The sequence below is a fragment of the Thermobia domestica genome, chromosome 3 (genome assembly GCF_964235325.1).
Source record: "Thermobia domestica chromosome 3, izTheDome1.hap1.1, whole genome shotgun sequence".
In the NCBI taxonomy this organism is placed as follows: domain Eukaryota; kingdom Metazoa; phylum Arthropoda; class Insecta; order Zygentoma; family Lepismatidae; genus Thermobia; species Thermobia domestica.
In genome coordinates this window covers 276788977-276933155 of record NC_137456.1, presented here as the reverse complement: position 1 = coordinate 276933155, position 144179 = coordinate 276788977, and the positions used below count along the sequence as shown (strand labels likewise).

The 144179-nt window shown below is 37.3% G+C and overlaps 1 protein-coding gene across 5 annotated transcripts; it reads right to left on the bottom strand.

Annotated features, from left to right (window-relative positions):
* Positions 1 to 25132: 25132 nt before the first annotated feature.
* On the bottom strand, positions 25133 to 143625 carry LOC145681081 (uncharacterized). 5 transcript variants are annotated; one of them, XM_081752449.1, is made up of 7 exons: positions 143409 to 143625; positions 131973 to 132052; positions 114881 to 116617; positions 102184 to 102459; positions 74914 to 75144; positions 60608 to 60666; positions 25133 to 28276 (listed from the first exon to the last, which is right to left on the bottom strand). In XM_081752449.1, exons 2-7 carry the CDS (start codon positions 132004 to 132006, stop codon positions 27482 to 27484), a joined length of 3132 nt encoding a protein of 1043 aa, XP_081608575.1. In that variant the 5' UTR covers positions 132007 to 132052; positions 143409 to 143625; the 3' UTR covers positions 25133 to 27481. The 5 variants fall into 5 exon arrangements, with proteins under 5 accessions (XP_081608575.1, XP_081608576.1, XP_081608577.1 ...); XM_081752450.1 differs by having other exon boundaries at positions 143424 to 143625; XM_081752451.1 differs by lacking the exon at positions 74914 to 75144.
* Positions 143626 to 144179: the final 554 nt, after the last annotated feature.

Here is a 144179-nt window from a genome sequence, read left to right as displayed (position 1 = left end):
ATGTGAAGCTCGTCTTTAGTCTTATGAACATGTATTGAACTTAAGAAATGTCGTCTCAATGTGGAAGCATTAAGAGCAGAGCTCATAGTAAAAATACAGTTTCATCACTGCTGCTCATAGTTTATGAATATTGCCATGCCAGGGGCGCACCTAAGGGGGTGATCCACAGGGTCCAGACTTCCCCCTCTCAAACTTCATAACTTGACACACATTTCTCAACTTTAAGAAAACTATAGTTGCTCTAGAAGAGAAATGGTTGACGTATCTTAAAAAATGATCTTACACTCCATCTGAACTTTTTCTCTTCTTATAAAAACAATGTAGGTTTATTTAATTATTATTATTATTATTATTATTTGCTGAGAATATGGGTGGTAGTACTTTAAATTACTTATCGTTTTATCGAGTGTAGAATAATACCAATTCAATACTACCTAGACCTAACGATAATAGACTTACTGGTGGATTCTCTAGACTTCGGAATTCCCCCCCCCCCCAACAGAAATTTCTGGGTGCGTGCCTGTGTCATGCAAAACAAAGAGCGCTTCACTCTTCTAAGAATGAGAAATACAGTAAGACGTCGATAATCCGTACGCGGTCCTTAGAAACTTTTTACATTTTGTCTTAGGGCTAGCGATAAACAAACAATAGGGTTGTCCGTCGGCGTTGAGTGAAGTCAGTGTTTTTACAAAAGCTCATTCATATCAGGGGCGAATCCAGGACGGACTTCTGGGGGGGCGGGGGATTGTAATACTGCTACTTAGAGCTACTTTTAAGAGCGTCAAAAAATAAACTGTATATTTTATTTATATATAGAATAAAAAAGTTTCCTCTTCTGGGGGGGGGGGGGCAATTGCCCCGATCGCCCCCGTGGATCCGCCCCTGATTCATATGTAATTGTTTGTCATACATATTTTTATTTCTATTTATCCTTAGGCCTATACAAGTTAAGTTTTAAGTGTGAGTTACAAGAACAGTGCAATTTAGTGTACGAGCAGGTTCTTCAGAAACATTAAATGTAAGTAGTCTTATGAACGGTATTGTAATTACTCTACGTACTGTATAACCACTGTATCGATAAAAGAGCATATCGTACAGTATATTTAAGCCTAAATGGCATTTTCTTGATCATTTTCGAAAATCCGAACTAACTGTAGTTCCTACTGTATATGGAAATCATAAGGTAAATACCCTTCATTTATTATACTGTAATTTACTTATTTTAAATTGGTAATGCACATAGTGTTAAATACTGTTAATTAATTCATTTGCATTTTACACTAACTGTGAGTTCCTGTATTCCTATAGTTTCAAATAGCTTATTTGCTAACATATAAGTGTAACCATGACTAACTAGGCTATAGTAATGTTTAGGAAACATAACAAATAACACACTGAAATTGCATCCACATCATGTAAAGTGACCTTGTTTTTAACTTTTAAAATCTGGTCAGGCTGCAAGTATTCAACGTAATTATCCATTCCGCTGCACTCTCAAGGTCGAAGTGTGTTTCGTGACATGTTTACATACATTAGCGCATACTCCAATCGGAAGATTATCCAAGTCTTTGGTAGTCACTTTAAATCATCGATTGGGGGAATGTTACGGTGGACTGAGGCATCCCGTTTTAAAGGGATTGTCCTTTTCTCACAAAATCGTCCAGAATCTCCAGAAAATGTCCTTTTTTTGTAATAAAAAAAAATATATATCCCGTTCTTGATTCGTAGTTACCAGTAAGTTCTTGTATGAGCTTCTATGAACAGGTTTTCTTTTTTCAAGGAAGGACTAACCCTTCTGCAAGGAAGTCAACCATTAATATTATATATATATATATATATATATATATATATATATATATATATATATATATATATATATATATATATATATATATATATACTGTTCCATAATTCGTGTTATTTTCTACAGCGCTAGGAGGAGATGAAGTTTATACACTGTTAATGTAAAATTTGGCACTCTTATTGAGAAATATCTGAATTATTCGAATTTCTAAAGAAAATAAGAGAAAATTGCTCTTTAGCCCCCCTTTTAGGGGTGTAAACACGAAAGTTCATTTTCCTTATGGGAGATTCAATGTTAAATTTTAGAAGCAGCTTTCTCCAATAATTATTCGTGAAGATTTTGGAGCAAATGAGTTGTATTTGTTACAAAATGCAAAAACACTCGTTCACAATGCTAGTAAAGCCGTCTCAAACATTATTTTGCGAAGGTTCCTCTTTTGGGGGGCAAGGGGCGTAAAAAGGTGGTGGGTGATATGTTACCAAAATCCCAAAATTTATTTTCGGAATGCTAGTAAGCGTGAGATTAATCACAAATGTCACAGAATTAATGCTCCAATATCCTTACATGTAAGAGTGACTGATAATGGGGCTACAGCCCCCTTTCAAAAATTAAAAAAATCACCATAAATATCCTTAGTAGTGACATACGAAAAGAAGGTACTTTTTGTCAATTAATGTGTAATGTGTACATGGAAATAGCATAGGAGCATTAATTCTGTGCGCCTTGCAATTAATTCCATGCTCATTGGCACTACCAAAATAAAATTTGGAATTTTTATACTTCGACTCCTGTGCCCTCCAAAGCCAAAAATTATCAACCGCGCCCTTTGTCCTCTGTTACCAAAATAACATTTCAGATTTGAAAAATACACAACTTTTTATTACAATAACACCAAATTTCACATTAATCGACCAATAGAAAAAAAGCTTATTCTGGTATGTCCCAGTTAAGGATATTTATCGTGATTTTTGGTGATTTGTGGAAGGTGGCTGTAGCACCACATCAATCACTGGCACATTCAAGGAGCATCGGAATATTAATTCTGTGTCATTTGTGATTAATCTAATACTCATTCACACTTCCAGAATAAAATTTGGAATTTTTATAAACATCCATCATTTTATGTTTCGCCCCCTGTGCCCCCCTAAGGCGGTGCGTTATCAAAATAACATTCCAGATTTGAAAAACGTATGCTCTTTTGATACAATGACGCCTAATTTTACATTAATTAAAAAAATACCTTCTTCTCGTATGTCCCTACTAAGGATATTTATGGTGATTTTTTTTATTTTTGAAAGGGGGCTATAGCCCCATATAAGTTACTGGCACATGCAAGAAGTATTAGAATATTAATTATGTGACATTTGTGATTAATCTGACCCTCACTTGCATTTCCGGAACAAAATTTGGAATTTTTATAAAGGTCTATCATCTGATGCTTCGCCCCCTGTGCCCCCCTAAGGCAGTGGTTACTAAAATAACATTTCAGATGTGAAAAACTCATACCTTTGTGCTACAACGACGCCAAATTACACATTAATTGACAAAAAGTACCTTCTTTTCGTATGTCCCTACTAAGGATATTTATGGTGATTTTTTCAATTTTTGAAAGGGGGCTGTAGCCCCATTATCAGTCACTCTTACATGTAAGGATATTGGAGCATTAATTCTGTGACATTTGTGATTAATCTCACGCTTACTGGCATTCCGAAATCTTTATTTACATAGAACTATTGGTCTAACCTAGCAAGAACTCTAGAACTCTTTGAGTGCTACTCAGAACTCTAAAAAAATATTGATTTATTAAACATTTGGTCGCTAACTTCACGGGGGTTCGCGTTCCTGCCAGTTGATTAGGTCAGTGTAATTCTGAGCACTAAAGTGTATTGCTGTAATACTAAACGTACTGGTAGTGTTTAGTTTGAGATTCTCGACCTTGTGTCCAAGGATTCTACGCATAGCTAGTTTTCGAATAGGCTTTTCGGCGAGCATAGATACCAGTAAATTCTCCGGATGCGCGAAGAAACTATTTAAGTTGAATTTCCTAGCTCCAATGAGCTTCAGTTCATTGTTTAAGTACCGTGAAAAGGCTATAGTACGATATAAGTTCACAGGAGCATCCTTGATTATAGGATCACATTTAATGTAAAACTACGACATCGGAGCATATATACACTAAGCACTCTGATTGCAGCAGCGCCGTAACTTAGATTTTTCTGGGGGGAAGCGTATCTGAGCCCCCTAGAAAAGTTGTTTTTCTAATTCTTGGGCCCCCTCTTTCCATCTTTCTCTTACTCTTTATGGGCCCCCCGGAGCCTGTAGACCCTCCTGCATGGCAAAGTCTGCGGGGCCGTTAGTTACGCCTCTGGACCCGTTCCATACATGACAAATTAATTAAGAGGACAATATTGATAAATCTCAAAGCCATACGAATAAATATTATTTCTAGGGCCCCTTATAGTAGACATTTTTTACTGAAATGGGCTCACGACGCATTTTTGTTTTATTTATTTTTTGTGTGCTGTTTTGTTTATGTAATGTAGTGAACCTGTTTGATGCTTCATTTATAATTTCACGTTCGTATCGTATATGGAGTAAGAATATGTCTTAAAATGGGTCTCTCTCGAACGGCTGAGAGCTTTCCTGGGGGGCAGTTGCCCCCACAAGTTACGGCCCTGGTTGGCAGTAGTTATCTATCTGGCATAGAATATTTTTTCCGGACTTCTTGATACAAGGTTCAGTAAACACTTAGTGCTAAGGTTTCTGACGTATTTTTCCTTTAATCGCTTGGAAATTAACGATTGGTAAATCCTCATATCACTTGCGCATATCTGTCTTCAACATTGGGAGGGAGGGGGCGAGTAATACCTTCTTTTTAGCGATGTTCAAAATATTTATGAAATTGAAAAACAATGCTCTGGAGGATCAGGGGAGCAGAGTTGCCTTCAACATTGAGAGGCGGGCAAATTTGAGGCTTATTCTGGGGGACATCAATTTCGTGTCACTTTCCTTTGTGGCAATCAGACACTAATCATCACATTTCTCCCCCAAAAAGCACATCTTAAATCATATTATTAGAGGGACAGTCCCCACAGTTTCAAGATTAGGGGACACGTCCCCCTCATTCCCCCGGAATTTGCGCTAGTGCTCACAATTGGTTAAACGTTTTTCTATAGTTCTCTAGAATTTTTGAGGAACCACTGTTGTGCCATCTAAATGCTCTAGAATATGCCTTAGAATATACCATAAAAACTGCAAAATTTCAGGCCCTTGCGAGGGTCGAAGATGCAAATTATTTTAAAAATCATGAATGGTGTAGTCAATCAAGTCATAATGCAACTTTTGTCACCTAGTTCGGTTTTATTGGGCAGCTTTAAAAAATTTCAGTGTTTAAAAAAAATCAAATTTTCATCAATTTTGCAAACATTTAAGGGTCTTGCGGGGAATGAAGATGAAGTTCAAAATTATGAAAAAATTCGCGAATGTTATACTAGTCAATACACAACTTTTGGCACCTAGTGCTATTTGATTGCACAACTTTGATTTTTTCGCTCCACCCTACTCCACATATCTTATGTATACAGACACCTAATAAGAACTTCTCTTAAGTATTATAAATCTGTGAGATGTCGAATAGTACCCGCCACTGCGCATTCGGGCTCTACATTATCCCACTCGCTTGCATTTACGACCCGTTCGGGAGAATAATGCTCCCGGAAGTACGTTTTTACGCGCGCTACTCTAGCCAGCTGTTTTACGCCCTTTCCTAGCCAGTTGTTTTAAGTTGGTCACAAAATTTATATCATGGAGTTAGGGATGCGCACGAGTCGAGACATGTCTCGAATCTCGACTCGACTCGACTCGAGACACACTTTGTAAAATTCGAGACGAGTCGAGTCAAACGTATTTCTCGACTCGAATGTCTCGAAAACTTTTCTATAATTTTTAATATTATTTTGAAGAAAGTAATCGCTCAGAAATACTCGGCACGAGAATTTCGGAAACTGCAGGACTTGCCAGGTGTTCGAGGAGTGCTGTGGTGATTGTCTTCAACAAGTGGCGAAACCAAGGGGAAAAGACGTCCAAATGTCGAGGGGTTGGGCGCCCCCACCTCATTACAAATGTCGAACGTCGTAGACTGGGCAGACTGGTAAAACAGAACAGGCAGCGAACTGCGTCGGAACTAAGATCAGAGTTTAATGCTGAGCAAAGTACAAGTGTGTCTGAACTAGTGTTGTCAAATTTGCGGAAATTTTGAACCTGTTTTTTTAAAAAACGTTTTTTTCGATTTTCCGGAAAAATTGAAAAAAATTAAATATGTTTGTATTAGGTTAATTTTACTAGTAATGATATCTCTTTTTTTCAAGCACGCGAAAAATGTAAGTTTAAAAATTTCAATATTGCGAATATTAAAGAATAGCACTCGAAAATAAAACTATTCCAATTATTATCTATATATTAAAATACTAGATTTACGCGTATATGTTTCTCCTCACAGAAAAGTTTATATGTTTGTCTCCAATCCTTTCAACAATGAGATCTCGAACCCACAAGTGCTAGAAATGTGCCGTTTTCATTTGTCGATTCCAAATTTTGTGTAAATTGTGCAGTTCTAATTGAATATTTTTATTTAAAAAAACATGGCCATTAGTTCTTTATTACATTTATAGGGGTACACTAGAAATACTGTGGGGGCGAGGTCGCTCAGTGGTAGGGCGTTCACCTTCGTGCTTGGGGCCCTGATTCGATCCCAGATCGCGCCGTGTGAACTTTGTGGTGGACAAACAGCATGCTCGTGGGTTTTCTCGGGGTTCTCCCATTTCCTCCCACTTTCTTCATTCCACCATTTCATTCATTTCTCATCATCACCGTCTCCTTTAGCCTAACCGGCATAACTGTGGGACGTAAAATTAAGGATTTCATTTCATTAGAAGGACTGAAATTTTTGAAAAAGTAAAGCATCATACCCTACGAGTTATATATTCCAACATCACATAGTTGTATATAGGGGCTGTATATCTGTCAGGCGTTTGTTTCATGGCCAAATGACAATGAAAACGAAGGATAACCATTTCTCCAGTCTAAGATTAATCTTCATTGTTTGGAGAGGTTTTTTTTTTCAATAAACGCCGTTTATCACTGACATAATTAATTGTGTGTGTACTTTATTTACTTATTAAATAATGCATGCAAATGCATGCATACACGATATGGGCATTCAGTAAATGGATACTTGAAAATTTGAATTCAATTATCTATACAAGCCGGCTACGAATCTTTTGTTTTGGCCAAGGGTGCAGTCCAAACTACTCTTTGGAATGAGCTTTCTACCGGATGTGTAGCCTACCGAAGGACCACACAGATGTTATCGAAACTATTGTGCTATTGTTTCTTTGTATGCTTTGGCAAAAACTTCTGTAGATATCGAAGACCGCCAGTGAAGCCATATCTAGCATCTTGGTGCTAGATCTAGCATAATTCACTCCCATTTAGCACCTAGCATCTTGACTTTAGCATCTTGGCAAAATCCCATTTTTCCTCTGGAGAACAGAAAAAGAACGAAAATTTAGATGGCTCACTGACCATTGGGAATTATCTCTTAATTGAAGCGATGGTTGGAGTAATAAAACCAGTTAGTATTTCTGCTGTTGTATTGTTGAATTCACAGAAATGTTCAAAAATAAGCAAAACATAACTCTGTACAAGATGTTTACTTACCCATAGTTTTATTATTGTCAACTAAACCCTGAGTGTCTGGGATGTTTCTGTCCCTTCTCACTTTACAACTTGAGAGGGGAAGGGGTATGATCGTCAGAGTACACCGCTAAAAGAAATGCTTCAGTGCTGCGTCGGAAGCGGCATGTTTTGTATATATTTCTTAAAATGTTATCCATTCATAAAGTATAAATTCCCCCTTCCTCCCCTGATTCTCTTTCCAATACAGAGAACCGACTCTTTAAATGAAGAAAGAACCCTGAACCCTCCCGAAAATGCAAAAATGAATGATGCGTACAAATAACAAATCTGTGGATGAATCAAATAATGCAGATACATGAGATGATGATGACGAACATAACAGTGCTTGATGCAGCGCAGTCCACCACATGTAAATATATTTGAAGTGTTCATATTTGTTCAATCAAACCTCGTTCGAGAAATGCTCATACGCTAACCACATAGGAACGGTGAGCTAAACATTTAGTAATATGTATATTAAGTTGTAAAATTATATTAGTTTAATTTTCACTAATATGATCTTCACAATGTAAAGCATTCGCTAGGCACGTTATCTTGTTTAAAAACAAAAAGCCTATCTCTTATGTTTCCGTCTCGGGGTTGGACTGCGGAATGATAGAAATCCGAAAGAGATGTTTTTATTATACGAGGGCTATCCAGAAAGTAGATTACGTTTTGGAATAAAAAATCAACAAAGTATAGGAAACAAATTTTATTATATACAGATGAAAGCCACACACAAATACTACTTTTCGACATAGTCACCATTCAAATTAAGGCATTTATCGTAGCGATGTACGAGCTTGGAAATTCCTTCGTCGAAAAATTCGGCCGCCTGCGACTTCAACCACTTCGTTACCTCTTCTTGCAGCTGTTCGTCGTCATCAAAACGCTGCATAGCCAGCCACTTCTTCATTGCTGGGAATAGGTAAAAGTCGCTCGGTGCCAGGTCGGGACTGTACGGCAGATGAGGAAACAACTCCCACTGAAAAGATTCAAGAACTTCACGCGTGACATTTGCCGTGTGGGGCCGGGCGTTGTCGTGAATCAACAAGATCTTAGAGCTCAACATTCCTCTGCGCTTGTTTTGAATTGCTCTTCTGAGGTTTTGCAGAGTTTGGCAATACCTTTGAGCGTTTATTGTAGTGCCTCTTTCCAGGAAGTCCACCAAAATCACACCTTTTCTGTCCCAAAAAACAGTCGCCATCATCTTCCTTGCCGACATTGTTTGCATGCATTTCTTGGGTTTTTGGGGAGAACCTGTGTGCCCCCACTGCATTGATTGCAATTTCGTTTCACAGTTCACGTGTTTCACCCATGTTTCGTCACCAGTAACGATGCGATCGAGTAAAGAGTCACCATCCTTATTGTAGGCGTCCAAAAAGTGCAACGCTGCAGCCATTCGCTGATTTTTGTGGTCCTCTGTCAAGATTTTTGGAATCCATCTTGCACAAATCTTGTGGTAACCAAGCTTTTCGCTGATGATTTCGTGCAACAAACTTCGCGAAATTTGTGGAAAACTCAAAGAAAGTTCCGTTATTGTGAACTTTCGATTTTCACGGACTTTAACATCGACTTTTTCGACAAGTTCGGCAGTCACTTTGCTGGGTCTCCCACTTCGATCTTCGTCGTGAACATTGGTTCGGCCATTTTTAAATCTTATGACCCACTGTCGCACTCCACCTTCAGTGATAATGTTGTCCCCATACACTTCACACAGCTGCCGATAGATTTCTATCGGTTTACAGTTTTTTGCTGTCAGAAACCTTATTACTGCACGCACCTCGCAGCTCGCGGGATTTTCAATTAACGCAGACATTTCAAACCGTCACAGTATCTTAACGGAGCACAGCACGAACCTCTCACTAGCACGGCTAGATGCCGACTGAGCTGCGCAACGCTCTGACCCCAAGATGGCCGCGGTAGCCCCGCCCCTAGCGGACACAGACGAAACGTAATCTACTTTCTGGATAGCCCTCGTATTTTGTACAGTAGGTCTGCTCCTTCATAATCTTCGTGTTTGATAAGAATGAACCTCCCTGGCTCACGAAAATGTATACGTAATATAACAAACCATGCACATTAAATGCCAGACTAATATAGCAAACATTGAAGATGCCCCCCCTAGAAAATTTTCTTCGGCCGCCCATGTCTGGAGGTACACAATTTCGCAACTCAGTGGATACAATGTGGATGTATTCAAAGCCCACTGATTTACCCATCATATTTAAATTTTATAAAAGTATTCTCAGTGAATACTAACCTGAAGAGAACTATTTTTTTTAATTCGATCGCAAGTTCTTTTTTTTTTTTTTTTTTTTTTTGTTGTTGTTGTTGTTCACCAGGTCTCGGTAATCGTCCGGCACGAAAACTGAAGTTTCTACAAGTGTTTCCCCAGCAATTTTTTTGAGAAAGGGGTCCTCCAGGAGTGTTATTTAGAGGGTAATTCCTGCGTTTGTTATATACATATATATATATATAGATAGATACAAATATAGATATACTGTATATATATATATATATATATATATATATATATATATATATATATATATATATATATATAAGTAGGAGCGGGTCTTTAAAATTAGTTCGGAAAGATAATATGAAAATCGGGCATAATTTGCAAGAATCTATCTAGTCTAATATAAAAAATAAATAGTTTGTTTGTGTTTGTCTGTCTGTATGCAGCCTGGGGACCAGACAAGTGGACCGAGAGTTACCAAATTTTGGTCAGGGGTACCTTGGCTCAGGCCCCAGATCAAGACGAAAACTTGTTTTCAAAATTCGAACCAGGGGGGCCTTAGGGGTCGTTTACCGGGACATGTAAAATTAGTAGAAAATAACCGATATTAGTGTTGAATTCATAGTTTTCGCGGTCGCTGAAATCAATGGTGAAACTCCGATAGCATTAACTTCCAAATTCATGCTATGCGGCACCGGGCCGGGGTCATCGGGGGGGGGGGGAGTTGAGATATCGAGACATATAAAAGTAATCCAAAATGACCGATACTCGTGTCAAATCCATAGTTTTCGCGGTCGCTGATATCAATAGTGACACTTCCATTAGCGATGATTTGCAAATTCAGCTACAATGTGTGGGCCGGGAGTCAGCGTTGGGGGAGGGGGGGACGGATACCGAGACAACTAAAAGTAATCCAAAATGGCCCATATTAGTGTTAAATCCATAGTTTTCGCGGTCGCTGAGATCAATGGTGTGACACTTTCATCAGCGATCACTTGCAAATTCAGCTACCATTCTTTGCGAGCCGGGAGTCAGCGGGAAGGGGGGGGGGGAGGAGGATACCGAGACATCTAAAAGTAATCCAAAATGATCGATTTAGTCTCAGATCCATAGCTTTCGCGGTCGCGGAAATGAAGGTAATACTTCCACAGGTCTTGACTTCTATGCGAAGAATGGGTATATTTAGCTAATAATATATATATATATATATATATATATATATATAGATAGATAGATAGATAGATAGATATAGATACTGATCAAAAAATTAGGGAATCAGATGAAAACACATATAAAACTTCTTACGAATAATGTGAGAACACTGTATCTTTTCCAGTTCAGATTAAAATCATGAAGGAACGTGTAAACGAACTGTTTGGAACATCTGTGCACGTGATCAGTGACGTGGCGCTACCAGATATCATTTTGTAGTGGGGCGCTGCCAACACATTTCAGCTCCAGGATACCTTTGTTCTCATTGTGTTTAGTGCGTCACAAATCTACCTAGTGAAATTGCGCAACAACGTGATTTGCCAGAATCGTTGGCATGGCGAGCTGTCGGCAGGTTGGAAGCTGGTCAGTCATGGCGGGAGGTGCCACATGCCATAGGAGTGGCACAGAGTGTGATTTTCCGATTGTGGAATCGATATCAAACAACTGGAAGTGTTCAAAGAAGACAAGGACAGGGACAGGGCCGTCCACTAGCAACCAAAGCCAGAGACGATCGTTATCTCTTGTTAACAGCCCGTCGAAACCGGCGTCAGAATACAACTCTGCTCCCGCAAGCCTTCCGAACAACAACAGGACGCACAACATCCACTCAAACGGTCCTCAATCGCCTTCAAGAAGGTGGTCTCTACGCACGTAGGCCTATGGTGTGTATCCCATTAACTGCACGACACCGTGTTGATCGAAGAGCGTAGGCGGAGGAACATCGTGGGTGGGGACACAATGAATGGGGCAATGTTTTGTTCTCTGACGAGTCTCGATTCAGCGTAGAGCCTGATAATCTACGTGTTTTCATCTGGAGAGAGTGTGGAACACGACACAATCCCATGTTTGTGCGAGAAAGATCCCGGTATCATGGTGGTTGACTGATGGTGTCGGCAGGAATCAGCATTGGTGGGCGTACTGAGCTCCACATCATCCGAAATGGCTCTTTGACGGCTCTCAGATATAGGGATATCATGAAAACTCTTGTTCTTCCTTATGCTGGTGCCATTGGTGATTCGTTCCTTTTCATGGATGACAATACTCGTCCTCACAGAGCTCGGTTAGTGGATGAGATGCTGGATGTTGAATGTATCGCTCAGATGAAGTGGCCAGCATGCTCTCCGGATCTCATTCCAGTTGAGCATGTCTGGGATATGCTTGGCAGACGAATTGCCGCTAGGCCAGTAAATCCAACAACCATTCCAGAGCTGGAAATCGCTCTTCTGGATAAGTGGCACAATATCCCCCAAGAACTCATCGATAATCTGATTGAATCCATGACACGCAGGGGCGAGGCTCTGTTGGCTATTCGAATTGATCATATGACATATTAAGGAACAATCAGTGTTGTCGCCTTGCCTGTTTGTGAGCAGTTAGAGAGGTGCACACATAGCCATCTTGTGTCATGAGCCATGTCAACAAGGTTTTCCTGCCCCAACACCAGTATGTGCCCCATTTTTCTAGTGTATCTTAAAGCATTCCTTCTTGTATGATATACTAGCAGCGTTCACCCCGCTTCGCTGCGGTCACCCCGGAACGCAATAAACTTTGTTACTTAGATAATTTTTACTTTTTCGCTTTCAAATTGCAGTAAATGTTAACATTATAGCGCCTGTCATTTATGTTAACCCGCCGAGTGACACGGTCATGCGGGTTGCATATAAATACGTTTATTTTTATACCTATGATGAACTAACAAAGGATTTGTACGTTATGGACACTTGAATGGTCAATTATCTCAAGACACTGGTAATTAAAAATTAAAGTGATATGATAAAAACCATTTAGGGTCCAAATCCTAATAAACCCCCCAAAAATAAAAGAAATTGGTTCAGCCGTATTAGCGTGATGAGGGAACAAAGGATTTGTACGTTCTCTTTTATAATATAGACTAGCAGCGTTCACCCCGCTTCGCTGCGGTCACCCCGGAACGCAATAAACTTTGTTACTTAGATAATTTTTACTTTTTCGCTTTCAAATTGCAGTAAATGTTAACATTATAGCGCCTGTCATTTATGTTAACCCGCCGAGTGACACGGTCATGCGGGTTGCATATAAATACGTTTATTTTTATACCTATGATGAACTAACAAAGGATTTGTACGTTATGGACACTTGAATGGTCAATTATCTCAAGACACTGGTAATTAAAAATTAAAGTGATATGATAAAAACCATCTAGGGTCCAAATCCTAATAACCCCCAAAAATAAAAGAAATTGGTTCAGCCGTATTAGCGTGATGAGGGAACAAAGGATTTGTACGTTCTCTTTTATAATATAGATATGAGTCAAACACAAGCTTATTCATACACTATCTTAAGGTCTTGCGTGATATTTGAGCTGAACCCCTAATTTTTTTGAGCATTATATACAGTGTATATATATTATATATATAGTGGCGGATCGAGGATATGATCAAGGGAGGGGCTAAACCATAGTTTGCAGTTTTATCCAGTGTAAAGCAGGATTGAAGGCCATTTTATGCAGTGTATACTTGAGTGTGAAGGAGGGCTATAGCCCCTTGGATCCGCCTCTGTATATATATATATTACGAATCCATACTCGCTGAGATGAACAGAAGATGCCGTTTAAATCCACAAATTCAGCCCCATTAGTACTCTAAGGAGGATGGTGACATGTAAAGATAATAGAAAATTATCGATATTAATGTCAAATTCATAGTTTTGGGGCTCCACAAGTTCATTGGTGACAGTTTTAGTGCCCTTTGTGTCCAAAATGAAACGTATTCTCCTCGTGCGAAGAACGGATATTCTGCTAGTCTCTAATAATAACTAACGGAAGTTTCACTTAATATATTTCTCGCTGCGAATTAAGTATTTTTCCGTTAGCAAAATACATTGTATATACAGTAAGACGTCGATAATCCTAACGTCAAAAATCCGAACGCGGTCCCTAGAAGCTTTTTATATTTTGTCTTAACGCTAGCGATAAACAAACAATAGCGTGTCCATCGACGTTATGTGAAGTCAGTGTTTTTACAAAAGTTCATTTATATATAATTGTTTGTCATGTATTTTTATTTTTATTTTTTCTTAGCCCTATAAGTTTTAAGTGTGACTTATAAGTACAGTGTTATTTAGAGTACAAGCAAGTTCTTCAGAAACATTAAATGTAAGTAGCCTTACGTACGGTATTGTAATTACTGTATGTACTGAATAACCACTGTATCGATAGAAGAACATACCGTACAGTACATGTAAGCCTAAATGGCATTTTCTTGGTCATTTTCGAAAATCTGAACAATTTGAAAATCCGAATACATGTGGTCCCAATTAATTCGGATTTTCGACTTCCCACTGTTTATGTTGCAGACATGTTACAGCAAGTAAGATTACTAGCATCAGGCCAACAAATAGTTTTTAAACTATATTTTCCTGTTTCTGCCAATATTTCCGAACAAATTATTTTTTCTAATGGTTTCAAAATTTCCGGAATTTTACATAGAACAATGAAGATATCTCTATGAAATATATGTTTGATTTAACATATTACTAAAATGATTCTGTGATTAACAAAAATGATGATTCTGATAATACCCAAATTTTCCGGTTTTTTTCCCCAGCTCGGGAAAACCGTAAGAAAAACTTTTTTTTACCCAAAATTTCCGTTGTTTTTTTTTCATAGGCCTTCACAACACTAGTCTGAACACACAGTGCACCGAACACTCTTAACGATGGCGAATGTTAACACCACGACATCGGCAACTATAACTGAAATGAACATGTGACCATCACCACTAGACCTTGGCACAATGGCAGAGCGTTGCATTGTCTGATGAATCCCGACATTTTCTTCATCATGACGATGTGAGGGTGCGAATCCGTCGTGTTCAAAGGGGCTCCTCGACATCTGTACTGCGGGACGAAGACAAACTGGCTGCGGCTTAATTATTATCTGGGGAACATTCAGGTGAGCATCCATGTGTCTAGTGAAGCTCGAGCAAGGCACCATGACGGCCGAGGTGTCGCACGCTGCTTGCAGACTACGTACACCCCTTCGTGACGGCCATGTTTCCCATCGGTAGTGGCATTTTTCGACAAGATAATGCACCATGTCATAAGGCCAGGAGTGTTATGGAGTGGTTCGAGGAACACATGAGCGAGTTCCAAGTGATGTGCTGGCCCCCAAACTCTCCGGATCCGAACCCAATCGATCACATCTGGGATGTGATTGAACGTGACGTGAGGGCGCATCACCCCCTCCCCGGAGTTTACGGGAATTAGATGACCTGTATGTGATTATGTGGTGCCAACTCTCTCCAGCGACCCACCGAGGAACATTGCGACCATGCCAAAACGCGTTGCCGTTGTTATTCGTGCCAAAAGGTGGACATACTAACAATTAGGTAGGTAGTCATAATGGTCTGGTTGATGTGTGTGTGTATATTTTAACTCGTATATTTTGTCTCGACTCGAATTTCGAGACGTCTCGACTCGAATTCGAGTCGAGTCGAGACAGCAACACATTTTCAAGTCGAGACGAGTCGGGACAGGCTTAAATCTCGACTTGACTTGACTAGTACGCATCCCTACATGGAGTATAAGGGGAACAAAACGAGCCCTATAACATGGAGTACAAGGGGAATAAAACGAGTCCTGCGGGGCTTCTAACCCGTTCCTACTACTACTACTACTTATCTGCACAAAAGTAAATAAATCACTTCTTTGAGTATTATTTTCATATTTTAATTTAAAAAGTGTTATAAAATGTAAAAAAAATCCTTGGGGCGGGTTTGAACTCACGCCAAAAGCAATTTTCGCTACTAGCATATAGCGCTAGCCCACTCGGCCACGAAGACCAACAGCAGCAATCGTTTGATTTCTACTATTTGGATGCAACGCGACAAGAAATGGCTAATGCCAACCAATCAGAACTGTTTTTTTCTTTCCTACTTCCGGGAGCATTACTCTCCTGAGCTAGTCCTCTTGCATTTGCTCCTTCAGCCCTTAGACCTCAGTGTGTTACGAAATAAATATCCTTGGCCAGCATGTATAGCGAAATGGCAATCTGCTAACAGAATAAATGTATTTAAAGAATCAAGAGATTTGTTTAGCAAAAAATAAACACTATTTTGCAGCCGTATTTTGTATGGTGGCCAGTTCTTAACCTATACGAAAAGATTAAATCTATCTACATTATGCAAGGTTAGAAGATTAAAACCTAAGATTATATCTTCCAAGTACTACAGCGTGCTGGCAGATGAGACAACCGATATTACGGGCGTAGAGCACTTATCGATAGGAATTCTTACTTGACTCTAGTAAAATAAGGTACACTAAATTTCATAGGATTCATTCCAGTAAATGAATGCAATTTCGAATACGTTGCTAAAACAATTCTGAAGGTTTTAGAAGAGACCGACTAATCTGAATGTGAACTTGTTGGACAGGGCTTTTTACAATGGCAGGGTGTAGTAATGGGGTGCAAAGCATTATTAAGAAATCTCCAAAAGCATTTTTCTTTTACCACTGCGCTTCACATAAGCTAAATCTTGTTCACATGTTGTGTTCCTTCCGACATACGCAACACTGTCGACACTGTTAAAGAAATCACTACTTTCTTTCGTGAAAGCCTACTGAGAAGAAAACTTACTCCTAGTATCCCACTCCTTTCACATACTCAATGAATTTCTAAATACAGTGATACAAGAACATTTTTTGAACACTTCGTACGTATATATTGTGTGCATTAGAAGTATCCATGAATTGTCCTGTTTCATATATAAGAAGCAATTGCCTTTTCTGTACAGCATCTACAGGTAGTTTCATAGTCTATTTGGTAATTATCAGTCATTATTCTTCGTATCTTGAGTCAGTGGTGCAAATTTTGCAGAGCCCCCAACTGAACTTAAAGGCAGAGAAGTCTCATATCAGTGAGTTGATTGACATCTTAAGAAATTACTAAACAGAGTAAACGCAAAGGCAATTTTTCAAGCGGTTTTCGAGAAGTGCAACAGTGTAGCAAAGGAACTTTATGTTCACTTAACAGTTCCAAGAACTTAGTCTCAACAAGTTAATCGTGCTAATCCTCCTACTACTTGTACAGAAGAATATTATCACAGAGCAATTTTTGTCTCATTCATTGATTCTCTTTCAGTCTCTATATACATTTTTTGAGGAAAATAATAGTCCAGTTTTTTTTTTTTTTTTCCTTGTTCATATTACATCCATGCGAGATGAAAAATCTTTCTAAGCCTCAGTTTTGCGGAAGATGGAAGAAGTAAGCTAGACGTACAAGATGGAAAATTACATTTCTCAAGCAAAATGTTGATTGGATTTACGGACATAAAAATCTGGACACTGCCAATTTGGAAAAACTCACTCGGGGCTCATATGGTTCGAGTCCCACGTTAAGCTATACAGGGTTTGGACCAAAAATTTTTTTAAAAAAACTCTAAAAGCACTTCATACAGGACACGTAAGTTTGGCCCTCCACTGTACAACACGTGTTGCGGTTGCCGATCGTTTTTTTGTTTTCAATGTGTCATGTGGACCTTCCTCTTCCGTCAGCACTAACCACTTCACCTGTGAGTGTCGTGGTGTGAAAGTGGTGCGGTAAAATGGGCGACCTGACAGACTTCCAAAGAGGCATGATCGTTGATGCCCGTCTGGTTGGAGCTTCAGTAGCAACAGTGGCGAACATTGTGAGGGTATCGAAAGGCACTGTGTCCAATGTCACGAGGGCTTACACAATTCATGGGCAAATGACGTCTGCAGAGCACAACAGTGGTCGAAAGACAATCCTGTCAGATAGGGACCGGAGGGCATTAAAACTGACTGTAGCAGCTAGAAAGACCACTGCAATGAAAGTTACGTCTGAATTCAATTCCGGCCTACAGAATCCAGTTTCATCGAAAACAGTGCGACGGGAACTTCATAAAATGAAAATTCATGGCATGTATCGCCAAACCCCTGGTTACAGCAGTAAATGCGAAGAGGCGTATCCAGTGGTGCAAGGACTACAAGGCGTGGACTCATTAACAATGGAAACAGGTAATGTGGTCCGATGAATCGACCTTCACCTTGTTTCCAACAACTGGTCGTGTTTACGTATGGGGAACACCGCCCCAGGCCTATGATACAGACTTTCTGCTCCCAACTGTGAAGCATGGGGGTGGTTCTGTTACAGTACGGGCAGTGATATCGTGGTTTTCTGCAGGTCCCATCATAACCCTACATGGAATGATGAATGCTAAGGCGTATGAGCCATTTGGAGGGACCAGGTTCTACCCATAGCCCAAATATTGTTTCCTGATGGTGATGGCATGATTTCGCACCCTGTCATGCTGCAAAAACGGTGAAATCATGGTTTGAGGAGCATACCAGGAGCTATCACACCTCCCCTGGGTCCCACAATCACCAGATCTGAACATCACTGAGCCATTGTGGTCTGAGTTAGAAAGGCGTGTTCGGTCTCATTACCCTCCACCAGCATCCCTTAAGGAACTAGAGCATGTTTTGGAGGAACAATGATACAAAATTCCACACACCACGATTCAGGATTCCACACCCCACGATACGTCCATTCCACGTCGGATCCCAGCAAAAGGAGGCCCCACACCACACTAGGTATGATTTTCACACTTTTGTAAACGTTTTAATTTTTTGTCTAACCCCTGTATATATTTCTGTCTCGTACAACCTCGGCGTAGGTAAGGAACGTTAAACTTACATAACACATAAGATTTTTGATGTGTGCGCATTTTACTGAATAATTTGGAACATCCTTTACGTTATATCAACCATACACAAACAAAAGTGTCAACTTTTACATCTTACGAAGCCAAATTATAATTAAGACTATAATTTATAAATAACGTTCGAATAATATTGAAACGTAACATCATTATTTTGTCTGTTAAAATAAAGAAAAATTAATTGTCAGGAGATGACACCACTGCAATCACCAAATACATCTAAATTCAGCATGAAAGGGTGTAGATTGATATAAACTTGCTAGCAAACGTAAATGTACAAGTAAATATGCACGTAATGCTTATTCATAGGACTCGGTTTTTTGGTGCTCCACCAAATCAGAGAATTTGGTGAGCGTCGTTGAAACAATGTTTTTAAAATTACCACATCATGGTATTACGAGTTTCTAAATTTGAAAATTATGACCAACAAATTCCATCAAAAAGAACTTCTACTCAATCAAGAAATACTCACAAGGTACATTCGCGAAGTGTCCCCTCGGGATTTGCGTAACATTGATTTAAATCCGAAGTTCTCAGCGACCCAATGTGTATTGTACTAATTTTAGCGGCCCATACGGGTAATTTGCATATTTATGGGCCTTCACATATCCGGATTTCATACACTACTATAACGCTCGGACACAAATTGCTTTTAGTTTCGTTAGATGTAAATGGACATGAATGTTTATATATGCAAACCAAATTGCATCAGGTACGGCTTCTCTGACACATGTTACCCACCCCGACCACCATCTTGGATCCGCCGTATTGGATTTAACTTTCGGTTTTTCAAATGAAAATAGATGCAAGTGATATATTAAATTCATGTAGAATTTTCTCGGAAATCCACTGGTATAGTTAATTTTACCGTAGCTTGTACCATTTGGAAGATATTGCATATTAAATCCCTCCCGGCACTTCGCGAGTAGACATTTAGAGTAATATCAGTTACGGTAACGATGTTGACAAATCAAAATAATTTCTAACTGCAAAAAACTGTAGGCAGTGTCGTATTTAAGACGGGGGTACCGGGCTTAAGCCGCCTCCCAAAATTTTATTTACTATCTTAAAGTAAATGAAATATCTTGCAGAAATTTCACATTTCCAGAAATAAAGTTAGCAAAGCCTCCGAAACAAAATCGTAAATACGCCACTGACTGTAGGTATAAACAAACTCTTTACAACATTGGTGTTATAATCTTATTACATTTGTGTGGGTGAATGTTATTACTTTCATGTTATACCATAGCAAGGAAATATTCCATTACGGTCAAAATGCCTAATGTAAATGAAGATGCGACCATATTTGGGTGAAGACCTACCATTTCCGTATTTATGTCTGTGTGTATGTTTGTATTTACGTTCAGGGAATATTTCGTCAACAATGAATCGTTTAAAAGATTATATATACATACAGGAACTGCACAATTTTCTATTTTTTTCAACATTAGTGAAATGCCTGATATTTAACATGCAATACCTTGCAAACGGTACAAGATACGTTAAAATTAACTACAGCAATGAATTTTCGAGAAAATTTTATATGAATTTGATGCATCACATGCACCTATTCCCATTTGAAAAACCGAAAGTTGAATCCAATATGGCGGATCCAAGATGGCGGCCGGGATGGGTAACACGTGTCAGAGAAGCAGTACTTGATCCTATTTGTTTTGCATATACCAACATTCATGTCCAATTATATCTAAAGAAACTAAAAGCAATTTTGTCACTGAGCTTTATAGTAGTAATTGAATTATAGTAGCGGATATATGAAGGCCCATAAATATGCAATTACCGATATGGGCCGCTAAAATTAGTACAATACACATTGGGCCGCGGAGAACTTTGCATTTGAATCAACTTTACACGAATCCCGAGGGGACACTTCGCGAATGTACCTTGTCAGACACCAAATTTTACATTTTCATTCGTTATCTGTACATATTGTTCCGATGTAGGTCTCAAACTTTTATAGTTCCCCGCCAATATTAACGGTGACTTATTACGCCCTTATATTATCAACAAAAATGCAAATGATTTTGTTTAAAATATGTCACAACATAGGGGAAAAGATATCGAAACGTAAGCTTAGGAAAATGTTACGTGGAGAAATAAAAAAGATCCTTAGCCTCTCTTAGATTGCGGAGAATGTACAAGGTAACCAAAAAAGTCCTTGTCGTTCTAGTGTAGTGATAAATAAAGAGCAGTACGGTGGACTGTACGTACCTTTAGGTTTCAAAGTAGTCTCCATCAGCATCCAACACCTTTTGCCAACGTTCCTGCAGCTGCACCTCAGGGGTCGGGGATGCAAAGAAGTAAGTGAGTGCGTTCTGCAAGTCTGTCTTATTTACGAAGGCTCTTCCACGAAGGTGGTTGTCCAAAGAATGCAACAAGTGGTAACAGTGGTTCCCATCCCCCTCATGTCCATGACGCAAACCCCCTCAATTGTCTATCCGTAGGTATTCTTCCATTTAAAAAAAAAAAAACTTTTCGATTAACTTTTACATCCCCTCAAACATTTTTATCTAGATTTTTAAACCACCCAAATATTTCAATGACGCAGTTTGCGTCATAGCCCCCTTTGTGGGCACCCCTGGGTGGTAATCTGTTAGCGCAAAGTCCGGTGACTATGGTGCATGGCAGTCTCTCCCAGCCAAGTTGCTAAAGGTTCTGCTGGGTCCTATTTGCACACATGTAGCTCGGCACTGTTGTGCAGAAACAGCACACCCTTACGATTCACCAATGCCGGCTCCCGTCGCAATACACGGTGCGTCCTTTGCAACTGCTGAGAGTCGAAGTTAGCAGTGATAGTCTGACCATGTGGAAGGAGCTCGTAAAGCACCATTTGCTGACAATTCCTCTGTACATAAGAGCATAGCCTCTCGTGGGTGGTCTTGAAGTGTGACGAACAAGGTCGCGTGGCGACAACAAATATTTGGTACGCTTGTGAATGTCATAGAAGACCCCCTTTTTGTCACCAGTAAGCAAGCGATCAAAGATGGTTGTGTTCAATGTGCCGAGTGAGCAATGACAAAGAGGTTGTCACTCGTTGTTCCTTGTTGGCTGCCGATAATGTGTGGGGTACATACTTGCTTAACTTGTATGACATCCCTATCCCATGCAACCGCAGTCTGACTGTTTCAATGGAAACATGAAACATTTCTGGAAATCAATCACACGCTAGACCACTGTCCTCGATGGCTGCTTTCAGGGCCTCGTCATCCAATACATGTGGTCGTCCACTGTGATGTTCATTTTCTGAACGGAATTTCTGGAACTAACGTCTGGCGGTGCGTTCATTCACGGCATTCTCCCCAAATGTCTGCTTTATGCGGAAGCTGACAGGCCCTTATTAAAGTTATACAATAAAAACACGCGAACAAGCTGCTTCGATACCTCCATTTCTCTTCGACAATAGACGAGCTATGACTGCTGTGTGCGCGCACTATGCCTGTATTACTAAAGGTCGATGGTCAGACTAACTCCCAATCACCTGGCAGGCATGGGCGTCATTTCGTTTCCTTTGCAAGCGCATCATTAATGGGACGACGAAAACGACAAGAAAATTTTGTTTATCGTGTAAATACTAACGCGACAGTAAGGGAAGTTCCCCAAAGAGTACGCACTTAGTCTTTAAACACGTAACGAAGAAAAGGGAAATCACCCAGAGTGATAATTTCTATCACAAATCTTTATTCATTCCTTAAGGTCAAAATTGGAGGCAAATATAAAGACAGTGACGCAATAGTTACAACAATAGACGCATTGTTATAAAACAATGCATTTGCGCACTCTTGAAGGACTATGCCTCTAAGAGTACGCAATATGTCCTCCAAGAGTACGCATTTGCTATGTAAGAATAATACTATTACAAGGCAGCAAACGAAGATGATATTACACAATTCAAAGAAAATTATGACATAAATACGAAAAGAGGTACAAAGTTTTTTGGTTTTGCGAGAAATTCATATAAATTATGTTACAAATATAAGTGTAACATCAAAATTATTCAAATTCTTGATAATGAGGGAAACCAAAAGATAGCCTACAATTAACCAAGACCTAGATTACAAAATAAAATTGAAAACTGCAATTACAATTACAATTACGAAATAAAATTGAAAACTGCCAAATTATACCAAAGTATAATTGACACTGCCTTTAAACTAAACAGAAACTTATATGCGCAAATAAAACAAATAGAACATTACAATAAAATTATGCATCTAAAATCTGACATTTATATGATCATTAGCAGCTGTCACTCTTAAAAACCCCGAGGCCCTCATAATTTGAACAGGCCTCATGCCACCACTTCCTGCAGGCATGACACTCACCTAAACCTTGATGACGGGTTGCGTGTACTGCTCATCACATCCAGGGCAGAAGTAATTCTCGGGTGAAGATCGTGGTTTTTCTGAAGAAACACGATATCTTCCTTCAGTCTTGGTATCAACTTAATCGTTAGGCCTATTCCTCTTGCAAGTTACTTCTGTGGATGCTTCAAGCTTGTTTTTAAACGGTGGAAACGTCATAATCTCAGACTTCTTCCCTGCTCTGTGCACCTGAGTGTTTAGGAAGAGGCAGACATGCTGACGATGTACTGCTACTGGTTCATTTGGAACATCTGGTGTTGTTGCACCATTCTCTTCGCTGTCAGCAGAGCACAGTTGTTGATCGATCAGTGCCGAAAGTTGGAAGTCTACTTCGCTCAAGACGTCAGGATTGAAAGAGTGAATCCCTGTAGCTTACACGAACTCCAAGCTTTCTCAATTGTTGCAATTCCTTCGTATGCAATGTGGATGATGCCGGAAATGTCCCTTTGTGTTATTCTTCCCACGGGTGATCAATGGTTGTTGACCATCCATTTGTCACATTCAGCTGCAAAGGCAGTCTTCAGAGGTCCAAACCCCTTGTCAAGGGGCTGCAGCATGTGGCTTGCATGCGGAGAAAGAGAAAAAAAAGTAATGTAATTATCCCTACAATACAGCACTGCTTCCAAAGTTTAGTGTGTGGTGTGGTTATCAAGAACGAGCAACACTTCATCATTCTGAGTTGGCTTCACGAAGTGAGAGAAATGTTTCAACCAATCCGAAAAACGTTCGCTGGTTATGTATCCAAAATCTGAGAGCAGAGGTAAAGTTCCTTCAGGTCCATCTTCATTCAACATTATTTTCCTTCTACTTCTGAGAAATATGATGGCTGGAGACACGTAAACTCCAGTTGGAGACATGTAACAGAGAACATTAATCGTCTGTCCCCTCTAACTAGACAACTTTACCCACATGCCTTTTACCGATTGGCGAAAGTACTTTTGGAATTTTATTTGGGAGAGTTAAAATTCCATTTTCATCCATATTAAACATTCTATGAGAGAGAAATTGTTTGTCTTGTAACACTGCCTGAAAGTTGCTAAAGAATATCGTGTATTGAGTTTTGTTGAAGTCAATTATTTTTCCAAGGCTGCATTTCTCCGGTGAGCGCAATGTTATTATTCCTTTTGCAAAATGCATATATCCAATTCTTTCCGGCTTTCTTCTTCTCTCTCTTGAAGTTCTGTTGATCTGATTTCTCTCTGCATAGCCAAACGCAAAGTCCATCAATTGTTGGCATGTGATACCGTAAAGCATAGAATCAAGGTCCCTTACGTACTAAGCCAATTCTTGTTCTTGCAGAGGGCTGAATGTTGGCTTTATCTGTCGCACGGACGTTGGGGCAGTTTTTGGAAAAAATTAAAAAAAGAAACTGTAGCTAAACAAAAACCATTAAAAAATCATTGCAGTATGTTAGTTGACTCTTTTCCGAGGTTAGTTCGCATGCAGTAGGTTCAAATTTGTCATTTTCTGATCCTAAAAGTAATCATAACCACTTTTCTGAGATTTTGTCCTATTTCATTCACTTCAGGAATAGCGTAATTTCACATTGCTATAATGTAAATCATTGGTGATTTCACATTAGTATTACTTCAGTGAACCATGTAAATCGCCAGCGATTCACATCATATTTAGGCCTACCTACTTTCTCGGGCTATGCGAATCAACAGCGATGCAGACTGCTATTGTTTATATTAGAGAAACCTATTCATTTTGCCTCAAAGTAACCCCGCAGTGTCAGAATTGGAAAAGAATCTGACAAGGTGTTCTTTTCTGATAGTCAAATTCAATTGTCTACACAGTCCTCCAAAAGTACGGCATCACCGGTCCCCAAGAGAGCGCGCGTACTCTTGAAGGAAAGAAAATGCGTACTCTTAGAGGAATCGCACTCATTTTACAAATCTATCGCAAATGTGTATTAATTTCCAGATATGATGGTATTATCTGCCTTATGCCCAAACTTGATTGTGACACCTAATATTTGATACTAAGTTTAGAAACAGAATATATCTGTATTCAACTACACACACTAATTAGTGGGAACTCAATTATTACACTGGAAGTATCAAAAATATTTATTTACCAATAAAACGTAGGGCACAGATGCAGGCAGCAGACAACTTGCGTACAACCACCTTTCATACAACGACGCTTCTGCAGGAATACAAACAAACATCGTACAGCGTTCCCAGATCTGGCAAATTGTTGAGCGTACTCTTAGAGGCCGCGCGCTCTTAGAGGAACTTCCCTTATAATAAATTTCCTAAAACTACGAAATTTTTCACGTAAGTAAGATCACAAATTATCTTTGCTAAAATGAAAAAGCTTGAGCCAATATTAGAAAAGATATCATCCATAGCAAATGTAGCGTTAGAGAGCACAGAATTTTTTATTGTAGAAAAACTGATGGAATTTATCAACTCAAATCTTATTTTGTAGTTTTCCTTACTTGCCAGTAACATACTCACATACTCTTTTTAAATCTAACATTTTCAACAGTGAGATTAATTAATTTTCATTTCACTCGTCCATACTTTGAAATGCCAACAAATAGAAGGTTACATTGTGACGCTCATTTACATTTTTGATGTTCAATTAAAGACATATTTTTAGAATTTGGTACAAAAATACTAAAATTGTTTGTGATGCAAGTATAATTTTTAATTAAGATACTTTTCATTCCACCAAAAAAGTTTTTTTTTCTTTTTAAACATTTCCAGCCCTGCTTATTAATATCAAGTTTGTAGTGAATGAATATAATACAATATTCATATAGGTGCAATTAACAAAAAAAATTAATTAATTAATTAATTAAACCAATAATTAGAACGAATTCACATAATTAAAGTAAAACCTCGTTAATTCGAACAAATTAGGGGGATGAGTTGACCATTAAGTGAAATAACCTAACAGAACAGTACAAAGTGGTTTAAAACTCTGTTTATCGCAACAAAACACGTTTATTATGGTGCATTTAATGAACGTAGGCCTAAATACATGTATTACTATACAGTAAAATGTAAAACAATACATATGTTATACTCTGTTTACAATAATGTACAACAATGATGTGGTACAAAAGTGGGTCAAGTTTTGTGATGTTACAGCTGCAGTGAAATCAAACAAATTCTGCTTCAGTTGGACATTTATTCATGTTCATCTGTTGAGCATTTCAATATCCACAATACTAGGTAAATACCGTATAATATTCTTAACTGTCATGGATCTATGTATTGAATGCAATGTTGACTTCTTGTCACATTTAAAACCTAGCACTTCTTCCGCCTGCCCGATTAAGCGAGTTCCAGCTTATCGGAGTCCGGATTAATGAAGTTTCACTGTATTTAGGAATGCGAAAATCAATCAGCAATAAATGTAGACACTCGTCGCTACAAACTAACTAATAGGGATCAGATTTCAGTGATCAAAGCCTAATTTACTTACAATTAAAACCAAGACTAAGTTCTTCTATAGCACATTGTTTTATTGTTACGCATCATTTCACATTAGTCTCACATAATAATTTCTTTTTAATCAAATTAAATAATTGTAATCACATTTCTTAAAATAAGCAAACTATTTCAATATCATTACTTGCTGTAACTTACATTTTCTTGCTGAACATTAGTGCATTTTAACATATAATTTTATACCAGCCCAAAAGCATGAAAATAGAATTCCTTTTCAGAAAGTTTGGGGGAAAAAAAGTCAACTCTTCCATTCAACCAATTGCTTAGTTATAGAATTACATTTTTCTAAAAAGCCACATGAAATTTATCACTCAACTGATATTACATTAGCATCAGTGCAATGGTTCATCACCATGTTGTATTTTACATCAAGTGCCAAAGTAGTGTTTGCTACCTCTACATATGTAGGTGGATATCACAGACGATATAATTTATCACAGTTAAGGTTAATTTGAAACTTCCTAACACGTAACATCAAATATACAAAAATCTCGTTCTCATTTCGAAGACCAAACGCTCACAACAGAACACACATACAATACTGTCGATCATATGTAACTGTGTGAGAGAAAACACAGAAGTGCACTTTAGAGAGAGACAGAGAGATAGAACAAATTATTATCGCTTAATATTAAATATTCTTAAACATGTATAAATAAGTAATATTTTCAAACAATGGAAGTCTCAACAAAGCAATAATTCTAAAGTAAAATAGCAAGAACTTTCTAGTAAATACATAAAAGCCTTGCAATCACTTTAGAGATTTTTGAAAAGACATAGAAAATTAGAATATTTCATCTGAATTAATAAACACTTACTAGCACTATACTGAGTGATCAAAGGGCTAATTTTCCAGCAACTGGAAGCACGAAGATACATAAATATGCCATCCTCCTCACAATTTAAGATCATTTTCTCAATCAGCCATTCGATTTTCTTATTACTACTTTACAATGAAAGAGTTTGGACTTCTGTGTAAACCTCTCCATTAAAACTTTGCTTATAACTAAACATTCCGAATCTGCAATTAACTTAGCGCTGCTAGCATGAAGGGACTGTACTGGCCCAAAGTAGGAGACCTTATGTTTACCTTCGAAATCAAATACTTTCACTTTATACTGGTAATCTTTCGCTTCATCCGCAACGGCCACCATCTGAACCAGGAAGCACCATGCCCCATCCTCTAACACTTCTACTTTGTGTATAAAGAGTCCCCATTCCATTATCTCGATAGCCTTCATGTGGAATTTCATATCCATGTTGGCGATCCAACTTCGTTCGTACTTACGCCGCTGGGTAAATACATCACGCTGCCTATCTACATCCTTGTGCACGATGGAGAAGTGATTCAACATTGTTGTTCGATTAACTACCATTTTACAACTCTGGGCTGGACAATTATACGGCTTAAAGCAACACTGCTGTTCATGATCTTGTTTCTGATTGTGCAAATACGTAGCTGCACAGCCTTCTACCCTATATTTACAAGGTAAAGGTAGCTTCTGTACAAGCGACTCTGCAACGTAATTTCTTGTGTTACCAATTCGCTTCTTACATAATGGGCAACTAGGCACACTTGGTCGGCAGTTTTTACAAATGTGATGCCCCTGCTCGCACTGGACAATAGGTGGTAACACAACTTCCAAACAAACTGGGCATTCCAAGATTTTCCATATATCACGCAACTGTTCAGAGCTCACGCCACCATTACTATCCTATAAGAAAAACAAAGGGTATATATTAATAAAAAGTTAGGTTATTCCCTTTTAATAGTGAATTATACTGAAATTCAAATTTAAGAAAAAAAAAAACGAGAAGACTACGTGTCTGGACGTCGTGATTAAGTTTTACTATGAAATAGAAAATGTCTGCAATTCAAGGTTTCAAAATTACAATCCACCATTGGAATCACAGTGTATGAAAACAAGGCCTTGTTAAAAAAAAATATCTATTATTTATAAGTTAAGAATTGTTAATTTTAGACTTCTAAACTATCCTATGAATAAGTATCGAAAGTCTTACAGAATAGCTTCGTCCGTCCGACTGCCTGTCTGTCAACAGGTATTAAACAATAACTTTCAAGCAAAAACTGAGATATTGAGATGCGGTTCTTTGCAATCGATTCAACGTCTCAAGGATAGGTTCCACCTCCCCTGTTAATTCTATTCAAAGCGGAATTAGTTCAAATTAGTCATTTCCGGTTTCAACGTTTATCGCCATAAATGGTAACCGACAGCAAAAAGCCTTTTTCTGCAAACGATTCAGTCTCAAACCAACGTACTATGACTATTTCGAACACTACCAAAAAGGGAAGAAATTCAAATTTAATATTATTTCCGGTTTCAATACTAATTTCCACAGAGAAAAAGCAGTAAGAAATATCGACATGTTCTTTGCAATCAATTCAACGTCTCAAAGATAGGTTCCATCTCTTCAGATAACTTTTTATTCAAACCGGAAGTGGTTCAACCATTTCAGATTTCAACATTGTCGACATACAACGAAATTGGAAACAGATAGCAAGAAGCTATTTTCTACAAACGATTCAGTGTCTCAAGGCAACGTTTCGTGATTATTCCAAACACACTACCAAAACCAAATGTGGTTGAAATTTTCTACTACTTTCGTTTTCTATCCTGATTTTCATACAGCAAGAACGGTACGATATACCGCGATGCGGTTTTTTGTAATTTGATTCAGATTCCCAAGAATAATTTCGGTTTCTCCATTAACCCTCTATCCAAACCGGAAGTCGTTCAAATTAACCATTTTCAGTTGCCACATTTATCGCCACAGAACAAAGCCGGTAAGAATAGCGATAAGCTGTTTTCTACAATTGATTCAGATTGTCATGAGAACATATCATCACAAACCGAAACACGCTACTAAAACCGAAAGTGGTTAAAATTTACTACTACTTCCGGTTTTAATACTGATTTCCGCATAGCAAAAACGGTGAGAGATCGATATACAATTTCTTTTCAAAGAATTCAGGTTTCCAACAGTAGGTTCCATCTGTTCCTTTAACCATCTATTCAAACCGGAAGTATCGTCATATAATAAAAACACCAGGTCATAACGAGTAATAGCTTTTTGATATGGATTCCGAGGACCAGATTCTATTTTTGATCTTACTAATCTATTACAACCAGTAGTTATAGGTGTACTAGTTCAAGTCTGTGTATTGAATTCCCATAGTTTGAAATTTTTTACCGTAGTTTCACACAATGAAACGAAATACTTCTTTAATTTAATGAATTATTTTTTCAGAAATTTTAATTGATAATCAATATAAGAAAAAATTTCACGATTAACAGTTAATGGTTAACTAAATTTCTTACCATATGAAATGAAAATTCCTGACAAGTAAAGGGTCGAAATGGATGAATCGAGTTGCGGGATGAGACATAGTGCGCTTGATAGAGATGTGAAAATATGTATATATGCAAAGTTACAGCGGTTAAGCGCCATAAGAAACGAAGACAATCAAAGTTGGTGGAACAAGGGCTATGATATGTTATTGAAAATCATCAAATAAACTGCTGAATCGTGATAATAGTAAAAGATAGACAACGCAAATGGTGGTAGTTCTACATAATGGCAAAAGAAGAATGAGCAGAGTAGATCACGAACCTCTCCCGCCATCTTGAGATCTCTGATATTTTTTTAAAAATGGAATGGTAGTCATGTGATATATCAATTAGGGCCAGTATGTTCTCAAAAAGTCAATTATAAACTTTAATTATCGTTATCTGTACTTATTTGGAAGATTTAGGATCGTTTTTATAGTTATTTACGAAAATCTAGACCGATACTCGTAAGTTGCAAGTCTGTGTTTTCACGAAAACATATGTAAGTTAGGCATATCTACAAGACAAGAAAACTAACAGTAAAATTTGATATCCAATAGTGAAATTTAATGATGATAATGTAATACTATACAACTTGGATGTCAAATTTCAGTGTTAGTTTTCTTGGCTTTTAGATATTGTAATATCCCACATGAAGTGATAAACCAACAATTCCACGCCAGTGTTCATATACACCACCACGTGGTTTGCAAGAGGATTTCACGCCAGATGGATCTACAATCACTTGCAGACGATGGCTTCTAGCCCCTCCCATGGAGCAACAGCGCCACCGCCACCCAAGGAACCCTATATATTGGCTGGACCACGCAATTCTGTCACATTAAAAGTCAACAACATCCTGCAGACATTTTTAGTCGTTTACAGGACAAGCAAGATATACAGCGTGACGAAAATCAAGAAGTTGATAACTTCCCGGACACAGAGCACGCTAAAGTCTTTGCTTCACACTCATTGGAGCACACCTTTCGACTTGGTCAGTCCATTACGTTACTTAATTTAACGGATGAACAAAGGAAAGATCCTTCATTTTCAGATTTCATTACTGTATTGGAAAATAAAGAACCTAACAAGTTATCTACACTCCGAGCGGCAAAATACTTTTCTCTTAAAAATGGGCTGTTATATAGGACTCAGAAACACCACCAATTAGGACTACTATATTTACTTTGTGTACCGAAATATTTACTAGGCAAATGGTTTGATGCTATCCATAACAACCCGATGGCACCCCATTTTGGGTATACTAAGATGTACCAGTCGGCACTCAGAAAATATTATTTTCCTAGTATGGAAGCTTACATAGCAAATAGAATAAGAATATGTAATCTTTGCCAAAGTCTCAAGAAGTTACCAGCCAAACCGGTGGGTCAATTGCTTCATCATCCTCCTAAACCGATTGCCACTGCTTGGCAGTACGGTTCAATTGGAAAAGTTCCAGTTGGACAAGGGAATTTCAAACATTTACTAGTTGCCATTGAGATGTCCACGCGATACTGTGAGATCAGAATTGTAGACAACATTACAGCAGAAAAAATTGAACAATTTCTTATATATGACATAATTCTTAAATACGTAGCTTTTTCCTACCTGTATTTAGACAGACACCCTGTACATAATGCTAAGAGATTGCAGAACCTAGCAAAGGTCTACAACTTGGCATTTAAATTTTATCCAGCATATGATCACAAAACTTTGGGTGTAGTGGAAACACTCCACAAAACCATACAAAACGCTCTTAATTTTTTTTTTCAAAATCATTGGCCAAAACTAATCCCGTATATAACATTCGCAATTAATACATTCGTACAGACTCGAACTAAATATTCAAGTTTTTTTCCTTATGCACGGATACGAACCTAAGACCATCTCTGATATTGCGTTAGCATTCACTCCGATGTTATGCGTCGACAAAGAACACCTAAATAAGATACGTGGAATTGTATCGCATAATCTAATTGCGAGTTATAACAAACAGAAAAGATATTACGATCTTAAACATCGACAAACTAAATTTGATAAGGGCCAGAAGGTACTTGTCTTTTTTCCCAATCGTCAGATTGAAACACCAGAAAGTTTTTCAGCTAGATACGTCGGACCTTTAGAAATTATCGAAAGAGTTAATCCTAATCTTTATAAGGTCAGATTTCCTGACTCATATCGTTAACCAATACAGGAGATTTCTGTAGACAGAATTAAACCATATTATGAAAATATAGACGACACTCAACACGAGGACGAATAGCTATTTTTTTCTACACGAGCGAAGACATATATAAAAAAATGTATATAACAGCAAGGGCAGAACAGAAGATACGATAGAATTTGGAATATCTCTTTTTAATGTTTCTCTTTCTTCAATTAGCAGCACGAAAAGAAAAGAACAAGATGACGAAATAAACGCATCTAAATTATTTAACTCAATTGGCAAAGAACATTGAATAGCATAAAAACATTTTAATCATTCTTGCTTCTTAATTTGAAAAAAAAAATTAAAGTACTCACCACTAGGAAGAAGGTAACATGAAGACAAGCATTCAGACAGATAAAAACACTTTTCATTGGGATACAAACATTTCTTCTCTGTTTTACAAAAAGCTGATTCATTTATTCTGCAACTGAATGAAAGAATGCTGACTTTGCATTACCGCATTTAAAAGGCGACTGATCTTTACAAGGGCAGCTAACCTATAATTTTACATTTTCCTCGATATGTTTTTCTTTTTCCACTATGAACTACATATTGTCACCGACATCATGTAACATAAATACTATACAGGATGTTCCAAAAGTCAGGACTACTTTTACATTATACAGGATGACCAGGAATTCAGGACCGTCATTATCAGCATTGGCATTTAAAACTGGATTATTTTATTGAAATATATATCTTTAGTGCAAATATTTTACAAACTTTACACCTTATACGGGTGACCAAGAAATCACGCCGTTCGAATCACGAATTTTCCAATATAAATTATCTTTATATCCCTGTGATAATTGCAACCATTTTAGTATTTGTAATTATTCTTATTTTATATATACTATATATCCGTCTTCGCTCGGTACCAAGAACATCCAAAAGACCTCGTTTAGATATATCTCCTTCAAATCCAATGGGCACATTTAATACCACTCATACGACTAAGGAGCAGCCGATTTTACAGATTTCAACACCCCTCACCATAAGTGAGCTAACATATGTATTTTAACACTAAAGCTAAAAACAGCCCTACCTAGAGGGAAATGAAGTGACATATAATATGCACCGATCCTGCCTGTGATTAGGGAATAACTGTTTAGTGCTTTCTTCCACTACCTTATTAATGCTCCGAAAAGTGATTTTTCAGTGTTGCCAACCCCTACAAGAAGAAAAAGAACCCTTTGGCTTATTTTTAAACAAGTTAGGGGTGTAATGTCCCACGTAAAGTGATAAACAAACGATTCCATGCCATTATAAACACCACCACGTGGTTTGGCAAGAGGATTTCACACCAGATGGATCTACAATCACTTGCAGACTATGGCTTCTAGCCCCTCCCACGGAGCAGCAGACGACTACGTAGTAGTAGCGCCACCGCCACCCAAGGAACCCTATATATTGGCTGGACCAGGGCAATTCTGTACTATTTTCTAGTGACCCTCCAACTGTTTGCCACGAAACATTAGGAGTAACCTAACCCCAGGCCCAGTCTGCTACGGGACTACGCCTATCCTATCTCCTGGCTTAGTCTGCTACGGGGCTCTGACTGGGAATCCTAACCACAGCCGCTTAACCTGCTTCGGGGCTCTGTTGGCCAACTAACCTACACACTGCTTGCTTCGGAGCACTGAATTCTTAACTCCCCTCTGCTTAGCCTGCTACGGGGCTCTGTAAAGATCCTGTCTGACCTTACGGTCAAAGACTACCTATAAATAACCTTGTATATTAGAGAAATTATTTGTACAGTATTTTGTAAAAATACTTTTATAGTGGAAAAGTTTTATAATAAAAGTCGGTAGTGAGAGTCGATTCCGGACACACTTTTTATTAACGCTCGACATATACCTATATGGGACAAAGTTTTACAATATACTTAACTTACATGTGTTTTCGTGATAATCCAGATTTTTAACTTACAAGTATTGTATTGCAGATTTCAAATGATAAGCGGCATGGCCTTGAGTTGGCTTCACGCGGCGTCCAATTGGCTTTGAGCGGTGTTGACAATTCACGACAAGCAGACCTGCACGCTGACTTCTCGCGCTACTGCGAATCTTGACAATACCAGAGGCGCTTATTAGAAATATTGTATTAGGACATCAACTGCTCACTTTACGAAGTAGAGAAAAGAATTACGAACACATACGTGAAAACTACGTTATTATGATACACGCTTTTAAAAGTTTCCATATAAAACAATTAGTAAAACGAGCGATGAGTCCCGCGTCTAATTTCCAGTGGATTTTTCTTCAATTTGGAAATAGATCTCAATTTTTATTACAGAATTATCATCGGTGTAACCAGCAGGTTGTTCTAGGAGAACATTACTTTCAGGGTGAGGAAAACTTTTCACATATTTAAAAGAGAACAAATGATCTCTTTCAGAATGTGAAAGCATTTTAACTCACCATACATACTATACACATGTTATATTTTTACGATGCTACCTTATCAAAAGATGGATCTTGACAGTACTGAAGTTGAAAACCGGATTGTAGATGAATCAATAAGCTATTCATAAGAAAACAAATGCTGTTTATAACAGTCTGTTTATCTGACTTTGTATTTATATGGGTTAAAACAGTAAAGGAAAAAAACTCGAAAATATATCAACTCAGATATTATTATGCAATAATCTAGTAGTGAGTTCTTACGGTGTGCGCTCAGTTAGGGAAATGAGAATATACTAAAGCATATGATTAATTTTAGTTGTCTTAATTAGATACAGAAACCGTATTGATGATGTTTGATTTTTTTTTTAATTTCCATATTTTATTATAAACGTCCCTCGTTTGCATTAACTATTAAATAAGTTTATTAAACATATACGAGACGAACGAACCTCATTTTGGAGTTGGAAATAGTTTGGAAAGACAGGGCTTTTCCCCCGTGGCTACACACCTTTGGAATCTGATTCATTACATCATATATATATATGTAAAGAACAAAGTATGGGAAGTTCGTAATATTGTTTTGAAATTTACTTCGAGATAAATTCTTCCTTATTCGACAGAAAAAACGCAGTATGTTTTGTTTATTTTTTCCCTTCACGTTTCACTACCTTACATATGCGACCACTTATTCCCTTTTTCCTCCTCCAGCAGGGATTCAAAAGCACCAGGCGTCTGAATGGTGTCGTAAATTATCGCAACCCAAAACAAACTCGATCATATGGACTTGCTTAGGAATCAGACGAATTGTTTTTTGTGCGACCAAGCCCAAGAGTGTTATTTGTTATTAAAACTGAGAAGGAAACAAAGCGGCTAGTTGTGTAGGAACGTAAATTCTCTTCTAGCACAAACAGAATTCATCAGTGTCTGGGTTACTTGCTTTCGTGGTAGTTCGTTTGTTCTCCAAAATTATAGCTGACAATGTCTTTAAGCAAACCGAGTACAAGTGCAGAGTTTTCTTTAAAAAAAAAAAAGTGCTACGAAATCAGGCTCGAAGAATTATTTTTTGTGTTTGCATTTTTTTTTAGCCCATAAATTTACAAGACTCAGATTCAGACAATGACAAAATATTAACATTCAGACAATGACTGACATAGACGATACTGAAAGTAATGTTGAAGGCGAGTGTTTAGCGTATCCACTGGGAAAGTTAATAGGTAAGTAATTTAATTGCTATATACTTCTAGGATGCACAGTCAAAATTCTTGAGTTTACTGGAATAGTATATTTACATTGCCAATAATGTTGCTAATGTATGTGTCGTAATCTCAAATGGAGGAAGAGCGAGAAGGGAAAGGGGAGTCCGTGATCCGGCAACATCGCGCGGAATATCGCGCACTATTGGCTACTGCCCGTGATGCTTTACATCTGAAACACACAGTAATAAACTTATTTGTGCATTATTTTTGGTGTGCCCAGCTCAGACAATTTAATCATTTTATTTTAACGGGATGATCTACCTTTTCTCGGCACAAAAATTTTTATATTGGACCTTATGGGGAGAACATGGCTACCGAATTTCCTCAGTTTCTAAGGAACTAGGTATCTCTAATGGGAAAGAAAAATTTTGCAGCATTCTACAGAAGTTTATTAACGGGTTGAAATACTTAAATTGTATATTTGTCTGCTAGTTTAGCAGAAATAAATTATTAAAAAATAAATAAATTAGTTTCTTTTTATACAAATTATAATATGTCTAACTTTGGAACCAATTATGATAGAAAGATCAACTTTTTTTTGTTTTATTCCTTGAGAAGAAACGACTCTAATAGTTTTAATCACAACCATATCTGATACGCCAATTAAAAAATAGTATTTTAATATAAGTATTAAAGTCCACCTGTCAAAGTCACGCCTCACTCTAAGCTTGGCCGCGGAAAGGGCGGGGGTTGGTGAAATGGAGGGGGAAAGGGGTGGATGTCTGAATGAAACAGGTTCTCGACCAGTTTCTGAGATTACCTGTCAGCTGCCAAATACTGTTAGCTTTATAGAGTTTGTCTCCCTCAATGGTTCCATACTAAGAGACTAAAAGATGTGGTGTGGAGTATCCTCTTTTCCACGTTACCTCTGGAAGTTCATCAAGATGCATTCTAGAGTGCGCGGGAAGAACAGTATATATCAGAAAACGCTGTTATTTTCGGAATTTTTTCCCTTCCGGACAAATATTATAGCATACAGTAGTGGCGAAGGAAAGGGGGGCAGAGGGGTACCCCCACAGGATTCCGACAATGTAAAGTCCTGGCCCCTATATATAGGTGTCCGTAAAAAAATGTCCCCTAAGTTTTTTTTTTAAATAATGTCTTGGGAATATATTTCAAATTTGAGGTTTTCTTGGTAGCCGTCATTTTCCAATATGGCCGCCGTCCTACGTAAATCTCTCTCTCTCTCTATATATATATATATATATATATATATATATATATATATAAAGAGAGAGATCGTGAACCAAGGCACTTAGAAAGATAATTTTGGTGTCAAACTATAGGTTTCTGAGGCCGATGAATTTAAATATGGCATTGTTTATTACCACTTAGAAATCTTACAACCTGGCAACACTGTAGTCTAACGATTAACTGTACAAAGTTACAAATGCGTATATGCACGCATTACTCTAGGATGTAGCGTACTTCCTCAGGACTAAACGAAACCTACTTTTTCTGGTAGCTTTCATCACGACAAGACATATTTTACATGGTAACATGAGAGAACATTTGTCTAAATCCAATATGGCAGCCAATATGATGGCTAATTACTAGCCAACCAAGTAATGGACTTATTCAAATGCCTGTCAGTCCTAATTGGCCTAGAGCCTAGAGAATGGGAGAAAGAGGCAGAATACGGTCTCATTGAAGAAGCGTCTCCTGAGGGGTCGAGGGAAATTTAAAATACTCCATTTTTTAATGAAAAACACGGTTTTGCTTCCTTGTCCGCAGACAACACTGCACACCAAATGCTCTATAAGACGTTCTCTAAATAGCCCTGTTAGATCCAACCTGTATTGTATGTAAACCGTGCATTTTCAAGGGGGAACAGCGGAGCAAAAGCCCTGTTTTTGTGATATTTCTGGTTTCTCGTGCTTACTTCGCTAAGACTAAGCACTGTAAGCCAATCTCCAATTGTCCTATAGCAGTGTTAATTTCAGATCATTTCCTCCGGAGGCACCACGCACAGGGGTAAAGCGACTAAAAATTGCGTGCTCCACAGAAATTTCTGCGAAGATCTCAAGCACCCGAGGGTGAATTTCGTAGCTCTTGGGAGAATCACCCCCCAGAATCACCCCTGAAATCATCACTGTCCTAGGGAGTTGAAACAAGAAGCAGAATACACAAAAAAGAACAAACTTTCAAAGCATTTAAAGTTTAGGCTCGTTGCGCTAAGCGCCTTCTTAGGACGAGTATATGGGAATTGAAAAATGCACGTTTTCTTTTATTTATTTATTTATTTATTGAAAAACATGTTTGCCCTTTTTTGTCCCCAGACAACCATGCAGACGACACACACCAACTGTCTTATACAAAAATGTTGCCATGATAGCTCCTATAAGACCCATTTGGAACGGTGTCCATACTGTGCATTGTTATATGGGGACAAGGGAGCAAAGCCCTGTTTTCTTTGACTTTTTCGTTTTCCGCGCTTACCCCGCTAACACTACGCACTGTCAGTTAGTCTCGATTTATTCTAAAGAGTTGAAACAAGAAGCAGGATACGCAGAAAAGAACATACTTTCAGAATGATGACGTCCTATGGGTGGGACCTACAGCTTAACGTAGGATCCGAACCACTTGTGTCTTCATCCCTGTTCCTACTTGCAAATGCCTGATTTATAGCATTTACGCTATTAGTAAGCGCTACTGAGGTCAATAAGAGTTGAATTAGATTTTTGCGAGGGGCGCATTGTTATAGCATGTTTTCTAACGCACAAAGGGATGTTCTGAATGGGGGCAGCTATGTGTATGTTTAGCCAAGGGAGCCATTTGTATCTTCGTGGCTTTGCACTCTACTCCAAATAATAATAATAATAATAATAATAATAATAATAATAATAATAATAATAATAATAATAATAATATAACTTTTGCCTCCTGAAAATAACCAGATGGTAAAGTTGTGGTCGATACATTTTTGGAATTCGAAGGCATTTTAGAATGCTTGTCTATCATCTGGCTATCAGAAATAATTGATCACCATTTTCCCTCTCCTCGGAAGAGAGAGAGAGAAAAAAAAAGAGAGAAAGTGGCCGAACTTGGGCTATTGAACGTGAGGACAGGATGTTTACATTCGCATTGACACCTGCTGTGAAAACGGTCCCTTCATATCTCTCGGGACGAAAACAAAAGAAAAGGGTGGGCGCGGATGCCTTACCCTCGTCAACTTCTTGACAGGTGGACTTTAATGCTTATATTAAAATACTATTTTTTAATTGGCGAATCAGATATGGTTGTGATTAAAACTATTAGAGTCGTTTCTTCTCAAGGAATAAAACAAAAAAAAAGTTGATCTTTCTACCATAATTGGTTCCAAAGTTAGACATATTATAATTTGTATAAAAAGAAACTAATTTATTTATTTTTTAATAATTTATTTCTGCTAAACTAGCAGACAAATATACAATTTAAGTATTTCAACCCGTTAATAAACTTCTGTAGAATGCTGCAAAATTTTTCTTTCCCATTAAAGATACCTAGTTCCTTAAAAACTGAGGAAATTCGGTAGCCATGTTCTCCCCATAAGGTCCAATATAAAAATTTTTGTGCCGAGAAAAGGTAGATCATCCCGTTAAAGGCTGCTACTTTTCCACGCATAGTGTAAGTAATCATTGTACATTCTCGCAACGAATATACCAGCAGCGGAGATGATAGCAGTCGACGGCCTTGGCCGTCGCCAGTAGCCATTCACAATTTTACCTGTGCTTACGTCACTTTGGTAGGTGGGACTTACGTGAGCAGCAGGGACAAAGAGGAAGCTACACGACGTAGTCGGCATTGGGCGTGAAGACTCCGATTCAGGACCGGCACTTTACTTATGCTGCTCAGCATATCCATTTGTATTTTTATACTCAGAATACATCCACATCTTCTGTTGTTAGAATTTTATCTGTCACTTGTAAAGAGATGTAAGTATGGTGCTTGATACTAAATATAATCACTATTTTATGCGTACCATTGGCGTTATTCTGACCCGGAAATTGTCACCTCATGCTCGTCCATTGTGTTATGCATTGTGAGATATTGATATAAACGAATTCACTAAAGTTCATAATTGACTTTTTGAGAAGATGCTAGCCCTAACTGGTATATCACATGACTACATTTCCATTTCAAAAAGATCACAGATTTCAAAATTGAAGATTTTAAGTTGGCGGCGGATGTTCGTGATTTACTCTATTTATTCTTCTTTTGCCAATGTGAAAAAAATGAAATCTTTAAGTTTTACGTCCCACAGTTATGCCGGTTAGGCTAAAGGAGACGGTGATGATGAGAGATGAGTGAAATGGTGGAATGAAGAAAGTGGGAGGAAACGGGAGAACTCCGAGAAAACCCACGAGCACGGTGTTTGTCCACCACAAAGTCCACACGGTGCGAGCTAGGATCGAACCAGGGACCCCAAGCACCGGAGGTGAACGCTCTACCACTGAGCCACCGCGCCCCCCTTCAATATGTGAAACTACCACCGTTTGTGTTGTCTATCTTTCACTATTTTCACAATTCAACAGTTGATTTGATGAATTTTAATAACATAGCATAGCCCTTCTCCCAATTTTGAACCTCTCCCTCACCGTTCTTATGGCGCTCATCCGCTGTAATTTTGCACATATACATATTTTCACATCCTGTATCAACGCACTGTCTCATCCCGCAATCCGATTCACCCCTTTGGGCCCTTTACTTCTATGTTCATGAAATTTTATTTTTAGAGGTCACTTAAATATCAACTGTGTTTGAAAACAGAAAGCTTTTCATAATAGTAGACTGATTTTCTCGCGCTCTTAATTTTATCCATTAAATTTTACATTAACTTTTCAACTCAAGGAAATTCTCATTCCACAGTGGTGAAACCTCTTTCTTCTTTTTCTTCTCACTCATTTTTAATTTAGTCAATTAATAGTGTTGTTAATTTTAACAATTAGTTCTGATATTAATTTTTAATTGAATCCTTTATATTTTCAAAGGCATATTTTTTAATTTTAATACGTTAAAACATGTATAATTTTTCCAACTATAATCAAAACTCTTGCAGAAATTAATAACTGATTAAGGATATCCTCGAAGCAAACCTAAGCAAAATGACAGAAGAAAATGTACAAACCTGATCATAGAAAGGAGCTACCAGAAAAGATTAATAAAAGAATGCACATCACGTAAAGCATCGTTACCTGATTGTGCAATGCAAATTCTGTTGCCTGTCTCTCTCGATTCTAATTTTTAAAACGATCGATGTCGAATATTAACTTTTTCGCTACTGTTTTCAAATATACGTATTTGTGGAGGAGAAATTTTGAATTTTATAATGCCTCATTACGCTTTTCCGTAGATACTGACTAATATCAAATGGCGTCTCGGGCAAAATGACAGCTACAGCTTACGACACTTGAATATGTTTTACAACAGCAGTAAAATGGTTAATAGGTGTGCTTCCTAACCTCCTAAAATACTCAAGTGTAAAAAACTTAGGCAAAATGCAAGAAGTTGCATGTAAAGTCCGGGAAGGGCATCGCGAGCACATGAATTGTGATGGATGGTGTGTATTGCTTGTGAAGAGCACTGAACCGGCTATGACAAACGTCCGCCTGGCCCCCTATGGGAAGAAATAGAACATTAGTATTAGGATTCAAAATAGGCGCATTCTGTGTCTGCAGTGAGTGGAGGATACTGCTGAGTTAATGTGGCAATAGATTAATGGAATATGGCACAAAGATGTCATTTGGATGAGTTCATCGGGCGGATCATCAGGCGCTTGGAAAAGGGCCACACAGAGAGAAGTAGCACGAGCAATCAATGTGTCACAACGGAGACATCAGCCATAGACCCGGTGGACATCCATGAGTGACAACTCCACAACAGGACCGATACTTATCAGTAACTTCGCGTCGGAACCGGACAATGCCTGCAAGACAACTGTCAGCGGAGCTAGCAGCCGCCTCAGGGGTGAAAGTGTCACGCCAGACTGTAAGGAGACAGAGACAGTGTCAGTATGCTCGACGACCAGCAACATGTGTACCACTGATGCAGGTACACAAAAGGGCCCGTTTACAGGAGTATTGAGAACATCACCAGTGGACCCATAACGAATAGAACCATGTACTGTTTACGGATGAATCCCGATACAGTTTCCAGAGCAATTCCCATCGCACTTTGATCTGGCGCGAACAGGGAACTCGCTTACATCCCACGAACATTGTGGAAAGGAATCGGTATGGTAGTGACGTAATGGTCTGGGCAGGCATTATGATGATAGTCGTACTGACCTGCACATCTTCGATGCGGAGTCCATCAATGGCCAGAGGTACAGGACGAAGTTCTGCACGACTGATTATGTGCGGCTTTTCAGGGTCGCAGTTGGCCCACAGTTTCTGCTTATGGATGGCAATGCCCGTCCCCATCGAGCCAAACTGGTGGAAGAATACCTAGAGACAGAAGACATCCAAGGTATCGAGTAGCCAACGCGATCTCCGGACTTAAACACGACTGAACATGCTTGGGACGCATTACGAAGATGTGTTGGGAAGGAAGGCGAGTAGCCAGCGCGATCTCCAGACCTAAACCCATTTGAACATGCTTAGGATGCATTAGGAAGATGTGCTGGAAACTACCAGCAGCTCCCAGGACACACCAGGAGCTCTGTACTGCTCTTCGTGAGAAGTTGAATCAGGTATCCCGACACCTCTTCAACAACCTGATCTTGCGCATGGAACGTCGTTACCAGACTTATATGGCTGTTGGGGGCGATCATATCCCATATTAACCTGTTTTCGATGCCGCCAACGCATCTCACAATGTTTCTGTGGTATGTGTTTTATGGTACCAAGTTTTGACTGTGTTGTGTGACCCCTTTTACCATGTTTTCTTTCAAATTGGCCTGTTCCGTGTTAGTGTGGCCCTTCCGTGTGATATGTTGGTATGGTGGTTCCATTTCGTGTGACTTTACGTTCTTCGTGCCCTATGTACTCGAACAGTAATTATGCTTGAGTTTTGGACACCTATGTACATAAACTAACCACTCTTACATATCTAATGGCATAGGTAGCGATCTTCGAAAAATGAAAAAGAAAAAAGTAAAATAAGCAGGGTAGAAACTGGATATACAGCAAGATAAAATCAATTTCATACATATTTCCGCACCAAAGTGGCAAACTAAAAATTTAACGGAACTTCAAAAAGTGAAGTCAATTCAGTGCCCCTATTGTCTATAATGCAATAGGGTAGCCAAATACTAATGTTGAGGAATACTCACATTTCCTGGAGGAGATAACCGACTTACAAGTAATTCAATTATACGGAAATTCCAAAGCACACGATTCTAAATTAATTTCTCGTAACAAAGGGATTCAAGTTCACAGTGTATAGTTCATATTATTATATATACTGGTATATATAACCAGCAACGAATTCTCCATGGGACAGACCGAACAGCCTGTTCTCTCCCTTCTGTGCCTAAGTAAGATTTAACTTATTATAAAACCTGTATTATCTAGGGGGAAAACATCCATTCGCTGCCTTACTGCCAGCAAGCTCCATATTCTCTGCTCTGCTGCTGTCGGTGATACTGAAACCGAGTAGACACGAACATAACGACGAAGCAGAGGAAGTTGTGCGTTAGACCTGTTCCTACCAATGTATTGGAGATAATGGTATTTAGTGCATCATACAATTCACTTTGTTTATGTAATTTTGATTTGCTAAGGAATAAAGGAATTTGTTCGTCCTTTTGCATAGCGTTGTATGTGATCGGGATCTTTTTTTATGTACGATATTTAAAAATCGGGAAACCTTAGGTTTCCATATGCTAGCTTAATTTGTATGAATAAGACGACAATGGAAGAGGTGGTTGGTACCTGTTCTAGGTTCACGACTTCGGAAATTTCGTTTTGCACAGAAATGAACCAGCTAGTGTACGACAGATCGAGTGAAACTAAGTTGTTTTGGTTCACCGAATTTTACGATAATGTACGGTTATTTTAAATGACAGCTTGCAGAATTTAAAACTAAAATAAAACCTTACACTAAGCATTTTCTAAGTAATCATAATTCTAAGAAAGAGTTAACAGGGTATTCATCTAACAATAAATTACCATATGAATGTATGAATGTATGTATGTGTGTGTGTAAATAGTGGGTGTCATGAAAGTCCCAAAGCCATCTTCACCCAAGTATTGCGTAAAGACATTCGATTCCACAAGGACTGATTTGATATTCACTTTAGCGTCCTTTCAGCAGTGAGCCTACATGGAACGTAGACCTACAGTTTAACGTCGGATCCGAACCACATGAGCTCCTGCCTGGGTCTCGCACGCCAAAGACATGTACGTTAACCGCTTAGCCACGAGAGCTCCCACAAGGATTGACGGTCAAGCAGATTATCAACATCGCTATGAGAGTTAAAACTAATGAAAATGTAAATACAAATGGAAAAAGAGAATGTCTGATTAGTGCAAGAGGTTTTCTTTAGCAAAGTAAGGACTGGAACATAAAATACAGAGGAAGTAGCAAAACAATGACCAAGAGCAACTATATTGATTGTAAGATGTGATTAGAGATTTGCAAACCACTTGTTGAATACAAATATGTTTGCTAGAACTTCGAATAGAATTGGTGCATTCCAAGTGAAATCAGCACATGGGGGTAGTTGCACCGTCTTCGATTTTGCTGTTTTAGTACGTTATTAAGTATCAAGAGAGGTGTTCAAATGTAAAGTCGTGTTGATGGTTTACCGTTTCCAAGATAAAGGGCACTGGACATGTGGAAAATATTCCAAACATGCATATATTAAAATATTTGTAGTTACAGATCGGTGAATGTAAGGAATATAAAACTGTCACAGTACACACAGTAATACAGGGGAACATATAAATAAAACAAGAAACCAACACCACCAATGTTGTCATCACAATGGCGGATCAAAAGTAAAGGACATTTAAGCAAAAGTGGCCCAAGTTTGGTCATCTTTGTGGAATAGAAGGGGAAATAACCACTAATCATTATTTTGTGACTGACAACCTTGGACCTTCCTCAGAACATCGGTATATATTTCAGTTGGTGGTATGTTACCCCTTCCTGTGTATGGATGTTGTTGTAACTCAATATTGTTAATATCGGCCATATTGCAAAAGGGCCTGGAGAAAAATTGTTCAGCATGTGGAAAAATAACCTGCTGTGGTATGTCTCCTTGCACAACAAATATGATTTGGTAGTTCACAATATTGTCCGAGTTATCAAGAAAACACAAATTATAATTTCGTTACTAAATGCAACGCACATGAATGTCGTACGAATCATGTCTTTGCCGAATTGCGACTGTGGTCGTGCAGTGGTTGTGCAAGTGCAGTACAGAGGTCAGTACTGATATTGTGAACCCTGCCTGTTGCAGTGGTTAATTGTAGTGTTGACAGAACTGTGAAGATATGGGATTCAGGAGCCCAGATAAAGTCAGTGCTGGAGTTGGACAGAGAGAATGTGGTTGGTGGATTGGAAGGATGGAAGAACTTGATATTCAGAAGCATTCAAAGGAACACTCGGATTACTATGACACCCAACCACCATTTGAAGTCGTAAATACAGGCCACATAATCGCCAATCTTTAGATGTTCTGTGGCCGTTACACCAGTCGAGAAAGTTTGGATACTTGGACAACTGTGAACTCCCTGCTGTTGGAAACACGCTGAATCCGTAACTGGTTACCGGCTGTCGGAATGAAACATGGTGTTGTCTAGTGTTCTTTACAGCCACAGCGGAAGCATAACTGTTCTATACCTCTTGCTCGTCTATCTTCTTGAGGGACACAGAAATACCACGAATGTTCTGCACACAAAATTTCAACATCTCTTGAGCTGTCTGAATGGGATCATCCACTCGCTGTAAAGATGCCTTAGCCGCATACCTCTTCACAGTCCCACCGACATCATTACATGCTTCCTTCCCATTACAGTGGCAAAGAAGTGCCATTCTGCCTCTATGTTGAAGTCTTCCTTATGATACAGTAGGTTGAATTTTTTTTTTGGGGGGGGGGGCGAAGTACACAACTTTCTGTATGTGTGGTAGATGCGGTTTTAAAAGTTGCAGGATTTTTTCCTGGAATGTGTACACAGTAGTGATGGTGTGTTCCAAGGAATTGCTGATGACATACTTTTACGTTCCAGGTTATGAAAGCATCAATTTTGCATGTCAATCCCTATTGATATAATAATATGTCTTTTATGCTGAACATATACGGGATGTAATCATAGACATCTATATTATATGTACTATTCGACTATGTTTTTTTTTTATTATCTGAACACAGCCATATTGCACCTATGATAACTTGAAAAATACTACGAACCACCAAATCACATTTCTTGTGCAAGAAGACATACCACAGCAGGTTATTTTCCCACATGCTAAACAATTTTTCTCCAGGCGCTTTTGCAATACGACCAATATTGACAACATTGAGTTAAAATAACATCCATACACAGGAAGGGGCAAACATAGCACCAGCTGAAATATACATCGCTGTTCTGAGGAAGGTCGAAGGCTGTCAGTCACAAAATAGTGGTTAATAGTTATTTCCCCTTCTACTCCACAAAGATGACCAAACTTGGATCACTTTTGCGTAAATGACCTTTACCTTTGACCCGCCATTGTGATGGCTACATTGTTTGTTTTTTTTTTCTTTGTACGTTTTTCTGTGTTACTATGTGTACTGTGACAAAGCTTCATGTTCCTCACATTCACCAACCTGTAACTACAAATATTTTAATATATGCATGTTTGGAGTATTTTTCAAGTGTTCAGTGCCCTCTATCTTGGAAACGGTAAAACATCAGCATCTGCCACTTTACATTTCAACACCTCTCTTGATACCTCATAACATACCAAAACACGAGCAAAATCGAAGACGATGAAACTACAACATTTTTCAAAATTGACTCATTTCGCTTGGAATGCATCAATTCTAAATGACTTAAGCAGCTCTGTAGCAGAGGAAATGCTTAACCCTTTTAAATTATGGCTTTTTGGGGGTAAATTATAGACTTTCAGTCAAGCAGCTACAGCACCATCCCTATTTATCCTAGATCATGGTTCACACGCATTCTCTTCAAAATAGAACAACCTTTCAAACGGTACCATTTATATTTTCCTATCATGTCCCTGAGGCGGGAAATTGTGAGAGAAATCGGGCCTTTTTGATTTTTTTACCCAGATTTTGAGTCCCTCTAGATCCCTTCTGTGTTAACGCACAGATCTCTAAAATAATTGGAAAATGTAATAGGAAAATATACATACCGATTAGTACATGTTAGTACAATAGCCTGTGAACAGTCTGAAAGATTCTATGATTTCTTAAATGAAGGTAAGTTTAATAGAAAGACTATGTATTATAATTTAGACGGATTAACAAAATATGGTAAACGACTGTAGAAAGTTGAGTAACGGATATTGAAGAATTATAGGTAATATATGGTATACTTCTCAAGGAAGTTTAGAAAATGAAGGTTAAATAAAAGTACCAGTTGATCATTCTGCTCCATTTAAGATAATGCACTCTCTATGTGCCTTCAGTAATATCTCAGCCTTCGGAGCCCACCACGCTAATCAACCACTTTTGAGTTGTTTATTTTTTATTAAATCTGGCACAGTCACAGTTCGGCCTACAAGGTGGACAATGTACGGAAGATGAACATCAAGGATTGGATCCTTCAGCAGTTGTCGAAACGTGGTGCTATCATTCAAGATTTACATCAAGTTAAGATTCTGTCGGAACGCAAATTCTATTATCACAGGAGAGAAAAATAGCGGAAGTATAAGGACATTACCAGATACAAAGCTTGCACTTGAAATCATGCTCCTGTTCCGAATGCTTGTCCAGCTGTTGGCAAACGCTGTTTCACATAATGTGGTTTTAACCATTTCGCTACTACCAGTACATCTTGATTTACTTTTCAATACATGAAACAGCATTCGCCCTAGATAGAAATCTACCCATAAACGAGTCTACTAGAGTAAAGAAAGAATGAACAGAAGTTTGGGGGCAAATACAGTTATATAAAGATCAACAAAAAGCTTGACGAAGAAGAGTAATAGCTAAGTTGACCAAATCTAAGACTCCAGTCAAAAAGAAAATTATCTGTTGCAATTCCAGCAAGAAAAAAATGGTGTTATCAAATTCAAGTACGAATCACTATTTTTGGAAGAATTGGTGGAGAATTTAGACAAATCAAGTTCTTTTCAGAATGCACAATTACACATATCAGCGAAGGAGGATTTTCAGGAAACGACTGCAGAACGAGTGTACACAGTGCAGAAAAACGCACTGAGTGATATTTTGTTAGCTTCTTTAATGAAAGATACGGAAACAATGAATATAGATAGTGGTTATAGACATTTATGAGAATATCAAAAGATTCTAAGTTGTTTTAGATGGAGTGTTGGAATTCAATGTTGTAAATAGGAGAAAGTGTTAAGAGTAGAGCTGGCATAGAAAGTGTCATGGCAAAGTACACATACCTGTTGATACATATTAGTAAAATAGCATGTGAACAGACTGGAAGGAAAGATGATTCTATTATTTCTAAAATCAAGTTTAATAGAAAGATTATATATTATAATTTAAACGGATTAACAGAATACGGTAAAGGACTGTAGAAAGTTGTGTAAAGGATATTAGATATAGAAGAATTACATAGTGTATAATTTTCAAGGAATTATAGAAAACAAAGGTAAAACAGAAGTAGCAGCAGGTAATAATTCTGCTCCACTAAAGACACTACACACATTATGCACCTTCAGTAATATCTCAGGATTCGAAGTATGAAATCCATCACGCTAATCAACCACTTTTGAGATTTTACATTTACTAATACTCTTGATGCCGTTTAAATCCACATTCGTCCCGCATCGGCGGCGGTGGGAAGGGAATGACATGTAAAAGTAATCGAAGACAACCATTATTAATGTCCAATCCATAGCTTTAAGGGTTTCTAAGATGAATAGTGACACTCTTAATGCTGTTTAACCAGTAAACTACGGGTATTTCGTTTTCGAAATACGCTGTTTCTTGTCTTAACTACGGATATTTCGATTTCGAAATAGTACTACAATAACTTTTGTAACACTGGGAATCCTGTTTTAGTCCTGCGTCAGAGATCTCTGAATGCTGCTAAGACGACGTAGGAGGACTGGAGAAACAAATCAGCCCGAAATACTTCACCATTGTTAGCCCAAACAAAATCCCCCCCCCCCTTCCTATTTTTTTTGCTTTCTTTGCCATCCGTCTGAAGTTTTGTTTGGCAGAAGTCATAAATTATTTCTGTTGTCACATGGAAAATGCCTGTGTTAGACTTGTTAACTCCTGTTTACATTACGGAAAGGCCTTTCTCATGTTACTGGTGGGCCCATCTCTGTGTGTGAAATTTTTTACCTGAGATCAGGGTCTTTTGCGGTAATCTGGGGCATTGTGGGAATTCTTGATAAAATTTCTTCCATCTTTACTTTTTAAGATAGAAGCTTTAAATTTGGCACATACATTTAGTCTACCGAGTAGTATTTATCAGATTTTTTTGAGATATCTACGTTCACACACGGCCTCTCCAGAGGGGCCCAAAGTGTGAAAAAAAGTTTTTCCCCAAAATTTTCCCTTTGACCTCACTTTTTCCCTCTCTTGGTATATGGTATGGGCATGTAAGTGGTACCATTTGAAAGCCTAGACATTCGTGAACACAAAACTTTTGTGTTTCATGTGTCTTCGATAAACAGTAGTGAAGAAATGGACGTCTTTGTAAACCCTTACCAAAACGCTTTAAATGGCGCCGTAAAAGCGGGGGCTGCGACATTTAAATCCCTCAGTAGTTTAAAGGTTAAGCCTAACTTCAACCTCATCGGTATGGGGATAAAAAGAAGTGGCATTATCAATTTTTATCATTACAATTTCATTGAAATACTTATCGTAAAGGCAGCAAGAGGGTTCAAATACTTTCCACAAATATATTTTCCGTGTGAAAAGCGAGCATTTCAGCTAGTCACTCATTTAGTATTCGTAACTGCAAATCGCGAGTACTGGAAAACTCGCAATTTTTTTATGTTTATGTTTCACTTCGTTGTGTGTTTGATAAATATCATCATTTGGGATTTGTAATGTATTTTTACTGAACCGATTTCAATGGTTTTTGAGTTTGAAGTTAGTTTACATAAATTTTTACTTGGCTCAGTGGTAGAGCGTTCACCTCTGGTGCTTGGGGTCCCGGGTTCGATCCCAGCCCCCGCCAAGTGAACTTTGTGGTGGACAAACACCGTGCTCGTGGGTTTTCTCGGGGTTCTCCCGTTTCCTCCCACTTTCTTCATTCCACCATTTCACTCATCTCTCTTAATCACCGTCTCCTTTAGCCTAACCGGCATAACCGTGGGACGTTAAACTCAAAGATTTCATTTCATTTTTCATTTCAAATTTTTACTTGATAAAACTCTAAGTTTCGAACAACTTCAAGAACTTGTTTCGCACTTATATGCACTTTCATACCCTATCAGTTTTGCCCCAAGTGCAAGAACCTCCTTGTTGATAATTGAGCTTTTCTGACTAGTAGCCCCAACTGCCGATCTCCTTATTTCGGACGATTTAACTACGACCGAAAAAAGTTATAATTATGAACCTGAGGTAGCCAAAACAGTTCGTGCTTTTTTTTTTTTTCTCTCTCAAAGATAAATAATGACAGGTTAATTTCATGCAAATGCATTTTATTCCGCAAAATATTCTTCTACATCTTTAATTTCATTACCACAATGAGTTACAAGCTTGTGAATTCTGTGTTCGTAAAACGTCTTGTACCTAAGCTCAAGAAATGTACTATTGCCTGTGTGACATCTCGGTTTCGGAACTGTTACTAACGTAAATGGTTATCCACAGCCTAACACAGGTGACAGTCGAATGAAACAACGTCCAGAGAGTGAGGAGAACTGAAGTAAAAATTCCCAAACAAGTGTAGTTATCGCCTCCTTGGTCACTTCGTCGTATGAGGTCTGGCGTTTCCTGTTGACTACTGCTGGCTACTTCTGACGTAGAGCAACTACAACTCTTTGCAACTGGGACGAATACACCTCGGGTGTGTTAGTTTTTCCACTCCCTAGCAATTCGAAGAGCAAAGTCTGCCTTCTAACAAGTAAACGTTCTCTCCCAAGAATCGGGAATCCGGAAACTACGCTTATATTTAGATAGAGGAGGGCCACGAAGGAATACTGGTAAAATATGCCGGGCCGACAGCAAAGGATAAATCCAATATGGCCGCCCGAAGGTCATGCCAATCGACTTTTGCAAGCAACCTCTCAGCCACTTCCCATGGGCAGATTGACTTAATGTTTTGCAGATTGAAATGACCGATTCCATTTCAAATCGTCCAAGCAAACCACAATTGGTCCCCATCATAGTCTCAGATTTCATTATTTTTTTAAAATGGGATCTACATGCAATACCCTTTTTTTTTCTTTTTTTTTTTTGCTGAAAAAATTTTTTCCTTCGATATACAGCTTTCCAAAATGGCTACCCTCCTCTCGGATTACTCGAAAAACTGAAAAACATGTCAAATTAAAAGTTTTGTTGTAGAGAAACGAGTGTACTTAGTAGCATATGTTTCGATGGAGGGCCAAAATTCGTCGATTGGTCCAATAGGAATCGCGCAATTCACTCGCAATGTTGCCAACTTTGGTGGAATTTTTGCTAGCTTCAAACTTTCTTTTTCTGTCCACACGAGCAATATCAATCATCTGCTTCTAGCATCGAAATCTACTCCATAAGATCTCTTGAAAATGTAAAGGACTTACGTTTCTGATTATTACATCCAACGTTATAGCATGATGAAAAGCTGAAAATTTCATTAAGACGCCATGTTTGGACGCCATTTTCTCAAAAAAACCCACCTTTTAAAAATCTGAATTTTTTACATGTATTGGAGAAGTACCTAAGTATTTAATATCCGTTAACCGTTCATGCGGCTGCAGCCCTAAACATTAGCAATTAATTATTGAAATTTCGATTTTTGTACTGGAAATGTAAATATTTCCTATGGGTATTTAGATCCTATACACAAGGCGAATTGAAAGGGAGTATGAAAATTTTGAGAGATGAATCCTGACATCAAATCCAGTAGAAAAGTTACTATAAAGATGAGTCGAATTCCGCTTCGTTTTCGAGTTACAGGGTTTCCAACCCGGGATCCAAAATCGGCTTGCGACAATGGAAAATAAAATATAAATTTCGCGTTAAATCAGAAACTATGTGTTAAAGCTTTGATAAAGTTCAGAAAGTTGATTTGTATCAATATGATAATTCTTACGTGCGTTGCAATTCGGTTGACAGTGTTGCCAACTTGGTAGAACTTTTGTTTGTTTCCAAATCACACTACGTGGTTTTTATTTGATATTTGGTATTCACTAATGATTGTAAACATCACATGAAGCACAATTTTCCCCACATCAGCACAGTTTTCGAAAACTTACCTGTATTTCATTAAAAAGTTTATCTTGTGCGTTATTGATAGATGCAACATTAAGTGTGAATTTCACTTGATGTTTGCCATCATTAGTAAAGTCAAAATATCGAATAAAAACTACGTTATTGTAAGTTGTAATAATAATAATAATAATAATAATAATAATAATAATAATAATAATAATAATAATAATAATAATAATAATAATAATAATAATAATAATAATAATAAAAAGAACAAAATTTATCTTTTATTATTGCAAAACTTCTTGTAACTCCGCGCATCAAGTTCGAACTTGTTCAAGAAGTTCTGCTGCAACCACGAAACAGTTTGTATAACGTGATTCAGTGTCGTGAACATCGTCCTAGTGTTCTCTACAATTAGAACCATGAAAATTGTTTTTACTGGTAACATAATATTGTAGTGCACTAGTTACAGTGTTTGTGTGAATAACAATGGAGAAGTCCTATTACAGTAAGGACCGTATTAAATGTGTTGATTATTTTAAAAGGCATAAGATAATTGTGTACAGAAAGAATTATATGTAAAATATATGTATTGCGTACAGCGTGTCTGCCAAAACGTAGTTTTAGGAGAGGATGATTATTTGGGTAAAGGGTGCTTTGAATATTTACCGTGAACAACGTGAATGTGTGTAAGATATTGGTGACCACGAAAGGTGTAAATATGAAATTATGCACCAACAAGATAAAGAACTTGTTCCTCTGAATGTATATTTGGAAACCATTAACCAGACAGTTAACATGCTAAACATGAATGTGTCACCATTAAAATCAGCCGTTATCGGTGAAACCTAGACTACGGTGAAGGATTCACCTCTCAAAATGTTTCATACTGCCGTTCAAATTGCCTTGTGCACAGGACACAAATAATCATTCTCCCCTAATAGTGCGTTTGGGCAGACACGCTGTACGCAATTTATATATTTTACCGCAAGATAAAATTTTTGTCTAGAATTCTTTCTGTGCACAATCCTCTTATGGCTTTTAGCATAATCGACACATTTAATACGGTCCTTACTGTAATAGGAATCCTCCATTATTATTCACACAAACACTGTAATTAGTGCACTACAATGTCACGTTACCAGTCAAAACAGTTTTCATGGTTCCAGAGAACACTAGGACGATGTTCACGACACCGAGTCACGCAAACTATCAATAACGCACGAGATAAAACTTTTTAATGAAATACAGGTAAGTTTTCGAAAACTGTGCTGATGTGGGGAAAATTGTGCTTCATGTGATGTTTACAATCATTAATGAATACCAAATATCAAATAAAATCCACGTAGTGTGATTTGGAAACAAATAAAAGTTCTACCAAGTTGGCAACACTGTCAACCGAATTGCAACGCACGTAAGAATTATCATATTGATACAAATCAACTTTCTGAACTTTATCAAAGCTTTAACACATAGTTTCTGATTTAACGCGAAATTTATATTTTATTTTCCATTGTCGCAAGCCGATTTTGGATCCCGGGTTGGAAACCCTGTAACTCGAAAACGAAGCGGAATTCGACTCATCTTTATAGTAACTTTTCTACTGGATTTGATGTCAGGATTCATCTCTCAAAATTTTCATACTCCCTTTCAATTCGCATTGTGTATAGGATCTAAATACCCAAAGGAAATATTTACATTTCCAGTACAAAAATCGAAATTTCAATAATTAATTGCGAATGTTTAGGGCTGCAGCCGCATGAACGGTTAACGGATATTAAATACTTAGGTACTTCTCCAATACATGTAAAAAATTCAGATTTTTAAAAGGTGGGTTTTTTGAGAAAATGGCGTCCAAACATGGCGTCTTAATGAAATTTTCAGCTTTTCATCATACTATAACGTTGGATGTAATAATCAGAAACGTAAGTCCTTTACATTTTCAAGAGATCTTATGGAGTAGATTTCGATGCTAGAAGCAGATGGTTGATATTGCTCGTGAGGACAGAAAAAAAATGTTTGAAATTAACAAAAATTTCACCAAAGTTGGCAACATTGCGAGTGAATTGCGCAATTCCTATTGGACCAATCGATGAATTTTGGCCATCCACCGAAACATACAACTTTATACTCTTAATGCTATCGCGATTATGTTACTAAGTACACTCGTTTCTCTACAATAAAATTTTTAATTTGACATGTTTTTCAGTTTTTCGAGCAATCCGAGGAGGGTAGCCATTTTGGAAGGCTGTATATCGAAGAAATTTTTTTTTTCATGAAAAAGAAAAAAAAAGCGTCTAATAATTTTGTATGTAGTTTCTTATTTTAAAAAATGAACTAAATCTGACACAGTCGTGTGGACCACCCTGGACGATTTGAAATGGAATCACTCATATATGTATGAACACTACACATCTATTGGTTTGAAATTTCGCGGACGCTGACGTATTGAACCCAATATGGCCGATCAAAATGTCAATGTGTCAACGACTCGTGTCTGGAGAGCGAATTGTACTATGGAAGTACAGTATCACTAGACGTGTACGAAAAGCATTAAACGGTTCAAAATATCGCCATCTGAAAACCAATATGGCCGAACAGAATCCTGAACCAAACAGCTCGTACTACAAAAACGAAATTTGGTGAAAAGGTGGTGAAATATATATATAAACGAAACTTTGTGAAATATATGGCATTCTGACGCCTCAATTTCACCAAAACATATGCTATAATTTCATCGGCATAATTGCATGACTTTCAACAGAAACATTCCATGAATGATAATTGGACCAATACATATTTAGTTTGCTGTAACAATGTATAGAATAATTAATAATTATGTGAGTAACAAAAAATGTTTTTGATTTGCGCCGGGTTCGAACATAGGACCCTTGGAAATTAAATCACGATGTTACCTGTGTAGCCACGGTGCCAGTTATATATATGGTATGGTTTACAAGCTTTAAGACGCGTATTCTAGGACGTTTGTGGCTATAAGTAAAAAAGTTTGTAAACAGAACGCTGCAGCCTAGCTGTTGCGCACCTAATCCTACATTTCCCCACTCCCTTCTCCGCGACGATGATGTTTTGCAGTGTTGCAATCTGCAGGGAGCGGAATGGTCTGAGGATTTTCTACGACATTTGAGTGTAAAAGCTGTATATTGACTGTGCCAGTTCGTACCAATGAAAAAATAATAAAAAGAGAAATTTTCCTTTCAGAAGGCGTGAAGGGATCGCCCCGTCGGAAAGCGTCACTGCTTACAGTGTCTCCATGAGGTAGTCTGCACGGGCCCGGCCCGTGAATTAATAATATGAGGCCCGACCCGAGTTAGAAATATGTTTTAGCATTTAGGCCAGGCCCCATGTGATAATCAAATGAGCCCGAAATAAGCCCGAATTACAAAAACTTAACAATTAAGGCAAAAGTGTATTTTTTATTTGCAACAATTAAATGTTTAATTTTGCAGTTTAAAAGCTTTCATGATTCAGAGACAACAAGGAAATAAAGGTTATCCTTTACATTTAGTTAACTATGAATTCTCTTAAAAAAAGAAGTCATTATATAAATTCTCATAATATAAACTGACATTGTCTTGAAGAAAAAACCAAGACACGTTCCCAATGCTCTTGTTCCTTTAATTCAGTGTAAGAAGCAGTATTTTCACTCAGAGAAGCTAAGCATATTTATTGCTGTTACTTTTAGTTTTTTTTTTTCTATATTACACAGCTTTTCTCTCAATTGCACAGTGATTTTAAGTTAGGGCGTCTCAAGTTACAAATTTAGGTGTGCGTTAAAAGTTCTCCAGAAAATATCGTTGTATTATGCCCGAAAAGGTCCAGAGAAATATTATTGTTTATTTAAAAATTTACGGCCCGGGCCCAACTCTAGGCCCGAGCTCGTGCAGACCTCTAGCATGAGGTTGCTTACCTATCAAAAAAAAAAAAAAAAAAAAGTAAGATTCGGACTTTAAACATTTTAGCAGGTGATATTTGTTGTAGCATAAGTTTGCTGAGTTAGTATCACTGGAACTTACAAAGCCAGACCAGTGGATGGAAGAGTAGTGGGGAGGACGGCGGAATACGAAGTGCTCCGCAGCGATCTGCGCATCTTGGTTTGAAACTTGTCGAGTTATAGTGCGTTCTAGACCTTCCCAAATGAACAGTATTTTGCGTATAACACTTCAAACAGATAACACAGGCACTGGCAACATTTTTAACTTACTGGCATTTCACCTGCAAAATCTGTTCCAGTAAATTGTAGATGATTTTCATGCGAAACCACCGGAACTGTTTACAGTGTATATTTTATATGCGTATTTCGCGGCTATATTGGATACACGATGTAGAAATTGTGATCCATTTGTATTATTTTCCTCCCCTAGTAGTGGTAATGGACCTTTACACCAAATTTCGTTTTTGTAGTACGAGCTGTTTGGTTCAGGATTTGTTCGGCCATATTGGTTTTCAGATGGCGATATTTTGAACCGTTTACGCTTTTTGTACACGTCTAGTGATACTGTACTTCCATAGTACAATTCGTTCTCCAGACACGAGTCGTTGACACATTGACATTTTGATCGGCCACATTGGGTACAATTTGTTGACGAAGGAAGTCAACAAATTCTCACTTTTCGAACCATTCGTATACAAGACACTAAAGGGTACTGTTCTAGAAAACCTTTGAGTTCGAGCTCTTGCTGCAATTTCTAGCAGCCTCTGTGTTGTCTGCCGTGTGACGACATCCGAAGGTCGAGCCTTGATGGAGTCAACAACCATGCTGGCAGAGCACAAACATCTAGCAAACAAAAAAGTGCCTCCCAAATTCATCTACGGTCAGACTTGTACGCATAAATGCACCATGTGTGAGTAGTCTGAGGGTTGCTGCATATCGGTCATAAGTCTAGGCACCTTACAACTGAAAGCTCAGAGCTGGCCAGAAATACAATGCATATAGGCTGTATAATATAGAATTTTGGTACGACGACAGACTAACGATCGAATGGTTTGCTTCAATATAAAGCTATCAAGAGGACTAATGCGAAAGCACCAGTAGCTAGTCAATTCCCAATAACGAACAGTATCGAGTTGCTTCAGCAAAGACGAACGAGTAGATGTGTAAGCAAGATAACCATAATCGAATTTGAACTAGATTCAACTAGGGTATACGATCAACACCCTAAGTGGTGTGGGAAAGCACTAGAAGCAAACTCATAGCTCGCGGACAAAAGTACTTAAGGTTACTAACATGCAGTCCCCTCGTTAAGCGGCGATTGAAGATAAAGAACAAATCATAATATCAAAACACAACAGGGGATAGTGCTACCAAGATACAGGTTCGGATAAACAAGGCAAGGTCTATGGCAGCAGAAGTGCACATTTAGTTTTCTCAACAGAAAATCAAATATCTGTCTCATTTGACCAGCGAACAAGATAATTTAACATTAGCTGAGGCTATCGAGTGATATCGCGAAGATATACGGAGTAGCAATAAATAAGATAGTCTAAATAAAGTAGTTAGAATCTGCGACAAAACAATGTTTATGAAGACAGTAAACAGTGTGACATTCAGAACATTGCATTAAGAAACACTGTTTTCTCCTCGAAATGGCTTGAGATACTATAACCCATGCGCATCTTAAAATAACTTTCTTCCAGAAAGTTTGCAACAAACTTAGTTATATGGCAACATCCCCCAGCCACGAAGTTGTTTTAACACTCCATAATGCCAGGCTATCTATAAGGCTTTTTCAAATCGAAAAATATGGAAAGAACGAGACAGACAGAGAGAGAGAGAGAGAGAGAGAGAGAGAGAGAGAGAACTTCCTGAATCTGGAACTTGACTTCTTGAATGAGTGAAATTTTCTCAAGAGAGTTTCATTACAAATACAACACCAAACGGATGTTCATTATGAGCTGACAGAGCTTACAGACGTAACTCATGATAGCAATAAGCCTGTAAGGTTGTGGCAATCGTAACTTTCTCTGCTTTTAAGACTGGAAGACCAGAACCTCATGCTAGTAAAATAGAGAAGTCTCCTCTGAGTAGATACGATTCAGCAGCTGCAATAATGCGAGCTGAACACTGCCAAACATGTTGCGCAATATATCACAATATAATCCCTAAGTAGTTGAGTACTGGATGATTCACGAACACGACATCTGTAAATGAAGAGTTATAATTAATTCTCAGTTTTACCGCGATGGGAATTTAATGATTCCGCCCGACACAAGTACGAAAGTGATTAAACCCCGACATAAGTGTGGAAATACAGATGTAGAAGAAAAGTGTCGTCCAAAAGTGTTTGCTATCTCTATGGGGTTAGTCTGCAGAACCCTGTTTATTGATAGTGCAGTCACACTAGTAATTGAATAGCGGCCTAGTGAGTTAATCCGACGCCATACACCAGTAATGCATAGATGTTCGACTATTGACGGACTAAACATACTCTATCCAGCCTGGTGCTTCGAAGAACCACAGTCAGCATGTATAACAGGGTGCTTAAATAGATCTACAGAATCAGTAGGGATAGTTCATCAGGAGTGTGAAATTCACTGACCACCCGAAATATTTGCCAACCAGCAGAATTTATGCTAAACCGTGGAATATGATTCAGAATGACAAAGAGACAATCAGCGATTACAGGGAAATGATTACTGTCACAGAGATCTGGATGTAAATTCCATGTTAATGAGCCACTGAGAGTCATATTGCACAGAGAAAGGTCAATACATGAGTATATCCTTAGGCCTGTAGCGAATTGGTAGTTCTTGATGTCGTTTAAGAACTTGCATAACCCGATGGCCACAATCGTCCGTGTGGAGCCTCATAAGCGGCAGTACGCATTCACATCTCTGACAATGAACATTGGTGACTATTGTTGACGACTGCCGTAAAGGGGTCAGATCGAGTAACATTGTTTTATATGATGTACACGAAGCAAGACTTGCACCACATCTACTTACAAACCATAAATTAGGTTATCATGCAATGGAAATCATCGATACACCGATTACGATGGCGCAAGCAGCTCGATCATCAGTTTACTTACGATGTCTATAAAGCGGTAAGCCAAAACAAAAGTCTGCGCTGGCTGAAAATGAAAAATGAAATGAAATTTTTAAGTTTTACGTCCCACGGTTATGCCGGTTAGGATAAAGGAGACGGTGAAGATGAGAAATGAATGAAATGGTGGAATGAAGAAAGTGGGAGGAAACGGGAGAACCCCGAGAAAACCCACGAGCACGGTGTTTGTCCACCACAAAGTCTACACGGCGCGAGCTGGGATCGAACCAGGGACCCCAATCACTGGAGGTGAACGCTCTACCACTGAGCCACCGCGCCCCTGGCTGAAAATGAGTTCCCTACGAGTACATAATAGATGGTAAGTGTTCATAGATCACTTGTTTCAATCCCTCATAAGGTAATTGTTGAAGTCATTAATGTACAATCCGCGGCTAAAAACCTGCAACACGAGCATATAAGTTTATTGTGAAATGACGAAGTCTTTTGCTCCAAAATAAGTGTGCACAGGAGGAGGCCGAGGTTTATCCTGGCGTTATTCGTTCCACTTAGACGTTATGTTCATTCCCTGTGCTGTTAGGCGTAGTTTCAGAATAAACTTACATCCTCATGTTGCAGGTTTTTTGCCGCGGATTGTACCAATGAAAAAGAGACATATTTCAAAAGGTCATCGCTTAAGACTAATCTCACCTCATTACCCATCATACACTCACTATAAATATTTAACACTTATAGGTTTGAACTATGTCAATTCACTTTCGGTGTGAAGATAGTATTCGCAGGAAGATTCGTCTTGTTACGAGATACTTGTTTCACTGTTTACACTTCCCCTTATGAGAATCCATTTTTTCTGTGTATTTATGAACAAAATTCGTTTATGGATATTAAAATTATATTCATATTTTTACACAATGACATTTCTATAATGGGAAGACATGAATATCATTCTAATATCCATAAGCAAATTTTGTACATAAATAACTGAAAGAATTCTATTATAAGGAAAAAGTGCATACAATGAAAGAAATTTGTAAGAAGTGAACGTATCTCATAATAATATGAATATTTTTACAAATACTATTTTCACACGTGAACTGAATGGACATAGTTCAAACTGTGCTTTTTGAATAGTCAAGAGTGTTTTCTTTATTACAGGATCAAAAACTTCATAATGTCAAAATAATTTCTTCCAGTTTGCGGTAGGAGTGTTCGCATCCACAGCCCCAGAGCGGGCAGGAATGTAGAAAGTACGAAGTTTTAACAGGAACATAAAAGCACAGATTCCAAGGTGGATCGCTTTCTATAAAGGGAGTACTTGCCTCTATTAAAAAAATAAATTTTAAAATAAAATTGGAAATATTTACCTGACGGTTTACGGCAGCTGCATTACCTCGATCATCTTTATCAGCACCAGTAAGCGAACCTAGAATTAAAGAAGAAATTTCCATTGAAAATACAATGCTTTTATTCAAGAATCTCAACACACAATTATATAGAAGGGAAAAAAACGTAAGTATTTTGTATAAATTTGTTTCAGTTGCACTATGATTCAAACATGGACTTCTCATCAGCCTCAGTAAGCCATGAGCTGCTACAGTGTGTTCTCAATAGGACTCCAAATATATATATATATATATATATATATATATATATATATATATATATATATATATATATATATATATATATATATATATATATATATATATATAAAATAATTATTATATCAGTGACTAACATATTAGATAACTTGAGGAAAAGCTGTGATCAATATAGGATGACAATAGTTGTTAGGAAGCAAAAGATATAGTGATTGGAACGAAGCGATCTGAACCAATTATTGAAATAACAGGGAGACACCAAAACAGAAGACTAGTTTTCTGTACCTACGTAATATTATTCGTAAAGGTATAAAGCGTAAACGGAAAATAAAAGTAATGGTAAGGACAGTGAACAAAGCCTTTAGAAAGAGGAAACGCGTATTTTGTGGATCTTTACACAAAGGGGTATGAAAAAAGACATCATCAAATGTTTCATGTGGACAACTGCACTCTACTCGACAGGATCATGGACTTATGAAAGAGCAATGGAAAACAAATCAGGTCTTTCTAGAAATGGTAGAAGAAACAATGAAGAAAATTAGATGGATCGAACAGAAAACCAACGACACAGCTTCTTTTTCACCTCAACCACAGGTTGGTGGGCAACATGGAAATTTTAAAACTTTTCTCTCGCTTGGGAGAGCTGTTTTTATACTTTTATAAGGCCTCTTCTTCGTAACTGCATCTAGATATTCTATCCTTGGTCTTCCTCTTCCTGGTTTTCCTTCTGCCTTTTCCTCTATCAGCACAGTGATCCAATCGGAGTGTCGAATAAGATGGCCAAGCATGCTGTTTTTTTTTTTTCCTATTATCTTCATGATCTGTTGTCCTTCATTTGCTTCCTTTAGTACGTCTTCATTCCTTTTCCTTTCGGTCCATGATATGCGCAGCATTCTGCGCCAACACCACATTTCAAATGCTTTCAGCTTGGATATTTCAGCTTTTCTCAATGTCCACGTCTCTGATCCGTACAGCACCACGCTCCATACCAATGTCTTAATAAATCGTTTATGAACGTCCAGCGACATATTTCTTGATGTTAGTAGTCCTCTTTTCCTATTGAATGCTTGTTTAGCCTGTGCTATTCTGGAACTTAAGTCTTTTTCACTTCTTCCGTCCGAGGATATTAGACTTTCTAAATAGAGGAACGTCTTAACATCTTCGATTTTGTCTCCATCTAGCCATACATTTGCCCTTCCCGTCCTCCTCTTGTGCACTTTATCACTTTCGTTTTCTTCTTATTTATCTTCATTTTGCATGTTTCTTCCAGTTGGTCGTTCAAGTTTGAAAGTGCTTCCTGCATGTCCTCATCGTTCTCCGCTATCAATGCTATGTCAGGGTGTCTACTAAAATTCCAAAATGAAATTTCGTGACTTTTTTGCGACCTTTTCTTTATCAAACCATAAAATTTCCTAACATTCTCAAGAGTGAATTTGGGTGCAAATTAGGCCGATTTTTCATGCATGAGATAAAAGAATGCTTTACTTGCGATTTAATAGCGTCTAAAGCCGACCACAGACATTTTTGGTGGTGCATTTTGAAGTTTTATAGAGCAAAATTTTCCAGTCTGTGTTTATATTTGTACAGATAAAAAAAATCGTGACCCAAAAGCTAAATTTCGTGACTCTTTCTTGACTTTCATGACCGATAGACCGTATGTCACCAGTAGGGACCAAATTTTAAGATGCAAAAATGTGGTAGGAAAAGGGAATAAAAAGTGCTGAAAAATCATTCAAAAAGGTGCAAAAAAGGTACTAATAGGATATCTTTATTAAGTGCTATAGTGTACAGTTACGTGTACATTCTTTATTCATTACACCAACAAATATTGTTAAAAACTAGGCTTTAAACATTTGACAAACTACAAAATTGTTTTATTTATTCTCATAAACTTATTCAACATTCTTGTAATGAAACTGTGGTTAAAACCAACTCGGTACTTAAAAAAAATATAAAAAAAATAAAAATAAAAAACACTAATTTAGCAATATTGTGGGTTGGGAAACCGTTCCATACTACTGGGTTTTCTGAAATTGGTTATACTTGATTATGCACAACATTTCTATGGTTTCGAATGTTAATTTCTGGCGCTTGGAGTTCAGGAGATCTTTTAAACATTGCTCGAAATCAATGGAAACCACTGGTGCATATCTTGTAAGCACATGGTCAGGAAGTTCAGTTGTCGTTGCAAAGGTTTCTACTTCCGGATTGTTTCACAAATTCAGTTCAAATTTGTCCCTAGCAAATCCGTCAAGATTGTATGTAAATTTATGGAATATTATGTGAAAACCAGATTGAAAATAAAACATATTGTTCTGTCCAAATTTAAAAAAAAAAATAGATAAAAGGGACAATAAAGGTGCTGAAGGATAAAAGAAGTTAGAAAAAGGAAAATTTTATTAATTTAGCAAAAACGGTGCAAGTCACCAAAAAGGTGCAACTAAGTGCCTTCATTTCAGTTCGTTTTATGTCCGAAAATACATATTTTGAACTTTGGTTGTTTAACAACTACATTTTTAGAAAAGGTGCTGCACCTTAAAATACAGTCATCAGCAAACCTTATTATGCTGAAAACCTGACCATTTACTTTTGGCCTGGATCATTAGAGTACGCTAGTCCCCCCACCGCGGCAAGGTGGAGATATTGAGGAACGAAACAGTAACAAATAAAGTAATATTGGAGACAACGAAAAATTAGCAAAAGACAATCGGGAATTCTTTAAGACAAAATACCTTCCAAGGTGGGACTGGTAAAATGAACACATACGTCAATGGAAGACAAATATGACGGCTAGAGAGACTGAACCTGTTGTTGAAGGAAGGAAGGTAGGTAGGTAGGTGTTTAGTCAGAGGTGATAAAGATGTATTTGGAAGATAATGATATGAATATGTAATTTGTGTAGCGGAGTATTAAAAGGAAGAGTGATTTTATGAATGCATGTTCCTGTATTGCATTGCGAGGTGTCCTGCATAGTGAAAATCAAATTATATATTGTATTGATGTTTCAACTAAAATCGAGTCGAAAAACTCATCTATTTATTAGTTAACCTTATACAAAGGTATTGCAGATTAGATGCATGTTCTATTCCATTGCTGTAAGGCCATAGTTGGTATAAAGTTATCTGTCATCAATGGTTGGACAATTTTCATAAGCAAGTTAGTTTTTATGGAAAGGCGTATCTTATTTTGCTACTAGATAAAATACTTGTTAATTAACACAGGAAGAATAGGTTTATGTGAAGTGTTTGAACACCTTCCCCTTAGGTTACGCATGGGGGACGAAATCTTGAAATGAAATCTCAGTTTTACGCCCAACGTTACGCCGGCTAAGCTAAAGGAGACGGTGATGATGAGAAATGAATACAATGGTGGAATGAATAAAGTGGGAGGAAAGAAGAGAATCTCGAGAAACACCACGAACATGATATTTGTCCAGCGCGGCTGGGATCAAACCAGAGCGCCCACACACCAAAAGTGAATGCTCTACCACTGAGCCACCGTGCCCCTTGCACGGGAAACGAATTTGGATTTAAACAGCATCAGGAGCATTCATTTCAGCGACCCCAGAAATTATGGACTGGACACTTGATACTATTTGTTTCCTATTATTTTTACATGTCGTTGGTCTATCGCCATCTGGTTGTCACTATTCATCTCAATGAACACGAAAACTATTAACTGAACAGTTATATCAATCATTTTCGATTATTTTTACATATCACTCTCCCTTACCTCTTCAACCCTCTGTCGAAAATGTACTAAAAATCTGTCTACTTCTGTGCTAAAAATAATCAAATTCGGTGCTGCGGTCTAGAATGAATTAAATGTCAAGTATTGTTCATATAGATACGATACACCGTTATCGCTGGGAATTCTTTGGAGCAACTTTTTAAACAAAACTACTACTACTTAGCCCTAATAACTTCACTAAAGACGTGAAAAATAAATACGAAGAGAAGGCAAAGTTGAGACTGATATACATACAGCTACATTAAAAAGAACAGGTTACCTGCTACGGTCCGAAATACATATAAATTCGTCATTTCATGGCACGAGATTAGTCACTGTTGGAAGAATACTTATGACACTATGACACGATTTGTGTGTTTACAAGTAATATCTGTGTTGAAGAAAATCGTTAATCTGATTTAGAAAGACGCTCTACGAATAAACTAGTCTGGGAATACTTCAAAATCGTTAATCTGATTTAGAAAGACGCTCTACGAATAAACTAGTCTGGAACGCTTCAATATCATTATCTGACTTGCCTTACTCCTTACCTTGTATTTTTCCTTTCCATAAAATGCACGTAGGGTATTTCCGAAAAAAAAAAAAAAAAAAAAAAAAAAAAAAAAAAAAAAAAAACCTATTTGTTTCAACATACAAACTGAGAAAAGAATTGGTACGGAATGCACCAGTCGCCAAACAAATGTCAAGATGATGGACAGTATTCAGTTGCGTAGCGTGGATAAGTCTGGCGGCTCCATAAACAATGCATCCGTAGTCCAATTTTAAGTGGATTAGAGTACGATACAGTCGTAGAAGGACAACGCGGTTAACACCTCAAGAAAATGGGAGAATACTTTCCAGGGTGTCCACTCTCAAAGCCTTTTGAAATTCCCGGTTAATTCCCGGTTTTCCCGGCTCTACTAGATAAATTCCCGGTTATAATGGGCACTAAAAATCATTGAGTTCTCGTACACTGTCCTCACTGAATACGCTAAGAAGTTCAACAAAAAATGCATCCAGACGCTTCTCCTTTCTTTTAAACGTTTTGCACAGATGAATAGATTCAGGTGACGAAAATACCTTCCAATATTGTCCCATAATTTTATCTGCTTTGCTTCCCGTAAACCACCGTTTAGCTACCATCTCTTCCAAAGATAATGTCAAACGCTTCTCCGCTAGTGTCAGGTTGTGACCAATAAGCATAGGGTTGAAACACGAAACAGCTCGAGTAAGTTTGTATTTCAATGGTGACCTATGCATTATTTTACTAATCATCGCTGTGATAGCTTCTCTGCACGTTCGTCGCAGTGTTAGCTTGTCTAGATCCGTTATTTCCTTGATTCCACACATGGCATCCCTTGTTGCAAAGCCTATGTCCACATCTTTAGCAGGAAGAAGATTGTTTGGATCTGATATATCTATTTTTTGAACAGATGCACCTGCTTTATTAAGAACATCACCCTTCACTATTTTTTTCCATTAATCTTTGTACGAAATAAGTGTGCTCTTCATGCAAAAAGGGTCCCATGGGTTGGTCTATTTGAAATTCGGTCAGAAATGGTTACAACTGAGAACGTTGTCGAGTTAGGTGTTTCCTTGTCCTTCTTGACACACGCAAATATATATGAATAAACAATACAAAGCACGTAAAAACCCCACTAAGTCCCAATCTGTCTTCTGCATGTCGGTTTTGAACGCCCCATTAACTACATGAAGACCGTAACTACCAATGCTTAACAACACTGGACTTTCCGGCGTATGTTGTAGTTCAAGGTGCAAATCTGACAATAGTTTAAAATTGACACTTGGCCCATCCTGAATGAGTTTCTTTAAAACGTCCGAAGATACCTTTTCACTGATACCTTTTAACAAATCTGACGCTGTTGAGTATCCGAGAAAAACAGATGTAAAGTATCTTGTAACAAGAGATTTATTTGAATCCCAAAATCGTACATGTAAATCCATTTGTTGCCTCTGAGAAACTTTATTTAATGATTCGTCGAAACAGATCACAACGTAGGTACAGTCTTTTAATAACCTCTGAAGTTCTCGCTCGAAATAGGGTGCTACTGTGTACCCCACTTCCAAACACTACTGTGTACTCCAATTCAGTTTGATGAAATTGCATTTTTTCTGCAATATCACTGCCAGAAAACATCAATTTAAATGTTGATGCACAACGCTCGGCTTCTTGGAGAGACATATGGTTCATCACAATTTGTGAACACCACAGCACCTCAGCTTTAGTAACTGAATCTCCTAATAGGTAACGTTTAATACTCGGTCAAGAAGTAGAATGAATACTGCCTGACTGACAAGAAAAAGATGTGTCATTCTCAGTCGAAGAAGCAGAAGTTGACGCATGACAATGATCGCTGGATGAAGTTTGCTTACTATTAGTGTCGGACGAGTTTTTATAACAATGATCGGTGAATGAACTTTGATGACTATTAGTTTTGGACGACTTCTTAAACGCAACATGAATTAATCCATACACAACGCAAATGAAAGTCCTCCAGCTGATTTTTCCACTGTATTAGGCAATAAAAAATAATAAGAAACCATAATATCTCGGCATATGTCGGCCTGATAGGCGCCAGAATTTCTTACCAAAAAATGTTGCTTTTTTTAAAAAAAAAATGCCTAATTTTAGTTAGATAAGGTCAGTTTTGGTTAAATTGGGTTAGGTCAGGTCTGGTTAGGTTAGATTTGTTTCGTTATTTATGTTTGTACTTACTATCACAGTTTGTATAGATTGGCCCGCAAGAATTTATGCAAGAAACTTCAATATTTCGCTTACATTAAAGTGGATTATTGCCGGAACCGGAGTGACGATTGCTCATCAGACGCAACCCCACACTCGCTCAGTTTCACACATGTTAATGAACAATTTATTTATTTTCTGTGGTGTGGAATCACTGTAACAAAAGCCTTTCTACTGTTATTCATATTGTTAAGAGAATAATGACCATCAAGACGTAATATGCTCTCTTCTACTTATTGTACTTATTGTGCTGATGTTACCACGCGTGATAAAAAAAAATGGACTAATGACTTTCTTACTGACTATTTTGTCTTTTTAGTCACTTCGTGATGCAGAAGTAACTTTTGCCTAATCCAGAAAATTAATGCCCTCCTTTATTTTGGCATTCCACGCCTGAAAACTGCTTTCGTTTTACATATTTGCTCACATCCGTACATTTGAAATATTTTTAAAACCAGCTTTAAAGATACTCAATAAACTTGTATGCCATCAATAAATGTTTTATGAGGACCAGTCCTACAACGTCCTGATGCCGCTTAAATGTCAGATAAGAACGGGATGATAAGTGATCACAATATTAATATATTATGTAAAATGAGAACTACTGCCGCAACATCTTGCTAACTTATCTGGTGGTTAAAGATATCAGGAGATTGTAGAACCAGACCTATTACTAAACAAGCAATCATAACTGCCAACTAGACAATCTCATTCCCGCCATTTACTATTCGCATTCATCTTTACATTGCTATTCATTTTAAACAAAAAAATAATACAGAATATATCAAAGAAACACTTCGTGCTACTTAAAGTTGAATTATAGTTAAATAATTCCATATTTTTTTTCTTAAAAGACCAAGGCCAGAACAAAAGACCGCACACATGATTGTTGACTACACACAGCGCTCTTTCAGGTTTCAAACAACTCCCTTTGACGCATCACTACTCTATTATTTAAAAAAAAAAAATACAAAACATGGTCGATAAGCGAACCACAACGTAGAATTCAAGCGAGAGCCTATTTCACCGTTGCCACGTTCACTTGCGATTCACCATTGATGCTGAATTCGGACGCCCCAAACGGTGGATACCGACCGGATGACGCTGGAACCGACCCAACGAATCATGAATTCAGAAGCGCCCAGTGACTTATCGGTAGAAAACAATTGAGCTACGCCTTGCGTTTTTAACTTTCGGCCTTCTTTAGCTATTATCGTTGTGTTTCCCGGTTCTTTGGAGAAATTCACGGCTTATTCCCGGATTTTTCCCGGTTCATGAAATTCCCGGCTATTTCCCGGTTTCCCGGTTTTTCCCGGTGGGTGGACACCCTGCTTTCAGAAGATTAAGTGCTCTTAGACAGCGATATTTTAGTTCTTGTAAACAGACTGCCCAAGGCAATTTGTGATCAAACTGAAAGTCCAGAAATTGGATGTTGTCAACAAAAGAGAAGCGTGTATGGCCCAGATAAAACTCTGGATGATATCCTCAGTTAGGTAAGCGATAAATATGGACGCAGTTAATCTTGTCAACGGAGAAAGTAAATCCATTGGAAGCAGCGAATCATATCTGTTGTTGTCTTGAACACTTATATTACTTCTAAAAGGTATTGAACTTTCCACTTATTGCATACGTAAGCTACGTTCCAAATCTCAAAAGTATTTGGCTTTATATTTCTTTTATTGATAATTTCTAACAGGCCGCGGTAGCTCAATGGTATAGCACTCACTTGGTGCGTGGGGTCCCTGGTTCAATCGCAGTTCGTGCTAAGTAGGCTTCATTGTGGACAAACTTCGTATGCGTCGCTTTTCTCGGGGTTCTTCCGTTTTCTCCTACTTTCTTCATTCCATGAATTATCATCGTCTTCCTTTACTTCAGTGCATGATCGTAGGGCAAACTTTAATAAATACATAAATAAAAATCTAAATGAACTGATAACGTAGGTAACTTTTGTCCAAAACTGTCAGCTTCCCCTTACTGTGTGGTAGCATTCGAAAGACATTGGGAGAGAAGAAAGATCTGAAGGATTACATTTCAAAGCGTAATTACAATAAATTCATAGCTAAACACTATAATCTACATTGTAGTCGACTATTCAGTAGATAGCAAATTACTGTAAGCACTAATATCTCACAGCACATGCCACACAGTTTTGGAGATTCACCAAAACATAATTGTATTTACGAATATTTAATAATAGTTTTGACTAAAGTACGAGTCGGTGTTTTTAGTTTTCTTTTATGTTTGTTCCTTTCCACTCTTTCTTTATTTTATTCAATTATTTCTCATTCCATCATATTTCCAACTGGGAGTGTCTTTATTTTTCTGTTTCTGAAATTAAAATTTGGTTGTGAAAAGAATTTCAGCCTCAAATACATGCCAATAACCCATCGGAAAGCCTGTTATCTTCAAACTAATTGGCGTTCCTTATATATATATATATATATATATATATATATATATATATATATATATATATATATATATATATATATATATATATATATATATATATATATATATATATATATATATATATATATCTTATATATAAAAGAGAACGCACAAATCCTTTGTTCCCTCATCACGCTAATACGGCTGAACCAATTTCTTTCATTTTTGGGGGTTATTAGGATTTGGACCCTAGATGGTTTTTATCATATCACTTTAATTTTTAATTACCAGTGTCTTGAGATAATTGACCATTCAAGTGTCCATAACGTACAAATCCTTTGTTAGTTCATCATAGGTAAAAATAAACGTATTTATATGCAACCCGCATGACCGTGTCACTCGGCGGGTTAACATAAATGACAGGCGATATAATGTTAACATTTACTGCAATCTTCTATGGTTTTTATCATATCACTTGAAAGCGAAAAAGTAAAAATTATCTAAGTAACAAAGTTTATTGCGTTCCGGGGTGACCGCAGCGAAGCGGGGTGAACGCTGCTAGTATATATATATATATATATCAGCAGGAGAGCAGAGCTGAAAATCATAATTATGCCATGTCAAAGATTTCTCATCGTCCAAATAACCAGATGTCCTTCTGATTTCATAATTAAAAAAAAAAAAAACTTTTTTGTTGTTTGTTTCTTCGTATTGTCTGATAGGAACAAATGTACTTCAATGAAGAAATATAAAAAAACACGAACTTAAAATATTTTTAATAGTACAATAAACAATAATAAGTAAACAGATAATTTATAAAATAACGGAGAGCAACGAGCCTATAATTCGTAAGAAATACACATAGAGTTCCCACCCCGTAAACGACCGGTTGAAATACTCAAGAGAGGGAGATCGGAAGAACTAAATCAGTGAAATCACAAGAAAAGCTACAGTAGCGGAGTCTGTCTTCATCAAATCACCAAGAAGGTGAAATAACAGATGGGTGCATTTTTATTGTAATGTGCTGTCACTGACGATATAAATGTGTAATACCATCATTTCCACCGAATGTTATGTGGCGTGTTTCCCTTCTCAGCACAGGCACGAGAACGAGCAGCTATTAAGAAAGACCAGTGATGACAGGCAAATACGAACACTGATAGTATAATCGATGGTTCTGCAGGCATACTACTCATGGGTCCATAACTACGCATACCCTGTCAACACTTGCTTGTTTTATTCCCCTTATCTAATCTCCCCTCCCCTTCTTTATATTTCTCTGCTGATAAACATAATTGTGCGTTATTTATTGGCTAGCTGGAAATGACTACTCTAATGAAACAAAGTAAGTAAATAAATCAAAACACAGATAAAATGATCGAATAGCTATGCTGTTAGAACGTGTCTGATGCTTCAAAGCAACAAACAACATTTTGGTCTAATTAATATCCTGCTTTGTATATACCGGGTATCCTAGAAGTAGTGAATCACTTGTTAGGTGTGGTAGATTAAGCTGTATGATTGATGTTGTTTGTTTCTTGTTTTGTTTGTGTTGTGGTGCAATGGTCTTTTTTCTTCTTTCAGTTGGCAACACTACAAGATGGCGGCTCGTCTGACGCTTGAGAAACGTGTCCAGTGCGTTCGCCTATTTTCTGAGACACAAAGCGTTACGGAAGTCCAGCGACGAATGAAGGAGCTGTACGGTGATTCTGCGCCACAGCGGAAGACAGTAACAAGGGTACACGAAGTCTTCGATACCACTGGTAGTGTAATTGACATCAAGAGGCCGAGTAGACCTAGGTCCGCCAAGAATCCCACAAATGCGGCTCGGATACAAGCGGAACTTGCAAGGTCACTGCAGAAGTCGAAATCGATTCGACGGTTTCGCGCACCCTGAAAATCCCGAAGTCGTCGGTTGCCAGGATTCTCAAGGATCTGAAACTGCGCCCGTTATCATCCTCGCCTGCTGCACGCACTCCATAAGGACGATTCCGATCCCCGTATCAAGTTTTCTGAGTGATACCTGCGGACGTGGAGGAAATTCCTGACTTCGAAATCCACATAGCCTGGATAGACAAGGCAAAGTTACATGTGTCAAGGTCAGTGAACTGTCACAACTGTGTGTACTAGCATCCTGAAAATCCAAATATGGTGATTAAACATGATCACCAGAGTCCTGGTGTGATGGTTTGAGGTGGGGTAATGCTTGACGGTGTGCTGGGGCCTTTTTTTCTTGATGGTTCGGTGACTGGGGAGACGAACATACTGGAAGAGTCTGTGATACCTCTGTTGCAGGAGAGGATGATCATGTGGTGACAGCATTGACACGTTGTGGTGACAGCAAGACAGTGCTCTACCACATTTTGCCCGAATTATCCGTGACTTTTTGAATAACATCTTCCCCGGGCGATGGATTGGTCGTCGGGGAACAGTGGAGTGGTCGCTAAGTCACCAGACCTCACCCTCCCGACTTCTTCCTATGGGGATATTTGAAGGACAATGTATATGCAAAACCAATAAACGGTGTTGAGAAATTGACGGCGCGAATCACCGAGAAATTAATCAACATTCCCGTTCAGATGTGCCGAGATGCGTGCAGAAATTTGCGTCTCCGGATGCAAGCATGCATCGATGTTAATAGCCGCCAGGTGAACCTCCAAATGGAGCATTGGGATTAGATATTGTAAAACAATTTTTACATCATTCCGCTGTACCTACAATTTTGTTCCATGCCATTCTTGTTTATACTAAAAATGTATTGATCACTCAAAAGGTAAATCACTACTTCTGATACACACGGTATGTCTAAAACACCAATGCATGCATTCCCATTTCTAAATAGCAAAGGAAATGAAGTTAAGTTCCACAATATTCATGGTATTTAAATAAAAGGTGACTGGTAAACAAACTAATGATTAAGTAATTGTAGGAGTGATTAAGTGGGACATCGGAAAAATAGCCTAACATCTAAGAAACAATGACAATTCAGATATTAAAACTGAAAATGTGTTTGTAACCGCCAAGAGTGGATTTGTTTCAGTCCTCTTATGAAATATATGACCCTAATTTGAAACTAATAAATGCAATTTGGTAAGATATGACACAAATTCAGAGCAAAATAGTTTTTAATGTTGATACTGTCAGTTTGTGATGTAAGTCATATTATATATATATATATATATATAGGAAACATCGATATTGATGAGAGTTGTTGAAGAGTCTGAAGTTCACAGCACTGGTTATACTCACGTATCTTTTATTATAGATTTTTTTTTTCAGATATGTGTGAAGGAGTTGTAGATTCTGAATGAATGGACGGTGTCTCCATACTTACGAAGAATATGGAATAAAAGCATTAGCAACAGTCAGTTCTAAACTTATTAGTAGTTATCATAAGTCTTGCCTTTAGGAACAAGCATTCGTCCTCTACATCGCAGGAGCAAACTTAATTGAACTGACAAGGATAGTTCGCGAGAAAACACTCACCTGTAGAGAAACTAAGCATGCCAGTTGAAGGACCAATTCATTCGGATTACAACACGCTAATAAAATTCCTGTACGGTTGAGAACTGTTCGAGAAATTCAACTTGGAAGTTTATATGAAAAGTGAGTATATGCGCAGTTAAACATTACAATAAACATAACAAAAACTACATTATTAGCAACGAATATTGACATACGAATTGAAATCTATCGGAGGTAACAGAAAAAACTATTTTGCATTAACTAATGGTTTTGTTAGTTAAAATTAGTCATTATACTGTTCATAATAATGATAGGTTAGAGATGAAGATTGATCACTGTTGTGTTTCTGTTCTATGAAGAAACGACGCAGGCAAAAAGACTTCCTTGCACCATGAACATTTTATATGTGCAACTGCGTTGCATTCGTCAAGAGAACAGTTCGCATAACCAAAGCGAAAACCAAATTCGATAGGTGATTCGAAAGGTATATACTTACGTAATTTGTTCGGTAACCTGCGCGGTGAAAGAACATTTGAACGAACGGATACGAACTTTATTAGATTGATTCGTTGGTACATCATAACGTCCGGACGAAGAAGTGCCACACTATTACAAATCTACTGCCATAACCTTTGATTGGTCAGAATCCAAACACATCAAATAGTTGTACAAATCGTGTGACGTTCTTTGGTATATTCTCAACCATTACGTCTTTGCCATCCGTCATCCAATTGCAACGGACAATTTGTCTGTGAATGGACCCCAGTGATCAAGCAGTAGAAAGTTCAAACCATCAGGCTTCGCTATGGAAGAAAATACTTCGGTTATATACTTCTAGCATCCTTCTTTCCTCATTATGCATTTAACGTTGAATCTCTCGAAAAGTTCTCAACCATACAGGAATTTTACTAGTTTGTTGTAATCAGAATAAATTGGTCTTTTAAATGGCATGCTTAGTTTCTCTGCGCACGAGTGCTTTCTCCCGAACTTCCCTTGTGAGTTCTTGCGTTCTCTGGCGTGGAAGATCCAAGTTCGTTTCTCGGCGGGAGCTCATGTGGTTCAGATTGCATGTTAATCAGTAGGTCCACGTCTCATATAGCCTCGCTGCTGAAAGGGACGTTCAACTCAAAATCAAATTATATCTAATCTAATAACGGAACAGTCAAAGCAATCATAAACCTAATTTTATATTAGAAAGCAACAAGGTTGAGAATATGTAAGGCTGAGAGAGATCATGATAGTGAAGAGGAGCTGATAATTATTCGTAAGTAAAAACGATTTGGAGAAAGTGAGAATATTTTGTTCCAAAACCTTTATCAAAACTTTCTAAAATTATATTTATGAATAATGCGTATAAGGACAATTTAAACGTCATTTCTCTTCATCGTAAGTTAGTTCAGTTGAGGATCCATAAGGTGACATGGGACAAAGGGACCATCAGAACGCTTGAGATTGAAGTATTATAGGATAACATAAAGCAGAGGCTGAGGAAGGGGGGGGGGGATATGTGTGCATAGTCCTGGGTTCTATTCCCAGTACGGCAAAAACCTTTAGACAAAAACCCAAGTAGTGGTTCGTGTCTTACTTGTAATCGGTAGGACCTGTCTCATATAGGTTCGGTACTGAAAAGCGACAGTAATTAATTCCATTTATACACAATTTATACAACAAGAAACATGGAAAACCTGCAAAAAACCCATCAGAACAAAAACTCATGTACCTGATAGATCAAATGCATATCCTCGGGTGATAGCATCCACAAACATATGACAGTAATCTTCCAACCTCAACTCTTCGAATGATTTATTATGATAGTCCTCCATAACAGTTATGCTTTGATATTTAATGCATATTTGTATAACATTTCCTTCATAACGTGTTACATCATCATCAATTGAAGGTTTAAATTCTTTTACAGTCCCGAGACTACGGGAACACTGATAATTTAAACCTGAAATCAGAGAGAAATGACTATCAGTCTATTCGACCGTTCTGTAACTCACTCTATACACATATTTCTGTGTAAAAGTTCACTGCTTTTCGGAACGAAAATATCAATCACATGACAATACAAACGAACTTAATTAATGAAACAAATAATGGTTTTCTTGTTACTGTAAACATACAGAAAACAGTCCCAAAGAAGAAAATCAAGCCCAAAGATATGAAATGAACTAAAAACTCTCTGAATCAGAATTAAGACAAAACAGAAAATAAGGACACAGAAACATGCTATATTTAAGAACACTACAAGAATCTACGAGAAACGACCTAAGCCTTGTTATCACCCTTAGTTTTATTTGTCAAATAATGCAATAGAAAATAAATGGATTGGGAACAGAAAATGAGAGGTGAACAACAGATACTCAAGGAAACAAAAATCTTCTAGCTTCCTTCTGCTCTTTAACCCTTCGAGCCGGGAGTTAAATACCCATCAGTCGCTGTGAGAGGCGGTAGTTCTATATCACCAAGACAGCAATTTTTCGCGTAATGTCTTAGAACTGAACATATCTTTAAAAAACAATTTGCTCAATTACAATGAAATTTTCAGGACTTTTAAACGAAACTTCACACTACTCAAAAATGTACAAATAATGACATTTACTGTAATAATAATAAAAATAAAACCTTACATGCGCTTACAAATTACTCCTGTCTTGTGTTCTTGTTAGTTTACTAGATCTACTTTGAGTGGTACAGTTTGGAAAACCACCACATGGCAGTACATTGCACTCTACTCTTTAGTAACATGTAGTTTCATTCGTATGAAAAAACAACAGATGGCAGAATATGCATTATTTCATCACTACTATGCGGGACGTACACAATCCACTACGCGTACGTCGAACCGCCTCTAGAAGCACTATGATGGTCCATACACGTGTACGTCGAACCGGCTTGAAGAGTTAACTGTCTACTTCTTTAAGCTTTTTTTTACAAATAGACAATGGGATAGTACCAGTAGGTTCTAACAGTTCAAAGTATCCGAGAAATCCCCGTATCTGTAAGCCTGAGTATCACAGTGAACGATGTCGGTGTGATTTTAGTTATGGTATTGGTCTTGTTTTCACGGTCATACACAGCACTCTGGTATCCCTGCATTCAAGGTCACGTGAACCATATCAATTTTGAAGTCACAGCTGATGTGAGTGCATGCAGTCACACAGATCAACGGTTAGTGGCATGTGTGTGGGTACACCAACGGCTAAACACAGGGAAGTCAACAATACAGGTTAAAACTGCGTTTAGAAATCGCTTTGCCACGGACCCACCTCGTAAAGCAATCCTGCTTCGTTGAGAGAGATTGGTGAAGCCTCTCGAACAACAACACTCAGATGCTCCGTAAAATGTCAAGGACATGGAGACGCATACATCTATGTGTAGAACACGATGAAATTCATAGATCCACTGGGTAAGTACTTCGTATATGGAAGTGCTCAATTATAGCACATAACTAAATAAATTAATAAACTAAAATTATAGTGGAATTGCTCTTTGTGATACTCAAATCGAACACCCTCTATATACTCTTCAATTCAGTTGGAATAATCTTTCGATATTGGCTTGTTTCGACGTTGTTTATTTAACTCAAAGTAAGCAGGTTATATGGGTATGAGGAAAATAATGAAACTGGTCAATTTCTTGAAAAGAATTTACGTTTCAACACTGTTCCGACCAATTATGCACGTAGCCTTTGCTCGAGTAATTCAATTCCTAACGTTTGAATTCACACCCATTTCTACTTTAAAGGATCTAACCAGTTTCTTCTCTTTAATTTACCTACTTACGAGAGAGGTTCAATAATTATTGTCCCCGGCATATTTAAAATACTTGAGCTGGGATGGCTGATGGGGGATGTTGTAGCCTAATGTCTTAGATGCCTATATGCTAAATTTCAGAACCATAGCTGCTATATTCTTTTTTGTCTTTTCAGGTGTGAGAGGTGGCACTTAGCTTGAAAGTGGAGAAAACCGAACAACGAGCTGTCATCAAGTACCTCCACGAAAAAGGGTTAAGTCCAAAGGAGATTCGTGAGGACATGATCAGTGTGTTGGGTGATGGGGCTCCTTCCTACCAGGTAGTAAAGAACTGGTACCGCGACTTCCGTTGCGGCAGGAAAAGCTGTCAACAGGCCCCTGATGCTGGTCCTCCAACAACAGCATGCACCCCAGAAAGCATTGATGCTGTGCAAGAATGGAAACCATTAAGCATGAAAACTTGGGATCCAGAAAGGTGTCAGCGCGATGGGTACCCAAAATGTTATCTCGTGAAAATCAGAAAGACAGAGTTCGATGTTAAAGGGTTGGTTTGGAGGTTATGGGAGCAGACGCAAGCTCAAGATGTAAGCATCAGCACGCAAGGTTATGGCTACAATTTTTTGGGATGCGAAGGGTGTGCTCCTTATTGACTACCTGGAGGTTGGACACACTATCACGGGGGCCTATTATGCAGCCCTAATCCCTAAGTTACGCGAAGCAATCAAGGAAAAACGGCGCGGGATGTTGCAGCGGACAATGCTGTTCCACCAAGATAATGCTCCGGCCCACAAAAGCAATCTTACTGGTGCCGCAATCCATGCTGCTGGTTTTGACGTGTTGGAACACCCTCCCTACTCACCAGACCTCGCCCCTAGTAACTTTCATTTGCTCCCAAAGTTGAAGGAGCACCTCAAGGGGAAGAAGTTTCACTCAAATGCAGCTGTTATTGAAGCTGTGGAGGAATGGCTCACTGCTCAGCCAGAGACTTTCTTTGAAGCTGGCATAGTGGCTTTACAGCATAGGGGGAAGAAGTGCATTACTGTGAAAGGAGACTTTTTGGAAAAATAATACTCCTTATAGGTCAGGGGAAAATAATTATTGAACCACCCTCGTAAAGTGTCAGTAAAGTAATTCTTACTTTAAGTGTTCTACAAGTCAAAATTAGGTTAGCATTTGTGCTGTTACTATACAATAAAACCTATTAACCTGTCCATCTCTCTACATCTGTCCATCTCTCGTAATACATGCATTGCTTATTACCAGGGCCCGGATCTTGTTGACCTAAAATCTTCTAAAAAGTGACCTATAAAATGATACTAAAATTCCTGTAAAATGGCCCTAAAATTCACAAAAATTGACCTTAAAATTTGCGTTTATTTAAAACGTTTATTTCTTTAAACATTGTCATTTTTTGAATATCTATTGGATTTTAATTACCATTTCTCACTCATTCTCAAAAGTTTTGTTTCAGTTAGTTGCAGTTTATTGATCAGTCCATTGTACGACATTGTACGTACTTGAAAGCGTCAATTCACTTCCGAATTGAAACTAATAGCACACTTAAAGAATAGAAGTTCGCAAGTGTAGACTGAATACATGAAAATAATACATTAAAAAAATCCTGTTTAAAATCGCTGTAAATCTTCTAATCCACTTTTAGTTATTCTCATGACCACATCCTTTGTGGTAAATAATCCAAAGCCATCTGTTTGGACACCTACCAATCCTTACCCCTAATCAACCAACTACAGTTTAGTGTTCATTAGCTTTATAGAAATGCAGTTTTTCACCTCAATAGCTAGGAAGCAGGAAAAGATATAACTTCGTATTTTTCAAATCCGTAAACAGTGTTCATTTTAAGATTTTCTTATGTAGAAGAAAAAAAGATACCATAAGTGACCTGAAAGTTACCTTAAAATATTAAAAAATGACCTGAAACTTCAAAAATGCAAAAAGTGACCAAAAGTTGACCCTAAAACAATACATTTTTAGGGCCTTGAGTTGACGGATAACGTTTTTATTTGAAGTTGCCTTGTCCTAGGCGTAACAGAAAAAAGTTGACTTGTCAACAAGATTCGGGCCCTGCTTATTACTATGCAAGTTGGGCACCTGTCTTGTGTATCTTGGAACTCGGTGACATTGAAGTAATGTTATTCCTAAGCTGTTAAAATTCACATCTCTATATTGGGCACCTAACTACATTTCACAGCCTACGCGATCTTAATTTCTTAGAAATGCATTCAGAACATCTTTTACTGTTCTCATAGTTTGGGACGTCAACTCAAGGAACACAGAAGGAAAACTTGTTCACCAGAAGTATCTCCTCCAAAAATGCTCGAAGCGATGGAATTGTTTATTGTTGTTTGTATGCCTATTGGCGGCGACTGGAAGAATAGATTGAAGCCAATAAGCCCATTTAAATTCTACAATACACAGTCTAGTAGTCCAGTTAGGATTCATTTAACTATCGGTGCCTTTTCTTTCTCTTCGAATCGTTCTGGGAAACATACAAACAAAAATGATGATCCAATTTTCAAGTCGCAGAAAAAAATTGATTTAAATCGAGTAATACTTTTTAATCTATGATTTAAATCAAGTTTATTTTCTTTTAAAGAGAAATAAAATGCGATATTTCTGAATTCTAAAACTCGCATCTTGATCAATATAACGTTAGGATCTTAATAAAGCAACAGTTAAAAAATAAATAAATAAATAAATAAACTTGAATCCATTTAACACTCAATATTGACAATTCTCTCATTGTTACAGAAAAACGCCTAAACAGTTTGAAATGAAATTTTGAACATAGCACTTGGATTCATCATATATCTCACGAGCCCTTTATACTCGATGGATGAAGCTTCATATATGAAGGGTAAGGAGAAAGAAACAGGAATGTCCATGTACGTACCTTAACGAGTTCTTTGGCCTATGTGTTGGTGACTCGGTATTTTACTGCGTGCAATAACGAATGGATAATAATGTTTAACTTTATTAAGTGATCGTTCATGTAATTCAACCATATTCATTTCGTACACGGTTTTCAATATTAAAAAGCCGTTTTCTCAAAAATATAGTTTTGTAAAATTCGTTCTTTTTCCTCTTACCCTTCATATAGCCTCCTTATTATAAACAGCCACGTGCTCTAGCTTTTCAAAAAATTACCCTTCTAAAAGGAGGCGGCAGTGATTTCTATGTTACCCTCTATATATAAAAACATCAACGTTGCCTGTTTCATAATGCTGGGAAAAGGTTTGGAATAAATTCTTGAGCATAATTAGCTTTTGACTCGAGCCCGGTGTCACTTTCAACAAAATGCATACCATAAGAGGGAAAGGGTTCAAAATTTGAGAAAATATGTATTTCACATGCCCTTTAAGTTAGGCCCTTCAGTAATCCTTATTGAAAAAAGTTTAAACGTGGCCTGGGTTATCGAAAATTCTGCTCCTAAAGGAGGAACATTTCTGTAATATTTTAATTTCCTATTTTGTACTTATAAAATGGCGAAAGTGAGGACACGACTGAAAAGTTTAAAATGAATTTTTAAATCTAACTTGGGTTCATCTGGGTATTAATCATTACATCTACAGTTGATTGAAATACGTATTCTAAAGAGGGGTGCAAACTAACTATTGTACCGTTTGAAAGGATTTTTTGAAAACATAACACTTGGGCCAATTTGGATTTCTATCTTTTCATTTCGCATTCAAATACGCATCCTAAGGGGGCTATCTATCTTTTCATATATTTACCATAAACCTACTCTTCCTCTTAATAACAAGGTGTTCAATAAGTTGTTAATACTGTGAATAGGGAGAAAAATTTAAAATATATTTGAAAAGAGGAAGTCATTTATAATCAAAGTATAAGACAGCTCTCCCAAAGGAGAAGAGAGTTTCAAAATTTCCATGTTGCTCACCAACCTATGATTGAGAAGAGGAAGAAAAGAAGAATTAGAATACGGTATTATTTTCATCTTACTGAGTGCAGATAATCTGAAATCAAATATTTATATTCATACTCAATTCATGCTGATATGCAAGTTTACCTAGAACAATTTTAAGTAAACATACTGAAACTACTTATGAGAAAATTATGATGAAAGGGAGGTATAAAAAATTGTATTCACGTTTAAATATTGTATTTTATATATATATATATATATATATATATATATATATATATATATATATATATACACTAGCTGTGCAACTTTTTCCGCTTTCCGAAATGGTAGTATATTCTACACATGCGCATTTTACTTTAGTCATTTACTGACTAAGATGTTAAAAAAGAAATACGCGGTATTATTATAATTATCTTCCTTTTGTACAATTATTGTGAATTCTGAGGATTGCTGTGATCATCCACTCTTATATGTTACAAGAATAATAATGTCACAACTGTCAGGTCAGACAAGCTGTGTGAGATATTTTGAAAAACAACACAAATACCAGGACACTCCTGGTTTTATTTCCATTCTAAACTCAAGCAATAACAGAAACATGAAACTCCCCGTAGTTTACCAGTTAAGAAAGGAGTATAATTTAAATTTTATTTCTTTTAAAAAAATGATATTTAAATTTTAAAAATAGACAAATTTTTAAAAACCACAAAAATTATGGAAAAATTGCGAATTTTTTCAATCTTGGTTCCGACCCGTAGCTTGCTGCACTACACCCATTAGTAGGGAGTTGAATTACATTTAAATCATAATGTCCAAATGGCAAAGCAAGACACTTATTAATCCAATAGTCTATACTGCGGAAATGATTTCTGCTGTATACTATTTGTAAAACACATACTAGTGCATAAGCAATCGGTATTGACTGCATTAGAAATGTGTATATTACGATCTGTAGTATTTTGTTTCAAAATATATTATTTTTTTCTAAGTTACCCACCTGCCTGTTAGCTACTGTACAACGTAATCCACAGTGAAAATGAACGATATTGCATTATATTTTCGCCCCGAAAAGCAGTAAATCTGTGGTTGATAAGTGTACACAACGATCTATTTTACCTGTTTTTTTATGCAGGGTGTCTACTAAAATTCCAAAATGAAATTTCGTGACGTTTTCGTGACCTTTTCTTTACCAAATCATAAAATTTCCTAATATTTTCAAGAGTGAATTAGGCCGAATTTTCATCCATGCGATAGAAACTTACTTTGCTTGCGATTTGGTAGCGTCTAAAGCCGACCATAGACATTTTTGGTGGTGAATTTTGACTTTTTATAGAACAAAAGTTTCCAACCTGTACTTACATTTGAACAGTTTAAAAAAAATCGTGACCCAAAAGCTAAATTTCGTGACTTTCATGACCATTTTCTGATTTCGTGGCTTTTTCGTGACTTTCGTGACCGATAGACACCCTGTTATGTGATTATATTTGAATTTCTTTTCGTTCGCTACTCTCAAATTGTAACCATAGACTTAAAACTCACGAAATGGAGGTCGAATATCAAGTGCTTGTTAATTGTGGAAAATGTGTTTGTTTATTCTGTGCAATAAAAATTTTGGGGTGTAAACATTTTATTGTTCACGCAACTTTCAATAATTTCATTCAAAGCTCTATTATAATTCCTTCAACTGTACTAAGAAGTTTCTTTTATGCTAATGTAATAAGAGTCAAAAATATTCCTTTTTCACAATATGATTTAGATTTATGTAAAATTGTGATTATGTCAATTTTATAGTTCTATTCAAAAGTTGTATTAATAAGCTTGAATTTTAAAAATCATTTTACTTAAGACTAGTACGTATTCTTTCATCCGAGTTTTGATATTTCGTTCTGTCATGCCTTTGTACATACCATAAGTTACATGTAACCTCATAAGCTCCTGTTAGTTTCTTTTTCTACAAAGTACTACTTTAATCTCTAAGGAATTTCTCAATGTTTATGAGTGGTTTTGAGTACAATCTTCAATTATATTTATGAAATACAGTTTTAACGTACGTAACTCCTCTTGTTCTTGAAACTGAGGTATTTCAATAATTCCTTCCCTCATAGATTCCATTTTTTTTTCTACGGCTTTGGTGAAAAGCACAAAACTGATTAACACTATTAAGTCTTAAAATAGTCTAAAACGACCTATGAACATTAAAACCCTTGACACGTTTCAAGAATTACAAAAAGTTTACAAGTTTATGGTGACTATAACAGTGGTACTTGATCATAGAAAAAGTGATGGCAGCCATTTTTCAAGCTAAAATGTAAGCCACAATGTTAGCAACCGGAAATCCCAGAGGAATTAATCTAAACACACAAAAAAGCCTTCTATATAAGGGTTCGAATTCCCTCCGGATGAAAAGGTCAGAATTCACCACTGAATACATATAACTCAAGCATGAAAATATTGCTTCTTAAATTTACTATTTTAAGTAGTATCCATTATCCATTTAAGTAGTATCCATTGCGTAACCTAGTTGTGATTCTTATTCAATCTAAGTTGCAGTCAAATATACACGAAAACTTCCCATGAGACATTTGTTAAATGAAATGCTGGAACTAGAAAAAGAGGGGTGAGTCCGGAGGGAATTTCAGAAAATAGATGTCAGTTCTTGAGAGAATGAGTCCTTACCTATGAATATAAAACTCGGAAAACTTTTATCCAGTTTCAAACAATATATTTAAACTCATGACCTAGTTTAAAATTATACCTAGGCGATACATGGAATTAGTTGGTTTATTGATCTGGAGTTTAAGATTTGGCATTGAAGTTACATAAGATGCGGACATAAAGCTTTATATAAGATCTCACGAGCTCTCACTGGAGGGCATGTATGTTAACTATATATCGACAAGCGAGCTTACAAAATGAGAATTATCGACCTCAAATTACTCTGTTAGTCAAAGACAACCACAAAAGTGACATTCCTGAGATCTATAGTTTGTCCATTTTTAGTACTTAGTGGAATCTGGAGCCACAAACTTCTATACAAGCTACTTAACACTAGGAATCCCAAGGAGGGGGGATCCTCGATCCACTGTTTGTCCACTAGAGTGCAGTGCTGCATAGGTGGAAATACCTTTCTTCCTTTCAAGAAGTTTTAATATGTACACAGTAAATAGAAAGATCGGGTTGCAAGGTTTTTTTTTTTTTTTTTCTTAACGACAGCTACAAGATTTATTTAACGTGGCAATGTTGCCTTATCCACGAGAATTTAAATAGAGTGCAATATCTGTACATGAAACGGGAACAAGTACTTCCATCAATGCTGCAACCCGAAGACGATTTCCTAGCTATTTTCTAACAGGACGACGCATCTCCACACTTCGCTGTGCAATAGACAGTGGTTGAACCAGGAGTTCCCGGGTCACTTGTTTAGTCAGAGGATTCATTGAATCATCACCTGTTTCCCAGATCTTACGCCCCTTACATCTGAGACCATTTTAAAATTATGGTTTATCAGAAAAGAAATCAATATCCAACACGTCTAGCAACAGATCACGCAAGTATGCGACTCTGTGGACCCTGTAGCGTTATTGCATGTTCTTGCGGATTGGACTGCATGTCTTGCGTTACGTGTTGCACATGACCGGTAACACACAGTCAACAGTCGGCACCTTCTGAACAAATGCCGTAAGTGAAAAAAACAAAAATTTGTACTTCTAAGTAAAAACTTGCCGAAACTATAAATTACATGGCCTCCTTAACATTTTAAACTTTACACTAAATTCAAGATAGTTTTCCATCATGATACATACTACTCCTATCTGGTGTGATTCCATTCCCTTATTACCCATTTTCCACTGATCATGTCCGAAATCACGCAGGTTTCAAATTACAACAGTCGTGTAGAACTTTTACCTCACTCTATATCTTCAAAGAGCACTGAATACACTTCCCTGTTTGTCAGCGGCTGCCCACTCTCTATCGTCAACACAACTGGCGTCCCAAGCGTAAAATGGCACAATCGTACGTTGGTCGTAATACACAAATAGGCATGACAAGAAATACCGAAAGACAGGTGTATATGCAATTTTACATATATGAGTCGTCCAGTTTCAAAACGGCTCTTGTCCATTTACAGAAAATCCCAGAAAACTAAAAAAGTAGAATCTGCATGTTTTGTAGAACTGGGAATACTTAAGTGTGTTCATGTGAAAAACCTGAACATCCTCAAATATTTCCAGTTCTAAAAAAAGCATAGATCCTACAGTTTTTCTCGGTTTTCTGTAAATGTACAAGAGCCGTTTTGGAATTGGACGACTCATATATAACTTTCAATTCATGGTTATTAGAACATAATTGAAAGGTACGCCTTTACCGCTTACCAATTCTGTACTAATTCGGAGAAAGACATTACAATATAGCATATGAAATGAAATTAAGTTTCATGAATAAAGAATATGGGTACACACAAAATATTATTTTAAAAATATAGTTCCACAAAATAAATACATCTTCCAAAATGAACAGCTTATTAATATTTAATTTTCTCTATTAATTTTTAAGGATGTATTACGATTACATATAGCAACTTGCAACATTCAAAGAAAAAAAATTTAATATATTCACAACCGAACAAATAAAAATCTAATACAAATAGTGGTGTTTCCCATACACTAATTAATCTGCAATTCTCGTTTATCCCATCTTAGTCATGGCTGATGATAATAGTAGGGTTTAAGCTTGAAATATTACTTACAGGACACTTGGCGTAAAAATTACTTCACTAGTAATCTTAAAATACCGTTCTCTTTTCTCCTTTGGAGATCCGCGTTCGATTCCCGGCAGGAGTTTATGTGGTTCGGATCCCATGTTGAGTTGTCGGTTCACGTCTCACATAGCCTCGCTGCTGAAAGGAACGATAAACTGAAAATCAAATATTTTCTCATCCTTACATTTCAAAGGTTTTGCGTTCCATTTAGTTAATTTCTTCCACACTGAGATTGCTCATAGATATTATATACCTTCTTAAACTCTATGCCTTTATTTAGTAACAGTAAACAAGGTATTCCGTCATATATATTCCACTAACTTTGCTCATGTTACAGTACGAATTTTATCACTCTTCACGAGCTCCTTAAGAGTTGCATATTTGTGAAAATAGCATTAGGATCTACAGATGGTGATCAGAAAAATGGAAACACCTGTAGTTGGAAACACGTCAGATGTATGGGTTAGCAGTGGTGTCGTGGCGCCCGCAGCGCCGGACCGCTGGTGGTGGTGTGTTAGGTCGGTCTCCATACTACGTCAGGCGCAATAGAACAGCAGTGTCCAGTGGCTGCAGCAGACGGAGGTAGTGTAAAATGGGAGACCTCTCAGATTTTCAAAGTGGGCAAATTGTTGGTGCGCGGTTATGTGGAGTGAGTGTGACGGCAGTGGCTACTGTGTTAGGTGTGTCTCGTGGAACAGTGTCGAAGGTGATGACGGCCTACACAACACACGGGAAAACTACATCGGGGAAGCGGAACAGTGGGCGGAAGAAAATCATGAGTGACAGGTCACGCCGCGTATTAAAGCGCATTGTCACGCAGAACCGTCGTGCCACTGCGGAGCAAGTGACGGAGGAACTCAATCAGCACCTCCCCCACCCTGTTTCGACAATCACAGTCCGCCGCGAATTACATGACGTGAACTTACGGGGTCGTGTTGCACGGGCCAAACCGCTCATCAGGGACCATAACGCTTTCGCACGCCGCAAATGGTGCCGCGACCATGCAACTTGGACCGTTGAGGACTGGAAACGTGTGATATGGTCGGATGAGTCATCCTTCACCCTATTCCCAACCACGGGCCGAGTTTGTGTGTGGAGAACGCCCAAAGAAGCTTATGATCTGCAGTATCTCCGCCCAACTGTGAAACATGGCGGCGGCTTGGTGATGCTGTGGGCCGCAATATCATGGTTTTCATTGGGTCCTGTGGTCACACTTAGCGGACGAATCACTGCCAACGATTATGTCGCAATTTTAGGAGACCACTTGCATCCTATGGTCCGGATGTTGTTCCCGGACAATGACGCCATCTTCCAGGATGATAATGCACCCATTCACACAGCTGGCGTTTTGCAGCGTGGTTTGAGGAACATCGGGATGAAGTTCAACACCTCCCCTGGCCCATCCAATCCCCAGATCTCAACATAATTGAACATCTGTGGTCCGTCTTGGAAACACGACTCCGGCGACGATTTCCACCTCCATCCTCTCTCACGGAACTGGCCACTGCCCTGCACGAGGAATGGTGTAAAATTCCACTTGCTACCATTCACGACCTCTATGCCTCCATCCCACGTCGCATCAAGGCTGTTCTGAAGGCGAAAGGTGGCCCGACACCATATTAATCTGGTAAGTTGCAATTTCGTTCAGGTGTTTCCATTTTTCTGATCACCATCTGTACATTTAAAAAAAAAATGTTACGTGCAATGATATCGATGCAAAGCTTAGCAGTGGAACAACAAATAAACTGATACCCCAATAAAAATATGTTTATACATGCAATTTCTCGGAACATAAAAATAAAAATAAAAAATTAAAAAAGTGACTAAAGCTTGCATAACACTTTAGTTGCAGATGATGTTCTTTACACAACATAAAATTACTCAAAATATCTTACGGAATATGTACATTAGCTGTGTGCATTAAGAACATGCTTTTTATTTGTACATTCTTTAGAGAAGTACAACAATAGGGTGCAGCGTTTTACCACTTTTTTTTCGGAACGAAATGTAATACCTGGCAAAAGTGGCCCACCCACATGGACATTACAGGTATAGATTTTTTTTTCAAATCAGATAATATCTTCTGTGAGAACTAATGCCTCAAAGTTTCAAAATTTCGCTGAAAATTACAAAAAATACCAAAATTGTTCATGAATTTTAGCTATGTTAAAATAAACATATTTTTGGATTTACATATGCCAGATGCTATGAAAACTGACATTCAAGTCTCAAAATGCCAGTTATATGCCCCTGAGGTGGGATAGGGGTGCCTCCTCTGGGGCCCGCAAAGGGGGCAAATTCAGTACATTAAAGCGGTTTTGCAGGTCCTCGCTCACCTGGTCATATAGCCTGTTCAAGCGTCTACCACGTGGATGTGCCTGTACCTAAGGCTCCTCCGCCAGCCCTACCCAACCAACCAACCATATATAGGGATAGATGAACTAACCAATTCGTCACTGTCAGGAACAATTTTCACAAATTGGGACTTTGATTGCAATTTAGACACAGCTTGCCTAGAAAGTAAGGTTGACCTGATCATCCCGTCCCTAGCATCACTGCCACATACTCGGGAGGATACTTCAGTGACTAATTTCACTATCCGTTCTACTGCCATCGTGCGGGTGGAGGACTATTCTGGCACAGTGTTGTTAGAAAGTGAAAGTTTGTCCATGGGCTATTTGTTTGATACCGTCTTTAGAATTGTTGGTACAGTTATTGAAACATCAGTGCTTTCCCAAAAGATCATTTCAGTGTTATCTTTCGCCTCAAAATTCAGTCTGGGAATGATGTTATATCTAATAGTGTTATGAAGATTCTCTGCTTCGTGTTTTCGAGCACTAAGAATCTTATGTAATACATCTTGTCGGACAGCAAGTAGACCATCAGTTATCATGGCGAAAAGAACATTCTCTGGGAGTGCGAGAAATGAATTCGTCTGAATGGATGAACGGATTAAAGCCTGGTATTCATTTGGTAAGTATCTAGACCTGTGAAAGTTCTCAAAGACGTGACAAGGACCATTAGCAATGGGACACTTGAGATAAGTATCAAAGGTCTTTACTGAGTTTTCTGAGCTCTTCTGACTATGATGAGGTAAGTCACATTTTATTGGTTTCAATTACACCATTGGAAGCTTTTCACAGTCAGATAGGTTTGAACCTATGGGACCTGTGTAAGAATAGGGACTTGAATTAGCGCCAATATTCGTGAACAGAGCTCGGAAAGGCAGTTCATTAAAATGCAAGAAACAAATAGCCTGTTAGTTCCTTTAATTTTCGACGAATACCTCCCTTCCAACCAGTGTTAGTGTTTGTTCCATCACATCCAAGAACCTCAACTTCATCAAAGCCACCTTCGATTTTGTTCATGATGTACTCGAAAATAGCCGCGGTCTCGTCATGGCCAAAGCCAGAGGATGGTGTCACGTCACCAACGTATTGAGAGTTAGGTTCAGCCACAAGTGATAAGTGCTCTTCTGTAACGATGCCTGCGTGTGTTTTAGTGTCTTCCCTTTGACCATCAAAGTATAGGCTTTTAATGGGATCATCATTTCTAGAATGTTCTTTTAAATTCCAAGCAACTTTAAGTTTCGCATGCCTTATTTTGCTCCTGTCCACAATAAAAGCAGAGTTATGTTGCTAGATTGTTGAAAAGTTATAATTCCAGTCTTTAAAGCTAACTGAAGCACAGTTGATGTTATATGTGCCGCAGCCCTTTCGTTTACATTGTATCTCTGAGCAATCATAGCAGTTTCAGTCAAATCTAGCTTCGGTTTAGATGTTCTGTCTCTGGGTTTGGTCTCTTCTTCAGAAGAGCTTTCCTCTGCTTTCTCTTCAAGGTCTGCTTCATTGTCACTGAAGTCATTTTTGTGATATAATAAATAAGATTGACTGTCTTAAAAAAGAAATACAGAATTTTCTGTGAAAATAGTGTTTAGCAAACTATTATCTGTAACGGCCAATTCATATAAGCTGAAGGCAACAGTAACCAAATATAGCGCTTGAGAAATGGCGCCCAATTTGAAGCGTATCCGGCTCGTTCCTGATAGTGACGCTGAGTTACGCAGATCGGGACAGAAGGGCGTTGCAGTATTGTGGAGGGGTGGGAGTGTCATGGTGAAAAATAACGATGCTCTGCTACCACTATGAACCACCAGTAGAAGGAAAAGGCAAGGACGAAAATAGCTGTAGAAACGCTTGATTGTACTGAATTTGCCCCCTTTTTCGGGCCCCAGAGGAGGCACCCCTATCCCACCTCTGGGGCATATAACTGGCATTTTGAGACTTGAATGTCAGTTTTCATAGCATCTGGCAGATATAAATCCAAAAATATGTTTACTTTAACATAACTAAAATTCATGAACAATTTTGGTATTTTTTTGTAATTTTCAGTGAAATTTTGAAACTTTGAGGCAATAGTTCTCACAGAAGATATTATCTGATTTGAAAAAAAATCTATACTTGTAATGCCCATGTGGGTAGGCCACTTTTGCCAGGTATTGCATTTCGTTCCGAAAAAAAAGTGGCAAAACGACCCACCCTAGTACAACAATAAAGAGTAAGAACCTACAACGAACATGCCACCACCACCATTTCTCAATAAGTAAAGTAATACACCTCATTCAACGAGGATTCCTATAGCTGAAGGCTGAAAGTCAAATATAATCTGTACGCTTTCCTTGTATATGGCTGCTGGCATACACATACATACATAGATTAGGTGGCATAGAAAGTCAGCATACTCAGAAAAGGGTTTATTTATGATTGATCATAGGGCAATGGACGAAGCTAATAGTATTCCGTGTTACCTTGTTTTCGGTGCAATTGTGCCGCGCGAGCGTATATATATATATATATATATATATATATATATATATATGCATTTTCATGGTCATGGATTTTTACTCACTTTAAGTCTGTGAAAATTAAACAATCGATATTAACACTAAAGAAATGCAAAAGAAAGGGCGTTCTTAATTTTACAATCTCGCAAATTTATCAACAGAAGAACATGTTTGCATCTGTGTTAGGCCAAGATCAGGGTTTTTTTTTTTTTTTTTTTTTTAAGTTTCCAGTAGCTTCGGGAAGTTTCACAGTCGTAAGGCAACATCGGAAGATAGGTTGTGCTGGTGAGAGAATTCGTCCTTGGCATCAATTGCGTTTTCTTCTGTGATTATGAGATATAAGGGTTGAGCCTTCGAGTTTCTGCACATGAGGAGAAGTCCCTTGTTACTGTTTCATAGCGGTTCTTCATAGCAGCGTAACAATTTCATATCTATATATCATCAATATATATAATCTGTCTGTCTCATACACATACATACATAGATACGAATAAGGATTACGATGATACGAACTCTGGGGTATTCACGAAACATCAACAGGAGTAATTAGACTGAAACCACACAGTGTTGAAAGAAGGGATTTGTGCTCTAAACATATATTCTTTAAGGCGCGCAGTTAGTTATATATTGTCATTAGAATTAAAAAGTATCAATGTCGTCGTTTACCGTATTCAACGTAAAAATTAAACGGCGTATGTATCATTGAAGCACTGCAGTAACTATGTACGAACGGTTGTTCCGGATATATGCATACAAGTTCAATGCGCCAATGTCATCTGCAGGCGTAGGCTACAGCAAAAGGCTGTACTTGCTTATTACCAGGGCCCGAATCTTGTTGACAAGTCAACTTTTTTCTGTTACGCATAGGACAAGGCAAGTTGAAATAAAAACGTTACTCATCAACTCTAGATTCTAAAAATATATCTTTCTAGGGTCAACATTTGGTCACTTTTAGCCGTTTTGAAGTTTTAGGTCATTTTTTAATATTTTAAGGTAACTTTTAGGTCACTTATGGTCTTTTTATTTTCTTCTACATAAAGAAATCTTAAAATGAACACTGTTTACGGATTTGAAGAACACGAAGTTAGCTGATCTCTTTTTCTGCTTCCTGACTATTGGGGTGGAAAAACTGCATTCCTAACAAGCTAATGAATACTAAGCTGTAGCTGATTGACGAGGGGTTGGGGGTTGGTAGGTGGTGAAACAGATGAGTTTGGGTTGTTGACCACATAAGATATGATCAGGTGAATAACTTAAAATAAATTTGAAGGCGTTCAAAGATTTTAAATCTTTTTTTCAATCTATTATTCTCGTGTATACAGTCTACACTTGCGAACTTCGATTCCTAGTTTCAAACTTGTACTGAACTTATACTTCCTAGTTTCAACTCGCGAGTGAATTGACACTTTCAGTACTTACAATACAGTACAATGGAATGATCATTGAACACAACATTTGATCAATGGGCTGCAGCTAACTGAAACAAAACTTTTGAAAATGACAGAAATGATATTTAAAACCCAATAGATATTCAAAAAATGTCCATGTTTAACGAAGTAAAAGTTTTAAAAAATGCAAGTTTAAAGTCAATTTTTGTGAATTTTAGGGTCATTTTACAGGAATTTTAGTGTCATTTTATAGGTCACTTTTTAGAAAAGTTTAGGTCAACAAGATCCGGGCCTTGCTTATTACTCTGTGATTTTCTCTACGATGATTCAGAGTGATGTGCATTAAGCAGCACAATGCTACCAAAAATGAACCGCAATTGGGAGGAATATATAACTGCCATTTTCCATGTGAAGTTCGCCTACGATAGACTGTAAAACAGTGTCGAGACAACGATTTGACCGTCTAAAAACATATTCATGCATAGTATCCTACTACATCCATGAAGCGCCCGCGCCTGTGGGAAACGTTCAACCATAAAATCACCCGCAAAAGAACTCCTGTGAAAGTAACGAATGAAGTACTGTGTATAGCGTAACATACATCGAAGACTTGTTACGAAAACGATTCCATAAAGAACAATGGATTAAGAGTCTACATGTCTTCAGGCAGCCAGCATAGTTATCGTAAGGTTTGTGGAAGACCAACTACCGGAACTGTATGAAACAGGTAACAAGTGGAAATATGTGGTCATATCATATCAGGCAGACAGTTACCTATGTGACGGTACTCGAATAGTGCTATTATCTAAAGCCTTAGCGATACTAAGGGATGTAATGACTTGATCCGCTCTTACAAGATAACTTTTCCCCGAGAGAGGTTCAATATTGTGAGATATGGGATACTGAGAAGTTAATAATCCATAAAATTGACAAAAACTTAAAGTAAGTCCCACAAACTTCTCGCAAACCATTATGACTCATTTTCCGCAGAGATATCTCATGTTTATATGCATTTATCACTCGAACATCCCTCTGCTTTTACCACTAAACGGAGCAGGAAACGGGTATATGTTATTCGATTTACTAATCACGCACTTAGTCTTATACCGCAGGGTCCGAATTATTCGCAGTCCCTAGAAAACTTGCACAGAAGAGTGAGAAAGGTACCAAAGCCCATTTCTTAGCGCAGTTTCCTACACTGGAAATCACGATCGAGCGATTATTCACAATAGTTGTGGGTTAATCAAACACGAACGATGACCGCAATATGGTGCTTCTTCAGTACTCACATATATCTGGAACAACCGTTTGTAGGCAAACATGTATAAACAATTTTACAAGCATAGTAATTCACACTCAAATACAAAAAAAAAGAGACTAATGATTTATGAAGTTAATTATTTATACCATCTACAGTCACGACGAAACAAATCAAGCATTCAACATACAATAATCAATTTAAAATTGATTGAAACATTGTTAAATTTGCTTTAAAGATGAAAGTAAAAATGGTCACATTCCTTTTCTAGAACAGTATTATCTTGTATAGATGCATTCTCATGTAGGTAAGATGTACCATTCATTGCATGCAGTATTCACCATAACGTTCTGATACAAAGTTCAGGTAGAAAGATTGTGGAAGGTATATTTTATTTTCACTACGGTAGAACAGGTTAAGAAAAGGTTTAACTTGACTGCCAGTTCTCATGCTCAAGGTCACCTTGTTAGATCACTTTTCTTCAATTACGCAGTTTTTTCTGTCAATCAACAAAAAGGACTAGCCTCTTGGTATAGCGTAAAAATAATATAAAATCTACAGAGCGCCTGCTTGCGCCCAAAACGGCAGTGAAATTACAATGCAATATGGAGATTATAAATCATCATTCACAAACTCATCTTCCAAGTCCTCATCCCTGAGATCTAGTGGCTAGAGTGCGTGCTTTTTCTTCACGAGGTTTCAGGTTAGAGTCCCGGTGAGAGAGCATCGAATGCACTACAACGGCACAGATCCTACTTTAAATAATACATTTTATTCTATATAACCTCGCTACTGACAGCGGAGTTAAACATATAAATTTTATTCCTTAAACTTCTTGTATGCTAAAGATCACACTAGTAACTTACTACTAGTGTAGTGTAACGATCACACTAGTAGTAAGAAGTGTGTACTTTGATAATTTTTTTATTGTGTTTTTAAAACTAATTTGAGGATAATGAATCCAATGGAACTACTTTTAAGATCCCAATTTGGAATCTTTGAACTACAGCTTATGCCAATAGTAAAAGTGCCGATACTTGGAAATATTCCTAATAGCAATGTTTATACTAATTTGAAGAGGCTAATCTTAAATTTAGGATATAAATATGAATATCCTTATTTTGAGACAATTTTTCTCGTGATTCTGGACAGATAATAGCTCCCTTGATTCAAGATCCTCAAGTTAGGACAATAAAAAATGTATCAAAGCGTGGGCAGTTTTATTAACATAAGCGGTACATCAAAGATCCCAACTTTAGGGTCATTTTTCTCGTGACCCCACAGACAGATATGTTGTAAAAAACTGTCATTCGATTCAGCATCCTCAAACTCGTATAAAGAGTGCAATTAGAAATTATCCATTCGTGTGTACTTTTTAGTGAGTGTTAATTCTTTTGTTAAGTGTGGCAACTTCTATTTTTGATTCTCGTATCGAACATTTCGAACTCAATGGCCATAGTCCCTTCACACCCGAACTAAATGCGTGTATGTTAAAATATTTAAGATTTGAACCTCCTATTCTGACCATTGATATGGCAACAGGGTTTCTCACGTGCCCGTAGAGGGAGAAGAATAAAGTCTGTATGCTCAACAGTTCAACGTCTCGCCTTTCCATGTTTGGTAAACAACAATAGCAGATATCAATGACTTCACTTTGGTGGAGCGCTTCTTGACAAATGTGGGGCTCATGAACGGTTCGGTAAGGAGCCATCAAGTTGTCAGACTTTGATCACACGGGAGATGAAAGCGTTTCGCTCATGGTTACGATGGCTCATGTTTTCTAAATTTACAGAACTGACAAATTGCAACAAATTTAGAAAACATGAGCAATAGCAACAATTACAAAGTGCCAGCTAAGAATCTTAAACTGGGAAAATTAGGAGTGTTGCCAATTAGCAAGATCGAATAATGGACGTTTGGTGCACATTAGAAGCATCCTAAATTCATACTGGTTAACCACAGAACAAAAATAAGCAATTTGGGAAAATTTGCTATTAAAATGAGGTGTCGCATGCTATGGTTTTCATTTTTCAAAACTTTACTTTAATTCTAAATGGCGCATTTCAAGATGGCTGCTGTCAAGGTTACCCTTACCGTACCACTTCCCTCTAGGCCTAATATGTATTACCGAAGCTTTTATCCACTTACTTCATTAATACGCGGGTTAGAAGCGAAGGTAAGAGACTTACGCACATAGTAAGAATAAACAATTAATACGCCTGTAACTTTTCCCTAAATGTGCATATTTTAAAACTAACTTCACCATCGTTTTCCTAATTCTAGCCCGAAATTATGTATTATATTACCCTATTCCCATTTAAAACATTTGACCTTAATTCAAAATGGAGGATTTCAAGATGGCTGCCGTCAAGGTCATACCTACCATACGACTTCCTCCTAGGCGTTACATATATCCACATGGTTGTTCTAAACTTTTTTTCATTAGCACTCTGTTTACAAAGGGTAGTGAGGGATTTCTGCAGTAATCTTGAATAACAACATCACAACTCTTAAAAATTATTTAAAAACCAGAAAACATGCACCATGGCAAAATTTTCTGTCATCACAAATAATGTATACATGCCCTCTATCAGGGAAAAAAAAAAAAAAAAAAACTCATTGATATCGGAGCCGGACACTTAGGTGATGGTAGGATTGTAGTAAGTGCAGGTGGATACCTTTTAGATTACTTTAAATTCATTACAACGTGTGCAGAAATGTCTGGCCTAACCTCGAGGAGCTACAAGTTCTAGACTACTACCACCACTACCTTGTAATTCAAGTCTTCTATTCTGTAATGTTCACATATTCGGGGATTTTCCTACCTTTTGCTGGTTAGCAAATATCAAATTGATAAACATCTACAAGCTAATTTTTTTCACAGAAAAAACAGCTTACTACAAAGGACCTACTTTATCACATATAAAAACTCCAACTTTAATTCTTATCCTGCAACATAAAAAGCATTTTACGATTTGCTAAGTCTTGCTTCCTCCTACCAATCAAGTATTGCAGGTAATTTTCAGTGTTGCTACGTTGTAGCCATTCTTGTAAACATATAAATAAATATGACATGAATTTACACAATGGTAAAATGTTTCATTAACTCAACCACTATTGCAACAAAGAAATAAATAAATACAACTTCACATGAACCAAAATGCAGAGAGATTACGAGATTTTCAAATGATTCTAATAATAAAAAGAAGGAATTTTAGGTCAAGAAACACAAGTAGAAAGAGTATACATCCTTTCAATATATGCTTAAATAACTAGACTGTTTTTAAAATATGTCAGATGCTTCACAATTTGCACAAAACTTATTAATGTTTGTATTTGACATAATTTTCAACTATTATGACATTCTTTTCTTCTAGAAGACAAAATGTTTGCCCCGAGGTTACTAATTATTTAGCTCCCCTCTCCCTTAACCTGTTAACTGGGAGTTTCCGAATCAGAAAGTTGCATCTGAATGGGGAATAAATTTGAAATAATTTAAGTAAAAGGCTAATGGTCACCGCAAGAAACAAACCACATCACTGGGAAGTACTTTCGAAGTACATCGTCTTCATCTTCAGCCTAGGTACACTTCGAAAAGGATTTTAACCATAGGAAAGAAATTATGAATAGGTAAAAATGCTTAAAAAGAATTTTAAAAATATGTGAAGTAAAAATCATCTTGTCACTGTTCACTGTTGTTTACTGTTTTTCTTTTTTCATTACCTTGCAGACGGCGGAAATGAGTAGTAAAAACACTGCTCCAAATGGCGTTTATGTAACCTTTATCTGAATTGAGTGCCGGTTTCTTCTTATGAATGTAATAAGCTTCTTTAATATTCCGTTCAGTTGCTGTTTTTGCTTTTTTAATCAAACATGAATTAGCAATGTTGTGGTTATTTTCTTTGAGATGTGATGTCAATCCAGATAACTGTTGTAAGCTACGAGATTTGCACGTGCGAATGTGCTCAGCGATTCTGCCACTACTTTGTTGGGGATCAGTAAATTTGTAATATATATATAGTAGTGGCGTCTGTCGGGTTAAATGTCAATGTGACCAAATATATATAGGTCAAACATAAAGGAATATTTGTACCAGAATCGCTGAGCACATTCGCACGTCCGAATCTCGTAGCTTACAACACTTATCTAGATTGGCATGACACCTCAAAGAAAATGACCACAACATTGCTAATTCATGTTTGATCGAAAAAGTAAAAACAGCAACTGAACGGAAAATTAAAGAATCTTATTACATTCATAAGGAGAAACCGGCACTCAATTCAGATAAAGGTGACATAAACGCCATTTGGAGCAGTGTTCTTACTACTCATTTCCGCCGTCTGCAAGGTAATGAAAAAAGAAAAACAGTAAACAACAGTGAACAGTGACAAGCGAATTACTATTAGCATATGTCTATTTCTAGTGACAAGATGATTTTTACTTCACATATTTTTAAAATTCTTTTTAAGCATTTTTACCTATCCATAATTTCTCTCCTGTGGTTTAAATCTTTTTCGAAGTGTGCCTAGGCTGAAGATGAAGACGATGTTCTTCAAAAGTGCTTCCTAGTGATTGTTTCTTGCGGGGACTATTAACCTTTTACTTACACTATTTCTAATTATTATCACCGCTCGCAATACAGAGATAAGGGGAATAAATTCGTTTAAAAAAATATGAAATAAAATGTTATCTTTTGAGTTTCACGTCCCACGGAAGATACGTATTAATTCGTCACGCCCAAAAAAAATCTTATTATGACGAACGTAGTCGTCAGACTGCAAGTACAAGCGAAATTCTCATGACGAGTTGAGTCGTCATTAGCAGTTAAGAGATTAAAAATGGGATCTGCTCAGTTTGTAGTATATCTCCTATTCATCAGATACCCAAGTTCAAGAGTTAAGCTTAAAAAGATTGTGCAAGTCAAGTGATCATCTTAAAGTTGTAGAAGTCAATGTTTCACGTAAGATATGATGTCTTAAAACAGTGACTGTTTTTCAGAACAGCTTTGGTCAATTGTACTCTTCAAAACTATGATCATGGTCTTGTGTTAAAGCTTCTCATTCCATGCAAGAACCTAAACTCTTTCAGTTTTTATATCATATAACATTATATATATACCTATAGCTAGTATATTATATATATTATATTAATATACTAGCTATTATATTAATATTATATAGTATATTAATATTAATATACTATATATATTATATTAGTATATTATATTAATATACTAGCTATATGCTAGTATATTATATATATAATATACCTTCCTTGTTTTTTATCCTACTTCCAGTTCAGTATTATTTAACTCTTGATATGAGCTTGGGAATCTAACTTATTTTGTTTGAATAAATTCTTCAACAGACTAAAGTAAACTCACTGAGATTTACGAAGCTACCTAATAAACTCTTAACAAGGGTACAAGCTTTATAAACTACAAAAATTTCTAAAACAGCTTTAATATCTACTCAGAAATGATGAAGTATGTACTAGAAAATGCAAGGACTAAGAGTTTTCAAAGGAGAGCCTTTTACACATTGCAGTACCCATTTACACCACATCATGTCAATCTTTCGCGTCGTCTGGAAAGCTCTGACCTCAGACTTTCTATCTTTATCTATCTATCTGTATATATATATATATATATATATATTATTGCTGAGTGACTGAATTATATCTTTTTCACCAGCTGGGATAAAGTTCAACTACACTGTTTCAACAAAAACGCAGCGTAAACACTATGGAAAATATTATTTGCATATGTTTCTTTCTGACAAACGTTGAACAACTTGAATCTCTGAAATTACCACCTGATACTACTTGAAACGATAAGAATTAGGTAATAGACAGAAACCTACGGGAAACGAATATTTCCTGAGATCCCAATAAATCATGTGATTCTTTTATTCATTCGCTACAGCTGGCAGCAGAAAACTCATTGTGGCGGGAAGAAGCAAGATACAACGGTGTGCCAAGTTCTGGTAACATCAATTCATGCAAGATCAAGCATGCAATGTACAATAGCATTGGCAGAAATTTGCACAAAAAATACATCTTAAAAAATCAGTTTCTTCTTCGTATTCTTTTTTACTTTTCTACTGTAGAATTTAAAATTGTTTTTTTGATAATCTTATATTTCTCCCCGGTTGTGATAAACAGCAATCTGTAATTACAGATGGTTATCAAAATACTGGAAATGCACCTTACCTGCTTAATAGGCGTTAGTGCTACGGACCATCCTTAACCTACAGAACAGCTCTAATTCGTCGCAGAATAGAGGCATATAAGTCATGTATGGTTTCCAAAGGAATATTGCACCATTTTTCAAGCAATGTAGCATTCAGTTCCGTTAGTGTACATGGAGAAGAATAGCTTTGCAGATGTCTGAGCCCCTGAACTGATCACAAGTGATCAGTAACATTAGGGTTGCCAGATTTCTGATACAAAAACGCGGACAATTTAAATTTTCGTGAAAATTTGTGAAATCAGTTAAAAGCAAACCACTACATAAAAAGATTAACATTGAAATTATAACTCTACGAGCATAAAATTAGTATTCTCAAAGTTAAAACAGATCAATTAATTTGTTTGTTATTTAAACACACAAGAAACTGATTTTTTTTTTTTCTTTTCTGTAAACTTAAATGATAGTTGCTTCATTACATGTTATATTCTGAAATAGAACATTCATAAGAGCTAGAAGTCCTCAAGTCAATATATATCTGCGATTAGCTTTTCAACACGAAACTTCCTCTACGAGGATCGAAATAATGTATTTCCAGTTTCACTAAGCGACCTTTTCTTTTCGCTAATAATTCTCTGCACAATTCGTAAACTCATCCCACAGGCCGCTGTAGTTCTTTCACAGAGAATAGTCGGTTTCTTACGTGCATCTTTAAACCAAAAAGTACAAAACTGCTGCTATTTTTCTTGATGAATGTGTAATCGGTGCAGCTGGAAGGGACTAGTACATCTATTTTCCGAGGCGACAACAAAAATACGGACATTTTGTCACTTTTAAAAGAGTATGATACGAACACGGACAAAAGTTTTACAATACAACTGTCCGTACAAAATAGACGTCTGGAAACCCTAAATAATGTTGAAGTATGAGGAGGGAAGGTGTAGTTTATCCGGATGTTCATGCTGTCACACCTCAATCTGAATTGGTGTATTCCGCATTGTTATCTTGGAGAAATATCATCTGGACTATATGATGCAGGTGGAGACCCAGTGTCCACATAACCATTGGCAGTAATGCATTCTGTGAGCGTAATCGCAGGACCACGGGATACCAGGAAAACTGCTACCCATAGTATCCCAGTCGCCATCTTTCACGGTACAGACGAGAGAATTCGGAACATACGGTTTTTTTGAACCTCCGGTATAAATAAACACGCCCTGTTGTTGGAAATAAGATGAAAGAGGATTTATCCGCACCGTCTTCGTTGCATATATCGGTTCCATTTTGTTCGTGTTGAAGCGCAATTGGCGGTAATTATGTTTGGAAATTACAACCGACCGCGGACGTTCAGAAGGCAACTTTCATCGGTCTGAGACTGTCGCAATATTGCTCCAGATGCTGGTTGAGTTCGGGAGTCATGTTTGACGCATTCGTCTTACAGTCCTTGGTGCAAGTCTTCTTCAATGCTCGGTGATCCCTATTGCAAAGACTTTTCTTTTGCCTATTACTAGCTTTCGATGATGTTTTGCCACGAATTATGCAGACCGTCATAACCTTGAACAATGACACCCTAATACACTGCTCACCTTGATATACTTGCACCAACTCATCGCGCACTCACAATTGTCTCTTTGAAACTCAAGAGATGCCTTCCATTTTCCATTTGTACGTTTCACCATATGCCTTAATTTTATCTCGTCTGACGCACTGCAGGCGATAATCTAACGAATTACTAACAACCAGGCGCTGGAAACGCATCCTCATATTGCCATCTCACACATCTTACGTGTTGCTAATCATAATTTTCCATTATGCTGATAACCATCTGTATAATGGCTAACTAACACACACAAGACACCTATTGATTAGAGTGATAGCGACAGCATTGAGTTCTGACAGGTAAAAGATAGCTGTGACAAAGAACTGCGCCGTAAACACTTCGGGCACCCCTGAGCAGAGTATCTAGGTATACTTGAAGTCATGAAGAACAGGTCACAGGTGCTATATGGTAAATCTGACAACTCTTGAGCTTCACTCTCACACATACTATTAGCCAAATCGTAATTCGAGTAGTTTTCACTAATTTTCTCTCTCTCTTTTTATTATTCTCCTCTATATATACTCTGACGACGAGTAGTTTCAAAGTTATGTATTCCAGTGTACAATAGTTCTTTAATCCGGTATGTTCGGGACCACAGGGGTACTCGATTACGATTACAGATTTTGCCAGATTATCGACATTAATATAGTTTTAACGAAAATATCGAAGATAAATCACTCTAGACAATCAATTATCTTTAGTTTTGGCTGTACAGTGAGAGTTACATCTTACGCTTATTAGTTTTATTAGTTCTTGAACTCGTGCAAGACCTTAGAAAATATTTTACAGGACACCCAGTTGTAATATTGTGGAGACATTATACGTAACACTAGAAAAAACGAAACAATGTACTGAAATGAAACCAATCCCGATAAACACTAAGCGAACTAGAAAAGTGAAGCGACATGGCAGTCAGGACAAATATCCGAATCTACTCGAAAAAAAAAAAAAAAAAAAAAGCAAGCGGCTCGATTGTTGCCGGAGTACAGAATGTACTGAACCGCAGAATGCCAGATTAAAGTGCGCCTACTGTATTATCTTCTGTAATTATAAAAAACATGCCAATCTAACAACCGTTCATCTTAATTTCCACGTCAGATTCCTTTGTTCTAACCTCCCTTGCACGCAGATCCATCAAAACCCAACTCCAATTAAAATACATGAACTTGCTAAACAAACAACTAAGTTGCTAGAGCAAAAATGGGAACGAACTTGCACTTGAGAAAACATGCTTTGTACAAAACTTTCTGTGCAAAAGTATTAATTACTAATAAGAGTTTTCTGTTTTACCTTTTCCAAACGTTGGAACGGCTCGATGAACATTTGGAGTGATTCTAAATCCAAATCCAAAGCCATTTGACAAAATAATATTTTCTTTTCTTTCTGGTGGTGTTATCAAGTAATCTTCATGTCTAAGTTCTTCAAAGGATTTGTCTTTGTATTCACTCATAATTGTAATGCACTGAAATCTTGAGAGGACATTAGACATATCAAAGCTTGGACAAGCCATATACTTTGTAATGTGAGTACCACCAACATTAGACATCTTATTTTCTGCAGGCGACCCTGGAATGGGACATTTAAATTATCTCGCAATTATTCATTTCGATATACAGTATTAAATGTAACCATGCTCAAAACCATCAAGAGAGTTCCACGTTAGTGGAATTCGAATATTTTTAACATGAGGTACAGTGAAACCTGCTTAAGTCAGCTGTCCTTGGTCCCATATAAAATGCCCAATTTATAGAATAATAATAAGAATGTATGCAACTCTTACATGGATCCGCAGATATTCTGATGGATCAGAGATCCCAACTCGCACAGGTTTTACTGCACTTCTTTGTAATGTAAAAACTGCTATGATAAATCGCCTTCAAGGTATACAGAGAAAGGGCAAAAGGAAGTTGGAAAGAAATGACTGAAAAGGAAATGGAGTGTCTGAGAAGGTAAATACGTATGATGTTTACGTTAATTCCGTTTTATCTTTCCTGATTTAGAGTAAGTTTGAGCTGGATGCATGGTAAGGTTTGACTCATGTAACATGTGGCAGACTTCAACGCTTACCACATGAACGTGACGGACTAAGTCTGTCAACATACATGATGTGTTCAACTGAAACCCGTTTGAAGACATCTGCAAGAGCACAATTCGATTTAGCTACCCTTTATACTAAATGTATAGGTAACCATGTAAAGGTATTCATTAGTATATCATAGCAATTGTGCTTCAGCAGTCACCATACGAGTTAAAATGTGACCAAACTACGAATACTGTCCGCGTAAAATTTGAAAGGCCGGTGATCGAACACTGACGGACAACCTTCACCTCATCAGCTGAGTGAAACTTCTGTTGATAACTCATGTTTAGGGGCACAAGTTTTTCGCACTAAGAATTTCAAATTTTCGCGTTTCGTTTTTCATATTTCGCGTTTTGTAGCATTTTCCAAATAAAATTACGCATTTTATAGCTCTTGTGGAAAAGATATTCCCTGACACTTTTACAATTGTTCCTTTTATTCCTAGATTCTACAGAAATAAACCACTAATCACCTAAAAACAAAATACACTGAATATTTCACTTATAGAAAATTATATTTCTTGAATCAAACTGAAGGAAAATTAGTAATTAAACGTAATATGAGTAGGGAAGTTTGCGACCTAACGCGCAACATGTTCTCTATACCCGTGTCTGATTCACTCAAAATGCATAATTCATGCCACGTTTTGCCGTTCTGTCAGCGGAAAACGAAAACTTATTTTTAAAATTTCGCGTATTGTTAGAAATTTCGCGTTTTATCGCGCAACGGAAACCAATGAAAATATACACAGAATATCATAATACGTCAAGAAACTGAAAACTACTTAATTCTGACATTTCGTTTTATCGCGCATTGCGAGAAACTCGTGCCTCTACTCATGTTAAATTCCTCTGCTATGGATCGAACGTCCAGGTGTCTATCTTCACAATTCTCCTCAGTAATCACAATATGGGCCTTACCAATACGGTATCATCACTTGTTCCTACGCATCCTTCCCGAAACATTCTTGAACAATCGACCACTGTTGTTTTCAAAACATTCATGCTTCCCCCCCCCCCCCCCATACATGTTCCTCATCCGAAGAAACACTTCAGCTAGTTGAAATCCCTTCAGCAGTGAGGAACTGTATGATAGCACGTTGATCTTGTTAGCACGGGTAGTGACTGCGCAATACAATCTTTCAACGTTTTCCTGCGACGAGGAAAAGAACATGGAACCATTATTTCTCCTGTACCTGAACAAGGATGTATGTCATTATATACTACAATTAAACATTTCTTTCATCATATATTAATGGTTAACGAACGGGTTTCAGTAGATAATCCTAGTAATAAGATCGTAGTCAGCAACAAAGAGGGACTTACTCTACAATACTGAACCACCCGTCACTGTCCTGAAGGTCCTTCGTCGCCATTTCGGCTAAAGACTTCAGGATACAATTCCCTTCTACCAAACGACTAAAATCAGTTTCTATTCGAGACGCTATACCACCAGGAGAAAGAACCTATGAACACTGTGCTGAATATGAGCCCGCTAGACACGATGCGAATAGTGAACGGAAGGTATGTGTCAAAATAAATTAAGAAATTTAAATATGGGCAGAGAAAGAAATGATTAAATGAATGTATAACTGAAAGAATAGTTCGACAGTCTCTCATTAAGCTTACTTAATATTTATTATTACTTAATATTTATTAATCTTTTTTTTTTAAAAAAAAGCGAAGAATCTGCAAAAGAGGAAGGAGTGGTTAAGTGTATTCGCTTTACAGATGATATGGCTTTTGTTGTAGAATCTAAATACAAAACTAATATTCGTCCAACAATATATATATATATATAATTACAAGTACAATAAAACGATGGTGACTTAAAATTGACCCCGTAAAAGAACTAATCAAAAGTTTCAGCATGTACAGAACAGAGTATCAACATGTATACTACGAATGCGATGGAAAACGATTAAGTGCTTTCCAAAAGTGGGTCTGGAGAAAAATTTGAAAATAGGCAAGTTGCATAGCAAAGCAATTAAGTGAGAGAAAGAAGATAAGTATTATAGATAATCAGAAAGTGGGAAAGAAACTGACTGACAAGTTTTTAAGAGACGGGCCCGTCATTTCCAACTAAATATCAAAACTAATTACTGTATTGTTTGTGCACTCCCTCTTGTTTGTGCACTCCCGGCCTACGGCCCGCCTCAATTGTCTTTTGTTTCTTCTTTTTTCACACATCCTGCATAATATGCCGCAGGTCTATTTGTCTTCGAAAACCTGACCAACTCCAGAACTCCAATTAAGGTAATAATTATATCTTAAGTCAATGAATAAAATGTTAAAAAGTTGATTTTAATAAAAATATCAGCTTAGCCACAGAAAATACTATCATATTGTAAATAATACATTAGCTCATAAAACCCAGTCACTTCCCATTACAGACATAGAACATGAAAGTGTACAATGCGACAAAAATATTGCAACTAAAAATGTGGAAGACAATGGTTTTCACTGCCCCTTGACGGGGTGTATACAGGGTGTTTCAAAACAACACCGACAAGGTTTGGGAGGTGATTCCTCACACCAAGATAAGACGGATCGGAGTTATAAGCTGCCGAAAATATGAAGAAAAAAAATAACTTTTAAAGGCCTATAACTTCAATACTATGGGCCCTGCCGTAGTCAAGTCTTTATTTAGGAAATGATATGTGCTCTATTCAAATATCCAGGTTTCAGAATCCTGCGGTACTTCCGCAACAATTTTTTTAAAGGTAGTTTTTGAGTACTTCAAATTATATGCCCATAGCCAAACTCCCTCTATAAAAGTTGTTGCGTGAGTACCTTAGAATTCTGAAATATAGATTTTTGGATAGAGCACATATTACTTCCTAAGTGAAGTCTTGACTCGACTACGGTAGGTCCCATAATTTTGGAGCTATGGACCTTTAAAGTTCATTTTTTCATGTTTTCGGCAGCCTTTAACTCCGAAAGGAAATATTTGTGCACCCAGGTTGGTCTATAGTTTTCGTCTTATCTTGGTGTGAGGAATCATCTCCCAAATGTTGTCGGTGTTGTTTTGAAACACCGTGTATATACGGAAGGAAGAAAGTTCACTGTGTTCCCATACATATCATGATTCTGCGTGAAAAGTGATTCTGGACATCATATGGTATGGAGAAAATAGGAGAACGTCACTCACAGCACAACCGTGAATATAACAGTTATGGGGACCTGGACTTAGGCATGGGTGCATATACTGAGAAATGGAAGACCAATATTGCACATTTTCGACGCAGGATTCATTAGGTAGAGAACGCAGAATCCGTTAGTATTTTACCACGGCCCTGAGAGGATCTGTTATTTTCTGTAGTGCAGTGTGTCCTGACTTTCTTTACATAAATGATGACACACGCCAAAACAGATCTATCCAAGTTACAAAGACACCGGACAGTAGGAATATCAACCGTATCGATTAGCCAATATATTTCCCAAATCTTGATCGCATCGAACATGACTAAGATGCTCTCACAAGTAAAGGGTCTAAATGCATGAATCGAGTTGCGAGATAAGACATAGTGCACCTGACAGAGGATGTGAAAATATGCATATGTGCGAAGTTACAACGGCTGAGCGCCATAACAAACGGAGGGGGAGGGGTCAAAGTTGGTGAAAGAAGGGCTATGCTGTTATAGAAATACAGCAAATAAACTGCTGAATCGTGAAAATAGTGAAAGATAGACAATGCAAACGGTGGTAGTTTCACATATTGGCAAAAGACGAGTGGACAGAGTAGATCATGAACCTCTGCCGCCATCTTGAAATCCGCCATTCTGAAATCTGTGATATTTTTGAAATAGAAATGTAGTCATGTGATATATCAATTAGGGCCAACATTATCTCAAAAAGTCAATTATAAACTTTAGTGGTCGTTACCTGTACTTATTTGGAAGGTTTAGGAGCATCTTTATAGTTATTTATGAAAATGTAGGAGACTGATACTCATATGCTGAAAGTTTGGATTATCACGAAAACACATGTATGTTACAAATATCTACAAGACAAGAAAACTAACAGTGAAATTTGATATCTAAGTTATATATTGTTACATTATTATTATCAAATTTCACTGTTAGATATTAAATTTCGCTGTTAGTTTTTTCGGCTTGTAGATATGTTTAACTTACATATGTTTAAATGACTATGAAGATGCTCCTAACTAACTAATAACTCTATGGCCTATGGAACCAGGAAGTTCAATGCCGCGTGCACAAAAGCTCTCCACTGACTTCTATCCTTTGCTAACTGCATCCAGTTTCTACTTTGTATTCCAATCTCTGCGAGATCCATCTTAATATTGTCCTCCCATCTGTGCCTAGGTCTTCCTAATGGTCGTTTTCCGATTGGTTTTTCAGTCAAGACTTTGAAAGCGTCTCTACTTTCTTCCATTCTACCTACATGACCCGCCCCCTAAGCCTCCTAGACATGACCCTAACAATGTTGGGTAAACCATATAACTTATGTAGTTCCTCGTTATGAAGTTCCCGCCATTCCCCATTCCCGGTCCTCTTGGGTCCGAATATTCATCTCAGATCTTGTTCTCAAATACTTTCAGTCTATGTTCTTCCCTCAGAGTAAGTGACCATGTTTCACAACCATACAGAACAACAGGCATGATTATCGTTTTGTACATATTAAACTTCAAATTCCTCGACAGAATTCGCAACAACAGCAGGTTTTGAACCGAATAATAACACGAATTCCCTGTTTTTAGTCGACATTTAATTTCTTCGTGAATATGATTTTCGTCTGTTAATATTGATTCTAGATATTTGAAACTATCTACTTTATCAAAAGTATTATTTAATATTTTAACGCCTTCACAATTTGCCGTATTACGGTCCCGACGCACTTCCATGTATTTAGTTTTCTCTGCATTTACTTCTAAACCCATGTCCCTGCAAGCGTTTAATAAGATATCTGCATTTATTTCTACTGTTCTTCTATCATCCCCTATTAAATTTACATCATCAGCATATGCCATAACCTGGTGAATGCCGTTCAACTCTAGGCCCTGGTTGCTATCTTTGATTTTCCTTATGGCGTATTCCAGCACAAAGTTAAATAATAATGGCGACAACGCATCTCCTTGTTTCAGGCCATTTTCGACGTGAAAGTTCGTGGACAAAAATTTTCCTACCCGAACTTTACTTTGGGGAAGATGCTCCTAAATCTTCCAAATAAGTACAGATAACGAATGACCACTAAAGTTCATAATTGACTTTTTGAGTACACATGCTGGCTCTAACTGATATATCACATGACTACCTTTCCACTTCAAAAAATTTCAAAACAGTGGACTTCAAGATGGTGGCGGAGGTTCGTGATCTACTCTGCCCATTCTTCTTTTGCCAATATGTGGGACTACCACAGTTTGCATTGTCTATCTTTCACTATATTCATGATTCAACAGTATATTTGATGTATAACATTGCATAGCCTTACTCCCACCAACTTTGATCCCCTCTCCCTCCGTTTCTTATGGCGCTCAGCCGCTATAACTTTGCATATACACATATTTTTACATTCTCTATCTGGTGCACTATGTCTCATCCCGCAACTCGATTCATCCATTTGGACCATTTAGTCAGAAGATGAGCTGCATAGAGGAAACCACCACCTCAGACCCTCCAGGCTATCAAATTCCACTTACGGAAGAATGGGCAACCATACTCCTGGCTCCCCTTAACACACTCATCGACAGCATGATCTCTGCTAATCTCTCACATCCTGCTTCTTTGCATGGCGGGGGAATCCTCGCTATCTTTTGATGATAAAGCTGGTTTATTATCTGTATATACATACAGATTACGGATCATATTCACAAAAGTTATGAGTGAATATGTGTTCCTTGTAATTGTCACGCACTGAAGAAATCAATCAAGGGGGTAGACTACTAAATATTTTTGAAAAACTAATAATTTTTTTTTTGCCCGTTTTTCGTAAGTGGAAAGAGGTAATAAAATGCAACTTACTACAATAATAGATAATGTTATTCTACACCCGAAAATACGAATCGGAAGAATTTTCAGTGTTGTCATCCATAGAAATTACAGTGTGACCAGAATTTGAATTACTTAAAAATCTAGATAAAGGCAGCGACTAGAAAAATGAACTCAACGGTAATTGATGACTTATCATGCTGTCTACCTTTCTTGTTTACTACTTTTTAAAAAATGTTTCTACTTATTTTGTAATAACTTATTTATTTTGTAATAATTAATGTAAGTTTTATAAAACAAATAGAAATGTTATTTAAAAAGTAGTAAACAAGAAAGGTAGACAGCATGATAAGTCATCAATTACCGTTGAGTTCATTTTTCTAGTCGCTGCCTTTACCTAGATTTTTGAGTAATTCAAATTCTGGTCACACTGTAATTTCTATGGATGGCAACACTGAAAATTCTTCCGATTCGTATTTTCGGGTGTAGAATAACATTATCTATTATTGTAGTAAGTTACATTTTATTACCTCTTTCCACTTACGAAAAATGGGAAAAAGAAAAAATTATTAGTTTTTCAAAAATATTTAGTAGTCTGCCGCCTTAATAGGATATTTATCTAATGCAATACAGATCAGACGAAAACTGATGGCAAAATTATCCTCCCAGATCTCTCTCTCCCGCTTGCAGTCTACTCTGTCAAATGAATGAATGAATAATTTCTATTCTATACTACGACGTGAATACGAACACCTGAGAATTTACTGGGTACATTACTAAATAGAAAATTTTAATTTAATATACAATGCATTTAATTACATTTGTTATTTATAGTCCATATTACGGGTATTACTAGAACATTGAAAAATAATCATACATGCTATAAAGGGAACACTAAGCTACTTGCATTTAAATATGGCACCCATCTGGACGCTTCATAGTTTTTTTCCCCTCTTATGTTCTTTAAAATTTCTCCTCTTCTTCCTACTTCTTCCCCCTCTATTAAGATTCGTTCTTTTCTCCCTACTTCTTCCCTCTACAGGTATCTCTCCTTTTCTTCCTACTTCTTTTTCTATATTAATATCTCTTCTTTTTCCCATCTACTAAGATCTCTCTTCTCTTTACTTCTTCCCCTCTATTAAGATACCTTCTTTTCTCTCTACTTCTTTCCCTATCTACATGACGAAGTATTTAGCGAAAGCTCGTATTGTACTTTTGTTTGTTAATTACTGGAATTATGCTTCCACTATTTTGTAGTGAATTCATTTTCTGCTTTCGCTTCAGGATTCACTTGTTCTATCCACATATTATTTAAGTATACTATCACACAAAAGGAAATACATCATTCCGACTAAAGATTTACGTACAACACATTGCTAATTTGACGAAAAATGCAAGATCATTGTATAAGAATATTCAGTTCTGACTTAAATTTCATCGAAAAGTCAAGTAAGAAGAAATTTTACCATATGTCTTTTAAAGGAAATCTTAACTTCCTCAAAGAATTAAAAAGTCTGTATAAATAAAATCAAGTGTACCTTTAGGTTACATCATCATACTAAAAAGGTTTAATCGATTTTGATAAAATGTTATACACAAAACAACCTCCGCGCGGGAGATTTGTATCATTTCCCTCTGATGAAATAATTACAATGAGCTAATTGGTCATATTGTCTACGCGCACAGCCAGCGTGTGCGTGCGCAATACCTACAACTGTAATAACATTATAACTGTCTTTCCTCGTCGAGTTTGCACGTTGATCTGATTATATTATACAATATTGTTCAAATTTTAGTAATTTGTTATATACTTTTGAACTTCATACGGTCCGCTGTGAAAAACAAAGAACCGTCGTTGGTCTCAATTATAAATTAAGAACAAACAAATAAGAAAAAGAAAAGCTTAACAGAAGATGCTTCAACTTCAATGTAGCATGATGCACTGCACTTCACAGCATTTAAGGTTCGGATTACCAATTAATGTGCTGTGGAATTCAGAGCAGATAAAAGAAAAGTGGTGAAATCTATGCTAACCGGAATTCTGTACACGTATTTGTTTCCGTTGTAAAATGTTCTCCCCTTAATACAGGTTGAACTTACAAAATGTAACTAAACTATCGTCACTCCATACATACTAATGAAACAGGAAACATTTTTTAATTAACACCCCAGCTCTTCTGCAGATGTGAATTCTATAACGTAAAGAGAATGAAAAAGTGATTAACTGGATCGGGACTCGAATCCGGGCTCTCCGGCATACTGTGCCGATGCGACAGCAACAGGTTCTGCACTGCAAGAAAAAAAATCGCCTGGGGGAACTGTTTAACTGCTGAACGCTTTGGAGATTGCTGAATGGACGCTCTTACAGGCGCCACATTTACCGGCGTTATTACGGTCCGAAATCGACCAGGCGATTTTTTTCTCAGTACAGAATTGAGTTTTATACCCAAACCTAAATAGTTTTTCTATCCAGAACAGAATCATGTCGGCCAAGTCCGAACCAAATGCGGAATGTCCGCCTAGTAGTAATTACAGCGAATAAACTCCGCCACAACGAACGCACGATGCTCACCGCGCCACGCCATTGCGACTACTCAAAATAACACGTATACCGTTATCGATCAATACCCCATTCTCTGCCGTATCCCTACCACAACTCACATAGCGCCCTCATCAAATACGGAAGGTCTTTTCGCCGGATCCTAATCGAGTCAGAAAGTCAGGAATAATAACACCAGAGCATTTTACGATTTAGAAATTAATATGCACTTAATATAAGGAATATTTTTTTTTTAAATATTCCTTACATTATGTCTTTTAGGCTAAAGGAGACGGATGATTAATGAAAGTGAATGATAATGAACTAATGGAATGAGAAGAGGGAGGAAATGAGGGAACTCCGATAAAACCTACGGATACGATACGATGTTCTCCATCTCAAACTTGCATGGACGGGAATGAACTAGGTGCCTCTGGCACCAGAGGTGCGAACTACACCACTCAGCTAGCTCAATTGTCATTAACTAGTACTTACTTCTGGAATTCTACCTTACATATTGGAAATACGTATAGTATGTTCATAGCAGTAATTTTACCACTTTTGAAAATGAAGTTCTCAAAATATTGTTTCAAATATATAATAATGATGTTACAAAAGTTCACTACCAAATAATTTAGGCAGAACTACCCAAGGAAGGATATATCTCGCTATATTACACCACTAAGGGAACCTACTTGTTTTCTCTTGTAGTTCAGAGCATATGACAAACAGTAAGTCGGATTCACTTTTCTTATTTTCCAATTCTTTTCCTTATTGCAAAATCTTTTTCTTACTGTCAGGTTTTTTCTTGACGTTCAATATATTCTGTTTTGTTGAATGTTCCTTCTTACTTTTATTATTGAATACATTATTGTTGAATATATTTTCTTACTCCTGAATTAGTTCAAGAACTACTGATAATTTTAGGTTATATGTCGCATACATATTATGTATTGTAGTCTTGCTAGTATTATGATCAAAAGCCTGATCGGCGTATATTTTTTTAAGTATCAATTTCACATTTGTATGAGTGTAATTTTCGCATAGCATCAATTTCCATGTTAGAACAAAGGTTAAATTATTTCAGATTTTTCTTTCGAGAACTGCGCATAAGGATTTCTCCCATACATGTCCTTTGGCTCAGCTCGATTAGATCTGATTGATACATGCCCCAATTCTGAATCTACAAAACAACAATAATAACATTGTATAAATTTACTAGCAGCGTTCACCCCGCTTCGCTGCGGTCACCCCGGAACGCAATAAACTTTGTTACTTAGATAATTTTTACTTTTTCGCTTTCAAGTGATATGATAAAAACCATAGAAGATTGCACTAATGTTAACATTATATCGCCTGTCATTTATGTTAACCCGCCCCGCTTCGCTGCGGTCACCCCAACCCGCCCCGCTTCGCTGCGGTCATCCCGGAACGCAATAAACTTTGTTACTTAGATAATTTTTACTTTTTCGCTTTCAAGTGATTTATAGCGCCTGTCATTTATGTTAACCCGCCGAGTCACAGGGTCATGCGGGTTGCATATAAGTACGTTTATTTTTATATGATGAACTAATAACAAAGGATTTGTACGTATGGACACCTGAATGGTCAATTATCTCAAGACACTGGTAATTGAAAATTAAAGTGATATGATAAAAACCATCTAGGGTCCAAATCCTAACAACCCCCCAAAAATGAAAGAAATCGGTTCAACCGTATTAGCGTGATGAGCGGACAAAGGATTTTTTCTACGTATGAACACCTGATTGGTCAATTATCTCAAGACACTGCTAATTGAAAATTAAAGTGATATGATAAAAACCATCTAGGGTCCAAATCCTAACAACCCCCCAAAAATGAAAGAAATCGGTTCAGCCGTATTAGCGTGATGAGCGGACAAAGGATTTTGTGCGTTCTCTTTTATATATATAGATTTCTTTATCAATTCATAAACCTATCTCTTTTTTTCTACGCAAATTCAGAACGAAAAACTTCACAGGAAGTGAAGTGAACAAAACACTGACCAAAAGAATAAAGTACAGGGAAATAATATTAACCTAACTTTTAACTGTTAAATGAAATGGAATTTTAAAGTTTTACGTCCCATGATTATGCTGGCTAGGGTAAAGGAAACTGTGATGATGAGAAATGAATGAAATGGTGGAATGAAGAAAATGGGAGGAAACGGGAGAACCCCTAGAAAATCCACGCATACTGTGTTGTCCACCACAAAGCTCACTTAACACGAGCTGGGATCGAACCAAGGATCCCAGGAACAAGATATGAACGCTCTACCACTGAGCCACTCCGTCCCCCTAATCTTTATCTGTTAATAGTTGGAAAGAAATAGGAACGGATAAAAATCGAAAAGTTTCTCTACAAATGGGGATGAACCTTCACACATCTCAAACCATGAAATGACTTTGTAAAGCCCCATGTTTAATTTTTAGTTAATACACTTTGCACAAACTACACTTTCGGATACCGTAAGTTGCCTGCGTTTAACTTTTAATGAATACTTTTTGTACAAATGGGAATGAACCTTCAGAAATCTTTAAGCAACAGAGTAGAGTGAGATTATAAAGCCTTAAGTTTGACCTTTAGTGAATGCTTTTTGTACCCAAGGCGATGAATTTTCAAATGTATTAAGGCACAGAATAACTTTGCAAAGCCTTACCATTAACTGTTATTGAATGTGTCCTTCAGTAAAAACTAATTATTGCTTACGAACTAATTGATACTATAATGTGAAGAAACATAATACAAGAAATCCATACGATCACCACTAGAAAGTCCACAAGGTGTAACCAGGATTCACACTCAGGAATATCAACGCAATGAAAGGAAACAAAAGTACTTCAACGGGAGAAGAAAAAAAGCATATTGGTCATGGTACTCTTAATCATAAACCCAAATCATCACAGAGAATTTGGAATCTAAGTTACGATCCTACAACCTAGCAAGCATTTTAATACTGAATTTAACAATATAGTGCACTCTTAAGTAAAAACAGGTAGTTCACCGTACTATTACTGTACAATTTATGAAACACTTATTCCTAATATTGTCTTGATTTAAGTACATTTCACGATATAATATTTTTTTAACTAACAGATGGAGTGCATATGATACAACAGCATGTAATGTAAAATAGGACAATTTCATTAGTATTAGCAATCCTGCTTACCACGTTATGTACAAAACAAGCCAAAATATGATTGGTAGTATATGACCAGGATGTGAAAGGATAACATAAGCGTGAGAAGAGAAAACAGTATTTTTAAAAGTTATTTTGAGAAACCAAACCTAAAGTAAACTACGAGATAAAATATTCACTCGTACTTTATACGGCATAAAATATTCACACGACTCAAGGTTGAACACACTTTACTTCTGGATATGGGAAAATAAAACTTACCATTTTCTTCCCTAGGCTGTGGATGATCAGCTGATAAAGCTTGAGAAGTACTAGTTTCAACTCCTTGAGTGGTCGAAGTACTTTCACTAGCAGGCTTGTTTCTGGACGAAAAATCTGAACTGCTGTGAGCATATGCATTGGCAAATCTTCTGATAGATCTTTTAAAAGGGCGATTTCCCGTACCCTGGTCAAATTGATAGAAACTAAAGCTTGTCGTTGTTACAGGACTAGATGCAAACTCACTACCTGCAGTAGTAGTTGATGGTAAATGAGACCCAAAGACAGAAACAGGTGAAGAGCTTTTGCCAAATAAACTATAGTCATTGGCTCCAAACGGAAAAGAAGAGCTAGTGTTATTTCCATTAGCCGAAGTTGTAGCAGTTATTGGTGAGCTGAAGTTAAACTTATAGTTATTCGTACAAAATGATGAACTAAAAAGTGAAGCTGAGGAAGTGTTTTCGCCAAATACACTTAGTGATGGTGAAGACGATACATTTTTTCCAAATAAACCAACTCCTGACGAGTCTGAAGAGAACAAGTTACTCGAACTTTTGCCGAATAAGCTTGAACTAGACGCTGCACTGTTTGGAAATAAACTATATGCTGTTATTTCGCTTGCATTAGTGTTAGCAGCTGACACTGGATTAGTGCCTAATAATTTGTCATTCGCTGTTGCAGAGTTGCCAAATAAGCTGAAGCCCACGGAAGAGTTAAGTCGACCCTCCCTAAGTGTCAGGTCACGTGCTATTTGATCTGTGTTGCTTACCGGTTTGCCAAGATTGGAATTCGAAGCACAAGAAAATAAGGATTTCGTACAGCAAACTGTGGTAGTACTAGCAACAGGGGTTCCAAATATTGAGCCGAACACAGCACAACTTGATGTTACAATCGGATTATTAGATTTTGATGACATATCCTGAGAAAAAATTGAAAATTTTGGCCAGGATATATCTGTCTTTTCAGTAGGAGTGTTTTTCAGATTAGAACTGGTGCAGCTCGTATCTACTGCACTGTTAGTTGTGCTAATATTGTGCTGTTTTGCACTGCTCGAAGCTATTACACTATTCTTGACTAATGTATCTGAAACAGTTATTGATTGGCATGAAGTACAACTGTCATCCGGCTTCTTTGCAAGGCTGTCTACCAATATGGAAGAATCACTTTTAGTAGTATTTAAACTAGCATATTTTCCAAACAAATAACCGCTGTTTGTAGTTGCAGGAACTGAGAAATTTTGCGAAGAAAACGACGAGACGATGGAATCTGGTGATTTGGTGCTGTCTCCCTGAAACGGAGGAATAAACCTAGCTGGAGCCAAAATACTTAACGAATTACTCCCAATTTTTTTACCCGCCTCCATCTGACCAGTACTATATCTACTAATATTACTAGTAAACGTGTGATTAGAAGAAGAATTTGAAATAGTGTCAGAGCTTAATTTCAACTGTGCTAAATCTAAATTTGGGCAAGGATTATTACTCTCATTGTTTCCCTTCATTTGGTAATTGTGTTCGTTTAGTATTTGCGACACGCTACACGAAGATATTGGAAACGATGGCAATGCTGAGACTGTTTTAGTTGTATCATTAAAAACCAATCTTCTTCTAGTAGTACGCTGGTTATTTGTATCTGAAGACAAACAAGGTGAAACAGCAGTGAACATGAACGGACTAACGGATTCCATTCCAGAGTCCTGTGTTGAAGTGGTGGTGGGACAATTCACTTCCGGGGAATTACCTGAAATCAATGAAATTAAATGCACATTAACGTAATATAACATACAAGGGAGAATTAAAAAGTAAGGTGAATATAGCTGTACAATTCAGTAATTTGCTTGTGTGTAGTTGTAAGTTTTATATGTAGTAGGTTTCAAGGTGTAATACTCCTGCCAGCCACCAGAGTAGCAGCAGGTTTTTTTTCTTCTGGTGACTAGGTTAGTCAAAACATGGCACAGCAACTGAAACATTACACAAAATTTTAGATGCTTAGTGCCATTCGATTATTGTGTCCCATGGGAAATAAACAGATAGTTATCAAAAACTGATAAAGGATTAAGGATAAAATGTGATAATACGTAAACAACCGCGTGTAAACGTGTGTGATATCGCGTATTTCCCAGCAGGAGAACTAATGTGACAGAAGAAAAGACTGGAAGACCACTATTTGTATAAGCTCAAACACCTTCTGTACAGTCATGATCTAGCCCCCTCTGACTATCATATTTTTTGGACCCACAAGCTGATGCCCACAGAATAGTCACGCCGACCCTCTCTAACTGTCAGATCACGTGCTATCCAATCTGTGGAATAGTTGGTTTCCTAGCCTGCCAAGGTTGGAATGCGAAGTACAAGAAAATAAGGATTTCGTAGAGCAAGCTGTGGTAATACCAGCAATACGGGTTCCAAATATGAGCCGAACACACTACATCTTAACGTTAGAATCGCATTATCATCAGATATAAAGCAAAACATCAGATGATAACGTTTTAACACATCTGAAGCAGCGGAATAAGAAATTCGGTTACCTGACTCACAACTTTGAAGCGAATATATTTTGCATGGAACAATTGCTCACTCGATTATATATGTTTGAACGCCAGTGACGAATGATACCATATACATAATATACTACAATTTCATATTTGTACTCCAGTGTCTTTAGGAATAAATTCAATATTAATCTTCCTTTTTGATTCTCCCTTCTAATAACAACTCATTTATTTATTACATAATAAAATAACAAATAACATTATCTTGGTACTTACTTTTCTGATAAACATATTTCAGTATTTTAAAAATTACCTATTTTGCTTCCTAACAGTACGCTGAGGTTACATTTCGAGCGCCGTGCTTTTTGTTTTCAATTTCAGAGTTTGTTCGGATAGGACACGTTTTCACACGGTAAGAAGATTTAATGAAGAAAAGAAAAATATTTTCCTTTGTTTAAAAAAAAATAATAATATTTCAGTAACAGTTTTCTATTATCCGGCTATGAGACGGTAAACGAGTGCGTTGTTACCAATTACTATGTGTAGTAGACATGTGAAATAAAAAGAAGTTACTAAATGTAAAGTTGTATAATGAGAATTACGATTCATTTGTTGGTTTTTTTCAGTGAACAAATGAAAAACAAATTTAGTGTTACGATGACTGTCCAGAAAGTAACAATGAACAAACCGAATTGTATTATATATATTTGAAAGGTACGCTCTTAAGCTATTTCTCCAGATAATCGCCATGCAATTTAAGGCACTTATCATACCATGGCACAAGTTTTTCAACACTGTAGCGGTGGAAACTTTCCGCCTGCGATTTCAACCACTAGCTTACACCGGCATGCAGTTCGGCGTCAGTATCAAAGCGTTGTGCAGCGAGCCAGTGTTCATCACTGGGAAGGGGTGATAGTCGCTCGGCGCCAAATCCGGGCTGCACGGTAGGTGATTGAACACCCTCCCATCCAAAACCATCCTAGTGCTCTCGAGTACGCTTGGCCGTGTGTGGATGTGCATTGTCGTGAATAAACAACACTCATTATTCCATGTCCGTATACTTCACACAGTTGGCGATGGATTTCAATTGACTTGTGGCTTTTTGCCAACAAAAACCTAATCACAGAACGCATCTCACAAGAGGCAGGATTTTCTATTGCAGCGCACATTTTCTATTATAACACGTCACAGAAAGCACAGTAACTCTTCACAGTCCTCACGCTACCACAACTGGATGCGCACTGACTGTGGCAACGTTCTGACAATAAGATAGTGCCTATCCCCCGCCCACTGTCGCGATAGGCCAAAACGTCTGGGACTGGACAGTCCTCGTATTGTTGTTTATTTTTTTCTGTTTGCTTTTAAAATTTTCAACGATTTCACCCCATATCATATTAAGTTATTTCACTCGGTGTTGAGGAATCGATTCCTGGTACTATGTAAAACAATTCGTTACATATTCATTTATTTATTTAGTTGAGACCTCGATTTATGAAAAAAAAAGAAAAGAAATGAAAAAAAAAAGAAAGAAAGAAAAGAAATCTTAATTCAAGAAATTTCCTGGGCTCCTTCCGATAAATATTTTGCCAAACTTGAAGTAATTATTTCATTGTTTCACATCTCCAATTTTGATAGTACATTTTCTCATGCCAAAACATATCTATTAATGAAGTCACAAAAACATATCTGCACATCCTCTTGATCGAAGTATTAATTACTATGATTTGATGAAAATTTTTCTTAGTTACCACGGAATATCATCATAAGTTTCAAATAAATTTTCTCAATGTACTTTAACTTTTACGACATTTTAGAAAGTTGCAGAATGTCTATCTTTTAATTTTTTTTAATAGTATCCACAATTCCTAGTGTGCAAAAATAATAGTTGTGCCGATCTGTACCTTCGTATCTGTATCTTCCAAAATTAAACATGAATTCTATTTCCGTTTTTAAATTTTCATTCAGCGACGTTGATCTGCAGGCCGCATTTTTTTTTAAATTATCTTACAAGTAGTGTGTGTGTCACTGTTTGGACCATGTGTATCATTGTTAAGGAGTATGTGTGTCACTGTTAGAAAAATATTCATTTCAGTACATCTTAGATGCAGACACTAAGTGCCAGAAATGAGCTTGTGACTTCTCAAATTTCCTCAAGTCTCTCTGCAGGGAAATTTATTTATACTCCCTTATATGAAGGAAAATAATAGGCATATATCACAGTTGGCAGTAGAAAACAGACATAAGCAATGGTGTAAAAAGATAAAAGCTTGCATATTGCAGGCAGATGGCCCAACCATTTAGAGGATATATTATTACTAGGGGTGATCAGAAAGGTTACAAAGCCTGTAGTAAAAGATGTATATATTATTTCATACAACCAATACAGCCAACAGGCAGTATATACATTAGGTTATTTTTTCGATAGTCTCCATAACGGTTTCGACACTTATCGGGAGATGAGTTTGAAGATTGCCTCCTGATAAAAATAATCTTATCCTTGCGTGTTCAGCCACGTCGTCACGAAGTGTGTCACCTCCTCGTCTGAAGCGAAGCAACGGACTCCTAGGTGCTTCTTCAATTGCGAGAATAGTCGTGCTGAGTCGGCTCCTGCGTTCCTTGTCGGTAACGTTTTCTGTACCAGTTGCAAACTTTCGACAACATTTCTGTGACATGCTGCCGAGGCATTACAGTCTCTCCATAAACCTCTACTAGCCGACAGTGAATTTTAGCAGCGGTCACATGTTTCGCCAACAGAAATCGAATAACTGAGCGGACTTCTTCGCGAGATCAGTTTCCAAACGAGTCGCCATTTGTGTTTACCCACAACTAGCGCCTTAAGTGGCGGCTGGATGAAACTATACACAGTTGCCAATTCCAAGTATTAAAATTACTGCACACCTCCCATTCCTCTATAACAGACGAAGCTCCAGAAATACCGGCCTTGTAACCTAGTTTCTGATTCTTCCACGTATTATGACAGAAAGCGAGTGCAGCTGTTGTAATGGAGAATAAGTCAGACTTGAATGCACGCGTTCCCTTCCTATCATGGGTTCGAACTCATCTAAAATATATCTATATCTATATAAGAACATGTGTTTCTTGATACAAAAACTAATCATGAACGTAACAAAATTATGGAACATGATACGGCTTTTGACATAGTAAGTTATAGTATATACGTTCTTGCCGTAGGTAGTTGTGAAATTTGGGAGCTTGCTTTCTGCTGACTGACTACGAAGTGCATCTAATCAAGATATTTATCTTTCTTCAATAATTTAAGTCACACCACCCCCACACAACCGCTCGTTCGTAACTAAAGTGGAAAACAAAACAACTATATTTTCTTATCGCACATAATCCAGCACAACTAAAGTGAACAATGGTGTCGGTCTCAGCAGTGCAAATGGTTACTGCGCTGGTCTACTAACTTGAAGGTTGAGAGTTCTAATCTGTTGTAAGGTTGTTTTCCATTTCTTATTTCTAATTTAAGCAAAGCCTTCTGTTTCCTATTTCACCCTACTAATACATGTGGTCAAGAACGCCTCCAAATAACACTACAGTAGCTTCGAGGCAGTAATTGTCTGTACAGGCAAACTTTAGTGCAGTGTCGCCGCGTCCACAATGACAGATAAAAGAGCACTGTAACGAACTAGTTCATTTCTTAGTTCTGAATCGAAATTGTGTTTTCTTTTCTTTTCTGTTTCAAGAAAATTCTCATAAGGAGAGAAACTGGTCTGGAATTTTAGTTTACAATGGTCCATCATGTGGCGGTGGTGTGATGCCTTATATATCGTTGGCCAATGCTATAACCGCAAATGCGCATTTTTTTTATATTTTTACTTACGTACAATTTCGTATTACTTGGGAAAGGTAGGTTCGAGTGCCAAAGTCTCGTATGTACTCTATCCTGACTTATAATCAACTCTTAAAACGCTAATGAACTGCAATACAAGACTCTACAACGGCACAACTACGGATGTGCCATATTCGAGAATTTAGTGCTTTCATTTGCAACAAAAGCACATTCAGTCTAATGAATTACATTTCAAGAAAATATTCTACAACGTAAAAGCTACAAACCTGCGACATTCGTGAATTTCGCACTAATTTTTAACAAAGGATCACATTCAATTAAATAGGTTTATGTTGTTTTCTTCTTGTGTTAACTTTACTGTTCATTTTTGCTGTCCGAAAAGAGACTATTACTGATAACTTTCTTCAAGAATGTTATAAATAGATGAAAATTATGAAAATGAAATCTTTCAGTTTTACGCACCACGGTTATGCCTGCTAGGCTAAAGGAGAGGTGATAATGAGAAATTAATAAAGTGGTAGGACGAAAAGAGTGGGAGAGAAGGGAAAACCCCGAGGAAACCCACGCACACTGTTTGTCCACCACAAACTTCACTTGGCACGAGCTGGGATCGAATCAAGGACCCACGCAACAAAGGTGAACGCTCTAAAACTGAGCCACCACGGTTCATAGATTAAAATTTGTGACCGATTCCATTTCAAATCGTCCAGGCAAACCACAATTGGTCCCCATCATAGTCTCAGATTTCATTTATTTTTTTGATTGATTGATTGATTTTTGAGTTTTACGTCCCGTTCAGCAGCGAGGCTATATGAGACGTGGACCTACTGAGTAACGTGTAATCCGAACCACATGAGCTTCCGCCGGGAATCGAACCCGGGTCTCCCGCGCCAAAGGCGCGCATGCTAACCGCTTAGCATTTATTTTATTTTTATATATATATATATGGGATCTACATGCAATGTTATTAGACCAATATTTTTTTTTTTTTTTTTGCTGAAAAAAAATTTTCCTTTGATATACAGCCTTCCAAAATGGCTGCCCTCCTCTCGGATTGCTCGAAAAACTGAAAAACATGTCAAATTAAAAGTTTTATTGTAGAGAAACGAGTGTACTTAGTAACATAATCGCAATAGCATGAAGAGTATTAAGTTGTAGTTTCAGTGGAGGGCCAAAATTCATCTATTGGTCCAATAGGAATCCCGCAATTCATTCGCAATGTTGCCAACTTTGGTGATTTTTTTGCTAACTTCAAAGATTTTTTCTGTCCTCACGAGTAATATCAACCATCTGCTTCTAGCATCGAAATCTACTCCATAAGGTCTCTTGAAAATGTAAAGGACTTACGTTTCTGATTATAACATCCCACGTTATAGCATGATTAAAAGCTGAAAATTTCATTAAGACGCCATGTTTGGACGTTATTTTCTCAAAAACCCCACCTTTCAAAAATCTGATTTTTTTTTACATGTATTGGAGAAGTACCTATGTATTTAATATCCGTTAACCGTTCATGCGGCTGCAGCCACTAACATTCGCAATTAATTATTGCAATTTCGATTTTTGTACTTGGAATATAAATATTTCCTATGGGCATTTAGGTCCTAAACACAAGGCGATTTGAAAGAGAGTATGAAAATTTTGAGAGATGAATCCTGACATTAAATCCAGTAGAAATGTTCCTATAAACATGAGTCGAATTCCGCTTCGTTTTCGTGTTACAGGGTTTCCAACTCGGGACCCAAAATCTGCTCGCGACACATTTTTTGAGACAGAACACACCGAAATGAAATGTAATTCTCATTCACCTATTGAGAGGACATAGAAACACGCTCCAGTTTTACACTCCTGAAGGATTGGTGCAATTGCTTCGTAAGGCTCGAAGCAACCTTCGCCCGTCTTTTTAAAAGTATGCTTCATGATCATTTTTGTAACTTCAAGACATTTTCTGAATATATGATTCAGCGGAATATCCCATGGAGAAGTGTTTGTCGGTTGTAGTATCTGTAAAACTATACATATACTCTGTGAAACTAAAGATTTCATAATAGCTCTGTATGTTATTATATAAATAACATATCATTAATGTAAATAATTGACAAAAGACAAGACTTGTCCTTTAATCCCTGAAAAATGCCTACAACATAACGAGAAGGCAAAACTTACATGACATAATAACTTATGTGTATACACATTTAACCAACCACAACATTTACCCAAATATAACAACTGATATATCCGGGTAACTTGAATGTTGAAAGTGCTTGTAACTCAAAACTCAAATTTCGTACATTCGTTATTTTGGCTTTGGACCGGCAATATGTGCACTACACAACGAGTTACAAGAGAACAAACCCAGAAGTTTAATCACTTACGAAACAGAGCCCTTTGTGTCAACCGAGCGCATTACAAAGGCGGTTAATCTTATGGATGCATGAGAATCGGGCCTACAACTTTTTTTATTTTTCCTAAAATAGCCCTCATAGGCATTATATTACGTGTATCGATTAGAAGATGTACAGAAAAACGGGAAATCTCTATACGGGCGAAAAAACGAACAATGGATTATCTACTTGCGATAATATATTGTCTATTTGCCCCGTGTCTTCAGGTAATTTAAAACTCCTTTAAACTGTTTCCCTCTAGTTGAAATATAATGCAAATCAACGTTTACGAGAATGTTGAAATGAAATTTAGGGAGTTATCAAACTCTTTGTGGACTTTGAAGTGTTAAAATATTTTTCGATCCATCAAGTAGTTTATACAACGCAAATGTAATTTTCATCATCATAATTCTATCGTCAACAACAAGATGTCTACCTTACTTTATCGTACAAAATTAAAATGTTTGGGATTGCCTATTAAGCACAGCAAAAATTTTAAAATAAATAAATATAACAAGTTCTTCTCATATATTCGAAATGCTGTTCTTCAGATTAGTAATCTCTTGCCTTAACCATTGGACCACGACCTCCTCTCTCTCTGAATGGTCTGCCATTTTGATATCTTTACGAGCTTACTGGCTTTGATATCTTACTGACGGTTTGCCTTCCTTCATACTTTCGTATTTGTTCAACGTAGTCAAAAATTTACACTATACAGAATTCGAATTTTCTACATGTGACCAATTTTATCTGATGTTCCCTTGACATTAAGAATGAAAGTCCTCATTTCTTCCAGTTACATCGTTTCAAAAGCGGGAAGAAATAGCATAAATAGCACAGGAAAAAATTTTGTAATAACAACACGAACATGTCACAGGTAAGATAGATATAAAATAAACAAATATCTCTTATGTTCTATGAATTACAGTACAGTCTAACTAAACCAACAACCCACTGAGCAAGTCTCACACAATCAAGTAATAGTTTCAACAATAACTGTATCTTCATCAGACTTCCAATGTTGTTAATTTTTTTGTTTAACGTGGGAGACGAGCCACATGGGCTACCGCCGGGAATCGAAACAAGGTCTCCCACGCCAGAGGCCTTTGAGGAGTGGAAGTCTGATGAAGACACAGTTCTTCTGTTGAAACTGCTATATATGATTGTATGTTTTATATATATTACCACATAGCCTTGGTTAGTGTTATTGTGTTTAGTTTGACAATATGAAAAATGAAATGAAATCTTTAAGTTTTACGTTCCACGGTTATGCCGATTAGGCTAAAGGAGACGGTGATGATGAGAGATGAGTGAAATGGTGGAATGAAGAAACTGGGAGGAAACGGGAGAACCCCGAGAAAACCCACGAGCACGGTTTGTCCACCACAAAGTCCACATGGCGCGAGCTGGGATCGAACCAGGGACCCCAAGCACCGGAGGTGAACGCTCCGCCACCGTGCCAATATGGAAGCAAGACCTCATAGAATAGTTATGTAGAGTCTGTACGCTACCGTCGTGCAACTGCTCTCCCGTGTCGCAGCATCGTAGTTAACAAAGAATGCGAAAGGCTTATTAATGGCCACTCACAGGGCAATCGATGAAGTTAACAGTTATCTGAGTTACCATAACGGTTTTCGAATGAATAGAAATGAAGTCGCAACGGATTGACAATACTTATCGAAATAAAGACCGAACAAAGTCAAATTTTCAATTCCTCGTAGCTTTCTTTGTAGTTGTTCAAAATAAATCATATGCTGGCTGTAGTATTCAACACTAAGGTGCTTTGAATGTGCATTATGCTCTTCGTTTCACTTGTGTTATTACTGTTAAGCCTGCAAAATTTGATTGTTTTCCGAAATTTGTGATTTTATGATGTCCTTGGTTTGCACCACTAAATAACAAGTGTGGTATTCTAAGTTTTTATTTAACATTTATAGTGTGGCTCAAAAGAAATGCAACCCAAACTTTGATCGAGTATATTGTAAAATTTCTTGGGTAGAGCAATAAAATGTACTCGGGATTTGGACTTTCCCTTCACCTTTTTATTATAAAAAGTCTTCTTATATACACAATTATAATAAGTAATTCCTCTAATATCTACTTAGGTAAGATTACGATAGGAACCCGGTGACCAAGCGTCGTGGGCTTTGAGGTGAGGTAATCTCGGTGACCGTGCGTCGTGAGAAAGAGGAAAGGAATCCGGTGACCAAGCGTCGTGGGTTTAAGGATGGGTACCTCTCGGTGACCAAGCGTCGTGAGAGGGGTTTTAAGTGTTTCGATCAATCTGGGAAGATTGATGTTGGTCGAGGCGTGCAGTTTCCTTTTATCCTGTTTTGTCGGCTTCCTTCGTTGATTCTCGTCCTTCCGACTGTCGGCGATGGTGAGCGATTCCTCTTCGGGACCGTCGTCTGTTTGTTTTTATTTACTATTAACACATGTAGTTCGCACGTGGTTATTGCATGATGTGCAGACATGCGGAACCTTACACCCCCGGGGCGTAGAAAAAAATAAGAGTTACTTTTTTGGTTTGTGGGTGCCAGTATGGAAGCTGTGAATTGGTCACAGTATATATTGCACTAAAACAATTAATGGAGATGCACTAAAACACTGAAACACAAATGCAAAGTAAGAAGCATGGTCACTGATATCACTGTATGTGACACTATCTCACAACTAAAGTTTAAAATGAAAGTTGGATTTGGAGTTGGAGCTGCTCTCATGGTAGACCTTTTTGCCGGTTCTCCCCTTTCTAGAACTTATTATATCAGCGTATGCATCATTCTTACGCTGCTCTTCTCGTAAGTTCTTCAAAGATCCTGAGTATTCTATTTGGAGAATGGGTTCCTCTAGAGAATTGGATCGGTATGCATGTAGATTTCGGTTGCCTGTCGTGGGTCCGTTGGTTCTGGAATATCATTGCTATTTTGCTCTAAGCGGCTGATGATATCAGCCGGATGTTTCTTCCCTTCAATGTGGTAGATATCGGAATTATAGTCAGCTAAGAAAAGTCTATAGCGAGTGTATTTTCCTACCCTGTCCGGGCGAGTACGCAAAGAGGTTAGATATTTTGCATCTGTAAACAATTTAAATTTACGATTAAGTAGGAAATATCTGAATTTGCGCAGAGCATAAATAATAGCGTATAGATCTTTTTGCCAGACTGAGCTCTTGGTCTCAGTTTTTGTTAAACGTCTACTACAATAGGAAACGATTCTTTCTTCGTTAGTTTTGGGATCATAACAGGCTAATAACCCTCCGATCTGGTGTGAAGATGCATCTGTGTAAAGCCTTATTTCTAGCTTTTCGTCGAAATGATAGAGATGGGGCATTCAAAATGTCTTCTTTCAACTTCTCAAATAATTCATGTTTTTCTGTCCATTTAAATTTGGCACTTTTAGTAAGGAGTTGCTGGAAAGGTTCTATCTTGGTCGTGAAGTCTTTAATATGACTTCTTAGATAAGAGCATAGGACAATAAAGCTCTTAAGTATACGTTTGGTAGTCAGCTTTTTAAAATTCTTGATCTTGTTTGCTATTTTCGGTGAGATGCTTATCTTCTCTCCGGACACAAGGAATCCTAATACTGGGAGCTCTCTATATAAGAGGTGCGTCTTCTTGGGATTAGCTCGGAAATCATGTTTCCGTAATTTTTGGAATAAAAGTTCCAAATCTGAGAGTTGTTGTTCCCACGTATAAGAACCAATGACGATGTCATCTGCGAAATTGGTAACGCGTTTAGGTAAGCCGTCTTATAGCATTTTAATTACTACAGTTAAAGATTGGGAAGAGGAAGAATGGCCCATTACGCATCTAAGGAATTTATAACTTTTGCGTGTATGATTTACCTCGAAAATCATGTATTTAGTGCTTTTTGGATGCAATTTTATCTGAAAATACGATTGCGAAATGTCCAAGGTTGTAATTAGGGGTTTCTCTTTTAAAACCTGCAAAACGTCCTCTGTACTTTGAAACGGTATGCTTAAATGTTTGGTATAGCTATTACATGCCTGTAGACTCAACACAAGCCTGAAATCTGAACTGTTTGGCTTTTTGATCGCAATTAAAGGCGAGGAGAAATTACTCGTCTGTGTCTCAGTTATAATTTTGACATCTAGCAGTTGTTGTATCTGCTTATCAATTTGGTCTCTTATTCCTAATGGAATTGGTGGGGAACGGTGATGGAATGACGCACTTTTATCTATATGTATTCTGTGTTCATATCCTCTAAAATAACCTATATCTTCTGGACTGTATGAAAAAACGTCCCTGTATTTGTACAATAAGTTGGTTACAGCTATTTGCTGATATTCCAGTAAATCAGGATTTATATAAAAAAAGGTCAATGTTAAAGGTTTTAGCGGTGTGTCTTAATCTTTCCTCTATTTCTTCTTGAGTACGAAATTGGTGCGTTCTCTTTTCGTCTTCTTCTATTCTAAATGAAAATTCTTTCACGCCCTCCTCTGTATACGCCACTGGTGTCCCTTTATTTAGCGTTATTATTCGTGTCGTAGGATTGGAAATTAGTAGCGTAAGGTCGTTACTCAGTACTCTCATGGCCATTGCCTGTAAGCCGTATCGGTCTAATAATGATTGTAGTGGAGTAATATAAAATGCAGCGTCATGAATTGTTTCTCTTTGAATCGATACAGGGAAGCAGAAATGTGACTTCGCCGCAATCGTAACTTTACTGGCTGTGATAACGTTTGCATTCCTTTGCAAGTCCAAAGAGTAAGTAGTTTCTTGTGACATTTCTTCCGATTCTTTTTATTTCCATTGGGAACGTAGGTTTCCTAGGTTTTCTATATAACAATATGGATTTATTCTCCAAGTCTATTTGAGAGAAAAGTCTTGTGAGAATGTCATTCCCAAAAATCGGATTAAAGTCAGCATCTATGATGCGCAAGTAATGTGAGAAGGTGGTGGTGTCAATTTTAAATTAATTAAAGCTACTTCTTTTAAAGTTAGAACTTTGTTAGCAATGAACTTGATACGAGTTTGAAATGGTATTAGCGTACATTTTGAGGGTACGTCCCGTCTTGATCATAGACTAAGACTATCGCCCGTATCTATTATAGCTGGTAGACCGCTTGCATTTACATTAATATTGGGCAATAGTTTATTGTTTTCTATTCCCAGCTTAACATGTTCTCGGTGTTCATTATAGGTCGTCTGGGTGAAAAAATTGGCGTCCGTATCCTTAAAAGCTTCCACTGTTGCCTGCACATCTTGAATGTTATTACGTTTTAATTGTGGTGGTTTCTGTGTGGCCCGCACCGACTTTTCTGAAATGGCCGGCGAGGATTGACTTTGGCCTCCGAGCCCATCTATGCGTTTCCCTGGTTGGAATTTTTAGGATATTTCCTTTATTGGTATTCTTCGCATCCGCTTTTCCTCAGTTTCCTTTACGATTTTCCCTCCGTTGTTACGCCTATAATTGGACTTCGTGGCATTCTGTGGCACCATTAATGATAGCTCGGCCATTTGATTAGCTAGTTTGGTGAGGTCCGTGTGAGGAGGTTGTGAGGACGGGTTTTGACTTTAGTGGGGGTGCGGATTTGAAACTCCAGGAGGAGAGGAAGTTGATTGTGGAGGGGAAATATTCTGCAATAGCGGTGCAGAAGGCAATGATTGCGAATAACAAGTAGGTTGGGTGTGATGCACAGTAGAAGTTGGCTGTTGTACATAGGCTGGCAAGTATGTATTAGGATTCATTTGGCTATGAAAGTCGTTCACAGGAAATGTTGAGGGGTGGTTAGGTTGGCCGATTAAAGAATGAATTGCTTGTGACAATTCCATTAACACATGTAGTTCACACGTGGTTATTGCATAACCTGTAGACATGCGGAACCTTACAATATTTTTTGAAGAAAGAATGAGAGAGACGTGATTTTTGTGGCAAAAGTTAGCGTTGTCTATGGAGACAATCTGAGAATAAAACTAATAACACATATGTACAGTTGAATTTAGTAACTGTTTAAATGACCAGAAGTGTAATTCAAAAAATTTGAAATGTTTTTATAACCAAATGCAAGGAGCAGAAAAAAGAATTAATCGCGGTCATTCTTAATGTAAATGTTTAATATGCATCATTATTTATCGAATTAGACAAAAATTGCATACTATTTTGCGGCGTTGATAGTTCTAATGTATTTTTTTTACCTATTCAGAAAAAAACACATTTTTAAAATAAAACAGCGGTTCTGACAACAATATTCCAGCAAAAATACTATCACAAGTGTAACTCATACTCGCACATGTTGGGGAATGTAATATTGTCTGTAGATTTGAAATATGTAATAGCCTGACATAGTGCCATTTGAAAAAAAAAAAATGTAACTTTGTGTTGGGCAGGCAACAGGGTTGGCAAAACCATGGTTTTTATTGAAAAAGCAAAAAAAAAAAAAAAAACAGGGTTTTTTGTTTAAATCCGGTTTTTTTTGGTTTAAATGATTTACTCTATGTATTTATATTAGAAATGGACAGAAATTAGTTTGTTTCGCCTTGGTGTTATTATGTAACAACAAAGTTATGCTGGAAGAGGTCACATAAGCTTAAAGCAGAATCCAAACCGCTTCTCCGCTTACATCCAAGAGAAATTGTCCATTTCGACACGAAACGGGGACTAATTGGTCACAAATGCGATTGCCGACTCACTCAGAAAGGACTCTTAATAAAAATACGTTGTACTGATCATTACATAAGATTTACTTGTTAATATGATTGTCAAGAGTCATTTCAGAAGGAGGGGGGCGCGGTGGCTCAGTGGTAGAGCGTTCACCTCCGGTGCTTGGAGTCCCTGGTTCGATCCCAGCTTGCGCCGTGTGGACTTTGTGGTGGACAAACACCGTGCTCGTGGGTTTTCTCGGGGTTCTCCCGTTTCCTCCCACTTTCTTCATTCCACCATTTCACTCATTTCTCATTATCACCGTCTCCTTTAGCCTAACCGGCATAACCGTGGGACGTTAAACTTAAAGATTTCATTTCATTTTTTTCATTTCAGAAGGACAAAAAGATAAACAGTTACACAAGGAAAAACATTATACAGAATTAAATATAAATCGGGAAACTCCCGCCTTAGCCATTGGGAAAATCCTGTTATTACTTTAAATGTGTTTGTATGTAAAATTTTAAAGTCAACGTATCATAATCACTACGCTAAAACTGAGGTATTAAATTACAAATCTGGTATGTAGGTATCATTCAATAAAATTAAAACAAAGTCGAATCCAAGCTGATGTTAGAAGCTACGTAGGCAGTTGATACATTTTGCCAATTTCTATCAATATATTTATGCAATCTTGGCTTCTTTATAAAACAACAGGCATTCAGGCAAGTAAAAATATACAATTTGGTTTCGTTTCGTATGTTTAGGCTTAACATCCTTATGAAATACCAAGGTTATCACGAAGAAGACTTAAAGAGACACCTCGAATCGCTACTTGGTTTACACTTGAAAGATGGGTTATGGTTCGACCGAGAACTGAACACAGGATCCCTTGATTAAATGGTAAAAAGTAGACTAACATAATGCAGATGGTGTGATATGTGGAGACGTCCATGAAGTTCACACGATTTAAAGCATTTTTTATACTTCTTTTTTATTTTTTTTTTTTTTAACTAGCTGGTTTAAACCAGCCAACCCTGGCAGGCAACACTGTTAATCTGATAGTATTATACGGTTATTTACATGGTACGAAATTTCAGCGTTTTGTCTCCCGTGAAAATGCAGATTAAACTCAACCAGAACACAAAACAAGATAAGAAGACCGTACCAACATACGACTCAACGTACCGGAAAAGTCAAAATTGGCACGATATGCATAAGATACTGTATAATTTGTGAAAGAGTAAAAGTGAAGACACTTTTCTTTTTTAAGCACAACACAGGTTATATGAGACGATAATGTATTTAACGCGTGAAATCCGATCAACAGAAGCTCCTGACCGGTAATCGAAACCCGTGCTCAAGCAAATATTGATGCGAGAACATACAGAAACAAAACTACGTTCCTCGCCCGAACCTAAGTGTAGGCGGTGGACCAAAATTTAGAAGCATATGGAATGTGTTTCTGGTTATCAAGCCCGGACTGTTTGCCAAACAGCAGCAACCACGAGTTCCAGTGAAAATTCCGCCATTTGTGCTTTAATATTAATCACGGTTTAATGTTAACTTTGAAATTGGAAGCAATTCGAGCTTTACAAGCGTTAGCATTAAAATCAAACGCTGAGGAAAAACGAAAAACAAAATCATCATGCCTATTTCCACAAAACCTTGTGCATTAGACAAAGTTGCAGTCTTTTGGAAGGAGATTCCATTTAACATATAAATCCAATTTTAATACCACAAATGATCAATATGGACATCAGAAATTTTCATAGAAAGAATACTGTGAAATGTATTTGGTTACCTGAAACATTGCTCGATGCTGATTTATCCTCCATTCTGCTACTTTTAGTCAGCCTTGCCTTATAATGAGAAATGGTTTTTCTGAAAAATCATAAAAATCTGTATAATTATTGCCAGAAGCAAAGGAATGAGAGGGCGTACAATTTGATTAAAAAAAGAGAGTATTTTACAACCTTGATGCCTACTACATTAATTAATTCTTCTAATACACTTAAAAAGGAAGAGTTTTAGAACATATGTTTGTTCCCGAAATATACATAATGCAACAGTTGACATGTACAAATATTACTGTATTGAGTAAACTAATACACGCATTTATTTATTAGTTGTTCCATTCAAGCCTTCGGCACGATGCATCAAAGAGCGCCACATCAAAATATTGCAAGTCCCAATCAATACATTACATATTATTATTGCCCTGCATCCATCAACAAAACGAGATGAGTCCAGCTCCTTACACGGCACACTTTGGTGGAACGTTACGAAAGTAGTTCCATGACGTCATTCTGTCAAGTTTTCAATATTTGATTGCTGAACATAGTTAAATACTTATAATAATAGTAATATTACTGCAACCAATCTGTTCTGGGTCTTATGAAGGAGGTCCTACCCCTTCAATCTCTAAAATTACTTGCTGGGAATTATGTGAAGTACAACAGTTATTTTGTTTTTTTATATTTTAATGTAATTTCGGTACTTTTCACAATTCGTTCTAGCTTTAAATAATCTGTATCGTTATGATAACTTCAGCCATTTCTCTTCGTTCCAAGTTATGTTACTGAAAACTGAAATGTCACAGCTCTCGCAAATCTGAGCCATTCTACGTTGCTACGTCCGCGTGATGTGTCTTTTTCTGTTGTGTCGTGTTACTAGCCTCTGTAATGATACGGTTTTATAGACTGGTGACGTGATGTTTAGATATGACGAGTTTTGTTTCCGAATAAGGTTGTGCTTGCATGGTTTATCGTATGCTCCTTGTTACCATTAGTAACGAAAAATGCATAGTTTGTTAGTAAGCTCTTGTGAGTATTGTGGGTTTGGAGGCATAGTTTGCTTGAATATTGAGATGGTAGTGCTTTATTTGTATATTTCAAAGTAGATTATTAAAAAAAAAAAAAAAAAAAAAAAAAAAAAAAAAAAAAAAGATGGATCATCTTTGAGAAAATGGAAGTAGAATGGATTATAATTGTCTTATTTAAACCATGTCTATCGCCTCTTTACGGTACGAGTTAGAAGAAGTTCATTTTCCTATAACTGTCGTTTCTGATGTTAAATTACTTTCTCAGAAATATAATTAAACACTGTGTCACTATTCACGTAACCCATTTCATATTTTGGTTCACTTAATGGCCATTCCACCGAAAATCGCACGATTTCCCACAAATTGGCTGCATAACTATTTTTAAAATTCTGACAATTTGCACATATATTGGTACATGTTTCGTAAATACAATAATATGATTAGAAATATTGGATTCCATTCCATATGCCCACGACGGTCATATTTTTAACATAGCGTGTAGCGAATTATGAGAAAATCAGATTGCACGCGAAATACATAATCCCAGAAATGAACATGGGTACAGATACGAGAACAAATACGCCTGCTGAAAAGTTATTTAGTAACCTTTAATAAAATGCTGAAAACTTTTTACTACCTCAGTTTCAAATGCCTAAAATAATGGGACAAAATCATAAAACATAAGCTAAATTACTATTTTTAACCCCTGAAAATTCTAGGAAGGATTTGAGCCCAAAATGTGCCATGTAGACTTCGTATTTGCCTCTACACAATGTACCACTGGATGAAATGGGAGATAGTAGAAACAAATAGTGATGTTTCTATAAGGCATCAAATATGACCACAAACGGAATTTTGCGAATATTTTTATTTGAATATCTTTGGAGAGGGAAGTACGAAAATTCTAAAAACTTACTCTAAATGAACTTTAGTTCATAAAGTACTTATTTAGGAAAAAAAGAAAGAAAGAAAGAAAGAAAAAAAAAGGAGTGTAAAGTTTGCAAGTACTCTGACGTTAGAAAGTTACATGTAAAATTATGTCAAGACATAGAGCAATGGCATGTATTTCTTTCGGTTATAACACGTACAATACGTGAACATGAAACTAAATATGACTAGAACAGTAAAATATCATGTTACTAACAAGGCATGAACAAAAACCAAGTCTGAACATGACATCGCATTGCACGCACTTGTATGAAGCTACACTATCAGGCAAGTTTAAACACGCCTACCGTTGAAACCAATTGTAGTAAGACCAGTTCAGTGCTGCGCCGTGTGATGAACAGTTGTGTGTTGGATACAATTGAGTGCTCTGTTGGACAGTGCGTTCAAGAGTAGTTTCATAAAAATACATATGGAAAGGTGAGTGTGGTCGTTTAACTCCAATGAGTGAATTACGTTAGGCTGATCAACAGCTTTTATACAATTAAGAATGGGAGAGAAAAAAAAAATCCAAACTGTGCGTACGTATCATCAAAAGAAGTTCCTTGCCAAATAACATCATCTTTTTGGACAAGTGTGTTGTGACCCTTTTCAATAATACACCCTCCACTCCAAAAGAAACCGAACGTTTTAAAAAAACAAAAACGCAATGTACATTTTGGAACAAATCATTTTTATTAATCAATGTATTCCCTTTCTGCATCGATACACATATTTGCACGCTCCAACAAGTTGTCAAACGACTTCTCCATGTCCTTTATTGGAATGGTCTTTAGGACGGCGGTCATCGCCTTCTCAATGGCATCAATCGATGCGTGCCACTTTCCTTTCATCGCCAAATGCAGTTTCGGGAACAGATAGAAATCACACGGAGCGAGATCTGCTGAATAGGGCGGATGATGCAACCGAATAATGTGATTTTTTTGACCAAAAATTCAGTTACAGGTCAAAACGATGTGATGGTGCATTATCGTCCAAAAGAGTCCAACTGCCGATTTCTCGATATTCGGGCCGAATACGACGAATTCTTGCCAGCAAACGCTTCATGACGCCCAAGTAAAACTCTCCAGTGACTGTCTGGCCGGGCTGAACAAACTCTTTGTGGATAATTCCTTTTGAATCGTAAAAACAAATCAGCATCACCTTAACTTTTGACTTCACCAAGCGACTTTTTTTGGGTGTTCCTTCATCCGGCGCTCTCCATTCAGCACTTTGCCGCTTTGTTTCGGGCTCATATTCAAAACACCACGTCTCGTCACCAGTTACAATCGATTTCAAGAAGTTTCGATCCTGCCGAGCACTTTTAACGATGTCTTTGCAATGCGCAATTCGATCAACTTTTTGGTCTTCGGTGAGTTTGTGTGGTACAAACCGCGAATTAACCTTCTTAAGGCCCAAAACTTCGGTCAAAATGCGGTATGCGGTTGTTTCAGGAATGCCTAATTCTATTTCAATAACTTTCACCGACGATTTTTTGTTATGTTTGATGAATTCACGCACTTTTTCGATGTTTTCTTCCGATAATCCGGTTCTGGGACGGCCTGATCTTTCGTCATCATCCAGCGTCTCTCTACCCGATTTGAATCGCCTGAACCACTCGTAAACTTGCGTACGGGATAGACACTCATCACCATATGCATTTTGTAGCATTTGGTGCGTTTCACTAAAAGTTTTACCCAGTTTAACACAAAACTCAATTGCAGCTCGTTGTTTGAAACTCATTTTCCGACCGATGTACACAACACACTGACAGTTGAAACGCAATAACTTTGTTGCCGTGCATCCAAATGTCATGACATTTATACCAGTCGTCAATGAGGGACTACGCCATCTACCGGTAAAATATTACAACAGATGGCACTAGTGGTACTATTTGTTTTCAAAAGTTCGGTTTCTTTTGGAATGGAGTGTGTATAAAGGTCGGAAGAAAGAGGTTTAAAAAAAAAAAAAAAGGCTATGTGGAAATAACGCGTGATCACCACTGGAACCTATTCCTGGCAAATTCTTTGTCCAACGTGCTGCAAAGAATTTTTTTTTCTTTTTTGTGCAAATGTAGATAATACGGATCAGGTAGTGACCATGGAGTCATCCCCCTAAGCTAGCCAGAAGATCAAGTGCAGATGTCATTCTTTGCCCTTTGTGAGCATTTGTCAACATCTTTGGCAGCCATTTCGCACAGAGTTTGTGATAAAAACAGCCTTTCAATCCGAATTCGATGAACCGTTTTCGCAAACACTTCTGGGAACTCTTTGGTGAGTTACTTTGAACCAGCGATAGGATCGCACTTTCTCATTGACGCGTTCCACCAGATCGTCCGTCTGAACACTAGGCCTTCCGCTACCACATCGTTATGAATATTTGAACACAATTTTCGAAATTCTCTGCACCACTGTCTGACCTTCCCGTCACTCATTACTGTCGGTCCGTAAATCGCACACAATTCCCGATTGATGTCAGCTGTATTCTGTCCTTTGACGTTCAGAAATCGTATGATACATTTCACTTTACATCTAGTGGGGCTTTGTATTGCGGTAGCCATTTCAACTTATTGCTACTCGCACGTGCCCATCTCCACTAGGACGGTTCTATCCCTGTTACAAGCGCAGAATACTAGGACATGCTCACCCTCGTTACCCCATGCAGAAAATGCCCTTTTTTGACATACACCACGTCCTGTATCTTGACATCATTTTATACGTAATTTTCCAACGTTGCAGTTCGTACATCTGCCAACTCTAATATTATATATATATATATATATATATATATATATATATATATATATATATATATATATATATATATATATATATATATCATAAGCACATTATGAACTAAAGGTCATTTCGCCTAAGTTACAAATTTCTCGCACTTCCCTCACTAGAAATACTGAAGTGCAAATATTGGCAAAATTCTGTTTGAGGCCGCACTTGTTGACTTAAAAAAACATCACTAGATCCATTTCTACGATCTTCTATTTCGCCCAGCTGTACATAGAATGCAGACAATTACGAAGTCCATATGGAATATTTTTGACTTAACTCCTTCCCAGAATATTCGGGGCTTAAAAAACAGTAATTTGGATGATGCTAAATTATGAATTTGTGGCATCATTTGAGGTATATAAAACTGAGGTGGTAGAACGCTTTTAGCACTGCTTAAGGACACTTCATAATCTTCCATTGGTCTTCATTTCATATCGGTATCCCTTATCATTTCTAAGATATTGTACATATTGCCGCATGCTATATTGGAAATGTGGCCACCGTGGGCATACAGAATGGAATCCGATATTTGTAAACGTACCAATGTGTTTACGAAACATGTTACAACATGTGCATAACAAAATTTTCAAAAATAGTCGTGCAACAACCACGATACGATTTTCGAGGGAATGGTCCTTACGGAGTATGCCAACTACAGAACTATACACAATGAGAGTAGCTATATAAACTAATTCATATCTGAAATATATACATGCAGCTATGTCATAAGGTGCCTAAACATGCAGTGACAGAAATATTGATGCTTAAATCTGAATAAAATTATTTTGAAATAATAAAATTGAAACAATATAGTTCGTAAGCTGCAATAAAATTATCTTAACAGTTTTAAATCGGCAATTTGTATGTACAGTTTAACACCCAATACTGCAGGACTTTATCAGCACCTTGAGGGAAACTATAACTACAAGCTTGACTCACAAACTGGGCAAGGTTCTAGAACACAGGTCCACCACACAGAGGGCAAGTTCACCCAACTTGCCCCCCCCCCCCAAAAAAAAAATCCATAACATCAGACAATGCAAAACAACAGACCCATTGCGAACAAATGAATTTCAAAAAAACACCACACTGTATGCCACACGCACACACAAACGTAAACCCATAAAACCCAAACACACACAAATAACAGCAGAACTAAGAAATAGAGCACTAAAAGAAACTATAAAATGTACACAGAACACACGAGGTAGAACGGTTTTAAGCGATATATCTACTTCGACAGATCCATACAATACCATCACATACAACGTTTATCGCCAATGAACAATTGAAGGAAGACTCCGAAGACGAAACTGAACGGAATTTCGAATAAAATAAAATAAAATAAAATTTATGCACGTAAAACCAAAGAAATAATAATAATAATAATAATAATAATAATAATAATAATAATAATAATAATAATTTGTCTAAAACTATAATTACTTAAAAATTGTTACTTTATGTATAAAACCAGGGTTGGCAAAAGCCATGGTTTTTATTGAAAAAACCAGGTTTTTTTGGTTTAAATAATTTGCTCTATGTATTTATATCACATATTGACAGAAATAAGCTTGTGTCCCTTAGTGTTAGTATGCAACAACCGGGTTAGGCTGGAAGGGGTCACATAAGCTTAAAGCGGAATCCAAACCGCTTCTCGGCTTACATCTAAGAGAAACTGTCCTCCATTTGAACTGGAAACTGGGACTAATTGGCCACAAATGAGATACGTCTGCCGACTCACTCACGAAGGACTTCTGATAAAAATACATTGACTGATCTTTACATATTTGTTAATATAATCGTCAAGAGTCATTAGTACAGGACAAAAAGATAAACAATTGCACAAGTGGATCCATTATACAGAATTACATATGGACAATTTCAAAGTAGTACAGAGTACAGAAGAACTAATTTAGTCCAAGTCAGTTCACTACGACTTTTATTAGTCCAAGTTAAAGAAATATAACGACTTACTTTGCATATCAGTAAGAAAAGTGAATAAAGATACGAATTATTTGATTCCACTTCGGCTCTGACCCATTTATACATAAATAGTTACCAAAGATTCTTGTTATTTCAATAATTGCCTCTCGTGGGGTTTGTATGACCCCCTCCCCCAAAAAGTACGGCACTTCGATGTATTTTATCAATAGTAAGCATTATTATAACGAAACAATGTTTAGAATTTTCCTTTGGTTGCGTAACAATAATAACAAACCATAAAAAATCGCAAAAGAAACATTCATAAAGTTACATAAAAAAAAGCTGCTTTTGTAATATAATCTCTGAGTAAAGAATGGGTAATTTAGGTCTGAATATAGTACGAATAATATATGGGAGTGAAATGTGATAACCCACAAATATGTGTTCATCAAGATTTTACGAATAGTTACACTTTTACGGTTTTTTTTATTATTATTATTTTTATTTTTTGTAACAGCTGGTTTAAATCACCTTGGTTTAAACCAGCCAACTTTGTATAAAACATAGACATACATACGACTAGTGTTGTTAAGTAAACAAACATGATAGTCGGCTGTTCAAAGATTGAAGTTTGTCGTTCTTAGTTTTGATATTTCATCAATAAAAAGTTCCAAAAACTGGAAGAAAAGAAGACAGAAAAGAAAAAGAAACGAAAAGGAACCAAGATACGTAAAATACATTTCGCTGGTCTTATAAAGGGGGTCCTATGTTCCAGAACCTTTCCCACAAACTGAGACATTTGTCTTATTATTATTATTATTATATGTGCAGAGCGGAAAATTTCGATATTCCTTCTGTCTCAAAAAGAAATAAAATTTACAGTACATAGCCACAGAAGTAATTTATTTAAAAATATCAAATACTGCATGACTACTGGGGCTAAAGTGCAAAGGTGAAAAAGGCAACGGATGAACTTTACAATGCCTGCTCCAGTCGATATCCTTACGCAGATACGAGAATTAACAATCGATTAAGTTTAGTGCAAACTATCCAAACTTCCTCAACCCGACCCTAGTCTACTGCACTGAACCATGGAGGATTTATTTAAATCAGTCTGATTTAAACCAAATGCCGAAATAAATTGATTTGAATTGAAATCCCGTTCCTGTTCTGTTATTTCGATTATGGAAGATAATAATCATGACACAATGAGACGCAAATGTATGTACAGCTCAGTATGAAAACGAGTGTTTTATGCACAAGATGATTACGAAAAATCAAGTTTTGAGCGGGCAATCCTGCTTTCTTCTCTTCGTAACACAGGATCTTTCAATCTACCGGGGAAATCACCATCGACATTTAAAACGAAAATTCTTATGTGTCCAAGTCTGTCTGTCTGTTCCCAGAGGGACATATTTAGGGGGGTCCGGTCCGATCCCCTCTCCAACACGTAAAAATTTTGAATATTTTACATGACTGTTGGCGAAATTTACGTATTTTATATGTAGTTCATACCGCAAACTCGTTTTGGACCATCTGATTTTTTTTTTAATATGTCCCTGACAAATATTGATAACTTTTGTGAATAAAAGTACAGTGAAACCTATCAACTTGGCCACCTGCCCATCTTGGCCTAGTTCGTCTTGAACCTGCATTTTCCCATAAGACCTTCGTTACTTACTACTCTATATAAGTTGGCCACCTGTCTGTCTTGGAAGTTGGCAACACTAAAACAATGTTTATCCTATGATGATAATGATAAATTTACCTGCGTATCTTGGCCACGCAAAATACAGTTTTGTTATTTTTCTTAACTATTTCGAATTCCCATATGAGAGGCAGATGTTCTGTATTTGTGACTAGACACAAAGAAGCATAGGTTCGCACAATTTGTTCTTGGAGGTCAATGGCCAGAAGACTACCCTCATAAAAGGGTGGTGAAGGAAGGTGTGAATAAGAACAAGCACGTACAAGAATTCAGGAAATGGTTGTACGTATTTGTTTACCCTGTCTGTTTTGGTAAAACCATTAGCTATATCTGCTCCTTTCATCAGTGGGAAGCTTTAGTAATTCCGGAAAATTCTCAAGGTTAAAGCTCAATTGTCATTTATTGGCACCTGACTGCATGTCAAAAGGTAGCGGAGGTTTTGAGATATGAATTCCCCCAAGATTCTCTCAAAACATCTTTTGCTCCGAGGGAAACACATCTAGCTCATTAACAAGAGGTAGGTAACTACAATATTAGAATGTGTATATCTGCCAAAAAGAATAAAGCAAATATGTCTAGAATGAACCACCATTCAGTAACAACTGAAAAGAAGTCATATAAATTGCATATGAATTTCTCAATTTATAACTTAGCTTTTCTTGTTTTCAATCTGAATAACTCAAGTGTGCTATAATATCAATTACAATAAACTGCGTACATACACTTCTATTTCATGGTTGTTTGTTATTGTGTTTTCAATCCGAATAATCCAATGTACCAGACTAGCTTTCAGGAAGAGAAAGACATGCATATATATTAAACATACTATCAAGAGCGCCAATCCTGGGGGGGAGGGGGCCGGGCCCTCCAAAGCTCATGTAGTCCCTATTTTATTTATGAGTATACAATATTTGGTATAAGTTGAATGCAATTTGTTTTAAAATCTTCATATATATACCTCCTGCATCTGAATTGGTCCCCCAAATTTACAGAGAAATCGGTGCTCTTGCATACTATAATAATATTTTCTAGTACTGTATATTTTTATGATTACTCTATATACATTATTTATAAGTAGCTGTCGTGCCACTGCTTATTAAAATTTTACTATGAAGTAATACTAGAAATCCTATTCTAAAAATACACAAATCATACTTATTTTCTGTAAGTTGGCCACTTTTCGATGGAACCGATGGTGGCCAACATAGACAGGTTTCACTGTACCATGTTGGTAAACGTTGATGTACTTTTTCGTTAATGCTTAAGAAACACTGTCTGAGATCGAAATATGTTAACGATTGGACATTAATTCAAAATTTAACCCGGGTTAAGTTCCAAAGTTGGGCGTCCGTTTCCAGCAAAATTTTTGAAATTTACAGGAAAGATATGGATAATTTGATCGTTTGTGTGCTTGATAATATATAAGAGTTTCGAAAAATCTGTTTATTTATTATATATAAGCGGTTATAAACATGGGACATACGGCGAGCGGAGGGAACTACTTGGCGCAAGGTAACCGAACTGTTGTATTGTGAGAAAGAAACGAGCATTTATGCTATCAACATGGCCATTGTGGAAAGGAAATGAACCAAGTTTTAACATTTGTGAAGCAATACATTGATAACGAGCAAAATCTTTTAAAAGTTTATGAAGAGCACGGATTAATGAAACTAATAAATTGCAGAAAGTGTGGAAAGGAAATAACAGAGAAAAAAGTGGCGAAAGCGGACGCTCAACTTCGGAATAAATGCCTTTAACCCAATACTTTCACTTAAATGGCATAATTAACATTTCATACTAATTCCTAATGTTTTTTCTTCAGTTCGCGACTTGTATTATTCGAGGAGAAAGATGTGATTTAAATAATAATAATAAAAATGATTTAAATAAGAAAAATCAACAAAAATTATTTTTTTAAAAAAAGAATCATGATTTGTTTCCACCTTGCACTGCACTTACCCCTACCTTACTATACTACACTATACGCTTTGAAAAAAAAAGGTCCTACTTATCGATGTGCAGTTGGAGCGTGTATTGTAAAGTATATAAAAGAGGGGTTTTAAATAATAGTATAACCCCGAAACGAAATTCAAAATAAGTGCAACAACTATCAAACAACGAACTTTTAACAATATCATTAGAATACGTACCCAACACCTTTAAAAGGCAATAATAATGTAGCGAAGACAATTCCACTGCTAGAGTACAAAAATATGCAATATCAAGTTATTCTACTAGTGCTTACTTTAAATTCCAGGTATATTTCTTAACTTACTTGCTAGATAATGTATTTTTAGTTACTCATGAGGACATATCATTCTAACTTCTATAAATGCCTCCTGTCAAAATAACAAAAGTGTGAAGTATCATGTTCCAACAATTACCTCAGTGTCACCTCTGTTCCCTGATCACCGCTCACTAATACCACAGAGAAAATAGTTATTTTCTCCGTGCTAATACATAACACTTCCGTTGTACTGCAATGAACTGTTCATTTAATTCACGAATGTTACTACACGGAGAGTAAGGATGTCAAACTACGATTTCCTTCTGTTGATCAAGTGATATTTGGGACGAACATAAGCTTACGACGTTTGTACTTTCGGGAATATAGACGTTTAATACATTAAGAAATACAGTTTCCTTTCCCTTTGCGGGAAATTCCCGACACGCATAAATGGTGGTTACAACACATCATACATGAATTTACGTAGTGTATGTGAAACCAATTTATATTGCTAACCTATTGTACACAAGTGAATAACCCCAACTTTAAAAATTATTTTTCATTTTACCTTTAAAAAAAAAAAATTCTGGGTATTACTACACTGCATGAACAGTCTCATGAAAAATCACGCACACAAGAAACGTACCAAGAATACAACAGAATCACCACCAAAACATTAAGTACAACAGTCATCAATTTAATACAGTTTCGAATTTCCATATAAATATTAATCTGTATACAAGCGTACAGTAAGAAACACAACAGTTAAATTACTGACACTAATACTCTGGTAAAAGTAAGTAGGCTACTATGAGAAGTACGTTTATCTACGCTTCCAAACTTACATTAACAGTACTTACGAACTGCAACAACTTAAATTCGAAATGTGTTTCTGTAACCATTCTTAGTAGAGAAGCAAATCCAACATATATAAACGCTGTGTCTATATGTGATAAATAAAATCGAACAACTTCAATCACTACTTTTCAAACTAAAGTGACATTTAGCACCTGTTCTGTCGGTTCTTCTTGTCGTGACTGTTGCCAGTTACACGGAAAGAATTTCGTCCAAGTGTTGCCAAGTAGATCACATTAAGAGAATTATGTGCTGGACAAAATCGCCCGAATGCTTACAAATTAATATTATTATTTTTTTTAAGTCTTCACAAAATATATTTACCCTGAATCATAAAAAATATCAAATCGATGACTTCGCCTTTAGATTATGAATGTAGTATCTTGTGTTATCACTTGATTGATTTAACGTCACTTTCAAATATGGTGAAACATTGCTTAAAGTGAGAGTCGAACCACGACTTACGTTTGTATTGGAGAGACAGAGGTCAGGGCCGGCGCGAGGGGGAGTCGAGCCGTGCCACCGCCCAGGGCGGCAAGTCTAATAGGCGGAAAAATTTGGAAAGAAAATAATACTATCAAAATATAATGATTCGTAATAGGCCCATATGGAAAAATAAAATTGTGTTCACCCGAGAATGTAACTGAACTTTACTCACATTCAGGAAAATACTCACTCAGGAAATTCAGAGCATTCCCTCTCATTTTCAATTGTAAACTACTACTAGTCTCAGGTATCTCGTTCAATATTTCCTTGCAGCA

Bases quoted from the DNA above. Each gene is read 5' to 3' on its own strand.
- LOC145681081 (XM_081752449.1), bottom strand. From the start codon at position 132,006: ATGGAGGATAAATCAGCATCGAGCAATGTTTCAG. The intron at 116,618-131,972 runs GTAACCAAATAC...CATTGATTTCAG, and splicing joins AGCATCGAGCAATGTTTCAG to GTAATTCCCCGGAAGTGAAT. The intron at 75,145-102,183 runs GTAAAACAGAAA...CTCTGATTTCAG, and splicing joins CGTTCCAACGTTTGGAAAAG to GTTTAAATTATCAGTGTTCC.